A 144,179-nucleotide genomic window follows, 5' to 3' on the forward strand; every position below is an offset into this window, starting at 1 on the left:
TGAAGCCTACCTGATGAAAATAATAATAATGATAATAAGCTGGGTTCTAGTGGAGCGAGTCTGCTGTAACAGTCTGATAAGGAATGGGAAAGGGCAAGTGAATTAGGGTTGTGTCAGCAGAAACAGAGAGGAGGAAGTGGTAGGTGTGAGAGGGAGAATCTATATGCCTCCGTACTTGAACGGGTGTAGAGTGAGAGAAGGAAAGAAGATTTAATATGGCTGACTGCAACAGGGACGGCTTTAACAGGAATAAGGGAATGAGAGAACCTACTGATTGTGAGGACAAGATAATTTTTTATTTTGGAGACAGTGGATCTGAGATACTGAGATACAGGTAAATACACTGCGAGTCTCCTAGAAAGACATAATATTTAAAGACACAGACCAGAACTACCCTGGGGTTAAGCGACTAAGTCCTTGAGATAATAATTATAGAACAACTGTTAAGTGGACACTAGTTGGACCTTATTGTTATGATCACTGTCTAATGTCCCACTTGAAGTTCTATATACACACTTAATCCTTAGATGGCTATGTATTTAGTTTGGTATTAAAATTGATCTTAGGGGGCTAAAATATTACAGAAAGGAATTCATTCACATTATTTTCAATAAATAAATTCTTGTATAATGAAACCTGTCTTCCATTTGGTACATTTCCCACTTAAAACTCTATATCTAAATCAAACTTCTGAATATGAGTGAAATTTGCAGAAATATAAAAAATGTATTATAAGCAAATGCCATTTTCATAAATAAAAGTTGTAAATGGTTCAAATCTTACTCAAGGCATTTTCTTCCTAGCATGGTTCCATTAAAATGTTACTGCCTTGGGTCCTTGCAGGATATTGAAGTCCATCAGTAGGGTTACTTGTGGCATTTTAAAACTATTCAGAGGGGCGCCTGGGTGGCGCAGTCGGTTAAGCGTCCGACTTCAGCCAGGTCACGATCTCGCGGTCCGTGAGTTCGAGCCCCGCGTCAGGCTCTGGGCTGATGGCTCGGAGCCTGGGGCCTGTTTCCGATTCTGTGTCTCCCTCTCTCTCTGCCCCTCCCCCGTTCATGCTCTGTCTCTCTCTGTCCCAAAAATAAAAAAAATAAAAAAATAAAAAAAAAAAATAAAACTATTCAGATGGCTGAGCTTTTGCAACTAGGGGGTGCTGAAGTTCTACAGAGGATTAGATTACATCTTGTTTTTTAAAAATTTGGTAATCGGTGAAAATCTTTTAAAAGTTAAAGTCCTTAATAAAATAGCATTGAATGACACATAGCAATTTGCATAAACAATATTTAAACACACTTTATTGTTGAATTAACCATATAAATTCTCATCTGCGACAGAACTCTCCAAATAATGTAAATATACTTATTTGGTCTTATGTTTGTGTTATATGAATTACTGATAATTCCAATTTCAACTATGGAGAAATAAAAAGGTACATTGGGTTGATACCACTAGGATATAGGACACTTATAGACCAGAAATTGCCTACTTTCAAACTGAAGATCAAAGTAAATAAGTAATCTAGACTTGTAGCAAGAACAAAAATACAACTAGAAGGCCTAACATAGACAAAGACATTATATACTTAATCTTTAAATGTTTTATAACAAATCCGAAATTATTCAAATAAAAAAGAAATGAATTAAAAAAATTAGTTTTACTTTAAAATATGTAAGAATTTTAATAAAATAAAGAAGCTAAAATCCTTCAAAGATTTTTTTTTTCCAGACTCGTTACTTCTAATAATAGGGTATTTTCCTCTTGGTTTCTTAAAAATTATGTGGAATCATATATCCATTATTATATTCCAATTTAAAATATTTATGACTCTTTAAGGCACAATGATTTTGTATATTCTATATCAATAAAATGAAATCCATGAAAATATATTTAGGCTTTAAGATGGATTAAATAGAATTTCTTTTGTCAGAAACATTTAATCAATGTATCTATCCTTTATTTTTATCAGAAGCCAGAATTCAGTATGAATTTATGTAAATCCAGATGTCCCTTTGTTTCAAAAATGCTTACCGTGTTTCATAACCTGGCATTTTGACAACACAGACACACTTTAAAATGAGCTGATTTTACAAACTAGTAACTTTTTGAACTTTATTTCTCCACAGAGCCCACATAATTATAGTTAATATATTTCTACTTACAAAGTTTAAACAATATGGAATATAATTTTTGCTTAATCTGTGATAGTACCATCTAAAATTATACAAGAATAAGATGGCTTTCTCTGAAAGTTACAAGGAAGGAAATTTGAAATACTACATACATTAGAGTGGTCATCATAACAGGATCCAGCGTGCACATCATTTTATTATCAGAATTATGTGAAATATTTGCAATTTACACTAACCGAAGAGAACGGTTTAGATTTTATTGTATGGAGTATGCTTATCCTTCATTTATTCCTAAAGCAGTATGTTTGCTATACATATATACATCATCAGTAGAGCACAGACGTAACAAGATCATGCTGCCATTCAAAAGTTAGGTGCCACATTTTTATTACAATCACATGGCATCCAAAATGCAATATATTGCTATGAAAATGCAAAATTTTTCAGACTGGCATTTATGAATGAGGTTGGTCACAATGACATGGGATTTTATTTTACACAAACGAAAAAGATTTATCATAAATATATAGACCAATATATAACATTGAAGAACAAGAAGCAGAAAGGAAACAATGCTCTTGCGTAAAGATCAATTCGCTTAGCTGCTGTTGGAATAACAGGTTTGGCAGGGGGCGGCTTCTTGTTGTTCTTTGCCTGAGATTTCCCAAGCCCATTGTTGACTTCAATAGGTTTTCCATAGCAGTCATAATTGGATAATTCAAAATCTCTTGGTAAGCTTCCAACAATGCTGAAGTCATTAGACCTCAGGTCAGACTTAGAGGTGCAAACCTTTTTGCATCTTGTCTCTCCAACCTGAGAATAAAAATTAAGGACAGGGTATATTTAATTTTTTTCTATTCATAAAACATCTCTTCAAAAGGATATTTAAAAAATCTGATGGTCTAATCAGTTGACTATTATCTCTGTTTGGCAAAACAATTTAATAGCAACTGATTAGACCATCGGGTTACCTGAACATTTAGGGCTTGAAAATGTTGCCCATATAACAAGGCTTATGTCATGGAATAAACTTTTGACAGGTTATTTTATGTCAAAGGATCAAAGCGCAAACCAACATTTATCTCAGACGCTCCCAGGCTTGTGAGAGTTCTCAGCTGAAATACCAATGAATAAAAATCCAATATTTAACCATAACACAGACCACATTACCACAATATGTGGATTACGGAATCTTCTGGTATTTCTAACCTTTGACTTCCCCATGGATTCTATTTCCAAAGACGGTGGTTTATAAATGACTGAGGCATTTATCTCCTCAATGAGACAGACTCTGTCTCCAAACCACACTCACAAACAAGATCTAAAAGATGGTCACAATTACCATGAACCAAAGATTTACTGGTGAAAGGCATCCATTCCTAATTTGTTGACTAAATTTGAAGAGCCAACCACACTCAGAGAATCTAAAGAAATTGTGTGTATTTCAGCCAGATCATAAGCCATAGAGATTATTCAGTTGATGGTCTCTGAATTATTAAATCTGAATTCATTCCCCATGACATACATAACAATTATTTTACACTGAACTCTAGCAATCAGAAATGCTCTTAGAAAAAACAGAGGTATAGGCTAACCCCAGTGTCTAGGATAGCCCTGATATTACAAAAGGCCACAGAAGGGCCAGCTTTTGACTCTACTGCTTAATTTCCTACTGTTCTTACTCCTGAGTTCTATGCTTCACCTTTGGGATCTCCATTATCGATATTTACTGATTTGACTGAAAAAGGAAACTATGTCATTATATATACTGTCGGTATACTATAGTTTTTGCCTTGTTAGTATAATACATATGGATTCTACTTACCCTAAGTTATGGCTGGGTAAAAGTTATGCTTACTCTAAGAAGTAAAACACATTATTTCCTAGAAGTACTTCAGGTAGCAGGACCTTATCCTTTATCTGAACAAACACTGAGACATATTTTCTGGGCCAGAGCCAGATGGCAGTGTCTAGAGGTGGATAGCACACATAATTAAGATACACTGAGTGGAAAAGCCAAAATGTGTTTATGCATCTCCTGTCATTATATATGTAGGTTATTTCCATTTTTTTTTCAATTATGAACATGTATTGGTAATGTTATTTTTTCAGCTGGTATGCAAGTGTTAGCTTGATCATTATATACTTTATACCACATAGATATTTGTACAATCCCATTGAGTAAGAATTTTTAAAAAATACATTTATATAAACATAATTATACAAAAATACACAAGAAAGAAAAGATATGGAGTGCCAATATATTAACATATTTAGAGAATGTTTGTTATTAAATAGCCCAAATGGAAACACATTTCCATCCTGCTTTGATGGCACTTTGTTTTAGCTACCAGCAGCCAACCTTAAGAAAGAGGATCCCCACCGCTTTTCTAATGTGCCGTTACAATTTGCCAATTGTGAGATCTCAGCTGAGCTTAGAAGAGTAATTGTGTCTTGATGAGGTATCTGGTTTTGACGGAGCAACCACAGGTCTAGTGCCTAGTCCATACCAATTTATGCACTGTGTCTATGACAATATCTGGCAAAAAAGAGGGGCTGGTGAATGAGAAAGACAGCAAAGGTAGCAACTAAAATCTAAATTATTTAAATAGGACTTTGGGAAAACATATATATATATATATATATATATATATATATATATATATAAAATTCATGAATGTATTTATTTGACTATTATAAATATTTGTACATGAGTATTATATATGTGATTATGAATTATGAATATAATGATTATATATGATAGAAAATAGACTTTATATATATAAAATTTACCTTTAGACCTTCCACTTAAGTTTCCCAATTGGAAATTTCAAAAGGCCATTTTCAGCAAGCGGTCTGTCATTTAAGCTCCACCACCATGACAGACTCACGCACATACACAGACTCATTCATATTCACATTGACACACCTTCCGTGTAAGTGTGCCAGAAGGAAGCCCACATTTAAAGCTCAAATTTTCCAGTGGTATCTGAGGAGTCAGTCTCAGTATGTACCAGTGAACTTTTGTAAAGACTAAAATGACTACCTTCACTGGAACAGAGGTTGAGAACAGGCTCTGCATATCAAATCTGTGCACTATCCTCAGACTCTCAGAGTAATCTGCAAAATCTGGGACTCTGTAGATATCCCAGTCTTTCTCCCTTGAGAATTCTCTAAGAAATCTAAAGTTTTAGATTCACTAACTGTGCTTTAGAATCCACTTATCAAAACAAAGGAGTATTTCTGGCTTCTGCCAATAGACTTAAGAAGCATGTTTCTTCTCAGTGATTTTACTTTTTCACAAAGAAAGAGATGCATATTTACATGAGAAATACATTTGCTTTAAGTCATATTTTATACACACCTACATAGCTATAAGTATAGTTTTAGTATCTATAAATAACTAAACAAGTAATCAAATTTATATGATATTATAACCTAAGTCACACATAAATGCTTCACATTTTCTAATCTGTTTTATTTACATAAACATATTCTTAGATTCTGCTAGCAATTTGAATAATTTAAAAATTTTACCTACACAGTTTATTCAAAATGTGACACAGGATGTTATATTTATTCAGAGAGTTTATTTAAATACAGTAAACTTGTCAGTAAGAGAAGAATAATTTATTCAATGTTAAAATAATAAAATAGAAAAGTACTCCAAAGGGCTTCAATTTGGTTATACTAAATCTTCAATCATTTTATTTATTAAAACCTCTTTTAGAAACATAGTTGAAGATTCTTCTATTTGAAAAGAGTAGGGGTGTGTGTGTGTGCGCGTACTGATGGAGAGAACCTCTTCTACAGAAATATTTTTTAATTATGTGACACAACTGAGAAAGAAATAAGAAGTCCTCAGATTCCTTAAATAAGTCATGATTCATTAACAAGTTGGCTGCTCTCCCCTTTTTCCATTCATCAGAGATTTTATACAAACATAACTTTTTATTTAGTTAATACTCTTCACACATAATTATATCTAATATGTACATAAAAGTACAAATTTATTAAAATGTTTTAAGCAATTATAATATCACATGAAGAGAGATTCAATAAACTCCTTATAAATGAGATACTAACCCTACATAACACATTATTAAAAGTGATCTTAGTTATATTAATCTCCAATCTAAAATTTCTCAATTTTTCTCAGATAAATATGTGTCTTAATTTCATCATATAAACTTGTCACTTTTGAAAATCACTGGTAGCAAAAATGAGGTAGCAAAAATGATAATGAAACTGTCAGGAATAAAAAAAAATGATGCAGAGAATAACTTACTAATGTTTCAAACTGAAGCCTTTAAGATTTTCTTTGTTGTCCTTTTCAGTTTGAGTCACACATTTAAAGGCAAATAACCTTATGCAATATTCCTTGACCAGAAGACTTACGCATGATTTCGTGGTGATAAAGATACCTTCTGCAGTTGATGAAAACACATTCAGAAGGGAATAATCTCTATATATTTTACTAAATTTAAGTCATTCCTTATTTTTAAAAATTTAACACTACCATAAGAAACAACTATCCCATTGAAGCATGAACAGTAGATTTTATTTTTAATTCAATCAAATCCAAAAGCAAGGATACTATTTTTGTCTTTCATTCACAACTTTCTTGTGAATGGTACACGGCACACACTAGGCATTGAGAATAGGATGTTATTAACAACAGTAGGTCTTCACTGTTTTTGCTGAATTAAAAGAAAGAAATGTGTGAGTGAACAAACAAATTAGTAAACAAAATATTGTAATGGTTGAGGAAGTCCTAAATTTACCTGGAAAATTATGTATGTATGATGACAGATTTATGTATGCAGCTAAAATTATAAAAACACGTTAAAAGCTAGATTAAACTATCATTGCTCTTACATTTTTTTATATCATCCCTTTTCTTAGCAAGGACAGTATTATTTTAAATATCAGCATCAAAAATTTCCTATAATCCAAATTTCACTGTGCTTCCAATTACTATTCCTATGCTGTCTAAAAATAAATGACATATCATTTTGAAACCATGCCCCACAGTGTTAATGAGATTGAAACCAGCAGAAAGTTTAAAGGTTGTTTTTTAGAGAATTGTTTCTCCCTAATCAGCTATTGTGTCTTTTCAGACCCCACTAACAAATCCACTAGCTGTTTCTACAGAGGCTTGAACTCAAGGTCAACTGATACAGTTCCAGCCTATGAACAAGCAAAGCCCTGCATTCCTTAACAGATAATGAGCCTAAGACCCCATTCGAGTTTATACCAGCTCTTGGAACATGCCCATAGCCCCTTGTCCTTGGCGTAAAATAACCTCCTGACTGACGCCAGGAGCTGAATTTTTCCTCCTCTGGTGTTAAGTCCCCACCCCAAAGTGAACACGGGATGGATGCTGCATGTATGTTTGCTCAATGTGTGTATTCCACCTTTCCTCATGAATAGTCATAAGTTTCCCTGCCTTTTTCATCAACATATATGTAATCTCCTACCCTGAATTTCCCTTTAAAAACCCTGCTCCTTAACCTGGAACCTCGGAGATGGTCCTTGGACACCAATCTGTTGTCTCCCCAGGTTGCCAGACTCCTAAATAAAGGAATCTTTCCTTTCTGGCCAGCACCTGTCTTTTGAGTATTACCTTTCCAGTGGCAAGCAGCCGACGTTGGGTTTTGCTAACAATTTCATTGAAATTACTTAGCAAAAGTTTGTGATTTGAAAGCAAAATACACTGGAACAGATGCATTTTGAAACCAAAAACTATATTTTTCACAGGAAAACCATCAATGAAAAAAGAAACAATTTTTTAATTTCTTTTTTTACATACTTTTATGTGTCAATGTGTAACAATCTTACTGAATTTATCAAGCTTACACATTTGCTCTAAGTTTGATATATATATATATATATATATATATATATATATATATATATATATATATATAAAGCTAAGCTATTTTCAGATGCATTCATGTTCTGAAATCTTTCTCAGGGTACAAATACTACATAGGTCCAATGTTCATTTTAGAAATTGCATTTGGGGGCACCTGGGTGGCTCAGTTGGTTAAGCGTCCAACTTAGGCTCAGGTCATGATCTCACGGTTCATGGGTTCAAGGCCTGCATTGGACTCTGTGCTGACAGCTCAGAGCCTGGAGCCTGCTTCAGATCCTGTCTTCCTCTCTCTCTGTCCCTGTCCCCCACTTGCACTCTCTCTCTCTCTCTCTCTCTCTCTTATATAAATAAACATTAATTTTTTTAAAAAAGAAATTGCATTTGGCCTGTAAGCAATGAGAGTAATTTACATTTATTTCTGGAGATTAAAATTTCTGGTCAACTTTTAAACTCCCTAAGCATCACTCTATGACTTCTGTAGCAGAATGTAGCAGGTTCAGAATTAAGGCACGTGTGTTTCTATTGGCAACCCAAACATAGAGAATTGAAATACAGAAGTTCTTAAATATGATGAAGTTTTCTTCATCGGGAAATTATTTTAATGCCTGAAGACTAAAATTTAAATAATATAATTCTGGGGGAGAGTTCAAGATGGCATAGAAGATCCTGAACTCACCCCTCCCGTGGACATAACAAATCCATAACTGCATATGGAATAATTCCCTCTGAAGGGGATTGAGAAACTGGATTGAGAAGCTCAGGTGCTGACTCACATGACATGGAAAGCAGTGCAATGAAGGGGATTGAGAAGCTGGATGAACAGAGCCTCTGCAACAAGGAACAAGAAAATGGGTAGAAGAGGCAGAGACACTGTCTCGCTAAGGAAAAAACACACCCGAGGTGCAGCACTCCATGGATCGGAGGGATCTCAAAGATACAGAAGTTTATTTACCCTGAGGAGTGAAAGATTGGAACTCCATGTAAGGCACATTACCCCTTAGATTCTTCACAGGAGAGAGGAACCCCCAAAATACTCAACTCTGAAAACTTACAAGGAACATATCCAGGAAAACTATGAAACTGTAGTGACAGAATAACCCACTTTTAAAAAGCTCACGTGCTGGCTCACTTGACATGGAAAGCAGTGCAAGAAACACAATCAAAAAGTGCATATCTATAGGTGAAGGAGGCCTCCTTACTAATGCACCCACTAGAGAGGCAAGAGAAAGCTGGGCCTCTCTCTCCCCAGGGACTGAGACACTGGAGGCAGCCATTTTTACTATCTTGTTCTGCCATGCTGATTTTGGCACTGGGGAGCACCATTTTGGATTTTCCCTCTAGACTGCTAATGTCAGAGGGCATGATCCACCAAGAGTGTCAAACAAGCCTGGGCCTTGTCTAGGCCTTACAGCCAACAGCATAATAACCCTACCCACCAGTGCATCTGCAGCAGTGACAGCCAGGCATCGCAGCCAGCTGGTCCAGGGCTACTCCCACCTATCATGTACCCACAGCAGTCATTTCCCCACCACAACAGGAGAGTGCACACAGACTACACAGGGGACATTCCTGGAGCAACCTTGTTCTGGAGACCAAGGGGAATTGCACTTCTGGGCCCCAAAGACAACTTCTACATAAAGCTCCTCCTTCAAGACCAGGAAAAGGAGCTGAACTACCCAATACATATAGAGAAAGTCAGGTAAATGAAGAGACAGAGGAATATGTTCTAAATAAAAGAACAAGACAAAACCTCAGAAAAAGAACTAAATGAATGGAGCAAAGCAATCTACTTGATAAAGAGTTCATAGTAATGGTCATAAAAATGCCTATCAAACTCAGGAGAAGAAAGGATGAACACAGTGAGAACTTTAACAAAGCTGGAAAATATAAGAAAGTACCAACCAGGGCTGAAGAATGCAATAACAGGAATGATAAATACATCAGAGGGAATAAACAGCAGATTATATGATATAGAATAATAGATCAACAATCTAGAGGACAAGATAGTGAAAATAACCCAAACTGAACACGAAAAGAAAAAAGGATTTTAAAATGTAGGATAATTTAAGGGATCTTTGGGACAATATCAAATGTGCTAACATTCACATTAGACTCATATAACTCACTATCAAAAACAAAATAAAACAATCCAGTTAAAAACTGGGCAGATGACCTGAATACTTTTCCAAAGAATATATGCAGATAATCAGCAGGCACATGAAAAGATGCTCCACATCACTAACAATCAGGAAAATTCAAATCAAAACCACAATGAGCTATCATACAACATCAGTCAGAATGGCTACTATCAAAAAGATAATAAGCAACAAGTGTTGGTGAGGATGTACACAGAAGGCAATCCTTGTGCACTATTGGTGGACATGTAAACTGGAAAGTAGTGTGGAGGTTCCCGAAAAAAATTAAAAAGAGAGCCACCATTTGATCCTGCAATTCTGCTCCTGGGTATTTATCTGAAGAAAATGAAAACACTAATTCAAAAAGACATATGTACCCCAATGTTTATTGCAGCATTATTTACAATAGCCAAGGTATAGAAGCACCTAGGCGTCCACTGATAGATGAATGGATAAAGAAGATGTGGTAAATACATACAATGGAGTATTACTCAACCACAAGAAAGAATGAAATCTTGTCATCTGTGACCACATGGGGGGACCTAGAGAGTATTATGCTAAGTGAAATAAGTCAGTAAAAGGTAAATACTGTATGGTTTCACTTATATTTGGAGTTAAAAGCAAAACAAACAAGCAAACAAAACAAAACAAACAGACTCATAGATACAGAGAACAAACTGATGTTTGTTGGAGGAGGGGGGCAGGAGGATGGATGAAATAGGTAAAAGGAATTAAAAGATACAATATTCTATTTATAAAAATAAGTGAGACACAACAGGTAAATTTCAGCATAGGGAATAAAGTCAATAATTTTGTAACAATTTTGTAAGGTGAGAGATGGTGACAAATCTTACTGCACTGAACATTTCCTAGTGTATATAAGTATCAAATCATTATGTTGTACATATGAAACTAATTCAATATTGTGTAGCAATTATTCTTTGATAAAAAATAAATAATTCAGTCTAATGTTCTAGATCCTATTTATCCTTTGTATCTATCTTCACAAATAATTTTGATATGTTCTATAGTACTCTGAAAATCTGCTTCCAGTGAATCTCTAGTATCAATCCCACTGCATCGAATATATTAAGATTCCAAATTCCTTGCACATTGGTGTTCCCTATTACTAGATAATTTCTGCAATCATCCAGACCCCGTGACATACCATAAAATGGAGCTGATTGTGGCACTACTGAAAATCAAGCACCCATTCCATAGAACGTCTTTGTTTTCTTCTCTAGATCACTTAACCAGAGTTCAAGTTAATTAGTATGTGACCTAAGTATTTTTTATTTCTCTTACAAAAAGGTTCCATGTGTTTCAGTTCCTTTTTATCTGTGAGAGAAGAATGAGGGAGCACCAATTCTATCAAAGCTTCACACCCACAGAAAAGTACCTTTCTCCTGAACTGCAGAGCAGATGGGGGAAATACTTTTGCCAGTGTCATTCTTACCTGCAAAGTGCTAATGTGAACAGGAGTCCCTGTACCATTCACAGTATTCTTTTTAGCAGCATTTACATTTCCACCTTTTCCATCTGCCTGCTCAGCCTTTGCAATTCTGGCTTTCTCTGCTTCGACTCGTTTGGGGTTATTCAACATCACCTGCACGACAGCATACTCCACCAGAGAAGCAAACCCAAAGAGAAGACAAGCAATGAGCCACACATCAAGGGCCTTCACGTAGGATACTTTGGGAAGTTCAGCAGCAAGGGTTGTGCACTCAGAGGCCAAGCTGAGTACTGAGAAGATACCTACAGAAATAGAAATAGCAGTTAAAGTTGCTTCTTACCCCTGTGAAATGTTCTGCAAACATTACTTTTTGATGATATCCCTCTGCAGTTAACTCCCAATGCTCATCAGATCTCTTTCAAGCTCAAAGAGTAGAAAAAATAATATTGACATACTTTTCATGTAAGTATTATTTAATGTAGTTGGAGATGTTTGTAAACATTCAATATTTAAAAGTAAATAGAAATTTAAGCCAACGTGTAAAAACACAATTTAGATCTGGTTTAAATATTAAAGATGTCTGAAACTATTTTGTAGTATCTCGGAGGAAGCCACAAAGCTCTCTAGTTAGAGTTATTTCATTTTTCAGCTTTATTTTAGACAGTCACAGAACTGCATTTTACCCCAAGAACAACTAAGTCTGAACAAGAATAGAACATATAAAGCAATTTTCTGATAAGGCTCACAATTTAAAATATCTAATAGAAAAGACAAAGATAGAGCATTCCTGATTATTTCAGGGGAAACAAATGATTTCAGCTTTTCAAGGAAAGAGTAATATTCTGCTATCTGTATTAACCATTTGTGGAAGGTTAACTAGTTACATATCAATTTAAGCCAAATGATTGTAAAATCCAAAAGGAAAATTACAATAATTTATATCCCTCCTTTTCTTTGCACTTGCCACATTCCCACTGACTACCAGTGACACCCTGTGTCAGAAAAAGTCTTCTATGATGTCAAAGGAGGCTCACATTAAGTAATGTAGAAAACAGGTTTGCCTAGGCTATGCACTTATGGGGCCAAATGCACTTTTTATTCTTAGATTTGACCACCACAGAGAATTAACAAATAGGTCAACCTAACAAAGATATACTTGGTGTTCTTGTCTCTCGCCTTGGAAGTATGGTAAGCACTATATTAGTATTAATAATCAGTTAGAATACTGAAAAATATATTCCATCAGTTGCACTGTTTTAAAGTCTCCTGAGAGGTTGACACCTCTCAGGGTGTTTGTTCGGCTCTTTTTTGTGAGTATTGAAGAGCTGCGAGATTCTCTACTAGAAAGAAAGGTTTCTAGCAAAATATAGTAACTTCTGCAGATAGAAACAATATTACTTAGAATGTAAAGACTTGACAGTTATATTAATTACCCTTGGTCCTGAGGAAAACTAAGAACTAATTAATAGACTACATCTTAAAAGTTAATATAGGTCTTAATGTTTCTAACCTGGAAGTGGAAACTAACATAAAAACCAAGATCTTATCACTTGTTGCCCGAAACTGCAATTAGTTATACCTATGGGCGTTAATTTAACAAGTCATATTTCCAAGTCAATTTTTCTATTTTTAATCAAATGCTATATGTCAATCTAGCAATCAAAAACAACCTTACTTAATTCCTTGAAATAGAATATATTGATACACCATTCTCTGTGTTTCTATAGCATTTCACTTTCATCAATAACACAGGATAGATATATCAAACTGTTGTAAACTCAGTAGTATACCTGAAAATTTCCTGATATATCAGAAACTTCATGAGAAAATGGAGAATAATGGCAGATTTTAAGGGTCCTGAAAGCCCTATAGTGAATTTACCATACCTGGTAGAAAATATTAAGAAACTTTAAATTTGGGGAAGAGAAATGACATTAACAAAAGAATGCTGGGTAACATTATTCTGGTAGGGATATATACAACAGACTAAGAAAGGAAAAAAATAGTAGCTGCAGAAACAAAGCACAGAACTGATGCAAAAGGATTTTGACAAGACATTTTAAAAGACTTGGTTACTGATTAAAGGAAGAAGGAAAAGACTGAGACAAAGCTCTGAAGAATGGAATAACTGGAAGAATACCCATGAAAGATGGGAATAGGAGACGTAGGAAAGAAATGACTTTGGTATGAAAACATTGAGGTGGGTTAGAGAAAGGCCAAGAAGCATAAAACCGATGACCATGACAAGAGCATGATACACTTGAGAATGTTGTAAAAGAAAAGATTAGCCAATATTGTTCAGATGGAGGTCATTTTGAAATTGTAGAAAACCTTGTGAGGAAAAGATGCTGGAATGTCAAAGAAAGGAGACCAAAGAAACAGAGAAGGGACTGTCCTTTTAAAGGAAGAATATGGCATTAAGGGTTTTCTGGGGAGAGGAGGGAGGCATTTATAATTCCATATATTAAGTTAGAAACCATGATGGTCAATTCTATTAAGATTTTTATCATTTCAGAGATGAAAGAATAGAAATGGAGAAAAATGTGAACATCACTGTATGCCTTCTCTTCAGGAAATCATATTAAAATTAGAAAATATCCATTTGCTTTTTTAATCCTAAAATAAGAAATCTGAGCAAATAATATTTCTTTGGACAAGTATTGTACCATTCACTTAACATAGTCTTCAAATAAAATTACTTCATTGTTAAATAATGCATAGTGAAATTTTGTCTGAATTTTAATAATTTATAAACCAATCAAAAGAAATTTCACTACTGGGCATCTACCCAAAGAAAATAAAAACTTTAATTTGAAAAGATATGTACATCCCTACGTTTATTGCAGCATTATTTACAATAGCCAAGATACGAAAGGCTACCAAGTGTCCAATGATAGATGAATCGTTAAAGATGAAGTGCATATACATACAATGTAACTTTACTCAGCCATAAAACAATGCCAATCTTGCCATTTGCAGCAAGAAGGATGGAGCTGGAGAGTATAATGCTAATGTAATAACAAATGTCATGAACCAGTAGAGGTCAAGGAGTAAACTGCAAGTGTTTACATACCTGTCTCAACTACAAATAATTTTTATCTCATACTGCAATAAACTATCAAATTCATACATGGGGAATTGTGATTAATAAGATGAAAATTAATTTAGGAGTACTACTAAATTATATTAGCACGTTATCATTTCATAACATTTTACTCTAAGGATACGAAAAGGAAAGCTATTATTAATATCATGTGAGAATCCAAAAAAACCTTTTTGACATTTCTGAAAGAGCTACAGACAAAAGTCTGTACCTAAAATTCATAGAGGGAGCTTTCATGTTTGTTAACAATGGAAAAGGTAAATTCAAATGAGATTGGGAGAATGTTTAGCATCTTTTCATGTGTTTGTTGACCAATTAGATGTTGTCTATTCAAGTCTGCTGCCCATTTTTTAACTGGACTTTTATTTTTGTTTTTTCTGTTTTTCTTTTCTTCTTGTTTTTGAGCCGTATGAGTCTTTGTATATTTTCGATATTACCCTGTTATCAGATATATGATTTGCAATTACTTTCTTCAATTCAGTAGATTATTTTTTCATTTTATTGATGGTTTCCTTTGCTGTGCAGAAGTTTTTTAGTTTGGTATAGTCCCACTTGTTTATTTTTGCTTTTGCTAAAATCATCAAGATTGACCAAGATCTATATCAAGGAGTTTATCACCTGTTATTTTCCAGATTTATGGTTTCAAGTCTTATATTCAAGTGTTTAATCCCCTTTGAGTTAATTTTTGTGTAGGGTATAAGATAATGGTTCAGTTTCATTCTTTGGCAGGTGATTGTCCAATTTGCCAAACACTATTGAAGAGACTGCCCTTTTCCAATTATACATTCTTGGCTCACCTGTCATAAATTAATTGACATATATATATATATATATATATATATATATATATATATATATATGTCATATATATATGACCCATATATATATATATGGGTTTATTTCTGAGGTCCCTATTGTTTCACTGAACTATGTGTCTCTTTTTTACCACACTGTTCTAATTGCTACAGCTTTGTAGTATAGTTTGAAATACTGCTTCCACCTTTGCTTTGCTTTCTCAAGATTTGGGATCTTTAGTGTCCACACAAAAATTTTAGGATTATTCTATTTTTGTGAAAAATACTATTGTAATCTTGATAGAGATTCCACTGAATTTGCATATTTCTTGGAGTGGTATAGACATTTTAACAATATTAATCTTCCAATCCATGGGTATGGAATATATTTTTCCTTTATCTGCACTGTCTTCAATTTACTTCATTAATGACTTACAGTTTTCATATAGCTCTTTCACATTCTTGGTTAAATTTATTCCTAAGTATTTTATGCTTTTAATGCAATTGTAAATAGGATTGCTTTCTTAATTTCTCTGATAGTTCATAATTATTGTAAAGAAACAACAGACTATCTTGAAACTTCACTGAATTCACTTATTAGTTCTAGCAGTATTTTGATAGAGTCTTTACAGTTTTCTGAATATAATATGTCATCTACAAATAATGACAGTTTTACTTCTTCCTTTCCATTTTGGATGATTTTTATTTCTTTTCTTGCCTAATGACTCTGACTAGTATTTCCAATACTATGTTAAATAAAAATAGCAAGAGTGGCCATCCTTGTCTTGTTTCTGACCTTAGAGTACTGTTGGGTATAATGTTGGCTGTGGGCTTGTCACATATGGCTTTTATTATGTTGAGGTACATTCTCTCTATATCCACTTTCTTACAAGATTTTTATTATAAGTGGATGCTAAATGTATCAAATGCTTTTTCTGCATCTATTGAGATAATCATAGGAGTTTTATCATTCATATTGTTAATGTGGTATATCACACTGATTGATTTACAGATGTTGAACCATTCTTGTATCCCTGGAATAAATTCCACTTGATCATTGTGTATGATCTTTTTAATGTATTTTTGAAACAGGTCTGCTAATATTTGGTTGAGGATTTCTGCAGGTATATTGATCAGGGATATTGGCCTGTAATTTTATTTTTTTTGTGTGTGGTATTCTTGTCTGCTTTTGGTATCAGAGTAATGCTGACCTTGTAAAATATGTTTAGAGGAGTTCTTCCTTCTTCTATTGTTTGGAAGAGTTTGAGAAAAAAAAATGATATTAATTATTCTTTAATGTTTGGTAGAATTCACCAGTGATGTGTCTGGTCTGGAGCTTTTGTCTGTTGAGAGGTTTCTGGTTACTGATTCAATCTCCTTACTGGTAATTTTTGTTATCTGTTCAAATTTGCTATTTCATCATGATTCAGGCTTGGTAGGTTGTATAGTTCTAGGGATTTATCCATTTTGCCTCAGTTGTCCATTTGTTGGTATATAATTATTCCTAGGAGTCTCTTGGGATCCTTTGTATCCCCTGATATTAGTTGTAATGTCTCCTCTTTCTTTCCTGATTTTATTGATTTGAGGTTTCTCTCTTTTTTTTTCTTGGTGAGTCTAATTAAGGGTGTGTCAATTTTGTTTATGTTTTCAAAGAGTCAGCTCTTAGTTTCATTGATCTTTTCTATTGCCTTTTAGTCTCCATTTTTTCCTAGTATAATTTTTATTTCCTGCCTTCAGCTTAGTTTGGACTTCATTTGTTCTTCTTTTCCTAGTTCTTTCAGATATAAAGTTAGGTTGTTTATATGAGACTTCTCTTGTTTCCTGAGGTAGGTGTTTATTACTATAAACTTCCCTCTTAAAACTGCATTTGCTGCATCTATAAATTTTGGTATGTTACATTTTCATTTTCATTTGTCTCAAGGTATTTTTTAATTTCTCTTTTGATTTCTATTTTTGATCCTCTGGCTGTGCAGGTGTATGTTGTTTAATCTCCAGAAACGTGCAAAACTTCCATTTTTCTTAGTGTAATTAATTTCTAGTTTCATATTGCTGTGGTTTGGAAAACTGCTTGATGTGATTTCAATCCTCTTAAATTTATTAAAACTTGTTTTGTGGCCTAACATATGATCTATGTTGAAAATTGTTCCATGTACACTTGAGAAGAATATCTATTCTGTTCCTCTTAGATTGAATATTCTGTAAGTAGCTGTTAAGTACATATGCTCTAATGTGCCATTTAAGACTGATGTTTATTGTTTGTTGGAGTGATCTATGCATTGGTGTAAATGGGGGGGGGGGATTAAAGTCCCCTACTATTATGGATTGCTGTCTATTTCTTCCTTTAGGTCTGGGAATATTTGCTTTATTAATTTAGGTTCTTCTATGTTGGGTGCATAAATATTTGTAAATATTACATCATCTTGTTGGATTGACCTCTTTATCATTGTGTAATGCCCTTCTTAGTCTCATTACAGTCTGTACTTAAAGTCTATTTTGTTTATATAAGTATAGCTTCTCTAGCTTTCTTTTTGTTTCCATTTGCACGGACTATCTTTTTATTAAAGTAATATGATATATTAAGTAGTACACTAAAGTAATATTATTTCTCTTTTAGATAAAATTATAAATATGTATATGTTTAGTAACAGAACTTCTAAATACCTACAGCATAATTTTATATAGTTGGAGATTTTTAACAACTCTCTCAACAATAGCTGTAAAAATAACTAGACAAAAGGCATAAAAGATTTCAGTAGTACTATCAACCAACTTGATATATACAGAAAACTACATCCAACAGTGACAAATATACTTTGCAAGGGAATGTGGTATGGTTACCAGGAGATACATGTTAGGCTAGGCCATAAAAAAAAAAATGTCTGAATAAACAAAAAGTTTGAAATCATATTCTCTGACAAAATCAAAAAGCATTTAAATAAAATTAAAATCATTATCAGGTACTTATTAAAAGTAAATATTTGGAAATCAAACAGAATCCATGGGCCAATGAAGAAATCACAAGGTAAATTAGAAAACATTTTTTACTGAAAGAATATATCTATTTATAACTTTAAATGCTCCTGTTTAAAAAGAAAAAAGATCTAAAATCAATTATCTGAGTTTTCACTTTAAGCATCAAAGAGAGATAGAATTAAACGCAAAGTAATTAAAAAGAAGAAATTAATAAAGAGCTAAAAATCAACCAAAAGGAAAATAGATAAAAATAAATGAAATAGTTATGATATTTTGAAAATATCAAAAAAAAAAAAAGCCTTCAGCTAGAATAATCAGGAAAAAAGAGAACTCACAATTTAACAATATCAAGAATTAAATCTGACATACCACTAATAGACATTAAAAGGATAAGGGAATATTATGAAAATATTTTGTGCTAATAATTCTTGCAACTCATGTAACATCTAGAAATCAATGAATATAATTCACCAAAATAAAGAAGAAAACCCATCTAAATATTTAAGTATATGCAGAAAAAGAATTTGGCAAAATTCAGTCAAATTTAAATTCAATGAAATTTTATCATACGTGATAAAAAAACAACACTCAGCCAACTAGGAAGCAAAGGAAATCTACTCAATTCAGTTAAGACATCTACAAAAAAATCTACAGCTACTATCACACTTAATAGTGAATGGCTGTTATTTCTACTAGAATCAGGAAGAACAATTGTCAACAATTCTATTCAACATTACAGTAGAAATACCACAATGAGGTAAGAAAATTAAATGTTGGGGAGTATTTGAAGCAACTGGTAAGAATGCAAAATGGTACCATCTTTTTAAGAAATAGTATCTCAGTATTTTATAAAAGTAAGTGTATCTTGATATCACCTCACACCTGTCAGCATGGCTAAAATCAACAACACAAGAAACAATAAGTGTTAGGGAAAATGTGGGGGAAAACACCCCTTGTACATTGTTGGTGGGAATGCAAACTGGTACAGCTACTGTGGAAAAGAGTATGGAGGTTCCTCAAAAAGTTAAAAATAGAACTACCACTGAGTATTTACCCCAAAATTTAAAAAACACTAATTCAAAGGAATGCATGCACCTCTATACACACACACACAAACATACTATACATACATATATATATATATATATATATATATATATATCACATATATACATGCCATGGAATATTATTCAGCCATAAAAAGAATGAAATCATCATTTGCAACAACATGGATGGAGCTAGAGATAGAGAGTATAATGCTAAGTGAAATAAGTCAGTCAGAGAAAGACATCACATTATTTCACTCATATGTGGAATTTAAGAAACAAAACAAATGAGCAAAAGGAAAAAAAACAAAACGAGGGAGAAAGAAAGAGAGAGAAAAGCAACCCAAGAAACAGACTCTTAACTATAGAGAAAAAACTGATGGTTACCAGAGGGCAGGTGGGGGGGGGGTGGTGAAACAGGTGATGGGGATTAAAGAGTACACTCATGATGAGCATCGAGTAATATATAGAATTGTTGAAACACTACACTGTACATCTGAAACTAATATAACACTGTACATTATACTGGAATTGAAATTAAAAACTTAGTAAAAATAAAATGAAAGTTTTTCAAAAAGTATAAAACATAGTTTTACTTTAAAATCCAGAAATCTTATTCCTGGGTATTTACCCAAGAGTAATAAAAACATATGTCCATAAAGAGACTTGTACACAATTATTGAAAACAACATTTGGGTTATTTATAATAACCCAAACCTGGAAATGATCTAAATGTCCATCAACTGTGGAGTGGAAAAATAAACTATGAAATACTGCCCAACAATTATATGGAGTCAAATATAAACATGAGCAACAACATGGATACATCTCACAAACATAAATATATTCGTATCCTCTAGTTTTCTTTTAGTGGGTGTGGCTAGAGATAATCATCCCAACATACTGAATGATCTTAGTTGAAATTTATAATCACTAACCTCAGGAAGCCCATAATCACAGCAAGCATTGTATATTTCCCTTGTCCATTCACTACCTTCTCTCTTCAAACTCACAACAGTCTATCCTACCTCACTTGCAACTCGTGACCTTTCTTCCTATTTTATTGAGAAAACAAAATCATTCACAAGCCCCCACTACCATATCTACTTACCTATCTCTGTCTATACCTATATACTCTGTCTTCCCTCCTGATATTGAAGACCAAGGATTAGTAAACTGATGCATAGGACACCCATTCAATTATGTATTGTCTAAGGCTGCCTTTAATGCTACAACAGATTTAGGAGTTGCACCAAAAACCATATGGCCCACAAACATAGAGTATTTACTATCTGGCCCTTCACAGGAAGAGTTTGCTGATCCCTGGGACCAATCCACTTTGTCCTCGAAAAGGCCAATCTGTCTACCTGATCTCATCCCCTTTCACTTCTCAAATTCTGCTCCTGCACTTCTTCCATCTCTCATTTTTTCCTTTGTTATTGGTTGTTTTCCTCTAAATATAAACATGCTAAGATTTTTGTCCGTCTTCAAAACAAAAACCAGAAACCCTCTCAACTCCTATTCCCACCCCAGCTATTTCCCCATTCTCTTTTTCTTTTTACAGCTGACAATCTCCAGCGTGTTGTTTCTACTGGATGCCTCTAGTTCCTCCCCAGATGCCACCATTCTCTCCTGAAGTCACTCCAATCAAGCTTTCCTCTGTTCACTCTACAGAAACTGTTCTTATCATGGACACCAGTGACTTCTCCAGGTTAATGAATCCAATGACAATAGTTAGCCCCAAACTTACTTGATTGGCAAGCAGCTTGACTGAGCACTCCTTTAACCTAGAAATGCTTTCCCCGTTTGGCTCCTAGGAAACTACATCATACTGGTTGTTGCTCATCTTCTCAGTCTCAAGGGTTTAACCTTTATTCGTGCACCTGCACTCCAGTCTCCTCACGTTAAAGACCTTCTATGTTCTTACAAATCTAAAGTTCTTACCTCCAGGCTTGATCTCTCTTAAAAACTCCATACTTGTATAGCCAACTATCTGATATCTCTACCTAAAAGAGATCTCAAACTTAACATGTCCAAAACCAAGCTCCTCATCTTCCCACCTTCTCAAACCTCTTTTACATGCAGCTTTTCCCATGTCACTAAGTGGTAATTTCATCCCTCTGGTTTCTCAAACAGACAAATAAAAAACAAATACAAGACCAAAAACCCTTTGAAGTCAGCTTCGATTCTACTTTCTTAAATCCTACATACAACACATCTACACATCTCTTTATCTCTACCATATCCATCATCTATTATGAGCATCTCTACCCTCTGGCTCATACCGTGATCATTTCACTTAGATTATTAAAATAGCTTCTTTTTTTTTTTTATTTTTTTTAACGTTTATTTATTTTTGAGACAGAGAGAGACAGAGCATGAATGGGGGAGGGTCAGAGAGAGAGGGAGACACAGAATCTGAAACAGGCTCCAGGCTCCGAGCTGTCAGCACAGAGCCCGAAGCGGGGTTCGAACTCACGGACCGTGAGATCATGACCTGAGCTGAAGTCGGACTCCCAACCGACGGAGCCACCCAGGTGCCCCTAAAATAGCTTCTTAACTGATTTCCTTGCTCCCACCCATGCCCCATTTTAGTGGGTTCTAAACAAAGAGGCAAGGAGAATTCGTTAAAATTTATTTATTTTCTTATTTTTATTTATTGATTTGGGGGGAGGCAGAGAGAATTTCAAGCAAGCTCCATGCTCAGTGCAGAGCCTGACATGGGGGAGCTCAATCCCACGACCCTGGGATCATGACCTGAGCTGAAATCAAGTCTGATGCTCAACTGAATGAGCCACCCAGGTGCCCTGAGATCTGTTAAAATTTAAAGCACATCCTGCGGGAAAAGCCCTCAAGGGCTTCCCATTTCACTTTGAATAAAAGCCAAAATAATCAGAATGCCTTAGGACATATTACACAGTCTCCTCCCTTTTGCTGTCTTTCTGACATCACCCTTTCACTCATTCTGATCCAGCCACACTGGCTTTCTTGGTGTTCCCAAAGTACTCCACACATGCTCCTGCCATAGGAATGCTGGCCTTGATGATCACTAACCCAGCCCATTCTTTCCTAGATATCCACCGTGATTTATTTCTTTACCTCCATCACATCTTTACCCAATATCACTTCTCTTTCAACAGTTCCCTACAAGCAGGCTGCTGTCCCTGAACTCTCTGTCCTTAGGTCACTATCTTTCTACATTCCCAGACATTAGGATTTTTTTTTTTTTTAATTTTAGTGTAGTTGACATACAATGTTATATTGGTTCCAAGTGTACAACAGAGTGATTCAGCAATTCTATACACTGCCCAGTGCTCACCATAATTACATACAGTCATCATCTGTCACCACACCCTGTTATTACAATATAATTGACTATATCCCCTATTCTGTACTTTCCATTTCCATGACTTGTTTTATAACTGGAAGTTATACGTCACTGTCTTATATATCATATATTGTACTTATTTGATGTCTGTTTCTTTCCAAAAAAAATACATACTCATTGAGGCTTAGAGGTTTTCTTTTGTTTAATCTATTTTATTAACTATCTCTTAGCTATTTACTTTGTTAGCTATGTGCCCATCTTCTTGAATATTGCTTAGTACATAGTTGGCACACACTAAATACTTGCTGAATGAATCAAGAGTGCAAAAGTGCTTTACAAAGTGTAAAGTAATGTATACATGTGGCATATTATTAACTCCTGAATGTGTAATAAGCACTTTACACTCATATTTTCAGTTCTCCAAGTAACCAACCCCTTGAGTATTTTTTGATCCCTATTGACATTTCAACAGAGTATGTTTAAAGAGGTTAGATCTGTTTGTTATCTAAATTGTCACAATTTAGACAGAGAGCAGGAATTGAAATCCAAGTTGAACTCTAGGGACTGACTTTCAACCATGAAATACTTCTGCTCCATACAACAGGTCTACTGGACGTTAAGTGGACAGCTCAGGGACCTTATGTCAGAACTCCTGCAATAGATGGGGATTTACAGAGAAAAATCCTTCAAGGACATATCAGGGATTTAAGTGTCTCCAGAGTACTCTTGAAAGTCTGACATTTCAATTTATATCGGTGCATAAGAGTAAGATATTTTTAATAACCAAAAAATTGACTACTTGGGGGAAATGCATGATATTTTTGACAAGTCTAAGAATACAAATCTAGTTTTCCAGTAGTTTTATTCTCAGTACAACATACTACATAGTTAATTCTCATCCCCTAAATGAATTAATCTATGAGTTGCCATTGTCTTCATTATACATACATAACCATTAGGATGAAATCTCCTACATTTTTGGTCATTAAGATGTAGATTTGGTCTCTGTGGCTTTTATTAAATGTAAATCACCAAATGTCTTATTCAAGTAAAACTGTCATTTTCATTGCTTCTTTCCTGGTTTTCTACTCTTTAAAATCTGTATTTCATTTAATTCCCCTAACAAGTCTGGGGGGAGATTTGCACAAAGCCTTTTTGATGGAAATAAAAAAATAAAATGCTGCAAGCAATCAGTCACCAAGAGGTCAGATATACCACAGCCCTACCTATATAAGTTCCAGGTGAAAGTCAGAGAACACACACACACGCGCGAGCGCGCACACACACACACACACACACAAGGTAATGAAACATTTTAAAACATTCCAAACAATCAAAATTTGTTGTAACAAAATCCTTATTTTCAAGATTATTCACTTCACCCACTAGAAGGGCTCTTGATTACTTCACAAAGCAAAGACTTTTTCACCCCTATACAGACACAATTTTAAGACTGGCTAATGATGTTTCTATGTGACAGAGGATTAACAATAACAAATAAGAGAGCATAGATAACCAGCTCTTCTTCTCCCTAGCCACTCCTGATGATACAGCACACAATATCCGATGTTTAAGAAAATGATGCAAAGATGGGGCGCCTGGGTGGCTCAGTTGGTTAAGTGTCCAACGCCAGCTCAGGTCATGATCTCATGTTTCATGGGTTCGAGCCCCACATCAGGCTTTGTGCTGACAGCTCAGAGCCTGGAGCCTGCTTCAGATTCTGTGTCTCCCTCTCTCTCTGCTTCTCTGTCTCTGTCTCTCTGTCTCTCAAAAATAAACATTAAAAAAAACTTAAAAAAAAAGAAAATGATGCAAAGTCATTCCCCAGTGAAGAGCATGAGATAGTATAAAATATCACTGAGAAAGATTCCCATCAATATAGTTTTGTTTTTAAGTCTGGCACTATTGCGGCTTTTAGACTTTAGTTACCTGTGGAAATCACTTCTTAATAATTATTTCACAAGAGTCAAAGTTAGACAGATCAGCTGTTTAAAATACCCAAAGACATGAAAGAAGAAAAAAACTTAGTTTAATTATTGACTGCATAAACACTGAGAAAATACAGTGCAATGTCAAGTTTTGAAGGAAGTCTAAAAAAAGAAAAGAAAAAGGTTGCCTTCAATTCTACAGTTCTGTTTGAAAATAGTTGATTACACAGTTAGGCAAGGACATAACCCACATCAGACATCGAGAGAGAAGCACAGAACGTTTTACCCAGGGGCACTCTGGCAGCGCTTGCGTCCGGGTTGATCCAGAAGGAAAGCCAGGAGAGAACCACTATCAGCAGGGTGGGGGCATAGACACCCATCATGTAAAACCCGACCTGTCTCCTCAGGGTGAAGATGACTTCCACACACGTGTAGTACCCTTTCAGAAACAAACATGTTAGAAATATGAGGTGCTCACCCACGTGCAACTGCAAAAATCAACGATGTACCTATAAATTGTAAGTCACTTCCATTTGAGGCAGTTTCACAAAGTAAACTCAGAAAAAGATTTTTTTTTCTATAAATATATAATTCATTTGATGCGAAAGGTTGACATTATGGGACCTGTCTCACCTGACCTTTCACAACTTTATTATGGCATCGAGAAATAGATACCACATGCTGTGCCACTATGTCAACATCTCAGCTTTTAAGTCTTTGTTCAGAGAATTCGCAATGAACTTAAACTTTTCATTACCCATGGGTCCTCTCAGAGCAACTGATCTAAAGGAGTCACATAGGGAGCAGTAAATCAAAGTGGAACAAGTCTAAAAAGAAACACTCCACGACTACGCATTGTCAGTATAATTTTTCAGCTACATGTACCACTTCTTATCTAGAAAGTATGGCAGTCTACAATAACTCCTATGCGTACTTAAACCTTAAAAGTTAAGAGTATTGGAAGTAAATGCTAGCAGCAATAAGAAATATGTGTTTTCTTTTTTTTTTTTTTTTAATTTTTTTTTAACGTTTATTTATTTTTGAGACAGAGACAGAGCATGAATGGGGGAGGGGCAGAGAGAGAGGGAGACACAGAATTGGAAGCAGGCTCCAGGCTCTGAGCCATTAGCCCACAGCCCGATGTGGGGCTCGAACTCACGGACCGTGAGATCGTGACCTGAGCTGAAGTCGGACGCTTAACCGACTGAGCCACCCAGGCGCCCCAGAAATATGTGTTTTCAATCTATGTAGATAAAAAATTATAAAGGGCAAATATCCAACGTTCCTCTCAATTCTCTCCTCCACTCTAGACCCTCAAGCATGCTTTATGAGGCAGAGGACCTCATTTTCACAAGCGGAGACAAGTGCAGAAATTGCATTACAGCATAATTCTAGAGATGCCATGACACTACTAGTCCCCCGGATTAATCACAAATTATGGGCAGCCTCATAATAGCCTTTGCTGACCTGAGAAACAAAATAAGTGACAAAATATTCTCCTAGCACTGGAATAGAAGACACACTTCTAGATGTTTGAGATTATTTTTTTAAATGCTTTAGTTCTTTCAGTTAGCAAATTAAATATAATATTTAATGCCTAGAGTGCTTAATTTTGATAAAATTGTCGTTAGCCATTCAAACAAAAGCAAGGTTATGTGCAAATGCCAAAAAGTTAAAATATCTCCAGTTGTGTTCTGCTTAAACCTTGTTATTTTAAAATGTGGAAATATATAAATGAATGATAAATGAACACATTAATTGTGGGGAAAGGACAATATTGCTTTTTACTATTTTAAATTTTAAAAGAAATATTTATCTGATTTTCCTACTTAGGAAGGATATATACACTTCTGGTACTAGAACAATCTTCATTTTTATTCATTAATGGTACTTACGGCAATAGTGGCACAATTAAAGAATGTCAAATAAAAGAATAGCTATTCACGTCCTCTTATTAAATAACTTAGATTAGAACCCTATCTTTTCCCCAGTGTGAATTATAATCATCGCCACCTCTGAGAGATTAGAAACATACTAGGGCTAAATATGTAACAAAAATAAAGAGTTGATTTGAACTGCAGTAAATTCTACTTATGCCAAATGTTTCCATATTATATCAGAAAACAAAAAAAAAATGCAGAATGTTTGTCTCTTTTTGTAATTTTAATTTCATTAAAACCAGGCAATTAATTTAAATTGTGCATAGGTTTTAAAAAGATGCAAAAGGTCAAATAATGAAACCTCCCTCCCTTTTCTGTTCCCCACCACTCATCTTAACTTCCTGCCTGGACAAACAAGAACATATGTTTCTAACTAACAATTATGTGCAAAATTTCCAAAATAGAATCTTTTAAAAGTCCCATTTTCTGCAATTAAGAGGCTCCCAGTACTTCTTAAAAGTGGTTCTAAAGTACCTGGCTTTGCAATAGCATCACTTACTCAATTTAATTTTACATTTACCTAGCACATGTGAGATAGGGAACGACATATATGTGCTTATCACATATTTTTAAATTTATTTTTTTATTGTTTTTTTCTTTTCAAATTTTTATTTAAATTCTAATCTGTTAACATACAGTGCAATATTCATTTCAGGAGTAGAATTCAGTGACGTATCACTTACATACAATACCCAGTGCTCAACACAAGTGCCTTCCTTAGTGCTCATCACCCATCTAGCCCATCCCCCCACCCATTCTCTCCCAGTTTGTTCTCTATCTTTAGTAGTCTCTCACTTACTGCATATTTTTAGGTAACCTGAATTGTCACAAATATTACAACAATTTACTATGGAGTTGCTCACTTTAAAATGAACTTTTGCATTCCATCCCATCATATTTAATTGGCAGCCTAAGTAACAGAAACCCTGTACTCTGAAGCAAGTTTCCACCCCCTCCTTTTATGAAGGCACCCACTAGGGGAGCTTCCCAAGACTTGGATGAATTTGGCAATAAAATACATGCTTGGATATTATAGTGATTTGCTCCATAAACTTTTATGAGAAACATTTCTTGATCTTTTTTGATCTTTTCCTAGTACTGTTACATTTATGAGAGGCAGGTGGGCAGCTAATTGATATAAATGTTCATTGGCAAATTCAATTTACTTTCTATTTCCTGTGGGGTTTTATTTCATTATTATTCACCTAGGCTTGCAATTTAAGTATTTTTCATACTTGTTTTCCCATATATTTCTCCTTTGTAACATCTACAATTATAAAAAACTGTAACTTTTAATAAAGTTAAAGCCAAATTATTATTTCTGATTATTTCTGTACAAGTTAAAGAACATATTGTCCATCATTCTATATATGTTGCTGTCTATATCTTTTTCATTATTCTACATTATTAAGCATCCCATATATTTAGAAGTTTCTTTATTTCTTTTATTTAAAAAATTATGTTTATTTATTTTTGAGAGAGAGAGAGAGAGAGAGGAGAGAGAGAGAGAGCACGAGTGGAGGAGGGGCAGAGAGAGAGGAAGACACAGAATCTGAAGCAGGCTCTAGGCTCTAGGAACCCACAAACCACGAGATCATGACCTGAGCCTAAGTTGGACGCTTAACTGACTAAGCCACCCAGGCGCCCCAGAAGGCTCTATATTTCTAAGTACATTTCTAAATATTATCCAAATATTAAAATATATTTTACTAATAGTCATATGATGATTCATGTAAACACTGATGATAAAGCATGCTTACTGAAACATAGTAAATGACAATTATTATGATGTTAGAAATAAGTTTTTTTGGGGGGGAGGGTGCCTGGGTGGCTTGGTTGGTAAAGTGTCCAACTTTGGCTCAGGTCATATCTCATGGCTTGTGAGTTCAAGCCCCACATCAGGCTCTGTGCTGACAGCTCAGAGCCTGGAACCTGCTTCCAAATCTGTGTCCCTCTCTCACTCTGCCCCTCCCCCACTCATGTTCTCTCTGTCTCTCTCTCTCTCTCTCTCTCTCTCTCTCAAGAATAAATAAACAACATTTTAAAAATTTTTAAATAGAAATAAGGTTTTTTTTTGTTATTTTCTGTAGCTAATGAGAGTTCAGTGACTTATTTATAATAATTCAAAAAATACCACAATATCTTTACTTATTATAATCTGAAGTAATCTCTCAACTACTCTCCAGCACATCTTATTTTCTTCTTAAAACTAAAATAAATTATTTTGTTTATGTGTGTACTATACTAGAATACATATGTACAAAAGGGCAGGGATCTTGCCTTTATTCCTTGCTGCATCCCCAAAAGGAGACTTTTAGATATAGGGTTTAAGATGTAGGGCTTAAAGGTGAAAAAACAAATATCCCAGGATTTTCAATGCTATGTCATCATTTTATGCTATTACATAAAATCAGAAATAAAATTACCAGTTTTATTTTCATCTTTAGATGAAATTTAAAATTTCACTAGGGTCTATTTCAAATTTCTTAAAACAATTTAGAGACTATTCATTTTGAAATGTTAAGCATATAATCTAGATGTGGGTAACTATTTGCAGTGTATAATGGGACTGACTCCACAGGTAGGGTTAAAATACCAGACTCACTATTCCAGTGCTTCACCTGGATAAGTGTCTTTGATTTATGGTCCTAACATGTAAAATAGGGAGAAGAAAACTATCAAAGTCATGGCATTGTTGTGAGGATTAAGATACAGAATTCCTGTAGACTACTTAAAATAATGCCTGACACACAGCAAGAAATCAAAGAGCTACTTAATATGTGCTTCTACACAACAATCCCAAAACGCTGCTGCTTGGCTTTCAAGCTTATTTTTTTCATTACTAGGTGAGCTGTAAACATTTCTAAACACTGTAGCTCATTTCCTTAATTTGAGTGAGTACCAAGAAGAGGAACACTATGCTTCGTGCAGTCGCCGACATCAAATTGCCTGGAACATTCGGTAAATCACTCAGTCACCCTGCTCTTCAGTTATTTTATGTGTTAAATAAAGAATCTGCCTCAGAATTGTCAGTAAGATCACTTCCATATCTAGCAGTCCGTGTATCTATGACTTCTTCACTGAGTACTTTGGTGGTCAAATTTTTAAGAGCTTTCAGGTTTTCCTTTTAAAAACCTTCATAAATTCTTTCGCAGTGCACTTCCTTATTATCTCTCCCGTTCTAAAATATATAATCTTTATAAGAGAAGGAATTCCTTATATATAAATGCTATATAAGCTGTTAACTTATGTGAAAAGTAAACAACACATGCTTAAACTAGCTTTATCTCCAAGTTGCTTAAGTGTTGCGTTTATTGTAGCACTGTAAATATGCAAATGTTCACTCTACATTTTTTAATATTATATTTTTTCTTTGATGATGTCACGATGACAACATTTTTGCTCAAACATCTGATCTCTCTGAATTCTACAGAATTATACTATACATGTTTTTTTTTTGCAAGCCAACATAAATGTTGCAATAAATTTAAACTTTTATTGTATCTATTTCTGAATATCTTCATCATATCTTTGTTTACTTCCTGAAAATTAGAAATTGTATGGTAATTTACAAGTTGAAATGATAATTTGAAATAATAGTTTGATATAAGGATCAAAATTCAATTATCTTTTTATGTATTTTTCTAAGAGAAACAATGTTATTATATTTAATATCTAAAACTCTCTGTAACTATCAGTTGTGACTCAAAGGTTGAATATGAATCGTATTATTAAAGTATTGATTAGTATTATATTTTTATTTCTGCAAAGTTTGAGGTAATTTAATGAATGAGGTTAATTTGTTGTGCTTTTCGCAATTAGCTGCTCCATAACGTATGCCAAGAATATTATACAGGGAGTGTTCATTATGAAAGATTTAAATATGTAATTTAAGTATATGGATATATGATAAACTACTTATAAATACTGAACTTTCTTTTTAACTAAGTTTTTTTCTATCCTGTTCCTATCATATATTAAAATTAAAATGAATCTTTGAAATATGACTTAGTTTTGTTTAATTCAAAGAATATTACTTACCAGTGCCTTTATAGTATTTTGTACAGTTACCATATTCGATATCTTCCTTTTTAATATCAAACTGAGGCAATGCAATTTTTTCTAACTGAACAGGATCCCCTGATTGCCAGATAAACCGTAAATCATCAGTTGTGTAGCCAACTATAAACAAAAGTAAATAAATAAAAATATTAGTTTGGAATATGATTATTAATACTTTTAAATATTTTAGTAGTCCAATTATTAAGTTCAGCAACGGTAAGATCATAGGCCCTACTTATATAAAATTCTTGTTAAAAATGTGAAGAGATAAAATTTATGGCCATTAATGAAAATATTAGCACAAATTTACAGATAATTAGTTGGCTTAAAGAAAGAATAAGCTAAAATATTTAGCATATTGCAGTTACAATCCTACGGCATCATATGTAGTAGCACATTTCTCTATATCAAAATTCTGAACTGTCGTTGATAAAGAGGAGTGAATAAGTCATTCTAGCTTTTTTGCATATCTACATTCACAACTATACAATATGCTACCTGGACATTAAAAAAAAACAAAAAACAAAAAACATTTAAGCACGAAATCACCTATATTTTTGAAGACATGACCAGAAACTTCCCTGAAGGAGTTGCATGGCCACAGAAAAGCAGTAAAACAACCTCTCAAGTGGACAGTATTACAGCAGGCTGAAGCACACATTTTGGGCTTAGGTAATATGGCTACAATTCAAGGATCTTACAGGGTTTTACAGCATAGAGTAGCCTACCATTCAACGCTTAAAGTGTATGGATTTTCCAAAGCAATATTTCAGTGCATCGGGTAATAGATTTGAATGTAAATAGTTAAAATTTTCTACACAAATACGTATTGACACACAGGTATACACTGTACAACACATTCACAAAAATGTACATACACACACTTACATCTACAAAATCCCATTTTATACTTAGAAAGCAACCGATATTGTTCAAATGTAGGATCAAACTTCAGTACACTTAAAACAACAACAAATAACCACAAAGTAACTTTAAAGCACATCATCTAGCAAGTATATATACGATATTTTCCAAGGCTATCACTCTTTTTTTTTTTTTGCTGAAATAGCTCACGGTATATAGGTATTCAGGCTAAGGATTCCTTGTGTTAGTGTTCATTTTTCAAGTTTTATGTCCCACTTTTATTTTCAAAAGATAAGCATCATAGTGAATTAATGTATTTTAAAGGTAAATAATCATTTCAATAATAATTTCAATTAATATACTTTATACCTTAATGTAGTGCACCCTTCATAAACTGAAAAACATATGATCACAGAAACACAAAAATTCCAATGTTGTCGAAAAAATTTTTACACATCCAAAGAAAATGACTATTTGGCAGGATTTAGAGACAGTTTTTCAATGTTTTCAAATTTTCTGCTCTGAACACGTGATTTTAACAGCAGAACAGTTGTTAAGACATAATTTTTTTTCATTTATTTTACTTACTCTTTAAAATGTTTATTTATTTTTGGGAGAGAGAGACAGACAGACAGAGCGCGAGCAGGGGAGGGGCAGAGAGAGGAAGACACAGAATCCGAAGTAGGCTTCAGGCTCTGAGCTGTCAGCACCAAGCCCAACATGGGGCTCAAACTCACCAGCAGTGAGATCAGGACCTGAGCTGAAGTCAGATGCTTAACCGACTGAGCCACCTAGGTGCCTCATCATTTACTTTACTTATAATACTAATTTCAAACGAAGTTGGCAATTATAAGAAGTTAGAAGTGTACATCTACGTAACTGAGGGAAAACTAGTACCAAAGGGGTCTATCTTAGTAATGATTACAGTAAAAGAAGAACTATAATTTTCCTAAATAAATTATTTTACTATTTGTAATTAAAAGCATCAGTTTTATCATTGTTATCCAAGACATTAGTAGAATGTATTGTCTAGAGATTTTAAACATATAGTCACATATAGATTTTATGCTAAAGTCACTTTGGGTCTCATTTACATACAGCTCTCCAGCTGCATCTTGCAACGTTGTGTATCCATGGGAAACAAGGTCAAGTCCAAAGGGCAGGAAAGAGTAATAGATAACCTGAAAGTAGAAACAGAGGTCTTAGAAGTTGCTTAACATGTTTCTCTGTGATACACTGACTTAAAAAAAAAATATATATATATATATATACATGTATAAATGTACAAATATTAACAAGTACCTCATGCTGACAAGAACATCTCCATCACGAAAAATAAATAGAAGGATATTTTCCTGGGTCACATCATGAAAATTGGCACTTTTTTCATTTGCAAAAAATAAGTCAGGTTTCCACAGACACTTGTACATCGTGGGATCCACTGTCAGTGCATCTGAACCCCGAAAATCACTAGGGAGCTTCAACCTGGGATCGTTCCATTTTTGTCTCAAGAAGATGTTAACTCTATAGTCCTGGGGGGAAAAAAATGTGTGCGTGTGGGTGTTTATTGCTATTTGAAAGACATGCTCAGCACCAGAATAAAAAGAGTTTCAGTGATTAGCAGCACCAATATTTTTGGTCTTGTAACGTCAACCAGGATTAAAACAGTTTGGTCACTAAATAAAAAGAGCAGTCTAAAAAGACCCTTGTGTCTCTATAGACATTCCAGCAGCACTTGCTAGCTCCAACATCAGAATATAAGTTTACCAATAATTGCTTCACCTTCATACAAATGCCAGTTATGCCAGTTGGGTAAGTGGTGTTATAAAAACCTGAGACTGCTAAATATTACCATTATTCTTCCCCGCCCCCCCAACACACCAAAAAAAGAATAAAATTTAATTCAAAATAGATGACAAGTAGGTGAGGGGATGGACTAAATGGGGAAGGGGTGTTAAGGAGGACACTGGTTGGGATGAGCACTGGGTGATACACATAAGTGATGAATTACTGAATTCTATTCCTGAAATCATCATTACACTGTATGTTAACTAACTTTGATTTAAATTAAAATAATAATAATAACAAAACAAAATAAACAACAACAAAAAAGCTTCAGATTATTAATCAATATATGTGTATATTGTGTCAATATACCTAAAATAATTTTTTTTCTTTTTTGCTTATGAAATGTGCCTTTCCAACACTCACTGCTTTATGCTTAATGACCATCTTTAATTACTCTTACTCCTATACTTCAATAAAGCTAAAAAAAAAAAAAAAAAAAAGGAGAGTAAAGAAAAATATTTCTCCTGGCCTTTTACTAGTTAGCAAACTACAAAAATAATAATATGTGTATATAAAACATATACATTATATAATATTATGTATATATGTATATAACACACATATGTACATATGTTTACCTAAGAAGGAAAAAGAAAAACTGTCTTTGAAGATTCATACATGTACGATTATAGAGAGAATTTAAGATAGTCAAATGAGATTTGCATTGGATGCAAAACAGGTACATCAAAATTTGTAAATGTTATGTTTTATTTAACTATAGTAGAAAAATGTTTTGAAATCTACTAAATAGCTGATTATTTTACTTGAGTTTTTTGTCTACCTCCTAAAATTTTTATCTTAAAACTTTGTAAAAATTGAATTATGTCAAGACATAGATTTTAAGAGTATGTGCACTAGGAACAAGTTTAATACCTTAATACATTTTATTATCTACGAGTTAAATGGGGTTCTAGCACAAATCGGGTTGTTAGTATATACGAACTTAACATTGAGCATCATGCGCACACCTTTTGATTTTAATTATATATACTATACTCAGAACGTGCACAAAAGTGTCCAAAGCATAAATTGCATTGGGCCTCAGCTTCCTTATTTTCAATCATTCAAAATTCACAAAATACTATCTATCCATATAGTCTTTTGATATTATCAAAATGAATGAAATCATAAACTTCAAATCAAAATCCAAAATAATTAACTAGGAAGAGGTTATAGATCATCTTTTACTAAATAATAAGACCTAATAGATTTCTATAAAACATAAATGTACTTGCTTTACATACGTGTAAAATATAAAATAAAGCATAAGCAAGGAGCAATCTGAGACATTTTACTTTCTCATATGATCTTCAGACTGTATAGTAATTGTAGAAGGGTAAAGGCACACAGTAGCAATATCCACACACTGAAGTACAGAGAGTAAAATAAGATTTAACCTACCTATATCTCATAGCTACTCTAAACTTAAGGTTTATAAAGGCTTCAAGATATATAACACAAATGGTTTCTTAAAAATCATATGCAGATGGTTTCAGAGTGTCAAAGGCAAATAAACCAAGGATTATATAAGCAGGGTGCCTGGGTAGCTCAGTCAGTTAAACATCCAACTTCAGCGCAGGTCATGATCTCACTGTTCATAGGTTCCAGCCCCACGTTGAGCTCTGTGCTGACAGCTCAGAGCCTGGAGCCTGCTTTGGATTCTGTGTCTCCGTCTCTCTCTGCCCTTCCCCCTCCCCTGCTGGTGCACGCGTGCGCGCTCTCTCTCTCTCTCTCTCCCTCCCCCCACACGCCTCTCTCAAAAGTAAATAATAAACACTAAAAAAAAAAAAAGGATTATATAGGCTGACACTGAACTTATCTGCACCATTGGGGGCGGGGGGGGGGGGAAGGTAACATTTATCTTATTAAATGAACATGGAATTAAGGAGGGAATAAAGGAGGCCAAGGACTCTAGAAAACAAAGAGTTATGTTGCACAGCTACATAAACTGTTTGTTAAAATATATGCATATCTTAAAATTCATAATGGGATTTAACTGCTTTATATCTGACTGTGGTTGTCACGACTACAAGAAAGAACTCAAACTCATCCAAGACAAAGTCTTCTCACCATCATGTGGTGACACTTCCAGCAGAAGTAACGCTCTTCCCACCCCAAGTTTTTATCCATTCCAGGCAAACATCCATGGCCCTCCCCTTTAAAAGGCATACACATTAGTTTCAATTATTTTCTAATAAAATAACAATTATGCTACCTTCACTAAGCACATGGTTGACATAGACTTGACATGACTTTGAGCACTTATGAGTATTCAACTTCATATTATTTGCTAAAAAGCTCCCTTGAAATGATCAGCTAAAATTATTGGTATTCTAAAATTACACACACTAAAACTATTTTATTACTTTCTTTATGTTCTATGTCTTGTCAAAAGGTAATTCATCGAAAACCACATCTTTAAACTTCTATGTTTAAAATGTGCATTCACATGTCATGATAAAATACATGTCCTTAACTTGTTATCAAGGATCAGTATGAAAAATAACCAGATGAGGTTGCCTATCTATCTTCTGTAAACATGTTGTTAAAGCCATGATCCCTTATTTTGGTCAACGACCATTATATGAAAATACACAAGATAAATTCTTCTTTATTTATTAATTTTTCACTTGTTTATACATATATTACTATATCATTTAATAGGCATTTACTGTGTGCTAGGCACACTTACTCTAAGCGCTTTGCAAAAATAAATCTATTCCTTAGAGTTTATTCCTAAAAATGCTCTCCTGATTCTCTTACATGCCTCCTATTACAGGAAAGTGAAACTGAAGTATCTCATCATGTTTTTCTTTTTGTCTGGCAGCTAAGGAGTGAAGGCTAAATTCTACAGCCAACTGAATTAATAATTCATCTCTCATATCCTGGTATGACTATCATTGCATGGTTCTTGCACATTTAGTCCTATTTCAATTATTTGCTTGCATTTTTTTTTGTTATTATACACCTCAAATCCTTGCCAGAAATAGAGATGGATGAAAAGTAAAATATCATTTGAGGGATTGTCATATACCTGACAAGAGACTGTCAGCATTATTTGGATGCCACTGTTAATTAAGCAACTCTGCCAATGTGGCTTTTAGAATCAAGATGCTTTATTTTAGTCTAATATTAGGTATTCTTATTTTAATAGAATGTTAGATATATTTATACAGATACTAATATTAAGATCTATTGGTATTCTGTATCTAGACTAAAAACAACTACATTTTGGGGTGTATGCTGGTTTGCCCCGTAGTAATTAATTTCCAATGATATTATATCAATATTTTTAATAATACTCAAGATATCTGACAGGAATGAAAGCAATGCCAACCTTTAACTTCAGCATACTTTGCATAATTAAAAAGAAGCCACCTTATAATGTTTGGGGTAACCTGAATTCTCCTTAAAATCTCCACACATACACATATCCTATATTCCACTATTCTGTCTCCAAAATTGTATGGATAGTTCATCTAAAATTATACAGCAAAATTATTTTTCTTTTAAAAATTTTATAGCAATTTTAAGAGTGTTTCTCCATGTGAAGATCATTATTCCAAATCCTTCTTGAACTCTAAACAGTGTTTCCATCAATGCATGAATATCTTTATATCACTTATACCTTTATATCCATTATTAAGTTCAAAGCATTTTAACCAGCTGAAAGCTGATTAAAGCCTTGCATAGCCCTATACAGTACCAGAGGGTTTTGACAAAATAAAACCTAACTGTGGAAAAAATTACAAAATTACAAATGATACAAGAAATGATTAATGTCACCACCTTTTTATTCTATATATCTTCATAAATAGTGTTTTTGAAGTTATATTAGCCAAATTATAAAGCCTAGTATAATGGAGTCAACATGGGCTAGAAAAGATAAAGTACTTGACTCAAATTTCAGCTCTGAATCTTTAGCTTTGACCCTGAGCAAGTTTCTTAACCTCTTTGAGCTCAGTTTCTTCATATAAAAAGCATGAATATCAATACCCTAATGTGATAATTCAATAAAATAATCAATTAAACGATTAACACAGTGACTGCTATATAAATAAGTTAGTTCTCTTTTCATTAAACATCCTTGAGAATCTAGCTACAGAGTACGTTCTATACTTTCAGAAAATGTTTACTTAAATTCCTCCCAAATCCCTAGGTGATGGGTTGGCTCATTCATTCAATTCAAAAATCATTTATTAACCATATATTCTTTTCCAAACTCTGGGTACTAAGGATACATCTGTGAGTACTCCCAGACTTCAAAGATAATTGTAAGTTACACTGACAATCAGCCAAACATAAAACAATTTGCAAAAGGCTATAAAAATGGAAATAGTTTGCAACAGGGCATCTAATCTAGACTCAGGATTAGATAAAAGTAGCCAAGAGAACTGACATCTACACAGGGACCTGAAGACAGGACAGTCAGACAAATCTGGGTCTGAATTATATATATTTTATGTGCCCTAAAGCAAGTCACTTAATCTCTCTGAGCCTCAAATTCCTTGTCAATAAAATTAATCCTAAACTATTCACAGGAATCAAATGAAATGCTGTACCTAAAGCATGAAACCTGGAACAAAGAAGTACTCAAAGTTAGCTAACTTATTATATGTATTATTAACATTATTACCAAGATAGCTATATCACCCCTGTGAAAAGGCTAACAATTACTATTGAAAGCATTTCTTTTCTATTGTTGTAAAGATGCCACCTGTAAGTTTTAATTGGTTGCCAAACATCAAAACTAACTTTAATTCTATTAATTCTTCAAAAGCTTTGAAAAATCATTGTTCATGTACAGATGTAAAGCACTATATTAGTTGCTGATTATACACAGATCAACATAATACAATATTAGAAAACAAAGATTTCTGATTATTAATATTAATTATTAATATCTGATTACTCTAATATTAAGATTTCACAGACTTTAGATACATCAATGAACAATGGCAAGTTTGTTTTATAGACTAACAAAATAAAATATCTACTTGCTATTATGTTCCAGACTAAATTCAATGATTACAAAAGAGCCTTGGTTAGCTATCAGTTTTACTATGCTAGGTTAAACATTCCTTTCTTCCTTCATTTGTTCATTCACTAAACAGTAATTCATTAAGGACTTTCTATGTTCGAAGTTCTGAGCTACCAGTCTGAGAAGGATAAAAACATGAGGGCCATACTCTCAGGAGGTGATGAGGATACAAGTAGGGACATAATTGGTAAGGATTCTAAGGGTGACAGTACTAGTTGACAGAATAAATGATCACTTCAGACACCAGTCAGGAAAGGCTGTAGAATGTGAATCTGAGGAGGTTCCTGAGAGTGAGCAGAATTTTGCCAGGTGCTGCGATCAGAGAAGGTCAGGTAAGTGTTTTATCAGTAACACAAAAGAATCATTAAGGGGTGCCTGGCGGCCAGTTGGTTAAGCATCCGACTTTTGACTCAGGTCACGATCTCACAGTTTGTGGGTTCAAGCCCCGCATCAGGCTCTGTGTTGACAGCTCAGAGCCTGGAGCTTGCTTCGGATTCTGTGTCTCCCTCTCTCCTGTGTCTGCTCCTCCCATGCTCCTGATCTGTCTCTCAAAAATAAATGAAAAGTTCAAAAAAAATTAATTAAAAAGAATCACTAAATATCAAAATACATAAATTGACAAACATAATCAATATCGTCACTAAAAAGAGGCCAGAACGAGAGACAGAGGTTTTGTAGTAATCAGTGGAAAGACATTAGTTAAAAATCAAGAGCAAGAAATATACGAAGAACTCTTTTTAATTTTTTTAATGTTTATTTTTGACAGAGAAACAGAACATGAGTGGAGGAGGGGCAGAGAGAGAGTGAGACACACAGAGCTGTCAGCTCTGGCACAGGCACAGAGCCGGATGCGGGGCTCAAACCCACGAACCATGAGATCATGACTTGAGCCAAAGCTGGATGCTCAAATGACTGAGCCACCCAGGTGCCCCTACAAAGAAGTCTTGAAATGCAACAATAAGAAAGCAAACAACCCCATTAAAAATGGGCCAAATATCTTAATAGACACCTCACCAAAGAAGATATACTGATGGCAGATAAGCATATGAGGAGATGTTCCACTTTACATGTAATTAGGGAAATGTAAATTAAAACAATGAGATACCACTACACCACCTATTAGAAAGGGCCAAAATCCAGCACACTGACAACACCAAATGCAAATGAGGATGTGGAACAACAGGATCTCTCATTCATTGATGGTGGGAATGAAAATGGTGCATCCACTTTGGAAGACAGTTGAAAGTTTCTTACAAAATGACACATACTGGGGCGCCTGGGTGGCTCAGTCGGTTAAGCGGCCGACTTCGGCTCAGGTCATGATCTCACGGTCCGTGGGTTCGGGCCCCGCATCGGGCTCTGTGTTGACCACTCAGAGCCTGGAGCCTGTTTCAGATTCTGTGTCTCCCTCTCTCTGACCCTCCCCCGTTCCTGCTCTGTCTCTCTCTGTCTCAAAAATAAATGTTAATAAAAAAAATTTTTTAAATAATAAAAAAAAAAATGACATACTCTTACCACACTGCACTGCTTGGTATTTACCCAAAGGAGCTGAGAACTTACACTCACACAAAAACCTGCACATCCATGATAACCGTAGTTTTATTCATAATTGTCAAAACTCGTCCCTCAGTAAATGAATGGACAAACTGTGGTACATCCACACAACAGATATTACTCACCAGGATAAAGAAATGCACTGTCAAGCCACGAAAAGACATACAGGAATGTTAAATATATACTATTAAGTGAAAGACCCAAATCTGGAAAGGCTATATGCTGCATGATTCCAACTATGTGACATTCTGGAAAAGGTAATACTATGGATACAGTAAAAAAAAAAAAAAAAAAAAAAAAAAAAAAAAAAAAAAAAAAAAAAAAAAAATCAGTGGTTGCCAGGGGGAGATGAACAGGTAGAGCACAAAGGATTTTTAGGGTAGCGAGATTCTATTGTATCAAATTATAATAGTAGATCATGTGTTCACACCTTTGTCAAAACCCATGAAATGAACAACACCAAGAGCAAACCCTAATGTAATCTACAGACTTTAGGTGATGATGTGTCATTGTAGGTTCACTGATTGCAACAAATGTATCTCTTTCATGCAGATGTCCACAGTGGGGGAGGCTGTAGGCAGGGAGAAGCAGGGGGTGTATAAGAGTTCCCTATACATTCTGCTCAATTTTGCTGTGAAGCTAAAACTGCTCTGAAAGAATCTACTTTTGGGGTGCCTGGGTGGTGCACTCAGTTAGGCGTCTGACTCTTGATCTTAGCTCAGGTAATGACCTTGCGCTTCGTGAGCTCAAGCCCTACGGCAGGCTCTGTGCTGATGGTGCAGAGCCTGCTTGGGATTCTTTCTCTCCCTCTCTGCCCTCCCCGACTTGTGCTCACTCTCGCTCTCTCGCTCTCTCTCTCTCAAAATAAATTTAAAAAATAAAAATAAACTCTACTTTTAAAAGTGAATGCACTTGGGGCACCTAGGTGGCTCAGTCGGTTAGAGTCCGACTTCGGCTCAGGTCACGGATTCTATGTCTCCCTCTTTCTCTGGCCCTCCTCCGTTCACACTCTCTCTCTCCCTCTCGATCTGTCTCAAAAAGAAACATTAAAAAATACATACATACTTACATACATAAAAGTGAATGCACTTGGCACATAAATATATTTCAAGGATGTTTATTGCACACATCTATGTAATAGCCAAACAAACAAACAAAAAAACCCAGAAACAACATAAAATCTATCATGGAGGAACAGATTAGTAAAATATGTTATTTTCATATGATAGAATGAATTTACCATTAAAAATATGAACATAATTTGTATAAAACAATCTGATCATCCTCTCAAAACACTTATACTACGAGTTTCTTTCAAGAAAGTAACAATTCTCATGAAAAACCCAATAGCGAAGTCTGCTAAGAAGAGCCAATGAACATGAAGATATGTTCCGCCTCACTAAAAAACGAACACAATAAAAAACAAGATTCAATTTTTTCCCTTTGTTCATGAAATTGGAAATGAGGATGATGAGTAATCATATTTATTATTCACAAGGCATGGAGACCTAGCACATTCCTACACTACGGATAGCAAAATAAACTTAAAACCTTTCTTGGAGGGTTATTTGGCAATATATATCAAAATTTAAAGAAAAGTAAACAAATTCCAACAAAGTAATTCATCCTAAGAAAGGTATGTACGAAGATGAAGCTACAAAAAAAATTGAATGCAAAACATAGTATAAACAAAATAAAAGGGAAAAGGAGGAAAAGTAAAATAAAATCTGGAAATAGAGAAAAAATGCTGTTGTTTGCCTTTTTAATATCATGCTGAAACATTGTCTAACAAGCCCACTTAAAGGGTCATAGGATTCTTCCAGAAAATGTAACTTTGTCTGACTTGCCTTTTCTACTGGTTAGGGGCCCAGATGCCATAAAATCATATAACCTATAGCAGGTTCGTAAATTGCAAATGATTTTTGCCTGGTGTAGATGCAAATGTTTTATGTCAGGTAGAAAAGATATCCACCAATAATATGTTTTTATTGCCCTGTGAGACATTAACAGGTCTGTATCTAATTTAGCAGTCTAATGTCAGCATTCATTCCTTCACTTCCAGCTCCTGAAGTCTCCACTGAAGCAGCTTTACTATCCCACTGGATCCCTCACTAATGAGTTCACTAAATCACTAACACGTCCTCACTCTACGTACATATTTAACTTTTCAACAATGATAGTCTGTCCTCACAAAGTTAAACATAGGAATACCACATGCCCCAGCAATTCCACTCCTAGGTATAAGCCCAAACGAACCAAAAGTAGAGATTCCAACAGATACTTGCATGCTCAGATTCACCGCGGCATTATTCACAATAGTCAAAAGGTGGAAACAACCCAAGTGTCCACCAAGAGATGAATGGGTAACCAAAGTGTGGTATGCAGGCATACCTTGAAGATATTGCGGGTTCAGTTCCAGACCACAGCAATGAAGTAAATACTGCAGTAAAGCAGGTCAAATGAATTGTTTGGTTTTCTAGTGCATATAAAAAGTATATTTACACTATACCGTAGTGTATTCAGTGTGTGACAGCAGTAGGTCTGAAAAAAACAATGTACACACCTTAATTAAAAAATATGTTATTGCTAAAAAATACTAACCATCATCTGAGCTTTCAGTGAGTCATAATCTTTTTTTTTTGCCGGTGGAGGGTGTCTTGCCTCGGTGTTGATGGCTGCCGACTGACCAGGGTGGTGGCTGGCGAAGGCTGGGGTGGCTGTGGCAATTTCTTAAAATGAGACGACAATGAAGTTTGCCACATCCAGTGACTCTTCCTTTTTTTTTTTTTTTTTAATTTTTTTTCAACGTTTTTAATTTATTTTTGGGACAGAGAGAGACAGAGCATGAACGGGGGAGGGGCAGAGAGAGAGGGAGACACAGAATCGGAAATAGGCTCCAGGCTCCGAGCCATCAGCCCAGAGCCTGACGCGGGGCTCGAACTCACGGACCGCGAGATCGTGACCTGGCTGAAGTCGGACGCTTAACCGACTGCGCCACCCAGGCGCCCCTACTCTTCCTTTTGTGAATGATTTCTCTGTAGCCTGAGATGCTGTCTATAGCATTTGACCCACAGAAGAACTTCTTTCAAAACTGGAGTCAATCCTCTCAAATCATGCTGCTGCTTTACAACTAAGTTTATGTACTATTCTGAAACCTTTGTTGTCATTTCAACGATCTGCACAGCATCTTCACGGAGGAGACTCCATCTCAAGAAATCACTTTATTTGCTCATCCAAAAGGAAACAACTCCTCATCCATTAAAGTTTTATCATGGGGTCGCAGCAATTCAGTCACATCCTCAGGCTCCACCTGTAATTCCAGTTTTCTCCCTATTTCCATCACATCTACAGTTATTTCCTCCACTGCAGTCTTAAGCTCCTCAAAGGCATTAATGAGGGTTGGAATCTCGTTCTCCAAAGTCCTATTAACGTTGATATTTTGACCTTTTCCCATGTATCACCAATGATCTTAATAGCATCTAAAACACTATCTTTTCCAGAAGGGTTTCAATTTACTTTGCCCAGATCCAATGGAGGAATCACTATCTATGACAACTATAGCCTTGAGGAAAGTTTTTCTTAAATAATAAGACTTGAAGTTCAAAATTACTTCTTTTTTTTTTTTTATTTTTTTTATTTATTATTTTTGAGAGAGAGAGACAGCAAAGCAGGGAAGGGTCAGAGAGAGAGGGAGAAACAGGCTCCAGGCTCTGAGCTCTCAGGACAAAGCCCAACGCGGGGCTCGAACCCACAGACCATGAGATCATGACCTGAGCTGTAGTCGGCCGCCCAGCCAACTGAGCCACCCAGGCGCCCCCCCCCTTTTTTTTTTAATTTTTTTATTTATTAAAAATTACTTCTTTTTAAAAATTGTTTATTTATTTTTGAGAGAGAGACAGAGACAGAGCACAAGTGGGGGAGGAGCAGAGAGAGGGGGAGACAAAGAACCCGAAGCAGGCTCTAGGCTCTGAGCTGTCAGCACAGAGCCTGACACAGGGCTTGAACTCACAAACCATGAGACCATGACCCAAGTCGAAGTTGGACGCTAAACGACTGAGCTAGGCACCCCAAAGTTCAAAATTACAACTTAATCTATGGGCTGCAGAATGAATGTTATGTTAACGGGTATGAAGACACCATTAATCTCTTTGTCCATCTCTTATCGGAACTGTTGGATGACCAGGTGCATTGCGAATGAGCGGTCATATTCTGAAAGGAACCTTTTTTTAGAGCAGCTGGTCTCAACAGTGGGCTTAAAATATTCAGTAAACCAGGTTGTAAACAGAGGTGCTGTCATACAGGCTTCCTTGTGCTACTGATAAGAGCACAGGCAGAGTGGAGTTAGTATAAAGCTTAAGGGCCTTGGGGTTTCCAGAATGGTAAATAAACATTGGTTTCAACTTAAAATCACCAGCTGCATTGGGCCCTAACAAGTGAGTCAGCCTGTTCTTTGAAGTTTTGAAGCCAGACATTGACTTCTCTTCTCCAGCTGTTAAAGTCCTAGATAGTATCTTTTTCCAATAGAAGGCTGTTTTGTGTACATTGAAAATCTGCTGTTTAGTGTAGCCACCTTCATGAATTATCTCAGCTGGATCTTCCGGAGAACTTGCTGCAGCTTCTCCATCCGCACTTGCTGCTTCCTCTTGCACTTTGATGTCATAGAGATGGCCTCTTTCCTTAAACCTCATGAACCAACCTCTACTAGCTTCACACTTTTCTTCTGCAGCCTCCTCACCTCTCTCAGCTTTCACAGAGTTAAAGAGAGTTAGAGCCTTGCTCTGGATTAGGCTTTGGCTTAAGGCTATGTTGTGCCTGGTGTGATCTATCTGGACCACAAAAACCTTCTTCATATCAGCAATAAGGCTTGTTTTGCTCTCTTATCATTCATGTGTTCACTGGAGCAGCAGTTTTAATTTCCTTCAAGAACTTTTCCTTTGCAACCACAATGTGGCTGTTTGGTGCAAGAGGCCCAGCTTTTGGCCTATCTTGGCTTTTGATATGCCTTCCTCACTAAGCTTAATCATTTCTAGCTTTTGATTTAAAGTGAAAGACCTGCGACTCTTCCTTCACTTGAACACTTAGAAGCCATCGTAGGGTTATTAATTGGCCTAATTTCAACATTGTGTGTCTTAGGGAATAGGAGGCCCAAGGACAGACAAGGAGAGAAACAGAAAATGGCTGGTTTGTGGACCAGTCAGAACACACACATTTATCAGTTAAGTTTGTCATCTTTTATGAGCATGGTTTCTGATGCCCCAAAACAATTATAAGACTAACATCAAAGATCACAGATCATCATAACAAATAATAGTAACAAAGTCTGAAATACCGTGAGAATTACCAAATGTGACAAAGAGGCAGAAAGTAAGCAAATGCTGTTGGAAAAACGGCACCGATAGACTTGCTCACTGCAGGTTGCCACAAATCTTCCATTTGTAAAAAAGACAAAATCTGCAAAGGACAATAAAACAAGGTATGCCTGCATACACATACACACCGAGGAATATTATTCAGCCATAAAAAGGGATGAAATTCTGGTACACATTATGGCAGAAATAAATCTTGAAAACAGAACAACAACAAAAAGAAGACTAATGAAGAGTTTGTCTAAAAGTATTAATCATAGTAGGAATGCAAGGCAAAAAACAAACAAACAAACGAACAAGGCCCTGGGAAAGGCAAGCATTTAAGGGACAGGCTAGAAGACTGAGGAGAAAAGGAAACCCTGAGAATGTGATTTCATCACCAACCCAAACAGGCAAAAACTTTGAGAAGGTCAACAGCAGCAGACGTCACAGAAGTTCAAGTATAATCACACTTTCAGCAAATGAGGAAGCCCCTGAAAATTTTAGCAGAAGCATTTTAATAGAGTAACATAGTAAAAGCAAGATTATGGAGGATTAAGAAACTGAACAGAAGACAAAGTTTCCTGTCTATAAGATGTGGATAATAATAATATACCCACAAAGATAGCATTTTTATAAGGATTAAATGAGGTAATATATTCTGCACTTGGCTATACTAAGGGCTAAACAAGCACATTGCCTTATTAGGATATATCTTTTATGCTGCTGTTATCCTTTTATAATATTGGTAATACCTATTAATAAAATTTTTGCCTCAAAAAATTCTGCATATAGTGTCACTCATTCAATTTGTTCTGTACTGTGCTGATCAACCAACAGTTATTCTTAACAATAATTTACTTCAAGGTCACAAATCCTGACACAGTACTAAAATATACTTCTGAGCATCTCCTGTATTATTCTTCTTGCTTTCAACTGTTCTGTTGTAAGCTCAACATACCACATAATCCTCAAGCCTCTACAGTTATCCTTTTCTTAATTTTATTTTTTAGAGTACTCTAGAGTTGTATTACAGTAAGCATCACTGAAAAACTGGAAATTGCTTTTCTTGTTGTATCAGTCTTGGTCATTGTATCTTATTATCTCATTATGAAAGTGCTTCAACGATGTTTTTCTGTTAGCTATGTAGCCACATATTATTATGATTCAATCCAAGTTGCAACAAATTTATATATCTTTTAAGAATGTTTTAAAATTTTACAGTTTAAATTAATAATTTGAGTTTAACATTCATTAAAAGATAAAAGCTCATTAGTTGCTTTGGTGAATGTTTTATGGGCATTTCTAAATAATTGCTGGTTATTGGCATTTCCAATGCTCTATATTAAGATAACTATCTTTGAAACCTACTTATTTTCATTTTCAATTATTCAATCACAATAATTATAGCTTTATCGTTTGTTTTGCAATGAAAAATTCCCATCAGAAACAGACTTCTTTTATCAGTGGAAAATTACTTAATTGTTTTTAAAGAACTTGGTGACAAATACTACTCATTGTTCATTCCAAAGAGCATACGATTATTCATTATCTAGAAAATGGATGTTCTCCAAATTTTCAGTCCCAATTAACACCCAAATTCAACTATTTCTTCAAGGCAATAAAACACTTCACAACAAGACATTAAAACTGGCTGAATTGCATTATTGATATTTTAACACTTAAAAAGTTTTTATACTTTGTATTAGTGTTAGGATAGCAATTCTGGTTACTCCTGATTTTTACCTAGCCTTCACATATGCAATCTTTAATTTAACTCTTGGGTAGTCTTTACATTACAATACAAATTGAGCATTCAAAGAAATAAAGGAGATCAATTCTCATAGCATCTGGCAGCATAATAACTAAAGTTCTGTCAGCAAAGCTGTTATAAGGCTGTTTGAAAAGGGTTTAAATTTAGTCATTAGTGAGGTTAGATGTTTCGTGTAGGAATTACAAGTTAACAAAATGCCACTAAAATTTTTTTAGGTCATATTTTAGCAATATTTCTCAATATGTAATTTTATTAAAAAGTTTTGGTTAAATGGCGTTTAATAACACCTTATGAATATTTAAAATTTTCTAGTCCTATTCCAATATTCCATGGATATTAGGAGTGCCTGCTAGGTGGTACTGTGGTGCCTCTCTGAACTCAAAACTTCATGAGAGTAGCAGTCTGCTGGGCTGCATATACCGAAAGAACCTAGCATAATTGGGATGATCCTCCAACAGAATTTGGGAGGAAAAACTTTAAAGTATTCATCAGCATGTGTCTTGGTTTCCCATTACTGCTGTAACAAAATTACCAAATCTTTAGCGGCCTAACAGATCACAATTATCATCACAACACTTCTGGAGTTCAGAACATCAAAATTAGTTTCACACGACCCAAGTTACAGTGTCTGCAGGGCTGACTCCTTCTGGAGGTTCTGAGGACAGATTCCATTTCCTTGCTTTTTTCAAGTTCTAGAGGGCACCTATGTTCCTTGACTGATGATACATCACTTCCTTGTATTACTCCAAGTTCATATAGGTTTCATTGCATCTACTACTGACTCTGATCCTCCTGCCTCCTGTTTTTAAGGACCCTGGTGATTATAGAGGCCTTGCTTGGACAACCAGAATAATCTCCCCAGCTCAAGATCCTTACTTTAATCACACACACAAAGCCTCTTTTGCCATGTGAAACAGCATATCCACAGACTCTGAGATTAGGACGTGGACATGTTGGAGGAACATTATTCCTACTACAGGGTACAAACCTGAATGAAGGTAGATCATATGAGAAAAAATATATATATAAAACCTTTTGAAGGTTTGTGTATCTAAGATGTAAAATAGAAAAAAAAAATGGGAACACATATGTCTAATTTTATTCTATAATGAATTAATGTTGGAAAGTTAATAATAAAAGCAACAAAATAAAAGGAATAGTAAACTAAGACTAGTTTCAAGGAAAAAATGTAAATCTCTATATAGAAGGGAAATATACAAAATTGTTTTTAAAACAACAAAGATAAATCATTGCCATTAACCAGAATTAAGCTCTTTTAGCAGATCCCAAATGTGACTTTTTTTTTTCCTGATAGGCTCAAAAAGAGCTGAAGTCTATTATTAAGACAAATAAAAAGTCATACAGCAGAAAGGCACAGAAAGTCTGACAGGATCATGAGTTATAGTGCAATAATAATTCAATATAATTATGAAGCATGACTAAACCAAAGAAAGACTATGGATTGTATAAACAGGCTTTGATTTCCATGAAAGAGCGCTTACGTATCTCGGATGAGGTGAAGTGTCTGTGTCTAGATTATTATAGTAAACCATAATATGCAACTTTTCCCCCACAAGTGTAATAGTTCACATTTTCAATTATGAAAATCCCAGTGATTTAAGCCAAAGGTAAGAACTGAATAAAAAAAAAATCAATAAATATTATAAACATAACCATAGAACAGATGCCACCTGGCTTCCAAAAAACCATTCTTCTCACTGTTCTGAATGCTCCTTTTCTAGTTGTCCCAAGCAGTGCCACCTCCACTGATAAAACTAGAACTTCAAATTAGGATGATTCCATTTATTTGACAATTTGGGTGATGTTACTATTAATGTCAGGAAATACCACTTGTAGTATTAATTATGATAGTTTACAAAAAAAAAAAGTAAGGTAGTAGGATGCAAATAAACACATCGAAATGAGAAATAAGAATTTTGAGCTATAAAATGGGATCGTAAAACAAGCTGTAGGGTCATATAACGTGGAAAGATCTTAAGGAATATTAATATGACTGTAATTTCTCCTTCACTACACAATTATGGCTTGTGAATCAATGTGAGATTACTTTTAGTTTAGCCAGCAATAGTTAGCATCTGAGTTAAACAAACAAGCACAAAGAAATGGTTGCCAAATGGAATTGGTTAAAATTTCCCAACAACAATGTGAATGCCTGGAACCCTGATTGCTTCTTCGATAATCAACTTTATCTGTTGGAAGAAAGGACTGGGTTGCCTTCTTTCAGAAGCTGCCCTACATCTGCCTGCCACCTGACTCGTAGCTACTGATGTTACACGCACCCCTGAGCTTTGTGTTCTGCATCATGCCTTCTGGAACAAGAAACTGCCAGTTGAGGTAGAAAGGTTTGAACTATAGAGAAAAGCTTTGGGCAATATTGAAGCTTCCTAAATTTTAGGAGTTCCTTTATTTCAGCATATCTTTGTAGGGGAAATTTCTAGGCAGCTATTAATAAGCAAAACCACAACTTTACAATGGGGCTACTAACAAACTTATAAAGAGTTCATTTTCTTTAGCATTTCCTTTAAGATGCGATTCTATTGTGAAACAGTACATAATTTGAAAATGCTTGACAACCCGAGTCACCGTCACTGAGAGCTAATATGCCAGGCAAAATACTGTTAATTTATTTTTGTAACTTATTCGCTCTTTTTAGGGTATAGCGCATCAGGTACACAACACAAGTGTATTCAACACAAGTAAATTCAGGTGTTCAAGCACAAGCCTGTCTGCTATCACGGCTTGCACACTGTACACCATACTGTTTCCATAAACATACATCCTGTATTTAGACAAATCTAATACTCTTTTTTCCCAACCTCTTGTTTTAGGGCACTTTTTTGTTTGCTTTGTTGTTAAGAAATATGTTCTCTAGTTATTATTTTAAACAAAAAGGTGGGGAGAGAGGCAACAAATACCAACAAGGATGTGGAATAAAGGGGACCGTTGTATGCTGCTGATGGGAACATAAACTGGTATATATGCCACTATGGAAAACAGTATGGAGGTTCCTCAAGAAATTAAAAATAGAACAACCATAAAATCCAGTAATCCCACTTCTGGGTATATATCTAAAGGAAATAAAATTATAATCTTGCAGACATATCTGTATTCCCATGTTCACTGCAACATTATTGACAACAGCCAAAGTATGGAAACAACCGAAGTGTCCATCAGTGGAGGAATGGATCAAAAAAATGTGGGGTGTGTGTGTGTAATGGAATACAATTCATCCTTCAAAAAAGGAAATTATGTTACTTGTAACAACATGGATGAGCCTGGAGGGCATACAAACAGAGTAGAAAAGTGGTTGTCAGGGGCTTGGGGTGTGGGAAATAGGAAGTGGTCGGTAGAAGAGTACAAACTTTTAGTTATAAAGTGAATAAGGTGAATAAGGTCAGGATCTAATGTATAAGATGGTGACTATAGTTGAAAACACTGTGTAACTGAAATTTGCTAAGAAAGTAGAACTTAAATGTTCTCACCAAAACTTTAAGATAAATATATGAGGTGATGGGTGTATTGATTAATTTGATGAGGGGACTCCTTTCACAACGGAGACATATATCAAATCATCACATACACTTCAAATCTCTTAAAATTTTGTCAATTATACATCAATAGCTAAAACAATAATAATAATAAAGTAAGCCCACCCTGGCAGATCGGAAGGAAAAAAAAAAGAAATATCCTCTCATCCAATATACCCTTTAAGTTATTCTCCTGAGTCCATCACTATTATTCCTGACCAGTGTTTGCATCTAGTAACAAAGAACAAATTTTGTTTTAGACCTTGTTTTTCCTTAGATGACACCTTAAAGTTATCTATGTACCTATAATACCTTGTGACTTTCCCTACTTTGAAGGAACAAAGTATGAGGGCACTATTTTTGAAAAGACTGAGCAAATCTATAAAATATGACAGTCTCAAAAGACATGTTTAGGAAACTGTTTTATGGGGATGTATAAAATAAACATTGCTGGAAGTAAAACATAATAATAATAATAATAAAGCAGAATATTTAAGTCTATTCAATGAGCAAAACTTTAGGCTGTGTTTACACAACACAAAGTGAAAGGCAGATTGATTTTCATCCAGCAAATATATATAATTTGTCTCCTCTGGATAAAGGTCTCTAAAATTTCCAAAATCAATGCTCTACAATAAAAACCTATTTCAGTCTGTTACTTAATCAAATAAGTGCTTGACATAAGCCTATTAATTACATTTGCCCTGCCAATTGTTTTAACACTACTCTGACTCTGTGCTAGGCAAAGAGCAGAATATTTGTTCATTTATTCAATCAATATTAGCTAATATAAGAAATTATTTATAGGTTTACTATTTATGGAGCACCTTTTGTCTTCTGTATCTTGGAGAAAATGAAGTGGGATACATTATTCCTGCCTTTAAGAAGGTTACAGTCCATTAGAGAATAAAAGAACACACAAAAATAATTTAGTTACAGCAAAGAAGCTATCAGATGATAGAGATGAAAGATGTGGTTTGAAAAGAAAGCACTAAGTGAGTCAGAATAGCCATAAAAGGCTCTGATTAGAAGATAAGAGACGGAAATCAGGGATAAATAGGAGGGACAAAGACTCCCTGATGAAAATTGGATGAATCCGGTTCCAGCAGGAAGTACTCTGGGCTAGCTACCATGATGAATCCCAGCAGGAGGACAACAAGAGGATACATTATAAATATGCAATGTTTTATTATAATCCTCAAATATTCTGTAAGAAAGTTCCTCTCCCTTTTCTAGCATCCCTTTTTCCCACCCGATACAATCAAGTAACTACTGTTGGGACCTGGAGAAGTTTAGGTGTCTGACATTTGGAGGGCATTCGATAATTACTAAAACATAGATATATTAATGATACCTCCTGAGTTGGGACACATGGTAGCCTTTATACAAATGAGAACAAATATCCTCGCATTAGCTGTCCCAGAATGCAAGATACAGTAGGAATGTCTCCAACAGGCCAGAATATCTTTCAGGGATGATTTAGGATTAGGGCAATGATGCCACAAAAGACAAAAGAAGGTACAGAGGAGAGCACAGACGCTACGTAGATCCTCTTAAAGTTTCACCTTGGGAAAATAACATCTACTCTTGCAAAGTGAAGTGCTTAGACAGACTAACCACATTTTCAGTTAAAGTTAACTACACTTGTCTCCTGAGTGCCGTACAGTAGTCTGTATCTTATTCCACAGCTATCTTCTAGTGATCTGTACTGTATGTTTCTGTCATTTAGGTGAACTAAAAGGTCACTGGAAGTAAATGAATTTGATTCCAAAATATCCTTTTGAATAATTCTCCAAAAACATCTATCAGCTAAGAAAATAATCAATTATTCAGGAGCTAAATACATGCTTCTACAAAAAATAAATAACATTCTCATTGCAATTAGATATAAAAACAGTTGTCATAAATTAAATGCAATACACAGTTGCTTTTATAACACATTATGCTACCCTGAGGAATAAGGGAATACATATTTTAAATCACTCTTTCTCTAGTGTGAGATATTCCCTGAAAAATTATAATGTGCCTTATCTATTACTAGGCTTTCAATCTGGAACATATACTATATTGATAAAAATGTAAGTATTAATAAAAATATAGGTATCTCCAAAAAATACAAAAAAACTTAAGCCTTCTCTGTCCCACTTGAAGCAGCATTTCGGCATGTGTTTTTTCAAAAAGGGCAAAATCCAATATTCTAAGACATCAAAAAGCAAGTAGACTTTATTGAATGTCTTTTAAGAAGCTGAAGCGGAATTACATCACACATCATTCAGGAAATCTGCTAATGTAATCTGCTAATTAGTAACCTACTAATAAAAAAGTACTTCATGGAAGCTGCAATACAACTCATCACGGATAACAGCCACTCCTCCAAACTCTTTTCCGTGCCTTTCAAGACAGGAGCCTGCCTGTCACCACTTTCTGCTCTTCCTTTGCTTTTCCTTGACCTTTCCCCTCGCTACGTCAGTTTTTTAGGGAGCTCTGCTGCCATATCTTAGAAAGATTGATTTTCTTCTTTGCTTTCTACAATTCTCTGATCCCAACATCACAATATTAGCACAACAGAGGAAATGAAGATTCTCCTCAAGAAACCAGAAGAAAAATAAACTGTGAACACTTATTTTTAATGCTCACACAGATAAGCATACTAGGAAATAAATGTTGCTCCAGAATACATTGCAGAAGTGCTTTTCCCAGGTGGTAACCAATTAGTTGCTCAGAGTGAGTATATTAATTCTTCCAAGTCCGCAAGTTTTAACTAACATTAAGGCTACATTTGAATTGCAAAATTATATAGGCACTGAAATCATTGATGTAACAAACCTTGGAACTTGGATATTTTATACTAGAAGGAAGCATGCATTTTGCCTTAGAGTTATTCTTTATTTTTCAGTTTTTTGTTTACTTATTTTTTGAGAGAAAGAGAGAGAGAGAGAGAGAGAGAGAGAGAGAGCGCGCGCGCAAGATGGGGAGGAGCAGAGAGAGGAGACACAGAATCCAAAACAGGCTCCAGGCTCTGAGCTGTCAGCACAGAGCCCAACACCAGGCTCGGACTCACGAACCGTGAGATCATGACCTGAGCTGAATGAAGTCAGATGCTAAACCAACTGAGCCACCCAGGTGCCCCTTTATTTTTCAGTTTTTTTCGTGTTTTTATGTTATTTTTGAGAGAGACAGACAGAGTGCAAGCAGGGGAGGGGTAGAGAGAGAGGGAGACACAGAATCCGCCGAAACAGGCGCCAGGCTCTGTGCTGATGCCGCAGGGCTCAAACTTTCAGACGGTGAGATCATGACCTGAGCTGAAGTCTGATGCTTAATGGACTGAGCCACTCAGGTGCCCTTATTTTTCAGTTTTAATATTAGTTTCACTATTCTCTAGTTAAAATTTTGATAATTAAAAATATTAAATTAACTGCAGTCTTACCATTGTTGTCTCTTGAATGGATCCAAAACTGTTGATAAAAATGTTGACTACAACATCAACAGGAATGCCTGTGAATAAAAATTAAGAATATATTTAGTAACTATAAAAAACTTGGTCAGAATTTTCAAATTTTAATGGTTTATGCACTTGATTTTTATATTTTTTCCAATCCACATGGGATATAAAAATTTAAATCTATGGTCTCAATATTCCATGTTCACAATTGCTATTAACATATTTTTCTAAATAAGGGATCATAATAAAAATAAAAATGAGTTAAGTTGTACTTTCTCATGTTATTTATTCAGACATACTTATCTCTTAAATTGTAGAGACTCGGAGTAAGTTGTTCACCTTTAAAGAAATTTTAAATTGAGCTAATGCATTTACCTTAACAAAATGTAAATTATTCTTTAAAAAGCACCATTTTCAAAATGTTTTAACTTTTTGCATTTTTATAATCACTTCAAATCTTACTTGAATTAGAAAGCAGTATTCAATACATTTTACTTACAATTATTATATTTTGATTTTTAATTCATAAATATGTGAAGTTAAGCAGACATATAACAGAATCATTATAAGGATTTTTGCCTGACCTGTTGGAAAATAATTTGAAAGTTCATGGAGTGAGAATTAAGGTATAATGTTGCAAATTTCTTTCTTGCTTGCTTTTTTTCTTTTTTCTTTTTATGCGTTGTGGGCCGCTGGTTGGGCTAACAAAGGGAAAATGTGAATTTAGCCTTTTAGCCACAGAACCACTGACTGATGAAAAACAGGTGGTGAATCAATATATGGTAGACATGAGACAACCCAGACCATGGCTGTTGTTGAAAGTAACTGAATAGGTTCTGGTAATGAACAAAAAACCCTGTTTTTACAACATAGTTGTATAACTTCAGTTGACTAGAAACAGCTGCAGACATTTTTTTTTTCTGTAAAGGAAGAAGAAAAAAATATCAAGCCTTATAATGTTAATCTGATCTACATTAATACCTGTCTTTAGCCAGCAATAAGGATTACAGTTTTTCAGAGGAGAGCTTTTCATATAGCTTTTCCTAACTCATCAAAAGGACAAAAAAAGAAAGAAAGAAAGAAAGAAAGAAAGAAAGAAAGAAAGAAAGAAAGAAAGAAAGAAAGAAAGAAAGAAAGAAGAAAAGAAGGAAAGAAAGAAAATTTGCACAACTAAACAATATTTCTGTGACTTTTATTGAAAGTATAGTTTGGTTCTTGAAAGGTGTGATAAATAGTAATATTCTGTTGGAGTAGAAGCAATTTATGTGGTAGAAAGCATAGTCACTCTTATTCACAAAGTTAACATGTTTTTTAAAACCATATGGCCATCTTTTTCCAGCAAAAGAGTAGAGGGAAATTTTAATCAACGTTTAATGCTAACAAAAATTTTGAAATAATCTAAATACATATAGGAACTACTGTCCATCCCTAATGAGTATATAAGCTTTTCTACAAATTATAACATTGGTGTCTGTGAATGAAAGCCAGACTGCATCCAGAGCTTGAAGTTTAAATCACTAAGGTTAAGAATACAAGTACTACTTAGAAAACCCATGACAGAGGTTGATTGTTAATTCACACTATACCTATTTTTGTTTTTTTAACTGGGAACCACATGAAACTATTAGAATTAATGTTCTGCTTATCTTTGAATGCCTTTGTCATTAAGTTGCTCTAAGTCTAAGCACATCACAGGACAGTAACATGACAATTTGACATCTTATTGTTCTGAATATCACAACTAAATGATTTTATACAGGTAAAATAATTTTTAAACTGCAGAGGTTGAAGACTTTTGGTGGGGGGAGAAACAAACCTTTAAAATTTGGTCTTATCCTGGGATCATAACTGACCAATAGCCTATTCAAGATATTGCTAGTGGAGTTGGCGGGTACGCGGGCAAGGTCCTCTGCCGACTGCTGGCTATAAAAGAAAACGAAACAAAACTCTGGTAAGTATTTAGAAATGGCCAACAACAGAAATGGGTAATTGTCATTGGGGAAAAGGCGCTTTTTGAGACAAATTCACAACGACAGCATGGTGTTTCCAAATAGAAGTAACTAAAAATAGTAGACATTGTCAGATGCCCAACAAATATTGGTTATAAAAAATAAAAAAATGAAAAAAGTATCTTACCACTTAATTTTACCACATTCATGAAAACACTGTTCTAAACACTCCATGTAACTCTCTCTCAAATAAAATTAAGCAGACGTCTTACTTGCCCCAAAACAACCTGCAATCAAAATCTAGACAAGCACAAAGGGAGTGCAGACAATGAGATAATAGGAAAAAATAAGAACAGCAAAAAATATTTTTTAATGATGTATATTAACCTAAGCAAGGAGTATGTGAATACTGTTAAGAGAATACAGCCAGAGAGATTGTCTAAGAATTCATAAAACTATCATGTTGACATTTATAAAATATTACCCAAGAAATAACCAATGAACTCATTGAGTTAAATATGCTGGGGGGAGGGGGGTGGAGGGATGGTAAAAGAAGTTTCTCTATTACCAGATCAATGAAACAAGGAAAATACAGAGCTACAAGTTACAACTATCTTTTCTACATATGTTTGCTGTCAACTATCAAAGAAAGGACAAATTACCATATTTTTCTATTTTAATTAACTTTGAACAATGAAGCTTGACTAAATTGGTATCCTTTGAAAGCACTTAACAGAAACAAAAAACGCACTTCCTTAGATCTAATAAAAAACGTTTTTGTTGTTTACTGTTTGTTTGGGTTCCTTTTATGACCCATAAAGTCTTATATAATTATTGCCCCAAAACCAAAAAAAAAATCCATTACAATTACAAAGAAGTTTTCATTATACTTGGAATACCTAGCAGTCTACTCTATTCTGTATTGATATGGTGAAACTATTAATTTCACAAATGATATTAATTTATGTGAAACAAACTTAGAAGTAATGGCTTTGTTTTGAAATCCCAGCTCTTACCTACCAGTCAATTCTGTTCTGAGTTAATTATCGTACAATTTGCTGATAAGAACGAGTAGAAGTATGATGTGACTGATATTAAGAAGTTTATAAAAATCAGAAAATACTACAAATTGATACAGAAAACCTTTTCAAGTAGATATCAGAGTCCAAAATATTAAAGAAAAAATTGATAACGAATTAGTTAAAACAGCTAAAGGTGCAAAAGACTATATAGATTTTTAAAATTGCTTCTCATGGTCTTACCAGTTCTAATATCACAGCTGCTGGGACTTGGGGACTGGTAATGGGATTTTCCATTTCACTGCAGGTGAAACTGTAACCTCCCTAGAGCCAGTTGTCATCCCTTATCAAAAGATTGAAAATTCTAGAGAATGAGGGTATGTGGGAAAATTGGATATTAGGATGCAAATTAGTGTTCAAACCCATCTACAAGGTTTCTCATTCTGGGGAGGAAAACAGAACTGATTACAAAATACACTTCTATTGGATCAATTAAAGACTGCATTATTGCGTCTCTTGATGTAAATTCCTTTACAGGTACATTCATTCTAAGCAATGAAATGACCAGACACCATAAAAACAATGAATACTAATTTTAGTAGTAGAGAAATTTCCAGCCCAATTTTTCCTTCCAGCTGTGGAAGATGTCTCTTTGGCAGATGGATTATCTGGAGCTAAAGCCACTTGAAAAAGAGCAAATGCAGGGGAGGCTCTCTCTGAACTCCCATCTGCCTACAGACAGATCCTCCAAACAGAATTTATTGTCCTAAATCCCTTCCCTGGGAGTTTCATCAACTAAAGAAGATTGAATCTTATCACAGAAGAGGACACTCAAAAAACTTGGTCACAAACTGTCATATCTCCCATCTATTCTTCTGGGGGCCAATTCATCTTTCCTAAAATTCCCGTACTCCCCCTTTACAAGGCACGTATTCTCCCCTATCAAGACATAATATCAGCTCTCAAATCTCATCACACTCTGGGTATTCACTTGGGTTTTTGCTCTGGTGCCCCTGATGCATGTAAAATTAAAAATTAATAATTTGTATACCTTTACTCCTGTTAATATGCCCATTATTTCACAGACCTAGCTATCGATGATAGAGGGAAAAGTCTTTCCTCCCATTCAGCTGTAAGCTTGTGTCAAACTCACTTCCTAGCCCTTGTAATTCATTACCAAATTTTATCCTTCCCCCCTTCACTGGTTCAGAATAAATCCTCCTTTCTAGAGTACTGTAACTTCCTCTTCTCATTGTCGTCATCTAAATCCAGCCTCTCCTTTAAGGTTGCCTATCTAAAATCTTGCCTTAATCATCCCAGCTTACTCTAATGAACATAAACATAGATATACTGTTTGGCAATCATTTTGTAGCTTTTTTTTCGTGCGCACGCACGTGTGTGTGTGTGTGTGTGTGTGTGTGTGTGTGTGTGTGTGTATTACTAACTGGACTGAATGTAGACAGTACGATTCTTGAGGGAATCATGGCTTCCGTATTTTTGTAATTCCCTATAGTGCTTGCATAGTATGAAATACACACTGTCTCAAGCACTTCCCATCCGCCAGTGCTTCTAAATTGACCTCAGCCTCAAGATGCCTGCATTCGCTATAGGAGTAGCAGGCGGCAGCAGGAGTCGCAGTAGTAGTACACGCATCACTTCCAGACGAAGAGCATTTCCTCCTGAGATGTCCTCTTAGGATGAAGGTTAGTTTTTGTGGTTCTGTGGTTTTATGTTTTTGTTTTCCTCAGAAGCTTCCCAGCATTGGCCACTGCTGAACCAATCACTGGCAAGGAGAAAGAAACAATCACTATTGGCTCAGATCAGTAGTCTGGAATGAAATAGACATTGAGGAATCAACTGTCATGTCCACTACATTCTTTCATTTAATAATCACAAATGCTCCTTTGATGAAATAGGAGAGATTCTTAACCACCCAGAGAGCTCTTTTTCAGTGGAGAGAAAGAGAAAATCCTGATATATATATACATACATATACGTAGGTATATATATATAAGGTTCTATTCATTAGTCTTACTAATTTTTAAAATCATTAGTCCTGAAAAATCTGAATTTGCTCTTTCCATAACTTATCAGCACCACTCTTCCCTCCAGCCATCTCTAAATGTTTTTATTTCTTTCCACAGCTAAAAAGAAACAACAAAAACAACAAAAACAACAAAAATTCATATTTATTAACAATAAAAAATCAATGTCGCTAACAAAAATCTCTTGAAATTATAAGAAGGAATATATCAAATATATTACAGCTCTTTTCTTTCATTCTTATTTGTATCAATATATACTCTGCTGTAGTTAATCTGATATGAATATTTATTCAATAGTTCAGTAATTCACCTTTATTTACATTAGAAATTCAAAGATGTTTTAAAACTTAAGTGAAACCCTACGTAGTTTATATTCACATGCATGCATTCAGGGGTTTTCCTACCTAAAAACAGTAGAAATCACTTGTTTAGCTCAATCAATACTAAATAACATTAAAGTCATCTCTACACATTAAAATATATTTTAAGAGTCTAGAAGCTGTACCACTTTCTGCCAAAGAGTTAAAATAATTTGCATATTTTCAAATTATGCTTGCACTTTACATAATTTTGTAATTTGGTATAGTGACTAGTATGTACACAAAATAAGCAAGAATAAGAAGAGTTAAATGCATTTAATTAGGGCCCATACTTAATTCACGTTTCATTGTTAGTCTTTATATTCTGAATCTCAGTACAATATTTTATCTATTTGACTATGCCATTTTGTTTTATTTCAAGAAATCTATCAACAATTCTGTTATTACTACAAAAGAGGATTTACTGCATAGAAATACGATACTAATTTAAGAAAATAACTTACTTTTACTCAGGCAAAGTGATCAAATGACTAGAGAAAATAATGTTTTATATCAAAAGCCTTTTTACAACCAGTCTTCTTTTGTTCACTTGCCTAAACTTGAACCGGTGTCATTACTAATATGTGAAGTTATGCAAGGAATGCATCAGGCTGTATAGCTGGATGATGTAATGTTTTCCAGCACCAAGGGAAAAATCCAGAAATTTCTTTCCAAAGGGGAAACTCAGTTTTCCACTAACTGAAGAGCATTCTTATTTTTACATGACCCTTTAGTGACCATACTGCACAGCTCCATTTCAAAACTGGTGTGTTTGAGCATATTATCTGAATATCCTCCCTCCAACCAGGAGGGAGTCCAAACGGATGATTTTGTTTTTATAGAGTTATAAATGCAACAACAATGGTCAAAATTCCTTTCAGACTTTGAAGTAGTATGGCACATGCCAGCATGAGTAATCTGGGTGTGGGAGCCACAAAGCTTTGAGCCTCACATGAACTGAGGCAAGCAAGCACAAAGCAGTAAGCAAAGAGGAAGGTATGTAAAATGTGTAGGTTGTATTATTTCTCCTCTTTACGGCAGTGATTCTTTACCTCTTTTTTAGGTTATGGACAACACTGAGAATCTGGTAAAAGCTATGTTCTTCCCTGAAAAAATGTAAAGTTTACAATGCTGAGGGATCGTGGACCTGAACACCTCAGGTGGTAGAAACCCTCTTTTGTGGAAACAGATGTTGGGGGGCGCCTGGGTGGCGCAGTCGGTTAAGCGTCCGACTTCAACCAGGTCACGATCTCGCGGTCCGTGAGTTCGAGCCCCGCGTCAGGCTCTGGGCTGATGGCTCGGAGCCTGGAGCCTGTTTCTGATTCTGTGTCTCCCTCTCTCTCTGCCCCTCCCCCGTTCATGCTCTGTCTCTCTCTGTCCCAAAAATAAATAAAAAACGTTGAAAAAAATTTAAAAAAAAAAAGAAAGAAAAAAGAAACAGATGTTGGTATTCTCATCTAAAATGGGAGGAAAAGAGAAGATTAAAAAACAAATTAGATATCATGTAGTGACTGCAAGTAAGCTCAAAAAAAAAAAAAAAAAAAAAAAAAAGATGGTAAGAGTTTATCAAAGAGACACAAAGCCAACAGAAAGGTCTCCCAAGGGCCAAATTTGAATGATTTGAGCAATAAAATAAAGTCATATTGGATTATATCCCAAAGTATAAAATAAAAATCTGTGAGTCCAGAAAGACATGAACAAATGATTAAATAAATAAACAAATGGAAGAGGACAGACAGTTCTCCCATGCAGAATTCCAAGTAACTGGAATTCCAAATAGACCCTTTATTTTCAGGGTAGAAGAGAGCTCTGCATTTCTCAGTGTGAGCTGTGCATAATGACTTCCTTCCAAAGAGTACATATAGGAAGGGGGAAAAGAGTTACTTTACAGCAGAGAAACCTGACAAATACTATCTCAACCAGAGGATCAAGGTTAACCTCTACAGTGAAAAGTCATGTCAACTTTATGTACCTTTAATAAAATGTGATGAGAATGGCAATGAATCCTGTGGTCTTCCCCCACCAAAACACGTAACTCCAATCCAATCATGAGAAAAATATCAGACAAATGGCAGTAAAGTGACATTTTATAAAATACTTGACTAGGACTCCTCAAAACCATCATGGTCATGTAAAAAAAGGAAGGTCTTAGAAACTGTCACAGCCAACAGGAGCCTAAGGACACATAAAGACTACATGTACTATGCTGAATGGGATCCTGGAACAGAAAAAGAAGGAAAGCCAAGGAAAACCAAACATGTATTATACTAACGTAAAATGTTAATAATAGGAGAAACTTTGGAAAAATTTCCATAAATCTAAAGCTGTTTTAAAATAAAAAGTTTATTTGGCGGGGGGGGGGGGGGGGGGGGGGGCACAGGGAAGAGCAGAAGGCCAAGGACCTTAACAGATACCGCACCAAAGATCGACAGATGGCAAATAAGCATATGGAAAGAGGTTCCACATCATACATCATCAGGCAAATGCAAATTGAAATAATGAAATACCATCTATACCTATTAGAATGGCCAAAGTCTCCAACACAGACAGCACCAAATGCAAATGAAGATATGGATAAATAGGAACAGTAGGAACTCTGATACATTTCTGGTGGGAATGCAAAATGGTGCAGCCACTTAGAAAGACAATGAGTGTGGCAGTTTCTTCAAAAATTAAACTTACTCTTACTACACAATCCAGCAATCTCACTCCTTGGTATCTACCCAAAGGATACAAAAACTTAATGTCTACACACACACACACACACACACACAGGCACACATGCACAGGCACACACACACACACACGCACACAAATAAAACCATGCACACAAATGTTTATAACAGCTTTATTCATAATTGCCAAACTTGGAAGCAACCAAGATGTCCCTCAGTATATGAGTGGATAAATAAGTTGTGGTACATCCAGATAATGGAATATTATTTAGCATTAAATTATTTGCTCTATCAAACCATGGAAAGATATGGAGGAACCAGAAACGCATATTACTAAATGAAAGACGATACGAAAAGGCACTGTATGATGATTTTAAACTTGTGACATTGTGGAAAAAGGCAAAACTATGGAACAGTAAAAAGATGAGTGGGTGATAGGGACTGCGAGTGAGAGGGAGATTAATAGGCAGAGCACAGAGGACTTGTCCAAGAGCCAAGAGACTAGCATTTTAGACCCAGACAGACTGGAAGATTACCACATAATATTGGGCAAATCCCTCTCTGAGTCTCTTCTAGATAATCAGATAGACAGACATACAAAGACAGAGCAACACTTTATATATTCAGGTAATAAATTAAGTCAATGGTTGTGTACGAATCCAGGTTATTATATTTTTATTTATTTTGCATTTTCCTAATTACAGTATAAGTTATTATTACCTCTCTTGACAGCTTCTATATTTATTTTCCATTCAGTTTTCACAGATTAAACTGTGAACAGAAGGTTTATGAATATAGTGAGTGATACCTTTTACAGGATTAGTTGAGTTTAATTAGTTTATATTTATTTGAAAAGAATGTGTTTATGGGCATATGTGCATGTGTGTGGCAAAGTCTACTGTGTTATTATAGGCCAAGAATCATAATTAAGAACAGTGCTTCACAGCATTCATTTTATTTATCCTTCAATTGGGCTTAAGGAACTGTTGGATCTTGTGGAAACATTTTCAAATCTTGTCTACCTACAATCATGGAATTACATCATCCATGGCCCAAAGAAAAACATTTTTCACAAAGTAGAAACATCTATGTGTAGAGATTCCGGTTTTGGGATACGAGCAATCTCCCAATCGCTATGGTCTTTTTTAACTTCATATCACATGAGATTACTCATCCTATGAACACTACAAAGATCTATTTACGTGTTACGTTTCTCAGACAGTGTAAAACATTATATATTCTCACTACTTCTTATTGGTTTACTAATTTGATACAAACCTCATGACATAAGGAGTCAAACTTACGCCTCAAAACATTCACCGTGCAATTACCTTCCACCCACAGAGTATTACGGCAGATACAGATCCAGAGTAATACCTCTGACTCCAACACCAACTGCAACTGCTACGGTGCTTACCTTTTCTCAGTTCTCCATACAGAACATAAATATAAAATGTTTCCCTTCTGGACTCACAGAAATGGTGAGAAGATCAGTCCAGCACTCACGCACACATGATCAAGTTACGTGTGGTTATAATTGAAGAGACACTTGTCAAAGAGCCAAGAGACTAGCATTCTAGACGCAGACAGACTGGAAGATTACTACATAATATTGGGCAAATCCCTCTCTGAGCCTCAGTATACTCACCTTTAAATCAAAGGTCAAAATCAGGTGTTTGTAAGATCCCATTCAATTGATAATCTGGTTCCACTTGCAGCGGATGCTGTGGTGCCCCATCCCCCGGATCACCCCTTCAGAATTGAGGCTGCAGCCAGGAATGCTGGCTGCCTAAGGCTGAGCCAGGTCACTTCCAGAATAGCCTTCCTTCAGCCTTGCCCTGGAGGCAACCCACACTCAAAGACTTTGATATGGGGACACAAAAGCATTCAAGGTCCCTTCCTACTGATAGACATCTCTGCAAGCCATCCAGGCTTCAGAGCTCCCTGGAGCATCCTGATGCCTCAATTGCAAAGGCATTATGCCTGTGCTTGAACCCGCTTCCTCATTCCCTAGAAGTGTTCCAAAAGCAATCTCTTTCTGCATGTAAATCTTCATCTCACAGTCTGTCTTAGAGATAACTCAACCCACACCATCAACTAAATAATAAAACTCCTCAAAGAACAACGAAAACTTAACCATCATTCAACTGTCTGCATGCTGAATTTCTCCTTGCATGCATTTTAGTCATTACTGAATTCATTTAACAAAGTTTTTGAGCATTTGCTATATGCCATGCATGGTGCCATATGCTGGCTATGCACTTAAGAATGAAACACAAATGTTGGTTATTCTGATGCAAAAGTACTATTTAAAATTGTGGGTTCCTGGGACACTGGGGTGGCTCAGGTGGTTACTGTCCGACTTTTGATTTCAGTTCCCATGATCTCACGGTTCCTGGGATCGAGAGCCCTGCATTTGGCTCTTACTGACAGCATGGAACCCGCTTGGGATTCTCACTCCCTCTCTCTCTGCCCCTCCCCCACTCCAATACACATGCACATGCTCGGTCTCTCTCTCTCTCTCTCTCAAAATAAATAAACTTTAATACTGTAGATCCACATGGATTTGTCTAGTGATTCTCAGCTTTGTTGTGCACGGAATTCACCTGAGAAACTCTGCAAACTACTGATGCCTAGTCTCACCCCAGATTTAATTAGTTTGGGGCGAAGTCCAAGCATCAGGATTTTAAAAGCTCCTCAGATGATTCTAATGGTCAGATGAATCACTTGTTAGAAGAGAAGAACATGGAATTAAAACCTGAGGAACTCCACCATTTAATGAGCAGATGGAGGAAGATAAGCCAACAATTAAGACAAAGAATCAACTACCCAAGAAGAAGGAAGAAATCCAAGAAGTGTGTGGTGACAACAGAAATTAAGGAGAAAGGGTAAATTTTATGGAAGGGTTGGATAACGGGACCAAATACCGCTGAGAGGTTAAGGTGAGGACAGAAAATATCCCCATGGCATTTAGCAAAAGGGAGAGCCGTTTTTCAGCTGAGAGAGACAGAAGCCTGACTGGAGTGGGCAGAGTAGTGAGCGGTAAGGTAGGAAATGAAGGAAGGGAGAATACCCATTGAAAACTTTCGACTAGGAGAGACTTCAGCAAGGGACAGGAAGCTCTGGACCCTCCTTCCCCTCTTGAACATATCAAATGAACAGCAAAACCCAAATCGATTCTTTTTGTCAGAAATCCAAAAGCTAGTTGAGAGGCTTCTACACCCAAGCATGTGTAATGAAAGTAGCAGGAAAAGTGGAGACACCCTCTCGCCATAATCTCCACCTTAGCACAATACAGCACAGTGCAATGCCATCCAGAGATGTCCTTAGCTCCTGCTTCTTCCTGAGGAGGGAAAGAGACCTCACATCCAATATACCAGCTTTTCTGAGTCTACCTCAGGAACCAACTCCTATCTCACCATCTGGGGCAACGATGGGATCCAGCACACACGTGGTAGTCCCCCGGGGAATAGAGAGAACAAAGCAGCTGTTTGATCAAGGGGCACTCACCACAGCTCTGCCCCCCACTTTGCTGTGAGTGGGCTGGAAACCCAGCTCTCACTGCTTTCACAGTGCCACAATATAGAAGTAACCTGAATGCCCACTGACAGATGAGCACATTGAAAAATGTGGTATATACATACAATCGAGGACTATCAAGCCTTAAAAAAGAAAATCCTGCAACATGCAGCAAGGGTGAACACTGAGGACATTATGCTAAGTGAAATGAGCCAGTCAAAAACATAAGTACTGCCTGATTCCACTTCTATAAGGTCTCTAAGGTAGTCAAACTCAGAGAAGCAAAGAAAATGACGGTTGGCTAGAGTGAGAAGAAAGAGGAGTGGCTAATCAAGAGGTAAAATTTCTGGGGTGCCTGGGTGGCTCAGTCAGCTCAGGTCATGATCTCACGGTTTGTGGGTTTGGGCCCCGCGTCAGGCTCTGTGCTGACAGCTCAGAGCCTGGAGCCTACTTTGGATTCTGTGTGTGTCTCTCTCTACCCCTCCCTGGCTCACACTCTGTCTCTCTCTCAAAAACAAATAAACATTAAAAAAAAAAAAAAAAAGAGGTAAAATTTCAGTTATGCAAGATGAATGAGTTCTAGAGATCTGCTGTACAATATTGTGCCTATAGCTAATAATATTGTATTGTACATGAAAATCTGTTAAGGAGGTTATAGTAAGTGTTATTACCACAATAAAATGGAAAAAAAAATACAATTTTTAGTGACAACCTCCAAAAAAAAACTATACTGTGTGTATACATAAAATAAGTTTTGCATGAGTTACTGCTCAATTTGAGGTAGGAAAAAAAGTCAAAAATTAGTCTGCTTTTTTAAAAAACTGAATCAAATAGCTTATTATTGAACTATTTGCACAGCTATTATTTGGAAATCAGAGAAAGGATGGCCTCTTCAATCGGTGTGCTGCACTGGGGTACCTGGGTAGCTTAGTCGGTTAAGCATCCAACTCTTGATCTCAGCTCAGGTCATGATCTCACCGTTTGTGAAATTGAGCCCTGGATTGGGCTCTGCACTGGCAACATGGAGCCTGCTTGGGATTCTCTTTCTCCCTCGCCCTTTCTCTCTCTGCCCCTCCCTGCTCACATATTCTCTCTGCCTCTCAAAATAAATAAATAAACTTAAAAAATATTAAAAGTAAATAAGTAAATAAATGTGTTTATTAACTGGATATGCCTATTTTAAAAATGAGTCTTGACCCTACCCTACATCATATACAAGAGTTAAACTGACATGGATTACACAGTTAAATGTGAAACATAAAACAATAAAGCTCTCAGAAAAAAAAAAAAATAGATTATCTTCATGACCTTGGGCTAAAGACTTAAAAAACCATCAAAGCATTAACAATAGCTAATAAATCAGAGCTTATTCAAAATAAGTACTTCAATTCATCAAAAGACACCATTGAAAAAGTGAAAATGCATAACAAAGATTGGAGAAGAGATCTGTAGTACATGTACTGACAAAGAATCCTATCTAGAATGCATGAAGAACTACATACCGATAAGAAAAAGAAAACAAAATTTTTTTTAAGTGGGAAAACACTTGAAACAACACTTTGCAAAAGAGATAGCTAGAAGTCCAATATATGAAAAGGTGCTCAATGAGATTAATCATCAGGGAAATACAAATTAAAATTACACTGTGGTATCATTATACCTACACGAGATGGCTAAAATTCAAGAGATTGCTAATAATATCAACTTTGGACATGAATGTGGAGTGGCTGGAACCCTCATACATTAATGATGGAGAATAACTGGAAAACTGTCCACATCTCCTAAAGTTCAATATTCATATACCCTATGATACACAAATTTCATTCTTAGGTGTATGCTTATGTCTACCCAAATGCATGTATAAAAATGTCCATAACACTTTTAATGAACCCAAATAATAATGACCCTAAACTGGAAGCATTATGAATATTCATCAATAGTAGTGATAGTAATATTCGAACTTTACCTGAACTCCTGGAACACTGAGATGTTAAGAAATACGTCCATCATTCCCAGCATTCTGGGAAGCACTTTACCTCAAAGAGTTTGTCCCCATGTGACCTAAGTAAGACTCACGGTTAACCCCTTGTTTATCTATGACAAGACCAGAAACTCTCTAAACTCCCCTTTTTTTGTCTACTGAATGAGTACCTGAACTGTTTGTCACCACTGACCAATCTGAATCGGAGACCTGGCAACTTCACCTGACCAAACGTGGCTTAGGCTTCTCTCCTCCCACGAGTTCCTCAGTTCTCTCTAGCCCCTAAGATTAAAAGCAATCACTTGGAACGCAGAACGAAACCTCCTTCATGGACTCCTCCAAGAACTGGCTCGCAGCAAAGAAAAACTGTCCAATTTTGCCACCTGCTCACTGCAGTCTTCAACAACTGGCTCCTTCTGGCCACATTCACTCCTATAAAAGAGAAGTTCCTTCTGCCTGACCTTTCAGATGCTTATCGGTCTTAAAGTCAGAGTATCCCTCTATTGCAACAATCCTTTCCAATTAAATCTTGCCTAAGTACGGATTTGTTTTCCATTTGACATAAAGTGGACAAATATACTGCAGTATATTCAAGACAATTAAATACAACATAGCAATGAGGAAGAAACAGCTATTGCTATACCAACAACATGGGTGAAATCTCACAGATATGATGTTGAGTGAAGTGATTTTCCAGGATTATTATCCCTGTTCACAGATGAGCTAACTGAGGCAGAGAGGCTAATTATTCTAGAAAATCCTTTCTTCGTAAAAGACCTGTTTTCAATATTAGACAATTTAAGTAAAGAGCTTAGAATAGTACGTTATACATCGTGTTATGTATCAATTCACAGTAACCTATTTTGTATTATAAGCAAAGCAAAAGGAATCTGTTACAAAATAAGACAACCCAGTCAGAAAAAAAAAAAAAAAATGGAGTCCAAAGCAAGTGAAATTTATCAGTATTGTGGTCTGGTTTAAGCGAATAGGTAGAATATTCTGATTTCTTGCATATATGCATACTGTAAATTCAGGCATCTTATTTTCCAAAACGATATTCTAATTTTACTGCTCTCTAGAAAATTATGGTACTGGGCTAGTGAAAGGAAGTAGTTTTCTTACTACCACAAACCAAAATTTAAAAACAGGACATTAAGTCAAGAGAAGTCAGAGCAGAAATCAGGAATTGAAATAAAATATTAAGCTTCAACATCCTTTAGAGTACAGAGCTCCAAGAGCACTGCAGAGCCTTTGGAGAAAGGGGCTTTTGCTACTGTCCGGAAACCCAATGAGCTGAGTGAACTGCTTGCTGAAAAGCCACCACAGTTGATTCTGTTTCTGCTGTAACTGCTCTTTGCAACTTCTCTTTGCAGCATTTCTAAGGTGTAAGATTACTTGTGATATAGAGATAAGAAAACTATCTCTTTTGAATTGTATTTTCATTCAAATATCCGCAGGCACACATGTCTGAACAATGATAAGTGTCCCCAACAAAAATCCCATGACAAGATACAAAGGCAACAAGTATGAATGTCATTAGGTGAGATGAACTACTTCCTTGCAGTATGTGGTTGCATCCGGATAATGAAAGATAAGCCTTTTTTTGTCCTTATCAACCACTGTTTGGAAACGAATGTGACTCTTTATTGAATGAGCTAGAATCTGGAGGACTCAATTATAAAAAAAATAAAAAAATAAAATTCTGTTTTCTCCCCAACATCCATCCAAACCTGGATGTGAGCTAGCATTCCACTGCACTTGAAGGAAATCTCCAACAGGTTTCATAATATTTTCAGTCATTCTCTGATAATAAAAAGTCTCCACCGGCACTTTCAGTCCCACTAAAATTGTCACTTTTATATTTCAGATGCCCAGTCCCTGGTAATGATAAAAATTCAGAGCTTGATTCAGAAATGACAACACCTCCCTCTCCTCCTCAAGTCTCCCTCAGAAAGGGGCTGCAGGCATGAGTAGGTTTTGTTCTGTCTTCCTGCCTTGTTAGTTTACAGCATTTTTGTGGGTTTCTCAAAATCCTCTCTTCGAGAACCTCAAAGTTCAATCACCATGAAATGGCTATGGCTTATTTTCAGCTGGCAACTCAGGATTGCAACCTTCACCCCAGGTATTCTGCAGTCCACACCTCACAGGCACACTACTGGGGTTCCATCATCTTCCCAGCCCCTTTTGGACGAATTTCCTTTCTTTGTTTTGTTATTTTTTTTCTTTTTTAGTTTATTTATTTATTTTGAGAGAGAGAGAGAGGGAGCGAGCAAGCACGCAGGGGTAGGGCAGAGAGAAAGAGAATCCCAAGCAGGCTCCACACTGCCAGTCCAGAGCCCGATGTGGGGCTTGAACTCACAAACCATGAGATCATGACCTGAGCTGAAATCAAGAGTCAGACACTTAACCAACTGAGCCACCCAGGCTCCCCATATTTCCTTTGTTTTAAACATCAAACCGGCACTTTCTTACTTACTTTGCTCTCACCCTGTCACTGTCTACTCCTATTCTCTCTCATGTGACCAACATCGGAGTCATAGTGACTGCCCAAGTATTCTTTTTCCTGACACACAGAAAGCAAATCTCCATGTCATGGTAGCCCTCTTCTCTCTGTTCTACAGCCTCTAGCCAATACCTGCAGCCATAACTGATGACTTCTCCAGTGTGAGTCAGATACCAGTCTACTATGAACCCCCCAAACTACAGGGGACAGACATGGTTCCGCCTCTCAGTAGCATTGAGAATAAGGAAAAACATTTTCCTCCCAATTCCACGGCAGGGAGTATGGAAAAGGTCACTGGGCTCCAAAGAATTTTCTCCAAAGTATTTCTATATGCTGTCTTCAATCTTAACCCTTTAAGGCCATTGAGGTAGATGCTGAGTAAAGGTCACAAAGCCAGTTTTCAGCACCTTTTTTGCATGACTGCATAAGAGGTCTCTTTCTTCACTTTGGTATGTGGGGGTTCGTGGCACCTATTGTTTTGTTCTTGGCCTTTGGAGCCTCAGCCAAAAACTGAGTCAGGAAGAATGCTATTCCAACTTCCTGATATACTAAGCTAACTTTTAACTGCTCTTAGTGGTCCTTTCTAACAGAAAATGTAGGTAATTATAGATTATTTATATAATTAATGAAGTAAATATTAATATTTACTTAACATTAAATAGAAGTACTTAAAATGTTCCTTAATATCAAATAATCAATTATCATTTCTATATTTTGGATTCTGGCAGAATGTAACATAAGGATAAAAGACTTTCCAATACAGAAGGTGAATTAATACAGATAGGCAGACTTTTTGAAGTAGAAATTTAAGAATTTTCACATGAGCTAAGATTTAAGAATTATGAACATTATCAACTAGAATTTTTATAACTTGGCTTTCTAATTAAATAAAAGTTCTTTGCCCTAATTAATAGTTGAATCAACAACTGGTCATTTCTAAAGGAAGAATTTTAAAAAAATAAAGACATTTATCTCAAAAATATTCCTGTTCAGGTGGGTTTTTCTCTAAAGTTTCACACACTATTGAAAGGTAATTTGTGCACTATGGCTTAGAAATGGAACTTCAAAGGCAAACAAGCAAGTACATATATGGAAAGAAAACAATCTAAAGCTCTGTACGCTAATCTTCTGCAACCCATAGAGAGAGAACAATGAACCATAAGCAGTTATCTACTGCATGGCACAGGGGTATCAGTTAATTAAAACCTGCACAGGTTGTACAGATCCTGTAGGGTAATACAAAGGAGACTTAACAGAAATAGAGTTGATGTTCTGCTATTTATCCAAAGATCTTATTTTGGTATCTGTGTCCTAGTGCAGAATAAGTGGCAAGGTTATCAGGTGCAATATGTTGATACCAGATTAAGTCCCTTTTATATTTTCCAATGTGATATGATTTTTTAACCAAAACAACTGCTTATCTAATTTTCCTCTATCATTGTGAACCTCATACAAAAGCTGGAAAAAGAGATAAAAAAGCTACTGAAGGTTACATTTTCCACTTCTCTGTGTTTCTGCCATTGTGAAATCACTCCAGCAACTGCCTCCTCTCTCCTGCATCATAAACGTTCTCTCTCTACCAGAACCTTTCCACCACCTTACAAATATGCTTTATTATCCCCCATCTGTAAAAACCTTTCTCTTGACCCTGCATCCCCTCTGACTACAGCTTATTACTAATGTGCTTTTTTACATCAAAATTCCTCAGAAGAATTTTAATACTTGCAGCCCCCATTTCTTCCCTTAATGTCCTTTAAATCCAATGTAGCAAGATTTTGTAACCATCTATAGAAACAAGTCTTATTAAGGTCAATGATGTTGTCAAATACAATGACCAATTCTCAGTGTTCGCCTTCTTGATCTAACCACAATACTTGACATTGTTGATCATTACCACCTCCCTTAAAAGATTTTCTTGGCTTGAGTTCTAAGTAAAAAGACATGACCTTAATTCCAATCTTACTTCACTAGCTGCTCCTTTCCATTCTCCTTTGCCTGTTCTTCCTCATTTCTTCAACTTCATCCCCAGTCATTTCTCAGATGTTTTTACCTTCCTAAGTACTCAGTTTCTAAGAGACCTCATTCATTTCATTAATTTACAACTCGCAAATTTATACCTCCAGACTACACCATTTCCCAGAATTTCTGATGCTATATTCAACAGCTTATTGGACATTTCTCCATTGAAGTCTAATGAAAACCTCAAAATTAAGACAACCAAGACCAAATTCTTGATTTCCCCTCACCTCTGATCTACTCCTAATGTAGTCTTTAATAGACCTCTCAGTATATTAAAACAAACAAACAAACAAACAAACACCTTCATGCTTTCTGTTCTCAGGCCCAAAACATGGGAATCACCCTTACAATGACCTACAAGTTTTCTGACTCTTCCCATCATTCACTCTGCTCTTGGTCTCCATACCATCATTTAAATACATAAAGCCTGCTTCAGGACTTTGATATTTGGTGTCCTTTTCCTTGAATCATTGTTCCCCTAGAGATCTCCATGGCTTTCATCTTTACTTCAGCTCCCTATTAAAATCTTACCTTACCAGAAAGATATTTTTGACCAGCATGTATAAAATAGGTACCCCCACCCCTTAATTATCCTACTCTAATTTTCCCCATAGGCGTGATCACCATCTGCCATATTATTTTTTTTAATGTTTATTTGTTTTTGAGAGAGACAGAGTATGAGTGGGGGAGAGGCAGAGAGAGACAGGGAGACACAGAATTCAAAGCAGACTCCAGGCTCTGAGCTGTCATCACAGAGTCTGACGCGGGACTTGAACTCGTGAAGTGCGAGATCATGACCTGAGCCGAAGTCAGACACTCAACCAACTGAGCCACCCAGGTGCCCCTCACCACCTGCCATATTAAAAATTCATGTCTACATATCCATGTTGTCTCCCACTAGTACCAAACTTTCTGAGGGCAAGAACTTTGTTTTGTTCACAGCTATAGCCCAAGCACCTAGATCAGGGCCTGGTACATATTAAATGCTCAATAAAGGGTAACTGAATAAACTAAATGATTCACTTTTAAAACAGTAGACGGTATATCAGTTAAGTGTCAGAAAGAGATTGTTTGCTCTAAGTTGAAAATTTGCATTAAGAATTGTGAAATCTCAGAGCACCTGGGTGGCTCAGTTGTTGAGGTGTTTGACTCTTGATTTTGGCTCAGCTCATGATCTCATAACCTGGGATTGAGCCTGGCATCAGGCTCCGCGCTGGCAGACAGAGCCTGCGTGCAATTCTCTCTCTCCCTCTCCTGTCCTTCTACCTCTCTCAAAATAATCTTAAAAAAAAAAAAAAAAAAAAAAGAATTTTGAAATCCCAGAATATAATCATATAATGTACTCAAAATTGTAATGACTGTGCCTTCTTTTTAAAGCTACCTATAAGACCACTCTTTTCATTTCCATTGATAAGACAGAATTGACTATACCTACCTAATTTTTATAAGCAAGAAGATGCACATTTCCAGAAGTAACTTACAGGAGTCCATCTTTATTATGGATACTTTAACTGTAGCTCCAAATGTCTATTTTACCTTTTTTCATATAATTCTTATTCTAGACAACCCAATCTATATTAGTACTATCAAAGTTTTAATTCCTGCTGCATTGCCAAATGCATTAGTCCAAAATTTTGAATATTTTGAATCAAAGAAACACATCTAAACTTTAAAAAATGAATTATATTTTTGGTAATTAATTACAAACAGTGCTTCTATGAACATTCTTGTACATCTTTTCGTACACATATGTACACATTCCCACTGAGTATATACCTAGGAACAGATTAGCTGGGTGATAGAGAATATGAATTTCAGGTCTTGGATGCTGCTAAATGAGTCACCAAGTCTTGTACAGTCCATACTTTCATCAGCAGTACATGAGACTTGTAGCTCACATTCTCACTAACACTTGGTATTTTCTTTTTTCTTTTCCTTTCTTTTCCTTTTTTTTTTTTTTTACTTTTAGCCATTCTAGTGGATGTGTAATAGCATGCCATTGTCATTTTAATCTGCATTTCCTTAATGACCAATGAATATGCTTATTGACCTCTTGGCTATAGTCTTTTGGTCATTTTCAATTAGGTTGCCTGCCTTTTCCTTAATGATTTTCAAAAGCATTTTTTTTTTTATGTTCTCAATAAAAGTCTTTATTGGTGTGTGTGTCTGTGTATTTGGAAACAACCCAAATGCCTTCACAGGAGAATAAAGTGTAGGGATTCATATGACAGAATACAATGCAGCAATGACAGTAACAACTACTGTGACATTTAACACTGTTGATGAATCTCACAGATAAAACAAAACAAAAAAAAAGCCACTCATTAAAGATATTTACTGGATTATTCCATTTATATGCAGCTGAAAAATAGGCAAATTTAACATACTGTATGGTAATCTTAAAAAAGGCAGTGAGTAATTGGAAGAAGAATGAAGTGGCTTCTCAAGTTTGAGTCACGTTCTATTTCTAGATCTGAGTGCTGGTTCCATGGTTAAATGTGAAAGCTAATTAAGTAGCACACTTATGATTAGTGCATTTCTATATATGCATATTAGACTTCAAAGCGTCAAAACAATACACACAACAACAACTTTTGTGTTTAAATATATGTGCATGTATGTGTACACCCACATGGACAGACACACACACGTACATACATACATGCACGCGCACACACACACATGAAAAGAGAGAGAAACAGAGAGATTGCATAAAGCAATTAAAAGGTGATTCTGGAATTATTGGTAAGTTAAAACTAAAATTCTCTAATATTCTATATGAAAGGGGATAAATACACGCATCCAAATTTGTTATAGTCACTAAAAGATAATTCCCTTTTGTATCTCTCAAGAACTGGACTATTGCTTTTTATCCCCTGAAAGCAGAGTCGAGGAGAACTGTGTGTTTTACACTTAATTTCCTTTGTAGTTATGCCTTTGTAGATCTTATTGTATGAGTACAGGCAGTATGAAAAAAAGAGTGCACAGATACTGTTTCCCGACAATAGTAGCTTAGAATGACTTCTTATTTACAAAACTCTATTGGTAACTAACATCCAAATTGAACACCATTAATCAAATGAATGACTATTTTTTATATGGTGGAACCCACATCAATGAACAGGAAGATTGTAAGACTGTGTCCTCAGAAACTGACATTCTGTAATTTAGATAAAACATCAATGAGTTTTAAATCTCAGTAAAATCCCACAAGCAAACCTAATGTGTTACTTGAAAGTGGTAAAAACATACAAAGGGTAAGTGAATTCAAGGCAAAGAAAAATGAGTTCTCATTGGTGGAAATAACATCTAGATAAATACAAACTGGAAAGAAGGCTCATAAAAAAAATTGCACTGAGAATCAGAAGACCTAAATTTTACTTCCAGCTCCTAGCCTGTGGTGTGCCTTAAGAAAGCCATTTCCTCCTGTGACCTCAGCTTTCTTATCTTCCAGATAAACGGAATGGACTATGATGCTATATGACCAAAAAAAGAAAAAAAAAAGTCCTAAAATACCCACGTGGATTAGATAACAAGAATACTACTAAATTTATGACCTTAAGACAGCTATATAAACATGCTCCACAGCACAAACTTTTCACATGTAAAGGGAGAAGGATGCTGCCTCCTATATAGATTCATTGTATTAAAAAGGGTCATAGGTCAAGTACATGGCACCTGCCCTCACGTTGAGTGTGCCACATACGTTGTATTCACCCAAATCTTAGCATTCTGAATCTATGAAAAAGCTATGTCTAATAAAGTTACTCAGATATTTTCTCCATGATTAGTTTTCCTGCCTATAATAATTAGCTTAAGTAATGATAGAAGAATGAGAAGAATAATATGAAATACATAAAATTCCTTTGAACCTTTAAAAAGGTTTCAATAATACACAAATATAGGTAATCCACTTTGTAGAACTTTTACAGTTCAGAAAATATTTTCATATACAATTTCAAATTATACTATCAGAGAAGCTCTGTGAAATAGGTAGAGATAATTATTTCCAATTTACAGATAAGAAAATTGAGGACTGGAGAGGCAAAACAATTGCTTATTCAAGGTCACAAATGTATTAATCTGTTCTAGAACAGAACCACGGTCTTCAGACTCAGGACAACATTGTTTCCACATGTTAAAATCCCAAATAATCTGTTCTCCCCAAACTGTGAGAAATTCATAAATCTTACTGCTAATTCTTTCATTTTACAGATCAGGGTTATTAAAATGAAAAGTGACTTATCTGAGAACACACCACGAGTTAGTAACAGAGCAGAGCCCAATTCTTCTCCAGAATTTCAATCTAATTCTTCTTCCTCTTTATTAATTCAACTAATTTCACTTTAAATTTGGCATTAATTTCAATCATTTAATTGCACATAGAATAGGGCTTTCGTAGAGTAGGTAGGTGGCTTTTGAGGTGGGGCTGGAGGAGGAGGAGGCAGGTAACCGGTAAAAAAGGAGAGGACAAAGACAAAGTCAAGGCAGTGGTTGCAGTATGCACAACAGCACACAAAGGGACGTTTGTCAGTGACAAGTTAAGTACGCCAAGAGCATGCTAGAGGTGTGGAATAGAAGTGAAAAGAGAAAGGGTCAGCCATAGTCAGAGAAATAAATGATGGGATATACACTGAGCATCACTGATCTGCTGACACTATAAAACAGTAGTTTTCAAGGTGCAGTCCACAAATACCTGAAGGTACCCAAGACCTTTTCTGGTGGTCCATGGAGTCAAAATTACTTTCATAAAAATAATAATTTTAAAAATATTATTTGCTTTGTTTCACTATACTGACATTTACACCGATGCCACAAAAGCAACGGTGGATAAACTGCGGTGCGCAAATCAAGAAAGTAATACTTATAAGTATTAACAGTCCTTTACTTTTGCATGTTAGCAGTAAATAAATAAATAGTTTTAAAAACAGTGTTCCTAAGTAATATTCTTAAAGAAGCACTAAAATGCTAATTTTATTGAATTTTGAAATTTAAATCCACATTGTCTTAATATTCCGTGTGAACAAAATGGGAAGTACCCACACAGAACATCGAACTATGCTAACAGGTCCAAAGAAAAGCAATTGGGTCACTGATGTTCTAGCCAAAGCAGACACTTCTTATGGAACACCATTTTCATGGAACAACACAGAAAAACTATGGTAATTTAGTCTTAGTTACTTAGCAAACAATTTTTCAAAAGTGAATCAAGAGAGCTTGTTAACTTTGAGAAAAACTGCAAAGAGCATAGTATTTGCTGCCAATAATAAATTGTAAATTTTCACACAAAAATTGGAATTTTAGACAAGGTAATACTCACCATCACGAGCTTCAATACTTTCCAATACTTAACAGACTTTCCAGTGAGATTGGAAGTGACATTAGATAGATGTGATTTTTTGATATTGTATAATGAAATGTGTCAACATTTGCAAAACCCAGCAAGCCAATATTTTCCTCATGGCCAATGGAGAATGTTATAAAATTATGTTACAGTCATTCACTGTAACTATAGTTAACAATATTATGCTGTATATTTGAAAGTTGCTGAAAGAGTAAATCTTAAAAATTCTCATCACAAGAAAAACAAAATTGTATAACTATGTGCTGGATATTAACTAAACTTACTGTGGTGAGCATTTCACCTTACTTACATATGTCAAATCATTATGTTGTACACCTCGGACTAACACAGTGTTATAGGCCAGTTACATCTCAATGAAAATAGAAAAAAAACCAGAAATCAAATTGTTCCAAAAACAATTTAAGACGCTAAAAAAATGTGAACAGTAATAAAACTAAGAAAGTGTAAAAAAAAAAAAGGGGGGGGGAACCAATAGATTTTCGTACAACAGAGAACAAAATGTTCACTGATCTGATTTCAGAATTAACACCGCAATTAACTTTTAAGAAATTATCACTTGTTAACTTTTGGCATGGCATTAGAAAAGAATATTCACAGCTATGAAAAGGCTATTAAAATAATCTTCCCTTTTCTAATTACATGTCTGTGTGAAGTCATACTTTTTTTACCTACTCCAATCAAAACAATATACCACAAAGCCAAAATGAGAATCTGGCTCTCTTCCATTAAGCCAGCAGGAAAGAGATATGCAACAATGTAAAACAACAGCCACTCCTCCCACTAGTTTTGTTTGTTTTTGAAAATATAGTTACTTTTCATAAAAATTAAGTTGCTTATGTTAAGATGTAATAAGTATAGTTAAGTGATTTAATTAATATTTTAAAAATTTGTCTCAATTTATAAGACAGTATCAGTACATATAACTCACACAAACTAAAGCTCTGTGTGGCCTTCACAATGCTTCAGATTGCAAAGGGGTGCTAAGACCAACAGTTGGAGAGCCACTGCTGTGCAGTATGAACTAAAGTGGAGAAGGCAGGCTGGAGTTCACGCAACTAGGTAAGCAATTTCAATAAAAGATTCGAGATGAGATGATGAGAAAATGACCAAGACCATAATAGCAGGGATGGGGAGAAGCAGCCAGATATACGAGTCATTTCTAAACAGGAAACAATAGGGTAAGTAACTGATGAGATGATCAGGGAGAAGCTCATGGAAGAAAGATGCTTCTGCCATTTTTCATGAAAGGCTGAGTACAAAGTTGAGAAATGCAGATGGTAGAGTCGGCTTGCTACATGAACTCTGAGGTCCAGTAGGAAGGTGACAATAATTATGGGGGGGCGGCTCCGTCGGTTAAGCGGCCAACTTCGGCTCAGGTCACGATCTCGCGGTCCGTGAGTTCAAGCCCCGCGTCGGGCTCTGTGCTGACCGCTCGGAGCCTGGAGCCTGTTTCCGATTCTGTGTCTCCCTCTCTCTCTGCCCCTCCCCCGTTCATGTTCTGTCTCTCTCTGTCTCAGAAATAAAAAAAAAAAAAAAAAAATTAGAAAAAAATTAAAAAGAATTAAAAAAAAAAAAGAAAAGAATTATGGGGAACCCACAGGAGTAGTTACACCTAGAGATAAAGTTGTGTGGATAACCACAGATACAAGTAGAAATTACTCAGGAAAAAAACTGATGAGTAAGAAGCTAAAAGGACCAAGAATGAATACCTGGCAAAACCCAGTATTTCAGGATACACTAAAAAGGAATAGCTAGTGAAAGTGGCTAATCAGTTAAATCAGGAAAAAAGTTCCAAGAGTGAGTCAAGTGCTAGTAGCCAAAAGATGGATGCTTAGGGTAGGAGACTGAGTCAGGATGTAGAAGACAATCATTAGTCCTTATCAAGTCATAGAAGGACTCAAAAGTCAATAGACTTGCTTAAAAAGAATAAAATATCTTTACCAAAAAGTACAATGGTAACAGGAGTTGATATTAACAGAGGAGTGAACATTAAGAATATTAAGTAGTACACATTGTTTCATTTCTTACCACAATAATGTATGGCTTTCATAATTCCAAGAAATTCAAGGAGAGGAAAGGAAAGAAATAATGAATAGCCCAGAGAAAGTATAGACCATTGTAGGCTATTAATTTAAGATACATGGTAGTGAACAGAGGGAAAAAACAAAGTTAATGAAATAGGAATATAAAAACTACACTAGGAAGGAAAAAACAAAAACAAAAATAAAAACTATACAGTAGGGGCACCTGGGTGGCTCAGTCAGTTAAGCATCTGACTCTTGGTTTCAGCCCAGGTCATGATCTCATGGTTTGTGGGATCAAGCCCCAAGTTGGGCTCTGCACTGATAGCATGGAGCCTGTTTGGGATTCTCTCTCTACCTCTCTCTCTGCAGCTCCCTAGCTTGCACTCTCTCTCTCAAAATAAATAAACTTAAAAAAAAAAAAAAACAACTGCATATATATATATATATTTTTTTTTTCAGTTGAGAGACAATTTAGTATATTTGTAAGCCCTTAGGGGGGGAAAAAAAAAAGCCAAAGAAAGAAAAGCAAATTGAAAACTCAGGAGAGCAGAGGTAAGGCAATAGAGGTAGGTCTCAGAAGAGAGTAGAGGAGATAGGACAAAAGGAAGTCCCTTTTCCTGTTATGTCAGATGGAAAGGAGAAAAGAAAGGATAGTATAGGTAGCTTTAGAGTGAAGATAGGCACTGGGAGAGTTTCCACCCAATTACTTCTATTTGTTTGTCTTTGAAATAAACTAAGACTGTATGCTAAGACTCAAAGGGGTAGGCTCAAGGATAAAACAATTATTAGAGAGAGAGAAAAACAGAGACACTAAGAGCCAAGTAAAAGGATTATTGGAAACATTGTGAAGACTCAGCCAAGACTAGATCACCACACAAAATAAATCAGTACAGATTCTGAATAACTGAAAGCATCTACATCTGAAGAATTAAGCCAAAAATATCATAGTCAAATGAATACAAAATTCTGGGCGATATTGAAAAGTGTTGTAGTAAGAATTTGGATCATTTTGTCAGTCATGCCCATGGTGTAATGGAGAGCTAAATATTGATGCAAAAGGGCACTCATTACTCATCTACTCATTAATACATTGGTATTTTCTATGAGGTTATTCCCAGGAATCATGGTAGTAAACTTCCCTGAACAGTCATGAATCCATACTATTGTTCTCCTAAAAGAGGACCAATAAAGGTCAGATGTTTCAAGTTAACCGACATATTCTATTAGTGATTTAATCAGTGTTTTGCTGTTATTCCCATCAGAGCTCTAGAAATATTATTTCATATTTACATCATGTCTCAGAGGAGCTATTTGTATGTACATAAATTTGAATAATTTGCCTCATGAATTCTAAGCGTAAATTTCCATAAAATGTCTACAGTAAAAGAAATCCTTTATAAAAGGTTCTCTGCTTTATGGAACACAGCAGTGTTCTGTCTCTTTCAGGTAGTAACACAATGAGAATAGAGAAGATCTCTGCAAATATACTCTGTGCTTTACCATATTACTGTATCTCCAAAAGAAAAAAATAGGCACATTTCTGTAAGTCAAATTCCTTAGCGTATAAAAATTGGTATGCTAATAATGCAAACAATTCACTTTCTACATACATTAATCTACTTTGGAATACAATGAAATACATACATTTTAATAAGTGAACTCTGAAATTTAGCTCCCTTTGTAATTAACTTAGTCAAGAAACAGAATTTTGTGTATTCTTTTTCTGTTGGTAGGTTTGGCTGGTTTTTAATCTGAAAGCGAAAGAGGATCAAAACAAAAGGAGTTAACCCTGAATATAAAGGTACCAAAAGAATGATAAATAAAACTTAAGTCATAAAAGATACAATTGTCATAAATGAATGATGGATGAGTGAAATTGGGAGACTACTGAAATCAAACTTTTCCCTATACAAATGAGTAGAGACCCCCCAAATTAGTGACTTATTCAAAGTCATAAAACCAATCAGCAACAGTTTTAACTGAGATACAGGAGTGTTCTTTCTCCCATATTACAATGCCTTGACCATCATGATTTAGCAGACATACAAAGGGAACTTTAAAGGTGTTACCTTTAATCCCAGTCCCAGTCAGCCACTGACCCATCAAAAGACTGATTTATATTATTTCTGTATAGTCAGTCACCCATTTTATTCCATTTGACTTGGCAGGCATAGTGGGGCTCTTATGCAAAGAATTGAAGTAGACAGAATATAAAATTGTGTATGTGTGTGTATACTATGTGTGTGTGTGTATACACACACACACACACACACACACACACCTTCACATATATACTAAGTATATGTGTGTATATGTATGTATATACATTAAACTTTCACATTCTGCCTACTTTGAGATACTTTGCATAAGATTCTCATTATGCATGCTAAATAAAAGTGTGTCTGTGTATACATTTGTTATATATGGTTAGAGTTAACATATTGTGTTAACTATAAATTGTAAACACTTGAGATATATGTATATATACATATTAGATGAGGGGTGTGTGTGTGTGTGTGTATGCATATATTTGTTAGAGTTAATACTATATATGGTTCAACAAGAAAATAAAAGATACCATATAAAGAGTATTATTATTAAATATAATCAAATATCAAAACATGCAGTATGAACAAAAAAGACTCAAGAAGAGGGAGTTAACATTAATTCTAGTCATAGACTCATGAAATCTTGGGGATGAGAACAACTTTTAAATACTGTAATTTCCCAGTGAGGCTTGATTTGGGTAGTATCTCTACCCAAGCCACATTTTATTAGCAACAAAGAACTACCCAAAGAAATCCATTTTCTCTTTGGACAGTTCTATCATATCCTTTAAAAGTGAACTTGTCTTCCTCTATGTTTCTCTTTGATCTCGGTTCTATAAGTCGACATCATGCAAAAGAAGTCTAGTTCATCTTGTGTAATAACTCCTCAAATAGCAGGTAACTACTCTTCTATTCTTCAAGGAAAACAACTCACAGTACAACCACCAAACAACAGACTTTCATGTTCCTGCAAATCCTGATCATGATTCCTTAACAAATTCCCATGAAATTCTAACCATCACAAATGATGGCAACCAGAATTTATACCCACCATGATAGTAATACTTTTTTCTTTCTAAAAATAGTATTTCTATCAATGTCCAAGACTAAGTATTAAATAGCCATCACATGCTATCAATTTATATTAACCTTATTCTCAACTGAAACTTCTAATTATTTTTAAAAACTTCATAAGGTAAGGTAATACTTGAGGTGAATCATGAAGGACGACTGAGACCTGCATAGATTAACCAAGGTGTTGTCATTCTAAACATAAACATGTCTAAGCATAAACAATGGCAAGAGTAGTTTAGGAGCAAGGGCAGATCAACCTTTCTAACACTAGAGGGTAGTTTCACATAAAGTTTGGGATGCAAATTAGAGAGGCCCTTGAAAATCAAAGTAAAGAGTTTGCACTAGGATCCTTCAGGCAAAAAGAAGACATTGTGGGTCTTGAACATAATATTAACAAGATGAAAATGGAAACAATATATAAGACCAATAATAATGACCAGAGAAAAAATAGGGCAAATAATTAGAAAACTATTGAGGAAAAAAGTTCAAAATGATGGTAAGTGGAGATGCAACGAACATGACAGATAGAGGAAATCATTCTAAGAGAAAGAAAGACAGGTTCCATTTAAGTTTCATGCCTGAGTAGCTAGAGTAATGAGGATGCCAGTTTCAAAACCTAGGAAATTATTTGGAAAGGGAAGATCATTAATTCACCTGATGGCAAAACAACAGCATGCCAGTAAGCTGGGATTGTTTAACAGGTAGTAAAAAAAATGCATAACTAAACATTAGTGACATATTCAAGCTAGATGTGTTATGGTAATAATACAGACAATTTTCAATTGTATTCATTACAGAAATTACCCACACCCTTTTGCAATCAGCTTTTCATCTTTTGGCCAACACATTTATCTTGAATGTTTCCATCAGGAAGAAACTAGAACTAAACTAAAATCGATCCACTCTATTATAACCAATAGTAGGTAAGAAAATCAGAATAGGAAGAAAATAGCTAATATTATACTTAGACAACATGTAATAGCTTTGATTATTCAGTACATCTACCCTTCTACCACATAAAACTGATATATACAAATGCTATCATTAAATGGTCAAATCTCTAAGAGACAAAAAAATTTCTCATAACATACCAAATGCTTTTACACATATAGTTGTTTTGTTTTGTTTTGTTTTTAGTTTGTGAACAAATTAATATAGAGAAGCCACATCGTTTTCCATTATACACACAGAACCAAATTCCTTTGTCATGATTTTAAAAGTAGAGTACCAACAGTTTGGAGGAAAAAAGATGGGACTCATTTATGCTAACATGACTACACACTAATATAAATAACAGCAGCCCTCATCTAGTATCAATCAAGGGTATATTATTAAGTCTCCCCATATTTCAGATACAAGTATGGGCCAAAAGTGGGAGAAAGGAAATTTTAAATTTAAGTTATAAACATATTAGTGCACTTAGTGTAAACTATTATATACTTGAAATTCAAACAGTCCTCAACAAATGGTAGAAGATTCCCTAGGCTCAGTGATGGCAAAAATGCAGCATGTGCCAAAAGGTTACAGCCTGGCCAAATTCAGTATTTAAAAGTGTCATTATGTCTGCTGATAGCACAAACAGAAGTGACAAGTAATGTTTTTTGTTGAGATAATTCTATTTTGTTTTGGTTTATTCAATCAAAAATTCTGAAAGTATACTATATATGTTCTGGTTTCATATATAATGCACATATAAATATAAACATATACCACCTTCTTAAAAATTACGGCAGGTATGACTAGATCACTTAAATCTGCAATCCCTCAATCATTATTTGAGAACAGTAGCTTGACATATTTCTTCCTATTGGTTTAGATCAGAAAGGAGAAATATTTTCTGGGCTTGAAAGACATACTTTAAAAGTATGATCGTTCATGAAATTCCAAGAAGAGATTCTACCACCGAAGGCTTTTAAATCCTTATTATTAACACAAGACCAAGATATATTTATTTTATATGGGTGGGCTTTCCAAGACAATGCACCAAAAATAAAGGCAGATCTGTTTAAATCTGCACTGAAACAAAATTTTCAAATGATTCTATCTCATTCTATTGGATAATAGTAAGGCTGTAGTCAAATACAATATATAAAATCAAAGAATCTTAAAAATATGACAAATTAAACTGACCTTAAATATCACTATCTGGTCTAACCACCTACCCAATGTTCAAATTTTCTATAAAATATATCTGCCAAATAATTACCCTTCATGCCGAGTGCCTCCAGTTACTACTTATTTTAACTATTGGTGCCAAGCAGCAAAATCTACTTTCTCATCCACATCAGAGTTTTTCAATGATTTGAAAACAACTTTCAAATACCTCAGTTTCTTCAGTTCTTCCTGGTATGACATGATTTTAATTATTTCAATTGTTACTGCAATATTGATTAGCACAATGCAGAAATCTCTGTAAATCTTGCTTCAAATAGTATCATTCTACTAATATACTTAACATAAAATTGGTAAAATAGAAATACTAATTTCTTTAAGTAATGATATATACTCATTTGTATCATATATATTATATACATGTAATGCATGTGTATATATATATATATATATATATATATATATATATATATATATATAACATAGTATCTCATTTTTTCTTTCAAATGTTTTCTACCATATTTTCCCCATCCTATCCTTGCACAGGTGATTTCTTGACAAAAGTGCAATTTATACTTCCATCTTTTTTAGATTCAGCCCATCACTTTAACCCTTCAACATCACAGTGGATCCTAATTCTGTCTCAGATATTCACTATATGTTCCCAAATCACATGATCCTCAGTTTGGGTGTTTCCTCTGTATAGTCTTATTTTAGTCACTGAAAAAAATGTTAAACTTGATAAGGCCAAAATTTCACAAGGAAACATCATCCATGTTGGAGATGTTCCACTAATTACCCAGTTGTTAACTCATCTAGTTGTCCCTATATTGAGACTATATTTCTAAACATGGTCCATAGGGACTTATATAAGTTCCTTTCAAGTATCTTAACAAAACCCAGATATAATGACTTATAAGAGCCAAAGATCTTTAGGTTTTTATTCATTCTTTAAACAAATTTTTATTGTATGTATATATTCTGTGATCTCTGATGACTGAGTCAATAAGACACTGCTCTCTAGGAGCTTACAATCTAGTGGGGAAAGCAGGCAATTACAACTCAAGATTACCAAACAGTATTGGAATAAACATGATAGGCAGTTGGGGAACTATGGAGGCACAGAGTGTCATTATCTAGATCAAATGATCAGATTAGGGAAGGTTTCCCAAGGTTTGAGATCATTATGGAACAGTCAGATTAAAATTCGGTTATATGGGTGTGATGCTCTTCAGAGCGAGGTCTGGGCCAGACATACAGACTTAGGTGTATTAAAAAGAAAACCACAGGCCCAAAATAGTGTCACTTAAGCTAGGTCACCAAATATAGACCTAATACCTAACCCAACTACATTTCAACATCCCCTAAAAATGTAGTTTTAACTAGTCAGTCAGGAATGTTCTGATCAGCATCAATGAGGAATCTGTCACATGTGCCCTCCCCATTCCCCAAAAGATGAGATAATGCATCTAGTAAGATCCCCTCCCTCTAAGGGAATGTAGCCTTGCCTGAAATAATCCTTTTTTTGTTAAATAACTTCTTGCCACACTCTCCTTCCTGTAAAAACCTTCCATGTTGTATAACTCCTCAGAGCATCTCTGTACTTGCTAGATGGAATGCTGCCTGATTCATGATCTGCTACTAAACCAATTAGATGTTCAAATTTACTTGGTTGAATTTTGTTTTCTAAGAAGAGTCAACAGTGAATAAGTGATAGTTACAGCCATGGATTTAGACAAGACCACTGAGGCAGGAGTTAACTAAAGAAAAAGCATTGGCATTTCAGGTAAAGGAAAGAACACTTCTAGAGGTGTGAAAGAGCAAGTGTGTATGAGATCTGACTCATATGTGTTGAGGTGGGAGGGGGACGGGGATAGCAAGATATTGCTGGAGATGCCTGGGTGGCTTAGTCGGTGGAGCATCCAACACTTGATTTCAGCTCAAGTCATGATCCCTGGGTTGTGGGACAGAGGCCTGTGTGGGGCTTCCTGCAGTGTGTGGAGCCTACTTGAGATTCTCTTCCTTTGTCTCTCTCTCTCTCTCTCTCCGCCTACCCTCTTCCACATGTACGTGCTCTCTCTGTGTAAAAAAATAAAAGTGGTGTCAAATGGCTATTCAAAAAAAAAAAAAAAGAAGAAGTAAAGAAAGATATTGCTAGAGGTGTCGGAGGCCAGCTTAGCAAGAGCTTTGAGTATGAAGCCAAGAAATGAGAACCTGATATAGAAAGCTATGGAGGCGCTTAAGAGGCTCTAAGCATTGGAACTACTTGAGTAGACTGAAGATTCAGAAAACACACTCCAGTAAAATATGAATTGATGGAGGAAGACAAGAAGCAGAGAGACTAATAAAAAGTTCACCAAAACAGGTGGAGAAGAGTAATTAAAGTAGTGTGTCCACAGGGGAGTGAAAATGAAGGACATATTCCAGAGCTGATAAAGACTCTGAACTGAGAAGTCTTGGAGTCTACTCAATTTGAGCCGCTAAGGTAGAAAGAGAACGTCTAAGGTGATCCCCAGTACTTCCGTTAGCAAAAGAGGTAGTGGTATCATTTGCTGGAAAAATGAACACGGTATTAGGAGTGGTGGGGAGGATTTCTGAACTCAGGTTTTATCATGTTGAGTTGAGCCCGAGGTCAAAATAAGTATAGCCACATAAAAATATTGGAGTTATGGGTAAGGCATTCTTCAAAGAAGTCTGAAATGGACACAGAGATTTAGGAATACAGTGAATAAATGGTAGTTACAGCCATAGATTTGGACAGAATCTCTCAGGCCGACTGTATAGACAACCAGAAGAAAGACCAAGGAATGAAGGTTAATGTCAAATTCAAACTGGAAAATAAAAAGCTCACTGTGTCCAAGGACTTAATCAAAATTATCTTCTCATTTGCAGTTTATTTCTTATATTTTAAAATATATTAAATTTCTAAAATGTTTGAAAGGAGATTTATCAGATAGCTTGTCAATGTCATATGGCTGTTTCACTTACACATCAAAAAACAACAGCATAAATTTATGTTACAGCATCTCAAAAACATGTGAATTAAAAAAAAAAAAAAATAGTAAAAGAGCCAGGAAAAGCTTATGATACAATTTAAGCTCAACATCAAAACTGAACCCTAGAATGTTAAGGACCCCAAGTCTTTTATTTCTTCTACATTTTAAAACCTTTTTCTTCCTATATACAGTCTTGGTTGGGGGAAGGATATTATCACAACAGTGAAACAGAAAATTTGTGCTTGTGTTTGCTACACTCATACATTAACTGCCTATGTCTATACAACTCCAATGCCTCAACTCTACTAAAAAAAATTTAAATAAAAAAATCACTAAGGCTTCCCCATATTAAAGATATTATGATGTGATCTGAACCTTTCTTTTTTTTTTTTAAATTTTTTTTTTAACGTTTATTTATTTTTGAGACAGAGAGAGACAGAGCATGAACAGGGGAGGGTCAGAGATAGAGGGAGACACAGAATCCGAAACAGGCTCCAGGCTCTGCGCGGTCAGCACAGAGCCCGACATGGGGCTCGAACCCACGGACAGCGAGATCATGACCTGAGATGAAGTCAGCTGCCCAACCGACTGAGCCACCCAGGCACCCCTGAACCTAATTTTCATAATCTCAAATATTCCTCTTAGTCAAAATGTTTTATACATTTTCAACTTATATAAGATGGGCTAACTGGATCATCCTCTAGATACAAATGATCTGCATATTCTTTCACAGCACATTATTAAAGCTGAGGTTGTTAATCTGGATGTTCAAAGAAATTTAATATAATGGATCCAAACATAGCCAGAGAAAACTCTAGTCTTCTGAAGTTCATTGAATTCAGTGATAATAAGTCAAAATTCTTAATAAAATGCTCAAACAAAAAATATGTAAATCTTATTCTTCAAGGCACACTTACTTTTTAATAAGTCAGATTTTTGGCAGCATCACCATGGCAACTGTTAATAATGCTTTAGCTAGTCTCATAATTATAAAAAAATAAAATACTAAAAAGTTTAAAATTGTGTTAGAAAATTTCAAAGATAAAACTTCAATTAATTACCAACATGTCTAAAATACTGTGATATGGGCTTACCAAGTGTATGTTGGGCCTTCTGCTTGAAGATATTCATATTAATCAGAACAGAACCTTTAGGGTTTCACTCTTAATTAACCTACTAGATTTAACTTTAAAAATCTGTCTTAAGTATAGACACTTAAATATATAGCCATTTTATATATAAGACAATTTAACAGCATAATTCTGAAAAGGGATAAAATGTCCTCTAAAGAACTCATGTAAGATACATGGTAGTTCTCAGGCTTGGTGTTGGCATCTTCAGAACTCTCTTAACTCATGACAGTTGATGGGGGAGGCAGAAGGAAGAGGAAAAGAGCCCTGTGAACTTCCACATATAGAGAAACCTGACTGATTGAAGTTGGCTTGATTCCACACACGGGATGACCATGACTGTGAAGACATATGCAACAGTTTGTACCAATATGCCAACAATCATCAAATAAATGGTTAATACAAAGAATATCTAAAACATGAGAATGTGTCCTTCCACTTGGGAGGAGTAAGGCCTGCCAATGTCCAGTTCCCTAAAATGCTTATCTCCTGGTTGTGACACCAAAGCTCTTGACATTGAAGAACAGTGATAGTTGCAGATGGCAATTATTCCTGAACCTGCTCCATCAGATACCTCATACCCAGTTGGGCAAATGGCCAAGGAGGGACACATGAGTAGAATTCAGGGCCATCCTATTACACACCCAGAAATCTGGTCCTGACATCAGACTGTGCAGCACTGAAATAAGCAGCAGGACTATTAAATCTGAAAACCAGCAGATACTTCTAAATGGGGAAATTTATTTAATTCTAGACTTTGATGTGGATCATGATACTGTCTCCAGACTTTTAGTCTCACATACTCATATAAATACCCATTCCAAAAAACAATTTTAATAGCCTTTCTTTATAAAATAAACTTCCTAAAATGTACCTTAACATCTCTTACAAAGTATCTACAAACTATAATAGTCTACCTTTAAATCATGTTGATCCTGAAACTACCCATGATCAACATGGCATTTAAAAAATCTTAATTCAAAACTGACCTATAACAACAAATTAACTTTTATTTCAGACCACCACATATATTATTACCTAAAAACACATTATATTGGTGTAAGTCATTTGCTTACACACTGTTCAATTTCTCTAACCATTAGGTACTATTTGCTGTTATTCACCAGCAATATTAACCCTTCCTATAAAAAAAAAAAAAAAGAGTCCAATCCACAAAAGGAGGAGTGGGTGATTTGGATTTGTTTTCCTGTTTTTTTGAGAAATAACCTAATCTCCTAATCTAAGTCCTTTGCAGAAAAGTACTGAAATAGAAAACTGATCTACCATGTGAATTTTCTTCTTCCATGTATCAATATAAACTAAACACACCTTAAAATCCTACTTTAGCTATCTAATTTTTAAATTAATATTCATTTTTAGGAATATTTTTTAAAATCATCTTTTTGAACTGGTATTTGCTCAAAACACAGAATTCCAGTATCTAATTATGGTTGCATATTTAGGGTTGAAAGAAATAGTAATGCTTTTTTCTAATTTTATAAAAGATGTATAGAAATCATATAATCCCAGAACATGAACAAAACTTTATAAAACTTTACCTTAAACACTAGGAAATAGCTATCACATGTTAAACCTCTCTTGTGAAACCAATGGGTACATATTCTAATATGAAAAGTTTTGCTGATATGTGTTTTAATAAACCACCTTACTTTGATAAAAAATGCAATAACATTTCTCCACATAAGAATATAAGACATGAAGAACGTACGATGGGCATAGATACTGCTTCTTTTTCCCCTTCCCTTTCTTTGAAGACTTCTCTTTAGAATAAGCTTCTTCAACCCACAAGGAAATTAAAATAAAAAAGGCAATCGCCAATAAAAACTTCATCTTGAAAGTTAAATTTCAGGAGATCAATCTACAAGAAAGAACAAGAAAATGTTTACATTAAATGATAACAACAGGACTCTACAGAGTAGACCATGACTACCCAATGGCCAAGGGCATTTATATGTGAAAGTTTCATTGTTCAAACCTAAGTGGTAAGCCTTCATTATACATTTGTGATGTTTAGTAGTAAAAGTTAAATAGTGATTCACAGAAATATAATCCCAATGTTTAGAAAGCTACCTGGAAGGATGTTTTTAATACAGTGTTAAAAGGTTATCTTCTTCTTGTACATTGGATTCTTTATTTCCTTTTTAAATTTCTATATCGTTTGAATTTTGCATGTACATTTTTTTTCAAAAATAATAAAACTATTCTAAAGGAAAAGATAATTCTAAATATTAAAGAACTGATAGAGATAAAAAATTAGTACCAAAAGTTTCACACTTCATATTCATTGTTTTTTACTTATATGCATTAAATTTGCAAGTTACATTTTACTCAAAATAGGCTCATATTGATTTAAGTTAGCTTGTTGGCTTTCCCACTTTCATGTTACTAACATTTATCATCAAGATTATTTTCGACTCCACAAATTCTGTAACATTGTATGAAAAAAACAGCAAGTGTGGTCAGACCCTTCCAAATAATCTCAGTCCTATTTTAATAACATTCTCTATGCTCAAATGAGAATTATATTCTTGCCGGTCCAATGCATTAACAAAAGCGAGAGAAAGAGAGAAAGAAAAAAAACTTTAAGCATCTAGTGACACTGGAATATTTAAGCCTCTTTTGCAGTCCTTCATTTCCAAACCATAAATTGTTTCCCCATCATTGTTTTCTGCAGACTAAGAGATCTATCATAATCCTCAACACTAACTTAATTCCTATCTCACCTGTATAATTCTCCTTCTCCAATGTCATAACTTGCATCTCCCTTTCTCCCAGGAACTCTCATTTTCTCCCATTTATCCTTTACAGCCCCTGAGGGAAGCCAGAAGGGCTTCTTCCCTGGTTCTCTCTACTGAGGACAACAGAGGGGGCTTATCAGGCCATGAGCAACAACAGAAGGCTCTCCTCTGTCAACTTCCAGCATTGGACGCTCCCTTCCCCATCCTACGGTGGCATCTGCTTCCAGACACCTTCGCCCACAGCAGCAGGTACTTCTCCCACCTTCACATTCTTCCCCGGGAAATCAGGAGGGCCATCCTTAACGGGCTGAAGGGTCGACAGAAATCCAACCCTACGCTGTCTTCACCTCCAACCTTTCAAAGGGGACAACTGCAATGACTGAAGGAGCTTCGCAAACAAAACAACGCAAGGAGCCCTCCCCGCAAATCCTGCGTTCCCCCAACGTCCCCCCCAGTTCTCTGCATCCCTCCTTCCGGAGCGTATCCGCGGACGCCACCGCATCCGTGACCCGGCTGCCGGGCGCCCCGTGCCCCTCTCCCCGCGCAGGGCAGCGCTCACCTCCTCCCCCTGCACGCCGCAGTGCTCCCCGCGCCTCCCAGGCTTGACCCGGTCTCTCCGCAGAGCATTTATTCCGGTCCCCAGACCACCGCCGCCGCCCACTCCCCGTCCTCTCTGCCCCCCACCCCTACCCCCAGCCGAGTGGAGCCCCTGACTCTTACCCGAGGCGCCCCCGCCCGCAGCCGCCAGGCGAGGACGCGGCGGCGCGGGGCCCAGACGGCGGTGGCTTCTGGGGGTGCGGCGGGCGCAAAGCGGGGGCAGCTGCGTCCCCGCCGCCCGCGCCACCTCCGAGCTCGGCTGACGCGCCTGCTCGGGCCGCCGAGCCTGCGCCGTGCGTGGCGCGCCGCTGCCGGGGCGTCCGCAGCCGCGCTCGGGGACGCTGCGGGTCGCGGGCCGCGCTGCCGTGAGCCGGGGCGGCTGGCCCGCGGGACAGCCGGCTGGCGCGACGGCGGGCCGGCGGGCCGGGAGGAGGGAGAAGGTGTTCCGACCGAGCGTGGAAGGACGTCACAGCACCTTCCCCTCCAGGCCCTGGAGGGGGTTCTGTGAAATGTAGTCCCCCTGCAGGGGACTAGAAACGACGGGCGCGGGGTGGGAGGTGGGGGGTGGGGGGTGGGGGGTGGGGTGGGGGGGTGAGGACCAGTTTGGGGACAGAAGGAGACAGACCTTTCAAGGAGCTGAAATCGTTTAGGGTCAACTTTTGATCACAAAACAGGAAAACAACAAATGATCTTGGATAAAGCAGATGAACACAGCTTCTGTAATTTCATCATCAGACTCTTGGCATCTGACTTAATCCCTTGAGTTTTACCAACTATTTCTAACAACTTGACCTTTCTAAGCAAGCTTAAATTGGTCGAAATTACTAACACCATATAATCTTTCAGGTAATGCTATTTTAACATTTGTTACATAATTAGCGTGTGTCTAGAACTTTACAATTTCAAAACCCTATCCCTGCATTATATCATTCATTCCTGGGCAAGTTTTATGTCGTCATTCCCGTTTTGCGGATGATGAAAGTGAAGCTCAAATGTATTAAGGAATTTGCTTAATGTTGAATGGAATTTACCAGCAACTCAAAGTCTGATTTTTACATTTGAGTCAAAGATGATCTCCGTCTTCTGGTAGCAAAGTGTTGGTTGTCGCTTTTTAGGAAGCAGCCTTTTATTTGACTATGCACCTTCAGGTAACAGACAAAACTTTCCTATTACTGCTTGACTGTATGCCTAACTGACTTTTTTATGAACAAAGCATTGTCCCAGATGAGCACCATTTAGTACTGTATATTGGGGCCTACAGATGTATCCACTAATAAATATTTCAAACCAGATGATATGAGCAGAAGGGGACATTTTCCATACCTAACCCTGTTTTATAAGCTTCACAAGATGTTCTGCTGCCTAAGGTTAGCATCTGATCATTATTTTACTTAAAGAACTGTTCTATTGGGAGCCTCCAAATTGGATCAGAATAGGACTTTGGGATTTTACAAGTATATAAAGGAGAATTGCATTGACCATGTAAGTTTTATAAGATGCAAGTTTTGGAGAATATGTGATGTAAGGAATTGAAGGGGAACAGAATTTGCTACCCCAAGATATATTTCTTTGGGATAAGGATTACTTTGAGCTGATCATTTTTAAGATACAACAGACATAGGAGAAAGGTCCGAAAACTGAGCAGAAGTTACCCTTTTGTAAAAAACATTTCACTTGTAGAGGGGAAGTCTCCATTTGTAAGGGTGTGTCTTTCTCTCTCTCTCTCTCTCTCTCTCTCTGTCTCTGTCTCTGTCTCTGTCTCTTTCTCTCTCCACCAGGGTGAGGAGGTGACTAAATCTCTAGAAAGTTTTATCAGTGGAGAAGTCATTGACTTAAATCTGCATAACAATGCTACACTTGTTTACTGTGCTTTTCCTGGAAACCTCCCATAACTGGCCTTCCGGCCTGACAACTGCCCCACCCTCTAACATCTTATTTTGTCTTTAGCAGTAGATGGTATTTAAGATGATGGTTCGATGGACTTCAGAGAATTGCTCAGTTTTCCTGGGTGTTTCCCATGTGTACAAAGAGGTATACATGTTATTAAACTTGTTTGTATTTCTCCTGTTAATCTGTCTTTTATTGGGTTGGTGGTGAAATGTAGCAGTTCTTAGCCAAGAATCTAGAAGGATAGAGGGAAAATTTGTTTCTCCTCCCCTACAGAAAAGTAAAAGAGTAAGTTTCATGCAACCAAAGGAGTTCGGAAGTTGAAGAAAACCTTGAACTTAGTTTTCTCATAATCAAGGAATCACTAAGAGTTTGGAATAATAGGATATTCAGATTCCAGTAATGAAATTGACTTACCTTTTATTTACAAAATCTGAGGAACACATTTGGAAGAATTTATGTGTTGTAAACACATAAAATTGACAGGTTTACTTTCCTTAGAAGTGTTTTATAATTATGCCACCTATAGATATAATATTGGGAGAATTAGTTATTCATAAGAAAAGCATGTCCAAGTGTTTGGATAGGTTTGGGTTTGTTTTTGTTTTGTGCCCAAAAGTTAGGAAATACAGTTGGTGACCTAAAATGACCACTTCCAGGCCTATGAACCTGCAAGTTCAGATTTTTAAATATTATCTATGAAGATATCAGCCCATCTGCATTTATATAGCTGCTTTGTATATTTCCAAAAGGAAGCTTCCCAATGATGTCATGAAATAATCTATTTTCTCAATCTTGTCAAGAGTTGGTTCACTTTCTCTATTTTTTTTTTTTTTTTAATTTCCATTCACTGTCTTAGTAATTTCATCTAGTTACAGGTCTTTCAGTACCATTGTTGATGACTCCCAAATTTATTTCTCCCAACTAGACCTTCCTCCAGAACTCTAGACTCATATATCCAATTGCATTTTCAATGTCCCAACTCACATATTTAATAAACATTTAGTACTCAAAAAGTCCAAAACGGAGCTTATCTTCTTCTCCCCAAAATCTGTTCCACACTCAGTCTTCTTCTCAACTGATGGCAATGCCTGCCTTTTTTCCTTCCTCAGGCCAAAAAATAAATCTTAAAAATTGTTCTTTATTCAATATCACTTTGTGTCACTCTCCACATCCAAACTATGAGGAAACTCTGTTTCTCACTATTTTTACTGTAACATACCTGGACTGAGTCACCATCATCTCTAAATTGGATTATTTGTACAGCTTCATGGCTGCTTTTCTTGCCTCTGCCACTGCCTCCCCTATTCCCTCGTATTCTCAGCACAGCAGCCAGAAACCTTTAAAATATGTCATATGTCAGATGACATCACTCCTCAGCTAAGAACCCAGCAATGACTCATTTCACTCAGATTCTAATCCAAAGTGTTCACAATAGTCTGCACGGTTCTAGCTGTTATGTACCCTTCTCCCATTTTCCCCCTTGATCCCTAGGGTCGATCCACACTGATCTTGATGCTTCTCCAACATGCCAGTGCCACGTAAATGCCACCTTGGGTTGTTGGTTCCCGCTAGTCTGTTCTTCGTCCAGACTGCCATGTCTAACCTCCTAACTTCTTCAATTATATCTGAGATGTAACCTCTCAAGGAGATTTGTCTGATATTATTTAAAAGTGCAAACTGTCCCCCCTCCAAGGATTTCTGATCCCCCTTTACCTGCTTTTCCTTTTCTTTTTTCATAGTATTTTTTTGCCTTTTAATATATTACACAACTTATTAATATATGTGTTGCCATACTTAAAAATGTAAGCTCAGTGAAGGCAGTGATTTGTGTCTGTTTTTGTCCATTGATATTGCCCAAGCACGTAGAATGGTGTTGAATAAATGAGTAAATCTTGCCCTAGTTGCTTAATCTCTTTAATGTTGTGTTTTTCTATCAGTAACATGAAAAAAAAAAGTACATAACTTGTAGAATTGTTCTAAAAACTAATCAGGTTCATTTATGTTAAATATCTGATACATAGTAGAGAGAACATAAATAATTACTTCCCCTCTTCTTGTGTTTTTTTTTTCTATTTGTTTAATGGAATGATAGTGTTTTTTTTTTTTTGTTTTTTGTTCTTTTTATTAATGGGATCCCATTGTACATTTCTTCCTACTTTTCTGTTCTTTTATTTACATCTACCTGGAATGATATTATGAGACCTATCTCAGCATATTCAATAGGAACCCTATTTCTTATGTACCCAGCTTCATGTAGCCTATAATATTTATTTTAATTGATCATCAAAAGTAAATGCTGTTCTATATATCTTGCATTAGACTGAGTAACCAAACATAAGAAGAAGAGAGATTTTTCTCACCACATTATTTGTTCATATGGAATAAGCACTTAGCACTCTTGCTACTGCCTTAAGTCTGGAAACATTAGTCTGCAATATGTAAATTCATTCCCTTTCTATTTTTTTCTCTATACAGATCATGTTGATTTGTTAATGTTAGTCTGAATTGTAAATCATTAATGAGGTTTTTCATCAAAACTTGAGTCCAAATTCAATTTAACCACCATATATTTTCAAGAAAAACATATTCAGCTGTTTTATTTTTTCCAGTTTTGTTGAGATATAATTGACATATAACATTGTATAAGTTTCAGATGTATACCATAATGATTTGATGTATGTATATATTGCAAAATGATTACCACATTCATCACCACATATAGTTAACAAATTTTTTTTCCCCTTGCGATGAGAATTTTTAAGATCTACTCTCTTAGCAACTTTCTTCTTTTTAAGTTTATTTATTTTAAGAGAGAGAGCATGCAAGAGAAGTGCAGAGAGAGAGGGAGAGAGACAATCCCAAGCAGAGCCCGATCTGGGCTCCATCTCACAAACTGAGATCATGACCTAAGCTGAGATCAAGAGTCAGACACCCAACCGACTGAGCCACTGTGGCACCATAATAACTTTCAAATAGACAAAATGTATGTTAACTATAAACATCATGTTGTACATTACATCTCCAGAACTTATTTACCATATAACTGAAATTTTGTACCCTTTGACCACCTTCACTCAATTCTTCCATCATGTCCAGCTATTTTATTTATTTAAAAAAACTTTTTTTAATGTTTACTTATTACTGAGAGACAGAGCGTGAGCAGGGGAGGGGCAGAGAGAGGAAGACACAGAATCCAAAGCAGTCTCCAGGCTCTGAGCTGTCAGCACAGAGTCCGAAGTGGGGCTTGAACTCACAAACCACGAGCTCATGACTTGAGCTGAAGTCAGACGCTTAACCGACTGAGCCACCCAGGCGCCCCTCATGTCCAGCTATTTTAGATGTGTTTTTTTCCCCCAATTCATCATCTTTAAAAATTGTTCAAAAATAGATAATGGGATTACAAGTACAAATAAAGAGAATGTTAAAACAGAGGATGCTTAGAATAATGTGTCAGTTATTCATCTGTTAAGTACTATTCACGAATTTCAGAAGACAGCAAAATTAGTATTAGGAAGTGTCAATGGACAGCCAATTTTAATGTATTAGAATAATGAAAACAGTATTTGATAACCCACAATCACTTCCATGTTTTTCCAAAATACCATATCATCCTTAAAATATTCTCCGATCTCCAATTATTTTTAAACTAACTTTTAATCTATAATAGCCAACTGTTATTGATTAAATTGCCAGAAATGGCACTGATACCATATTTTAAAAACTTCAAGCTACCTTTGCAAGTTATTTTAATACCCATATTTTTTGTCAGAAATCAGAGGCTTCAAAAGGGAAAATAACTCATCTAGAATAATAGAGTTAGAAAGGGAAGAGATGGGATTGTTCCATCTTTAATGTCCTGTTAGAACATTAAGACTCTGATTCTGGTGAGTTAAAGCAGCTTAGTTTTTAGACGCAGACATGGCTTATACAGAATTCTGGCTGCAGATTAGGAAATTGAAGTCAAGTATAGATTCAGGCTCTTACTTCCAAGTCCAGGTTGGTCTTAAACATGAACTAATATGTTAATCATTTTTCACTTAATTTTTTTGTTCAACATAATGGTCATAGTAATAATTATCATTATTGATAGAGTGTACTATTTTCCAGACATGCACAAAGTGTGTTAAATTCATTATCTCCTCAATGATTTTATGGGGCCAATACTATCTATTCTTACTACAATTTATAGATGAAGATTCAGAGGCATCATATAACTCTTATAAAGTTTGCAAATAACTTTCCTAATAAGTGATAGAGAAGACATACACTTACATATTTCTGAAAAGTAAGCTTTTAAAATATTTTCGTGTGGGGGCACCTGGGCGGCTCAGTTGGTTAAGTGTCCGACTTTGGTTCAGGTCATGATCTCGTGGTTTGTGAGTTCAAGCCCTGCATCGGGCTCTGTGCTGACGGCTCAGAGCCTGGAGCCTGCTTCAGATTCTGTGTCTGCCCCTCTCCTTCTTGTGCTCTCTCTCTGTCTCTCAATAAGAAATCAATGTTAAAAAAATTAAAAAAATAAAATATTTTTGTGTGTATGACTGCAAATTATATATTCAATCATATCCCATGACACCTAGAATAACATTCATATGCAACCAAAACATCAGATTAATAGTAATGTGATTTTGAGAATATAAAATAAGAAATATGAGTGAGACTTTCCTGTTTATGAATTTGAGCATTATGCCATATCATGCAGTTGAGAAAACAGTTCTGCACAAAGACCCACTGTACTATCAATCCATCATCAGCCCTTAGGCCCATGGAGAGGAACAATCTGTGATTGGAGGTGCAGGAACTTAAAATAGATCAAGATTTTGATGTTTTATCAGAGCATTCAAAGCAAAAGCACCTACATAATATGATATAGCTTTTAGATAGACCAGATATATATCCCAGGTCCTTAGCAAAAAAAGACAAAAAATTACTGACTTCTATAAATAACATGATACTGTTACTATACTTCCAGAATATGCCTTCAGAAAAAAAAAAAAAAACAACAACACTATTATTTAGTGTCATCAAAGCTAGTCCAATATCAATATCATACTAAAATCGCTGATTTGAGCCAAAACTCTTCACATCCAAGCAGATATGACAAAGCAACAGTCATCCAAAGATCAGTTTATGTACATTATTTTTTTCTCTTATTTTATGGCTAACGTGTGATAGATTGTCTCATTCAGGACTATTCAAAGCCAAACATTCCTCTGGAGTAATAGTAACAATTATTGCAGCAGAAGCAGATGACTAGTATGTCAGGGCACAACTCTTCCAGCCAAAGGCAGTTTCACCAAGTCTGGGCAAAGTTGTATTTGCCTCTTTTGACAAACATTGAATCTGCCCATCAACATTGCTGCAGCTCTGAGAAGAGGTCATGCTTTCCTCCAGCAACCAGGATTTTAAGTCTTAAATGTTTATGACAACATGTCCTCTTCCTCTGGTATCCAAAGCAAATATGTTATTTCAATTTGATAAGCAATCCAAAAATCTGTTTTTTAGAAATTTGTAAACAACGTCAGCATTGATTTTTTGTTGTTGTTGTCTCTCTTTTTTATGACCCGAGGAAACAATCAATATTGGTCAGTATTACAAATGTATTCCTCTAGGTTTTCTAAAGTCAAGCTAGATCCACTGAAAGTTCCAAACATGCAGATGATGAAGTCTAAATCTGTGCCTTTGCAGGAAATGTTTCATTTTTTACCACACTAGTAAATCCCATTTATAATTTATGTATATGGCATAAGAGCTGATGAATAAAGAGGTGCCTGGGTGGCTCAGTTGGTTAAGCGTCCGACTTCACCTCAGGTCATGATCTCACAGTTCATGGGTTCGAGCCCCGCATTGGGCTCTGTGCCAACAGCTAGGAGCCAGGAGTCTGCTTTGGATTCTGTGTCTCCTCTCTCTCTGCCCCTCCCTTGCTCATGCTCTCTCAAAAATAAATAAATCTTAAATTTTTTTTAAAAAATGAGAGAGATGATGAATAAGAACAAGCATTCTGTTTTAGCAGATTTTTTTTTTTTTTTAGAATAAACACATGAATGGGTAATGGTCCTGCAAATATTGAAAGTTATAGAAAGAAAAACATGGTATTTATCACATTAATATAGTTTAAAATAAGACTTTAAAATCAGGTTCACCAAGGAAATTAAGCTCATCATGTCATCTTTAACTCCTTAAGCTTGCTGTGGATTGTAACGATTATATATCTCTAACCTAATTTTTAAAACATACTTTATTAATAGAATTTATATATATATAATATATATATATAGTACTATATATATATTATATATATATAGTACTAGTGCAGGAGAACTTTGGTTCTAGGGCAATAGCATCAGCAGAGAGGGTGAGGGGTGACAGATAAAGGTCAAATTCTGACTCTGGCTTGGTTGTGAAAGAGAAGCCACGGAGAAAGTCAAGAAAGCATTGGATTGGGTTAGGAAAAATGGGATCAGAATAAAACATTTGGACAAAATCTCTCAGTTAGCATTTCCTGAAGGATGTCCTATGCAAGCTTAGCCCTCAGTATGCTTCAGGAGAAAAAAGAAATAGTCAATGACTAAACAAACTCGGCAATTTTTATCTTCTCAAATTTACAAAGTATTTTAGCATACTCAATGTTTTGCTATGTCATAAAGAAACATTTCAACATTATCTAACCCAGTATCTCCATAACATGTTTGTGTAAGATTTATTTTTAGCGCTACAAGTTCAAAAACATAGACCTAGGGTTCCAAGAAATAGAATTCAGAAAATCTGTAAAAAACAAACAAACAAAGAAAACAAAACAGCAAAAGAATAGGCTCCTGGTAGATTAAAGGGATTGTGTGAACAATGCTTTTTGTGTTCACTTAGGAGTAGAATATTAGCTAAAATAAGAGACTAGTGGCATAGCACCTGTCTAGAAGGATCTTAACGGTAATCACAGCATAAGATGAAGGGCTAGATGAAATGAAGGCTATGAAAGTAAACACAAATGATCAACCTTATAGACATTCCAGAGAGGCAATGGACAACTCTTAATTCAAGAGTTTATGTAATAGTTCTAGAAAGTCTGAAACATGGTAACCTTCCTTAATAAGCTATCTTTCAGTGGGAGGGATAGCAAACAATAGATGTGAAAAACTGTAAGCAACATAAGAGGTTTCAACATTGAACATTAATGAACATCTTGAGAGCACTAGTGGTAAATCAAGTAGATAATCAACAAGAATAGCAAAAATAAAACTTGTCAGCTGGTAGGTCTTATGCCTTAAATAATTTGCCAAGAACAAGGGTAGCAGTGCTAGCAAAGAGAAGAATGAGAACTTGGTGACAGAAGGGAAGAAAAATTCCAGTATTTCCAATGATTCCAAGACTTAAGCCTGAGAAAAAGAAAATTAGAACTTTCGCTAACAATGAGCAAGACGGAGTGCTGGTCCACAGGGGCCACACCAATAAATGTCATATCCATCCGTCAATCCTCAAATGAATCAAACACAATATTACCATCTCTTTTAAGTGCATCACTTCCTAATAGGGTAACAGTAGAGTATAATCATTACAACAACAACAAAAAAACTCAGATACAAGGCACTCGTGGCCTCCTGAAAGTGAGTTATTAACGGACTCCGACGTATGGGGAAAGGATTGCCATTTCTCATCGAAATGATGCCTGAGTTGTTTTTCTAAAGTCAATATGCCAGATTGCCCAAAAGGAAAAAAGGAATTCCTAACAAGTAGAAAAATGCGTGTGAGACATAGATGTAGATTGCATGTTATATCCATATTTTTGTGGTTTTGTTTTGCTGGAACATAAAGAGTTGATATGAGGGAAAGAGAACGGAACAGAAAACAAAGCTGGAGAAGTTGGGATGGGTCAGATTATGAAGGGTCTCATACGCAGTGAAGTTCATTTTATAAGCTGTAATGAAGCAGCCAAGGGTCTTAAGTAAAGGGAATTATACGATCACATTTTTCTTGTAGAAGGATCACATGAACAGCCACTTGGAGACAATGATGGGAGACAAAACAAGGAACAAGTAAGAGCACCGAGGAAGTTGTAAAAGTCCACACAAAATAATATGGGTCCAAACATAGGTAGAGTCTTGGAAAATAAGGGGCCAGAGAATATAAGAGATATCTTCGAAGCAAAATTCCCAGGACTGGTGACAATTTAGATGTTAAGGAATGAATAATGGAACATGATAGGATAAGGATGGAAGAACCGAGCATGTGGATAACCAAAAACATAGGAACAACGGGGTAGTTATTTTGTGTATTTTGTTTAATCTATTTCGGTTCAGTGGCTGAAACGGGAATGTAAATTATGGCTGGGCAGTTTCGAGGAATAACTCTCTTATTAATATCCTGAACTATTCCTTGTTCTTCTGCTTTATCTCCTTGGTAACATTCCAACCCTGAGTGAAGCCAACTTCCTGCTTTCTCCAAAACTGAGTGAACAGATTAATTACTTAACAATAGCTCAAGTGACATTTATAATAGATTGGCCCTTTGAAAGCACAACAATCTTACTACCTTGGCTCCTGTTTTCCATGATTATTTCATACGTTCTCCACTCTTGCAAACCTCCAAACATCTCACTTCCTACTCACTCTCAACCAATGAGAAAATGGAAGCCCCCCCCCCAAAAAAAAGAAAAGAAAAGGAAAGAAAAAAAGAAAAGAAAATGGAAGCTATCAGAATGGAAATTCCTCGTTTCATTCAACAAACCTACTTCTGATAAGAATTTTTCTTTTCTCCTCCCATTCAGTTAAATAAAACACTTCTTCTACGTTCCTTGTCCTCTCCAAGAGCAATTCCCATACCTGTGCCTTAAATCTTATCACCTGTGTTATATTCAGGAACTATAACACATCAGTTCTCCTCTCTCTTTCCTTTACCTTTATCTTTAACTTCTCTACAAACTCCATCATTTAAACACGCTAATGCGTTCCAACACTTAAAAACAAAAACCTTCTTCTGAAAGACTAGTAATCGATAATAAACTTCAATATTAAATGAAATAAAGCAGTGGGTACAAAGCATTCCAACTGTGAAGATCTACATCTACAGAACTTTGGCTAGAACCTTCTTTCTCTCTCTTTACGTGATCAACTTTATTATGTAGAGGGAGAACATGAGGATCCCTTTTGATTGGAAAGTACTTGACCCAAGTTCAAAACTGTACTGGTTTGTTAGGGCCACCGTAACAAAATACCATAGACTGGGGCTTAAACAACAGAAATTAATGTTGTCACAGTTCTGGAGGCTGAAAGTCCAAGATCAAGGTGCTAGCAGTGTTGGCTTCCTTGTAAGGTCTCTCTTTTTGGCTCGCTTCCTACCTCTTCATATGGTCATCCCAATGTGTGCACACATGTCCCTGGTGTCCCTTCTTCTTCTCATAAGAACACTAGTCATATTGGGATGGGGCTCCTTCCTAACAATCTCACTGTAATTTTATCACTTCTTTAAAGACCATATCACCAAAGATGTTTACATTCTGAGGTACTGGGGGTTGGAACTCCAATGTACACATTTTGGGAGGACATAGTTTAGCCTATGACAAGTACTATAAGCAGATATGAAAGAAGAGCACAGTGAAGACTGACAACTTTTTTTGACTACGTAGATATTATTAGTTTATTATTTTTTTCTCTTATTCTGATGGTAGAAGGAAAAGTTTCAGGCCTACTATTTTAGACTTTGGACAAAGCACCTGGAATGGATGGCAGAGACAGATGTGTGAGAGGACTTTGAAGAAACCACTGAAATAGAGAAAGGAAATATGTGAGAGAGATTTCAAAAGTAGGTCCATATTACTTATAATGTGATTGAATGTGGAGGGCAGTGAGAATCACTCGTATATAACGCATGGTTTTTGAACTTAGATGAGTAGGTCTCTGATGGAATATTTATAGAAGGGACTAGGAGGAGGAGTGCAATTGGAAGAGGAAATATTCTATTTCAGATGCACCGAAATTGAGGCACCAAATAGTGATGTCCGCCAGGCTGTAAGAATTGAAAAACCTACACTTAGGAAAAAGTCAAGGATGGCAATGTAATATAACGCACAATACCAACTTACACATTAAAGGAAAATACAGAGAAAGAAGTCTAGCTATACCTTTGGAGATGCTTCCACTTAGAGGAAAAATGGAAGAATTATTAAAATAAATGAGGAAACAAAATTCATGGAAGTAAGGAGAGGAGAGATTTTGAAAACAAACAAATAATAATTACCATAGTGAAAGGCTGCAGTCTGTCATTCTCAATGACTAAGATGTGTTTCACAGGAAAATGGAGTAGGAATGAAATAAAGGACTGAAAATAAGCATAAATCAGTTACCTTATACCAGAAGCTTTAGGTACAGTATTTCTAACTCTGGAAGCATATGTCTTTTGTCATTTTCTGTGTATTAAAGCCGAGTTTGAAATCTAGGTCTTTTCATTATCATATCCTACTTTGTGTAAATGGTTTACAGTTAATTATCTATATAGAACTTTAGAGACAATAGGGGCGCCTGGGTGGCGCAGTCGGTTAAGCGTCCTACTTCAGCCAGGTCACGATCTCGCGGTCCGTGAGTTCGAGCCCCGCGTCAGGCTCTGGGCTGATGGCTCGGAGCCTGGAGCCTGTTTCCTATTCTGTGTCTCCCTCTCTCTCTCTGCCCCTCCCCCGTTCATGCTCTGTCTCTCTCTGTCCCAAAAATAAATAAAAAACGTTGAAAAAAAAAATTTAAAAAAAAAAAAAAAGAACTTTAGAGACAATATATTAAAAATCAAAACACAGAAAGGAAAATAGAATTGGTAAAAATAAATAGATAAATGGACAGGTAGATATAAAGATAGTCTCCAAAAATATTAACAGAGAGCAAAGTCCAACATTTTCAACATCATATGTACGTCATCAAATGTCAACAGGAAGAGAATTCCACAAGCATTTATGGACATCTTCGTTGGTCAAAATTGATACTTCAAAAATAAAACTTTTATCCCAAGACAAATTAGTTAATTGGCACTTTTGATAATTTAGTTCTCATTTTTGTGTTCAATTTCCTTTTTATTAATTAATTTCAATTAATTCAACTCAGTTTCCTATACTGTCTTTGTAAATTAATGAAACCTAGGAAAGATATGGTTATTAAAAATGTATAGACATGGAAATGATAGAGGACTAGAGCAACACTAGACATTATATTTTTAAGTAAGAAAATTACCCATTATGACTGAAAGAATACTAGGTAACTCATTTTCATTTTATTTTTATTTGAATGAAAACATGTTTTAGATATCTCCTATGGGCCAAACATCATATAGGCAACTGAAATATAAAAACTAGTAAGAAATGATACCTATACAAAAGTGATATAAAGTAGGAGAAACAGGGGCGCCTGGGTGGCTCAGTCGGTTAAGCGTCCGACTTCAGCTCAGGTCACGATCTCGCGGTCCGTGAGTTTGAGCCCCGCGTCGGGCTCTGGGCTGATGGCTCAGAGCCTGGAGCCTGCTTCTGATTCTGTGTCTCCCTCTCTCTCTGCCCCTCCCCCGTTCATGCTTTGTCTCTCTCTGTCTCAAAAATAAACATAAACGTTAAAAAAATTTTATAAAAAAAAAGGAGAAACAAACATTTGTAAAACAGTGTGGTTAAGAGTTGTCACACAGAGCATTCTGGGAGCATGTAGCCCAGACTGGGGGAATCATGAAGGTTTCCCAAAAGAGACGAATCTTCCAAAAGAATGAATCTTGTAAAATATTAGGAGTAAACTGGATGAAAGTCCTTCTGGTGCAGAGTTTTGTTTTGTTTTTTTGTTTTTTTTTTTTCTAAACATACAGACCAGGATGTGGATGGATATTTGAACTGAGTGTGAGCCCAAGAGGTATTCAGAACTTCAGTATGGCTGGAACATTGTAGGAGAATGGAAGCGCATAGAACAAGAGAGGTAAGCCAGATAATGAAGAATGTTGAACACCAGGCTAAAGAGTTAAAATTTTAAGTAGGAGATAAAACATTACTGGATTTACATTTAAGAAGTATGATTATTTTTCCTTACCTTCCCCTATGTTCATCTGTTAAGTTTCTTAAATTCCACATATGAGTGAAATCATATGATATGTCTTTCTCTGACTGACTTATTTTACTTAGCATAATACCCTCCTGTTCCATCCATGTTGTTGCAAATGGCAAGGTTTCATTCTTTTTCATTGCCGCAAAGTATTTCATTGTATATATAAACCACCTCTTCTTAATCCATTTATCAGTTGATGGAAATTTGGGCTCTTTCCATAATTTGGCTATTATTGATATCACTGCTATAAATAAGATAAAAACAGAGACAGAGGCAAACCGTAAGAGACTCTTAAATATAGAGAACAAACTGAGGGTTGATGAGGATGTTGGGGTGGGTTAAATGGGTGAGGGGCATTAAGGAGGGAACTCTTCGGGATGAGCACTGGGTGTCATATGTAAGAAATGAATCACTGGGTTCTACTCCTGAAGCCAAGACTACACTGTATGTTAACTAATTTGAGAATAATAAATAAATAAATAAATAAATAAATAAATAAATAAGATAAGATAAAAGTTAAAAAAAGAAGTATGATAAGCACAAAAATATGTTGATTTTGAATTATTTCCAAATATTAAGGAATTTCATTAAAACAGATGAAGCAAACAATGTAATGAATTTGCACTAAAGCAAACCTTTCAACATAACATTTTGTGATTCCAAGGTAACACAACACTGTTGTTTCAATTTTGTGGTATATTAATTCATTTTTGGCATTTTTATTAAATAGCTAAAAAAGTAATTTAGAGGATTGTTTATGGAATTGTTTAAGAATTTAAATGTCTCCATTAATGAATTGTGTATGAAACTTCGGTGTCAATCAATCTATATCCTCAATTGGTAACTGGCTCAATCCCAATGATATTTGCAAAATAACTTTGTACCTAAAAATTAAAAATAAAAATGGTACTGGCAAGAATTGCTGCTCTAACACAAGTCAATGTCATTCAAGGAACTTCCACCTTGACTGCAGTGCCAGTAACCTGGAATCCCTGAGCTGCAAAAAACTTGAGGCCACAACAGGAGGCAGGTGTACAAAAGGAAGTTTACATATTTGCATGCAGTGGATGGGCTTGCGTTCAGAATACTTAAAGAAGAGGAAGAGAGTCATTTATGTCTCTGGCTTGGTATTTGCAACATCCCTAGGAAATCTTTTCCACTAGATTTATGAGCCCAAGATTTCGTCAGCCTTATTTTTGGAGAAATCTATAGCAAAATAAAGTCAGAATTCCTAGCTATTTAACATAAATATTTGTCCATACATTTTGGAAAATTCCCAGATGAATCCACATAATTGACTTTCATAAGGACAAAATAGTTATTAACTTTTTCTAATACAGAATAAAATGAAATATTCTTAAGAAAACAAGCATAAAAGAGGTAAATGAGATACTTGAGACCTGAGTCTATGCCTCTTAGGAAGTTATAGGGTTTTTGTTGTTGTTGTTCTTGTTTGTATTTTAGTGTGTTGTCAAGGGAAATATAGGAATATCCAAAAATAATTCTTCATCTATTGCCCTTCTATTTTAGTTAGTGTCATTCCTAAAGAAACTGTGTACAATTGACTGAGTTAATTGCTTTCATTTGAAAACCAAGATAGAAGATGTCTCAACCAGATGCCAAATCAAGTTAAGTGTTAATGATGGAATAGCTAAAAGCAATAGAGGTTTTATTAGGTTAGTGAGAGAATATATTTTAAAATTTACAATAGATAGCATTTAGTGCAGTTTCACTGATTTTTATTATGAACACTTAAATGTCGCTTTCAACAAATTTGTAGCTCCAAATGGAGTTGATCTGGAAGAAGATGAGAAAACCAAGAAGGAGGAAGTATGCCAAAATTTAAGAAGGTCAAAAGAAACTGGAAGGTTAACATGTGAATAAAACTTAGTAAATTTAATATTTTCCATTGTTTTTGAAGCACTGTACTTTTTTATCTCCACATTGACAAGTAGACAAAAATACATTTCAAGAAATAGACCTCTTCATTTTCCAAATTTATAAGGATAATATTATGTTGTGAATAAATAGGGCACTACTGATGTGAGTGCTTTAGCTTGGCCAGATACAAAATAATAATCATAGTGTTTTTCTAATAGACAGATACAGATATATTTCTTTACTTTAGCTAATGCAAATGCAAGGTTCTCTTTTATTTACAAAGAACAAAATAAAAATAAATTCTTCAGTCTTCTTCAGGCATATATTGCTATACTTAGCCTCCAATATGAAAGCTACTTTGTCTAATATTGTTATTCAAGAAGATGGAAAAAGTTAATGATAACTAACGAGATTCTATAAAGATGGCTTCCTATGTTACTAATGAATTCTGTCTTTTACAAATCACCTCTTTAGTAATTAGTGTGTGTGTGTGTGTGTGTGTGTGTGTGTGTGTGTGTTGAGAAATTGTGTTGGGTGGTTGGGCCAATGGATACAGCTTAGGGAGAGGCAATCAACCTCATAAAAGGTTTTCTTTTACAAGGGAAGTCTACGAAGAGTGATTTCTGTCATGCAAGACCATGGAGTCCTAATGGAGAACCTACATGAGGAAATTGGGGTGATGCCCTCCCATGCCATGGCTTTCACAGAAGAACTGTTCATATCTGCACTGTGATCAGAGCACAGGGAAAAGCATAATGCACTTACCTGTTGTGTCCCCCTAGGGAAGGACTGTGCCAGGGAAATGAGAAGCCAGGAGGAAGATGCATCTTGCTGCTCACTCCATAAGAGCTTACTAATGTGGAGGCTTCCAAAGAGAGCTCTCAACCGAGGTGTCACAGCTTGCCAGTCCATTGGCTCCTAGCCAACTGGTGACAGAATTCATTTTTAGCCTCTTACTACCCAGGTAAGACAATCCCCAAATACGAGTAAGGAAATAAAAATGAATCCATAAAATGATATAAGGAAACATTTCAAGGAAATTAGAGAAGAATAAAAAAAGAAGTTAAACAGTTTAAAAACAACAATAGCACAATTTTTTATATAAAAAAGGTTAATAAAGGGAATTTAAAAATAGAGTGCTAAAAACAAATCATCAACTTGGAAAATCAAATGTCAGAATCCTCACAATACAGAGCAATGACAGCGTGAGTAAGGGGTTGAATTATCCTATTAAACGATAAATGCCAGGTTAGATTAAAAAACAAAATCCAGCTATGTGCTTTTTATAAGGAACAAAACAAAATAAAATCACATAGGCTAACAATAATGACATGACTAAGAATGTTCTAAACAAATGATAATTTTAAAAATCAGATAAAGATATAACACTACAAGTATTAAATGAGGCCCCAAACAAGTATATTTATAAGGATAAAGACTAGATTAGAGGCTTCTAGTTTCAGATGTAAAGACTTGGAAGTTGTCACTCCTATCCTTACAAGAGAAAGCTAGACAAACCGGAAACCAATGATTTTTCTTAGACCTATCAGAGAACTAAGTCTATTGTGCTAACGTCCGCCCTGGAGTTTGGAGAGACGGGAAATTCCGGAGTCTCATGGCCAAAATCTGCTCACATGGTACAGAGGCCACTGGACCTATAAACTGGTAGGAATCTTAACTGGTAATTTTGACAAATTACTGGAGGCTGAGTGTGGACTAGCATGAGAATGAGATACTCCTGGGGGCTGAAGTCCTAGGGAGCTTCATACTTCATGGACTTTACCCTGAGGAAACCAAACAGGTTGTCACAGTGAAGACTGGAGAGAGCAAGGAAGGAAGAGTAATCCTTGTGATGTATGCCCAGAGCCTTCTCTGTAATGATGACCTACTCTCCAGGGGCAAAGACTTCATCAGAGCCTTGTCCTAGAGCTCTGGGGAAAACTGTTCTGCTTCCTCCAAACCCCTCCGGCCTTCCTCTCCACCTATGGAGGGAACCTGTACAAAAAAACAAAAACAAAAACAAAAACAAAACACTTGTGAAAAGTCATAGGCCAGATACACAGGCCCCAGTGAAAGACTGATTTGGAAGATTATAGAATAACCTCCCCCATCCATACCGCCACACCCAAAAGCCTCCTGGGTAAGAATGGTGTGTTACAACTGAAAGAAACAGAATTTTCCTGAAAAGTACTTTAAAATTTTTTTTTTTTTTTTTACGTTTATTTATTTTTGAGACAGAGAGAGAAACAGCATGAACAGGGGAGGAGCAGAGAGAGAGGGAGACACAGAATCTGAAAGAGGCTCCAGGCTCTGAGCTGTCAGCACAGAGCCCGACGCGGGGCTCGAACCCACGGACCGTGAGATCATGACCTGAGCCGAAGTCAGACGCTTAACCGACCAAGCCACCCAGGTGCCCCTCTTTTTTTTTTTTTTTTTAAGTTTACTTATTTATCTTGAGAGAGAGAGAAGAATGAGCAGGGGAAGGACATAGAGAGAAAGAATCACACGGGCTAAGCACAGAGCCCGAGGTGGGGCCCAAACTCACAAACTATGAGATCATGACCTGAGCTGAAATCAAGAGTTGGGCACTTAAGCTGACTGAGCCACCCAGTTACCCCTCCCTGAAAAGTACTTTAAAAAACCCAAGGTTAAGAAACATTGATGGTTTTGGTACCTATAACTAAGCAAACGGTAAGTGAAGCCCAACTGTTAACCAGATTAACATAAAACTTCACGCTGAACGCCTATTTACGTCAGTTCCTATTACCCAATAAAATACATATAGCTTTCATCAAAAATAAACGAACAAACAAACAAACAAGACAAAATAAAAAGCAAGAACAAAACAATATAAAGAGATAAAGCAAGCATCAGAAACCAGTCTTAGATACAGGTGCTTGAATTATCATACAGGGAATTTAAAATAGCTATGATGAATACAATAAGGACTCTAATGGGAAAAGTAGAAATATGCAATAATAGATGGGTAACAAAAGCAGACATGAAAATCCTGTCCTGGGGGATGGACAAAATGGATGAAAGAGTATGGGAAGTACAGTCTTCCAGTTATGGAATAAGTCACAAGGATGAAAGGTACAATGCAGGGAATAAGGGAATAAAGTCAGTGGTATTATAATAGCATTTTATGATAACAGATGGTAGCTACACTTGTGAGCACAGCATAACATACCGACTCATCAAATTATTATGTTGTACACCTAAAACTAATGTCATATTGTGTATCAAATATACTTCAGTAAAAAAAAAAAAAATTGAAACAAAACATAAGATTAACAGAAATGAGGATTGCGTTTGATGACCTCATTAGAAGACTGGCCACAACAAAGGAAGAAATAACTTACCTAAAGAAATTATAACAATCACAAACTTTCATTCTATAGCTAAGACAACAACAAAAACTTCTCCAAAACAAAAATTTCTCCAAAAAAAAAAAAAAAAAAGAAGAAGAAGAAGAAGAAGAGAGAGAGAAGACTACTTGATCATATACTTACAGGTTTATTTTTAGGGTTTCTGTTCTGTTCCATAGATCTATGTGTTTATTTTTGTGCCAGTGCCATACAGTTTTGATTACTACAGCTTAGTAATATAACATGAGGTCTGGAATTGTGATAAATCCAGTTCTGTTTTCCTTTTTTAAGATTGCTTTCAGTATTTGGGGTCTTTTGTGGTTCCATACAAATTTTAGGATTGTTTGTTCTCATTCTGTGAAAAATACTGTTGGTATTTTAATAGACATTGCATTACATCTGTAGATTGCTTTGGGTAGTATACACATTTTTAACAATACTTGCTTCTAATCCATGAGCATAGAATGTCTTTTCATTTCTTTGTGTCACCTCGAATTCCTTTCATCAGTGTTTTATAGTTTTCAAGGACTACTGGTCTTCACCTCTTTGGTTAAGTTTATTCCTAAGTATTTTATTTTTAGAGTAATTGTAAATGGGATTGTTTTCTTAATTTCCCTCTCTGCTGCTTCATCATTGGTATATGGAAATGCAACAAATTTCTGTATATTAATTTTGTATCCCATGACCTTACTGAATTCATTTATTTGTTCTAGTAGTTTTTTGGTAGAGTCTTTATGTGGGCCAAAAGCTTTTGAGAAGGGTCAAAGCACAAATAGTCTGGGGGCTCTGCAGGAATACCAGCAACTTGCTACAGTAATGGACTTTTGCTCAGTGATCGCCTCAGCAACCAATTCTATTTAGCCAAGGTTAGTTTTCTGCCACCAATATCAGTCACAGTTATTTGTAAACAACATATACAGCATTCCCTTTTGTCTTTAAAAACCCCTAACTTTGTTCCTTAGTAGGACACAATTTGGGTTGTTACCTGAATCTGTACTCTCAAATTGCGATACTATGACCTCAAATAAATGCTTTTGTTTAAAAAATAATAATAAAGGGAAGTGGGGGGGGGGAGGGAGGCAAATGGATGATGGGTATTAAGGAGGGCACTTGATGGGATGAGCACTGGGGGTTATATGTAAGTGGTAAATCACTGAGTTCTACTCCAGAAACCAACACTATACTGTATGTTAACTAACTTGAATTTGTTTTTAATTTTTTAATTAAAAAGTAGTAATTTAAATTTTTTAAATAAAAAGAGAAGTACATGATTCTATAATCATGGGGGGAGATTTTTAACATGACTTTCTCAAAAATTATCGGATCACATGGCAAAAACCCTGAAAGATACGGAATTTGTTTGCATTTTTTGCTTCTTCTGTTTCTTTTATTAATAAATACATAATTCTTCTTTTACCTGAATTGGTCTGAACTGGTGACTAAAATGTAGGGTAACTAAAACCGCCCTTAATTTTGTCTTGCTGTTGTCAGTTTTTCTCTCCTTTCCCTATTCCTATCTCTGTCTGGTATGGGACCACAAAATGCTGAAGATAAAAATCTGAATGACACAATTAACATGACTGATCTACACAGAGAGAATTTTATAACCAGTAAAAAAAAAAAAAAAAAAAAGACAAAACCTTCTAATTTATGCATGATCTTTTCCAAAACCCAACTTCTTTGCCCCTGCAATAGTAGATAATGACTATTTATAAAGCTGCAGTAAATCACTCAACTAATTTCAGGGTGGGAAAATCTATATCAGCTTAATTTTCAAGCTACAATACAATAAACTAAAAATTAAGTATAAATGACTAGAAACATACATACACATAAAGCCTTTCATTTCCAAAATGAAAAAAACACATTTCAAAATACAGCTTGAGTTAAAGGAAAATCAAAACTGAAAATGTAATTTTTCAAAATTAATGAAGAAGCTCTGTATTTCAGAAGTAACGGATTTTAGACCAAAGCAGTACCAAGAAGAAAATTTATGAATGTATTTATTAGAACCCAAGAATATTTTAAATAAATGAATTAAGCATTCAATCCAAGAAGCTGCATAAAAAGAATAAGGTTATTTCCTTTCAAATATAAAAGAAAATGTAAAAGCGAAAGCAAAAATTAATGAAAATAAATAACAAATTATATCAATTAAAGTAAAATAACTTCTGGCAAAGTCTTATTTTGTATCAAAACAAAAGATATTAGAAACATTTACATATTGGGGCACCTGGATGGCTCAGCTGGTTAAGCGGCCGACTTCGGCTCAGGTCATGATCTCATGGTTCGTGAGTTCGAGCCCCACTTTGGGCTCTGTGCCAACAGCTCAGAGCCTGGAACCTGCTTTGGATTCTGTGTCTCCCTCTCTCTCTGCCCTTCCCCCACTCATGCTCTGTGTCTCTTGAAAATAAAAAAACGTTAAAAAAAAAAGGAAACATCTACATATAATTACTAATGAGAAAAGAAACATAAAATGAAAAAAATACAGGATGAATTTAGATGCCATTGATAATATTCTAGGATATAAATAACCAAAATTGACTCAGGAAGACATAAAAAACACAGACTAATACACACAGAATATATTGAAAAGCATATTGGATTTTCTATTGCAAAAGTTGACAAACTTTTTCCTCTAAAAGGCCAGATAGTGAATATTTGAGTCTTTACCAGCAATATCGTCTCTATTGAAAATACTCAACTCTGCCATTGCAGCATGAAAGCAGTCATAGAAAATTCCGGGGAGTGGCTGTGTTTGAAAAAAGCATGTGGCAGGATGGAATTGCCCCTGTGGCCCTGTCTAAAGTCAACTCAAATCATTGCTACTCTTTTCTTAGGTCTCCTCTATATTTTAGAGGAGAAGCTTGAAATTATCTTTTCCCAAATCCACTTACAGTATGGTTCCAGGTTAGAGTCTATACACAACAGAAATTCACATGAGATACAAACAGTGGAAGGGTAGGGGAAAGCCAACATTGCTCAGCATCAACTTCAGATAGTCCATCAGTGCTTGTAACTAGGTGAGTTACATTTGCCAAATTCTGGGACTTGGTTAGCAAACCTGTTTGACTCTCCCATTAAGAGAGTCTCTTAATTGACGCTCTCTCCATTTCCATTTCGCCCTCCATTTTCCATTTTTTATTTTCTTTATTTATGTAGAACATGGGGAAAAAAGAATGGTGACATTTGGGGAGAGAGCCTCAAGATACCACAAGTTTTTTGAAGCTATTGTTACAAATAATATGTATTATAAGAAAAACAAAAAGTTCAGGGGTAAAACTTGAAAAAAATAAAAGGAACATGTACATCAAGGAGACTTTAAAACTCTACTGAAGAATGTAAAGAAAGACCAAAATAAATGAAGAATGAGACCATACTCCTAAATAGGAATTTTTCAATACTATAAAGATGATGACACTTTCCAAATTAATTTGTACAGTCAATGAAATCCTCAAGAAAACCCAGACAAGTCTGGAAGCCCAAAGGTTGTTCTCTTAACAGTTAGGCCCTAATCCATACGGAGTTTACGTAGGTGCTGGCGTGAAAATTAGTCTAACTTAATTTTTTTACCCCGATATTTATTTGATTGTTCAAAGCTCATTTGTTGATTAGTCCATCTCTTCCATGTGTTTCGGATTTGTGAAACTATTTCTGGACTCTCTATCCTGTTGCATTAAACTTTTTATCTACAATTCAGTGGTTTTGAACAGGATGCTTCTTTTCAAAAGGCATATAATTATCCACTGAAGAGGACATGGCCTTGCTAGAAACCCTAAGGGTCTATGTTATGATTCTTTCATTGAGACTTTCCATAAGCTTCTCATAGCATCTTTTACCACTGATACATTAAATACCATACAGTCCATCAATTTTAATAACCTAGAGTTTGTCTCGAGGCCAGACTCTAGAACCTTTTTCTGCTCGGTGCCCTACTCAAAGGTGACCCACTCTCGTGTTACTTGATACAAAAGTCAGGGCAATATTCCTAGATATGCCACATGGTACCGCCATAACACAAATGAGCCTATTTAGCAATGTCCTTTCTTCCTAGTGGTACAAAACGCAATAATCCATCCTTTACTTTGGAGAATAAAGGACCTCTGGACCCTTAAAAGTTTTACTGATGTAATGGGTCTCTGAATCCTTGAAGGTTTTATTTCCCACCCTTTGGAATATATGGGTCTTATTAAGGCCTCTAATCCAATAGCCACTTCTGGCTCATTCAGTCCGATCTAATAGACCAATCTAATAGACCAATGATGTCCTGTGGGCTATTCAACGGTACAAATCCCCTTGGACTATTTCATGGCACAGTGTAAGAGAGTTAGCATAGTCCTGGGACAAAACTCCAAATGTCTATAAATGTTTCCTCTATTCCAAATAAATTCTGTTCATGATCCTTTTTTCTGATAAGAGTGGAAAAGAACACATTCCTTAAATCAGGGACTATATACCACGCACCTGCTACTCTATGTTAGCAGAGATAACCACATCTGGCCCAGCAACTACAATTTGGGCTACCACTTGGTTGACTTTGCAGTAGTCCAGCCATCCTCCAGTGAAGCAATAGATGATCCATCTCTGAAATCGCATACCAGCATCTGCTTTTTAGAACATTCCTGGCACTAACTGCTGCTCTTTGGCTTCTCTATTAAAAAGATAAAGGTTAGCTTGCCAGACATTTGTTAAGGAGTGCTCTTGGGAACGCAGAACTGTAAAAGAGGTAGAAGGGAAAGAAGGTTGGACAGAGAGAGAAGTTAATCTGTAATGCTGCCCCAACAAGAGCCTCTGTGGATTCCATGCAGAGGTCTGGAGCTGGGATGGCCTTTCAGAGTTTCTTGAGTTAAGGAGAGGGTTCTAGCCTTAATACAACGGTGCCGATCAGTCACTGGATGCAGGCTAACCCTGCAACCCTGGAAATAAGTGAGAGTTAAGTGAGAGTTTTCTCACTTAACTCTCAATAAGTGAGAGTTTTCTTTAGCCAAGGCAGTCCCCATAAAGGGTTGACAGTTGAGAACTATCTTACCAGCAGCTGAAATAATAAGTCCTTTATTTATTAAGGAAAATGTGGGCAGATCACTCACCACAATCAGATGACAGCGTATGGGGGCTATTTCTGTGCTTTCTATTCTATTCCTTTATTCAACTTCTCCATCCTTACACAAATATCATGTTGTTTTAATCATGGTAGTTTTATAACAGATATTGATAGTTGGTAATGCCTAGCAACTTTTCTTCAATATTGTTATTGCTAATTTTTTCCATATACATTTTAGAATAAGGTTATCACTTTTGATTTAAAAAAAAATCTACCGGGATTTCAGTTAGGATTGCATCGAATCTAAACATACTTGGGAAAATATTGGTATCTTTACAATACTGAGCCTTCCAATAAACATAAATTATTCCTCCTCTTTCTTCAACCTTAATAAAAATTTCCATTTCTAGTGCAGAAGCCTTGAACATCTTTTGATACATTTATTCCTAGACATTTAATGTTTGTTAATGTGTTGTAATGATACAATTATTTTCTGTTTTATTTTGTTGTTGTTTTATTGCTAGAATGCACACAATTTGTGTAGATTGGACACATATCCAATACCCTTGCTAAATTCAGTTATTAGTAATAATTGTTTTTAAGCTTTTTATATTTCCTAGATACAAATTATTATGTCTACGAATAACGATCACTTTATTTCTTCTTTTTTCATTATTATGTCCTTTGTTCTTGCCTTGTTTCCTGACTGAACTTCTAGTACAACATTGAGTGAAATAGTGATAGTCGACATCCTTGTCTCCTTCTGAATTTCAAAGGAAATTTTTTTGATGTTTCCTCATTGTGTAAGATGTTTGCTCTAGGTTTTTTATAGATATTCTTATAGATTACTTATAGATTAAGATATTTCCCTACTATCCTAGTTTTCTTGGAATTTCTACTATGAGTAAGTGTTAAATTTTGTCAAATGATTTTTATAAATCTATCAAAACAATGATGTGATTTTCCCCCCTTCCTGCCTCTATGTGTGTGTGTGTGTGTGTGTGTGTGTGTGTGTGTGTGTGTGGTAAATTATGATGATTGATTTTTTTTTAATTTTTTTAATGCTTATTTATTTTTTGAGAGAGAGATTGACAGAGTGTGAGCAGAGGAGGGGCAGAGAGAAAGAGGAAGACACAGAATCTGAAGCAGGCTCCAGGTTCTAAGTTGTCAGCACAGAGCCCGACATGGGGCTCAAACCCACAAACCGTGAGATCATGACCTGAGCTGAAGTCGGGTGCTCAACTGACTGAGCCACCCAGGTGCCCCAAAGATTGATTTTTTTTTAATGTGAAACTAAATTTACATATGGAAAACCCCACTTGGTATTGGTGTATGTGTGTATAAATATACATACAGTTGACCCGTGAATAATGCAAGGATTAGCAGCACTACCGCCCGTCCCTATGGCAGTCAAAAATCTACATATAACTTTGACTCCCCTAAAACTTAACTACTAATAGCCTACTGTTGATGGGAAGCCTTACCAATAACATAAACAGTCAGTGAACACATATTTTGTATGTTATATGTATTATATCCTCTATTCTTACAATAAAGATGTACTGTGTTTATTGAAAAACATCTGCATAGACCCGTGTAGTTCAAACCCTGTACTAAATCCTAATTGCTAATATTTTGTTAAAGATTTTTGCGCCCATGTTTACAGTTGGTCTGTAATGTTTTTGTCTTGTAATTTCTTTGCCAGGTTTGAATCAGAGGGTGGATGCTATTCATACAAGGAGCTATGACTTCCACCTTTTTTTACAGTTCCTGGAAGAATTTATGTCGGAATGGTATTATTTCTTCTTTATTTTTTTTAAGTTTATTTATTTATTTTGAGAGAGAGAGAGAGAAAGAGAGAGAGATCACACGAACAAGGGAGGGGCAGAGAGAGAGGGGAAAGAGAGAATTTCAAGCAGGCTCCATGCTGTCAGTGCAGAGCCCAGTGCAAGGCTTGATCTCACCAACCATGAGATCATGACCTGAGCCGATGTCAAGAGTTGGATGCTTAACTGACTGAGCCACCCAGGTGCCCCTCGTTTCTTCTTAAGTTTGTAAAGATACACCAGTGGAACTTTCTGGGCCTGGAGTTTTTACTGTGAGAAGAATTTTTAAAGTTTTTTTAAATATTTATTTATTTTTGAGGGGCCCCTGGGTGGTTCAGTCGGTTAAGCATCCAACTTCGGCTCAGATCATGATCTCACGGTCCGTGAGTGCAAGTCCTGCGTAGGGCTCTGTGCTGACGGCTCAGAGCCTAGAGCCTGCTTCGGATTCTGTGTCTCCCTCTCTCTCTGCTCCTCCCCCACTCATGCTCTATCTCTCTCTCTCCTTCAAAAATAAATAAAAACATTTAAAAATTTTTTAATATTTATTTATTTTTGAGAGAGAGAGCACATGAGTGACGTAGGGGCAGAGAGAGAAGGAGATCGAATCCAAAGCAGGCTCCAGGCTCTGAGCTGTCAGCACAGATCCCTACCTGGGGCTCGAACTCACAAACTGCAAGATCATGACCTGAGCTAAAGTCTGTCACTTAACCAACTGAGCCACCCATGCGCCCCTTCAGAAGAATTTTTTTTAATAATGTATTCAATTTTAACTTTTAGATTATTAAAGAATGATATTCAGTCCCTGTTCATTAAATGTAAATTATCTACCAAGTTATGTATAGAATGCATGTTATGCACCATTGTGATAGAGATTGGCTTTACAATGGTGATCCTGTGAGCCTAGAGTGAGACGTGCTGAAGCTACCAAGGTGAGATGGGTGGCCTGCTCTTGTGGAATATTTTATTCTAAAGGGGGAGACAGACTTTCGTCAATAAACAGCAATGTATATAGGATTTCAATTTTAATGATTTCTAAGTAGAGGGTTCATGGTGCCATGAGCGTTGATCATGGAAAATCTCATGTAGGCATACTAAAAAGATTTTCATGAGGAAACAGTATTTGTACATAATTAAATGTTTTCTTCTTATCTTTATAGCTTTTAATTATTTCTTTCATCTTTAAAAACATTTTTTTCATGTAGCTGCTTTGCTATATAGGTACTTATCCAAGGTGGGCTAGAAACGCAGCCATATCTCTATTACAGGCTGAAATATCCATATCACAAGGAGAATCCAGTTCTCCTTTGTGAGCTTCCACCTCTCCCTAAGTTAAATGGGAACGTGGAGTTTCTCTTCATTCTCCTGCTGCCATTGCTTCTCCCTGCCACATGGTGTCTCTGTTGACAACCCGTCCTCCACAATCAGCTAGGTGAGTCCATAAATCTTTGAGGGATTCTCCACTATTCTCTGAGAATTATATGGAACAAGGACCTACACTGTTTTGATTGATATAGTCAAGGTGCGTATGCTTATTTCTCTCAGTCATATTCAGACCTTACCCAGATTCTGGGAGTGCTCTTCCAAATTTTTTTCAAGAAATGTCTGTGCAGTTCTGAACATGCCCAGAGCCTTACTTTTATACTTCTCAAAACTCAAAGGGCCTCATATGCCCTTTCTTCTCAGTTTATCTATATACCCACTTGAGGATTGTTAGACTAAATGTCCTGGGCCAACACCATCCAAAACACAACAGATGGCTTTATACCCCATTTCCTAGACAAAGGAGGCTGCTCTATTTGCTTAGAAAGAGGATCTACCTTCAGGTCTGAAAGGAAATTTGTCTTCCTAAGGATTACCAAGGTAACTTTCTAGTATTTCTCTCACTAGATTCAAAGAAATGGAAAAACAAACAAACACAAGCTTAATTGGGGGGATATATACTATATATATATACTATATAGTATATAATAAAATATACACTACTATATATATATATATATATATATATATATATATAATAAAATGCCCTTTAATTACATACTTTCTTTTGTTCTAGCTAATATTCATATCAAGAAAAAAATAACAGTTAGAATCTTGTGAAAATACCTCATGTATCTAATTACAATAATCAGACTGCCCTGTGGGCTTTCCTTGTCTATTACGAGCAACACCATTCTTTAAACCTTTCCTTGGGTTACTATTTTCTATCCCTTTATTCATTTTCCTCATTCTTCACTGATCTTTTCCAGTTTGTCCACATCTTTTAAAAAGTGCGGTGACCAAAAAGTAGCCACAATATCCTAATAAAGAGCTCATGAATGCATAATATAGCAGAAAGATTACTTCCAAATGTCCCATGAATTATTCCTTTTAATAAATTCCAGAATCATAATAGCTTGGGTTCAGCATCAAGACTCCAGGTTTTTCTTTTATATTTTTGTCTGGTCAATCCTTTATTTTATTTTATTTTTAGTTCTACTGAATTTTATTGTGCTTTAGAAACCAATATTTTTGCTCTTGTCACTTTGATTCTTATTTTAACATTTCAGAAAAATGGCAAGATTTCTGAATGCTAAGTTATTCCACATCTCAACCCTTTTATATATGCTAGATTGATTATTTAGCAGTTTCTATTTATTGACTTTTAAAATAACTACTTTGAACTCCTCCCAATATCATAACATTTATGAAGAAAAGTAAAATTTGGACAATAACTAACAATGTCTTTCTGATTCTGGGCATATCTGATTGTATTTTTTCCAATTTTAGCAATGATGCAATAATTTTATACAAAACAAAGACCCATTCCTATGTCACTTCTTTCAACAAAGTGCTATTACTAAACAGAATCTTTTCTTTTAGCTTTGCATACCAAGGCATCTGTGTATCTGAAAGCAGATAGGTGGATGAAATAATTTCTTCATATTTTTATAGACCCCATTAATTTACATAAGGTCACCTCTATGGCATATCATCACACTGTTCCGAAAAACAACAAAATTTATTGTATTGTTCTTCTATAAGTCACTGAATCAAATAGTCTCTAATATGTGAATCTTGAAATAATATTCAATATCATTAAATAAACCCCAAAATGAGGAATATGAGGTTCAGGCAATTTAAGAGATGTGTCCAAAATCAACTACTTGGTGTTCAGAATTGGATTAAAAACCAGCTTTTCTGACGCAAAATCTAAGGTTCTTTCCTCTCCATAGCACCATATTCTTTTTTTTTTTTTTTAATTTTTTTTAACGTTTATTTATGTTTGAGACAGAGAGAGACAGAGCATGAACGGGGGAGGGGCAGAGAGAGAGGGAGACACAGAATCGGAAGCGGGCTCCAGGCTCCGAGCCATCAGCCCAGAGCCCGACGCGGGGCTCGAACTCACGGACCGCGAGATCGTGACCTGAGCCGAAGTCGGACGCCCAACCCACTGAGCCACCCAGGCGCCCCAGCACCATATTCTTAATTTGCCATTTCAATAACTTTTAATGACATATAGCATTAAATATGACTAATATGTAGAAGTTGTAAGTCTGTGAACTCAGGACAAACTTAAGTATCAAAGAGTTGTAGCTTTATAGCAGAAAATGATTTTATGAGTATCCGTTAGTTTGTTGTAAACATTATTTGTCATTAGAGCTAAACGAACTTTGATACATATATTCAAAGAATGTAATAACTAAACATTGTCAGTTATTGTTTTCAAGTTGTGGGTTTTGATCCACTGTATCTCAGTTCCAAATCTATCCTTCTTTGCTTGCTGTGCCTGTCACCATCATGCCAGCAGTGGCAGATGGCTTTGGCCATCAGCCTCTATGGCTTCCCTCTTCTGCTCAGAGCACTCTAGTCAGAGGTCTGTCCCCAGTTTCTGGTTACCCCGCTCTCTTCCCTTTACTCCCCAGACCTGGGATGGTGGCTACCTCCCGCTCTAAGTCTTTCTTCCCTTTTCTCCTAAACTAGCTACACCAGGGTAGCAAAATCCCTTTATTAAATCCTTCTATTTAAAAATTTCTAGGGGAGCCTGGGTGGCTTAGTTTAAGCATCTGCTTCTTGATTTTGTCTCAGGTCATGATCTCATGGTTCATGGGATTCAAGCCCCACATAGCGCTCTGAGCTGACAGAGTGGATCCCACTTGGGATTCCTTTCTCTCTGCCCCTCCCTTGTTTTCTCTCTCTCTCTCTCCTCCACCTCTCTCTCTCTGTCTCTCAAAATAAATAAATAAATAAATAAATAGACTTAAAAAAAAAGTTTCTGACCCCTGGCACATAGGGTTACCCACATCCAGAAGACATGATGTTTTTTTTTCTCAATATTATTAAGAATTTTGTACTTTTAAGTTCTGAATTCTCTAACATTGTATCAGAATAAGAAAGAGAGAAAATTGGAAGACTTAATGTCTAAATGGCTACCTTCCTTGGAATAAACCTCGCTACAAATAACTAATCATGAAAAATAACACATCTTACGGCAGAATTAGATTCTAAAGTCAATGTTCAAAAAACAAAATAAGGTCCAATCAAATTATCCTTGACAATCTCTTAATGGTTCATGAGTATATCACATGTAGCTCTATGTAAAGTACTAAATTTGAAATATTTATATAAAATGTGTATAAACTTTTATGAAAATTTATAAAAATTTCATATACATTTTATATAATACAAATTATATTATAACGTATAAATATGTAATATTTATATAATATAAAATTTATGTAATACACATAATTATATATAATTAAATATATACATATTATATACAACAATATATAATGTGTAATATATATATTTTAAATATTATCAATGCAAAATATAATTCAAATGATTGCTTTTGTTTTTAAACATTTATTTTTAAACATTTAAACATTTATGGTTGAAATTTTGAAGTTTATATTTAAACATAATGCAACTAAGTCAGATATTAATGGAATTGTGAGAGAATGTAAAAATTAAAATATTATTATGTGTCCTAGGCTATAGTTTTGGAATCCAAGAAGTATAAGTTAGCTAGCCAACCTTTAGTTGTCTGTAAATATGACACTTTAAAAATACTTATGTACGAATGGGAAGTACTTCTGCTAATTAAAAATGATTTAATATACTTCCTACAGCACATGCATTTTGTAAGAGTTCCTAGGAAGAGTTAATAACTAGAGTGAATAAATGCTTATAATTTTTCGTTAATTTACAAACAGGATGTAATATTACTCTGGAAATACTCATAAAAATCTTTCTGCTTTTAAAACCATTGTTTTTAACTTTTTGCAGAAGGTAGTTATCATATTGATGCATTTTATCACAAGGATTCACAGAATGTTGGATTTTTTTTTTTTATTTAAAAAAAATTTTTTTTAACGTTTATTTATTTTTGAGACAGAGAGAGACAGAGCATGAACGGGGGAGGGTCAGAGAGAGAGGGAGACACAGAATCTGAAACAGGCTCCAGGCTCTGAGCTGTCAGCACAGAGCCTGACGTGGGGCTCGAACTCACGGACCGTGAGATCATGACCTGAGCCGAAGTCGGCCGCCCACCCGACTGAGCCACCCAGGTGCCCCGAATATTGGATATTTTAAATGCAAGTTTTTATAGATAGGAATCTTTTTATATAATCTTAAGTTTGATGATTAATCTTTTTCAATCTAGTTAACTTTTATCCAGGTAGATTTTTGTGATTCATGGAAATGTAATTTTATTGATAATTTTTATATAGACTATTTTATTTTTTCTTAGAATTCATATCACGATCAGTCTGCTCCCCATGTCTTTATTCAATTAAGTGATTCTCTATGCATTTATTTATGCATGTTATTCTGTACAATTTTAGAAAAACTATTTTTTCAAACTGTCAGTGTAAAGAATTATGACAAATGGCTAACTTGTTTAATTGACATATAACAGTATAAATTTATAATTTTCAATTACTAAAATGTATTCACTTCATTTATTTTTATTCCAGTATCAGGTCTACCATAATACTTTTCACTGGTAAGACAGCAGTGAGTATTCTATTGTATTCCAGAAGTGTGTGAACTATAATCGAGCTGCTGTCTTGACAGTGAAGTGTGACAGTACAGTGGGTATTTGCAAGAATTATCAGCAGATTATTCAGACCAAAAATTATTTTCTCACAAATATCCAACCTAGAACAAATAGAGTGCTTATCCGAATCGTCCGTATTGGTATGTGAAAAGTCTGCTGCTTTGTGTACTTTGCTTGGTACAACCTTTGAGTCAAAACTCCATCTGCTTAACGAATAAGCTTAGTCTTTACAATTTAACAACCTTCAGACTTTAAATCCAGGGTTCCTGATTGAATTAGGAAACTCTAGTGCAACGAACAGTCTCCCTGTTTATAGTCCTGGGCAAAATGAGACATAAAGTTTGAGCCTGTTCCCTCACCTTCCCTTACTAATACCATGCTCTCTATCCAGATCATCCCAGAGTACTGGGCAGCTTATACTGTCCTCTTAGTAACTTGGCTAAGCCTGTCCTCCATAGGTAGTGCTCTAGGCTCTAGTATTACCCTCTGTCCCATATAGCCCCAGTCACATTCCTTAAAACTCATGTAACCTGTCACAGCTGGAGGTAAAACATCTGATAAAAGTATTCATACAGTAGAATGTAAATGAAAACTACCCCCAGGACTTTGCAACATAAAGACTGATGTTTGGAGAAGATATGAGTTGGGATAAAGTAATAGATTCCTAATGGTGAAATTTTAGTTAATGCACCATGCCAACTGGGAACCAATGTAGGGAAGGGGCAGTTGAGTTCTTATCTCATATATATATATATATGTTTTTTTAATACCCTGTCTTTCAGCTTTAGAAAGTAGTATCAAATATAGCAAGAGGGAAAAGATCTCGGTGAGAGTGAGTGAGAGGAAAGGTCTCCATGAAGCTCTACAAGCTTAGGAGTTTGACATTTTTTATTTCACTCCAAATGATTTCTTTAATAATTCAGGTATACAAATTGGAATCTTGGAACTGAGGAAGCTGAGCCAGAAGAAAAATAAATTTAATCTCACTTCAAAGAAAGACATGGACCATAGTCTTCATCACAAAATAATGTGATTATTTTTTATTTGGCCACCACAAAGTATATTGTATTTTTAAGCAGTTAAAGATGGAATTTTGGCATGATTTTATAAAACTTGAGCCAGATTAGCTTATTTTATTTGGATCCCTGGTTTATCTCAAGAGTTGGAATTCAGGGCCGGCCCATTTGTGAAACTTTCTAATTATCTTCAGAGCCTGAACTAAGCCCTATACATCTTTATGAGAACTGTTTATCTTAGAATCTTGGCTTGTTGTAAAGAAATGAATACTCATCTTCAAGAACAAATATGTAGAACATAATTATATTCAAATGATCTACCTAAAGCTCAGCAATAATTCTTACATTTGACATGTTAATCAATTCCATCGTCACAAAACAATTTACTATTAACGTAAAAGGTGATGAGATATTATGCAATATACGTGAAGTGAGATTTTCTCCGTTTTAAAGGAGGCTACACATGAGTGGTTCTGCGACTCTGAGAACTGAATTATTTTTTTAAATTTTATAATAATAGTAAATATCTTTGGGTTGGTACATATACTGTTGGATAGAGTAATCTTTACCTTCATTTTTAAAATTGGGCTAACCCCATCCTAGTTTCAGTTACAAGTATGGATTTCTAGTTCCACTCTCAGAGAGCTGCCTTTATTAGGGGCTGGTCCTGTTATGCAGACCAAAGTATTTTCATGACTCAAACAAGTGGAACATCATCATTACCATCACTTGGCCTGTGATTTTCTTCTGCTGGCGTTCCTTTTTTTCTGAGGGTCTCAATAAAATAAGGAGGCTTTCTGAATTTAAAAGCCGTGTGGGTTCAAGCCATGAGAGCAAATGGTTAACTTGTGAATTAAACCAGACAACTTGGAAAATCAGAAACACATCATAATCACCCTTAGTTATAAAATAATTGTAAAATAGTTTGTTGTTCAGGCATTGAATTAAAAAATAGTGCAGATAAAGTATTGACCTCTACATCTCAAAAATTAGGCACATTTAAAAAAATGTTAATGTTTCTTTATTTTTGAGAGAGAGAGAGAGAGAGAGAGAGAGAGAAATAGAACAAGAGGGGGAAAGGGGCAGAGAGAGAGGGAGACACAGAATCTGAAGCAGGCTCCAGGCTCTGAGCTGTCAGCACAAAGCCCAATGCGAGTCTTGAACTCGTGAACTATGAGATCGTGACCTGAACTGAAGCTGGATGCTTAACCAACTGAGCCGCCTAGGTGCCCCCAAAATCAGGCACATTTCAATATGATGTATCTTCCAGGAAGTTAGTATTTAAAGGCAGACAAAAAATGATCTCTTGGCAGCACTGATGTGTCCTCGTATGAAACCCTAGGTATCTTGCAAAAAGTGCAAATTATGATTCGGTAGGTCTGGGATAGAGCCCAGGAACCTGCTTTCCTTTTTTTTTAATGTTTATTTATTTTTGAAAGGGGGGGGGAGGGGCAGAGAGAGGGAGAGAGAGAATCCCAAGCAGGCTCTGCGCAGAGCCCAACTCGGAGCTCAGTCTCATGAACGGTGAGATCATGATCTGAGCCAAAAGAGTTGGTTGCTCAACCAACTGAGCCTCCCGGGCGCCAAATGAATCTGCTTTTCTAATAAACTCTCACACGACAGCAATGTCAGGTCCATGGAACACACTTTGAGGATGAGGCTGTAGAACACTGTTACCAATAGAACTAACTTTCTGCAATGATGAAAATATCCTATTATCTGCGCTTTCCATCATAAAAGACACAAGCCATTAATAGCAAGCAAGCACCCAAAATGGGATGAGTGAAATTGAATTGCTAATTTAAATAGAAGTTGCCACATATGTCCAGTGACCATCTTGGTGAATGTTGCTCTAGACCGCCTAACCATTTGAATACAATATCCCTGGGTGTCTAACTTAGTGTCTGAAAGCTGAACAAAGCCAATTTGACAAATACATATGCGATGTCTCGTAAAATCAGCTTCTCTAATAAAACTTGAAACAAATGGACATTTAAGTACACTCGTTCAGAATGAAGTGCATGTGCATTATCGACAGGGATGACATTGCCCCTAACGTGATGAAAATTGGTTCTCGTGTGGGGCCTGGGGGTGCAAAGATAGCATTTAGGCATGACGATGGTTGGTGCACCCTGAAGCTCAAATTTACCTGACAGAATCTTATTCCTTAGTATTTAGTTTCTCTTGTTAGGAAGAATTTATATTTAATTTATTTTTTCCTCTTTAGAGAGGCGATACAAAAAAAAAAAAAAAGATTGAGAAACACATCTAAAAGTAAGCATCATTATAAACTGCACTTTAATTTGAGTCAATGAATATTTTTAACAGGTCCCCAGATCATTCACCAAAGGCTGTAACTTCATTCTCTGTTAGGAACTGCCATAAATGTGGGGCGCCTGGGTGGCTCCGTTGGTTAAGCATCAGCTCTTGGTTTCGGCTCAGGTCATGAGCTCACCATTTGTTCCTGAGTTTGAGCCCCATGCCGGGCTTTGTGCTGACAGTGGGGAGCCTGCTATGGAATCTGTCTCCCTCTCTCTCTCTGCCCCTCCTCTCTCTCTCACACATACATAAATAAACATCTTTTTTTAAAAAAAGCGTTATAAACGTGACACAATTAGGGGCCTGCTTTCTCTAAGTCAGACGTGATTTCCTTAAAAAACTTTCAGAGAATGTCTCACTTTGCCCTTTAAGAAACAAAAAGATGAGAGGGACAGGAAAGACCTGCAATTAGTGGGGACTTATAAAAAATATGACAAGCTACGTTAAAAATAAAATTGAGAGCCGTTTCCATCTTTTTGACATTCAGATGTACTTGGAACACATTAAGATCAGTACTAAACAGTCCAGAGGCTTGCTTGAGACTTGGATTTGGTTTATTTGTGATGGGAAATCCACATGCTCTATCAGTGCAAGCTAAAGCACACTTGCTGGTAGGATTCTCAATTGGCAGAAACCTGAACTTGAAATAGCAAGGACCTAGAATTCGAAGCCAGTGCGGTATCGTGGCAAGGAGCAAGAGCTCTCGTGCATCATGAATGGGGGTTGTCAGAATCTCCACTCTTTCGCCATAATTGGATAGCCTGTTGAATGATAATATTTTCCTAACTGTGGCCTGAAGGAATAATTTCTGGGATTGTGAGGATGTGATTTCCTCTCCACAGATCACAGTCATTATGTTCTTATACACACCTGGCAGAAATGGTGACCTAGAGTTAGTGGCATGCTGATAAATGAACAACTAGCCTCGGAAGGGGGGGTGGGGGGAGGGAATCCCTGATGTATAACATGTGCCAATTCCCATAAAATATTCCCACTGTATGTCTGACGTGACATCCTTAATTATGGAATTGGAAAGAGATGTACAATATCACCGAATTCTATAGTACTTCCACCATACAGATATGAGACATAAATCACCTCAAAAGAATGGATACTTGTGGGGTGCCTGGGTGGCTCAGTCGGTTAAGCGTCCGACTTCGGCTCAGGTCATGATCTCACGGTTCGTGGGTTCGAGCCCCGTGTCTGGCTCTGTGCTGACAGCTCGGAGCCTGGAGCCTGTTTCAGATTCTGTGTCTCCCTCTCTCTCTGCCCCTCCCCCACTTGCACTCTGTCTCTCTCTGTCTCAAAAATAAATAAACATTAAGAAAAAAGAATAGATACTTGTGACAGGTAGTAATATGATTAAAAAGTGATGACTTTCAACTATTTACTGCCTTTAATTTTAATGTGATTTATTTAATTGCAAGTTTATATGAATTAATATTTGCTAATGACTCTGTTTAACAACTGACTCACAGAATATCTAAAACATTTAACAATTGGCAGGTAGCAGGTCTCCCACACACCACTGCCTATGGCAACAAGGAGACAATGAGTTGAGGACAGATTACACGGCAGTATCTGTAGGGTCTATTTGACTTTATTTTTCCCATGGGAAAGGCTTTACGTAAGGTTTGGATTAGAGGCTTTGCTGATTAATATGTTTATTAGGTTGGCTTTTATAAACAGCTCCCTTGAAATTTTATTTATTGCAGCAGGGAAAACAATATGCGGTTACACTCTATTTGTGTATCATATACCTTAGCTTATTTGCATTCTATATTTCTTTCTTTTGTTCTCAAAAAAAAAAACAAACAAACTATAGAATAGTGGCGCCAATTGTTCTCTGTATCCTCAAATCTACTATTAGTAATAGTTAGATTCAAAGTAGATTTGGTTTGCAGGGCACAAAGAAATAAGTTATAAAGCCATAATAACACATGAGTTTTATATCACATGTTATAATTTAGAAAGTGTATAACTCATTGATTTACCATAGATATTTCATGCAGATAAATTTTAATTTAAACACGAATTTTATGCCCAGTCTTATTTTTGTCTCATAGTGTGAAATTCATTTCAGTTCATGCTTATTTAATATTTACTATGTGTAAGGAAGTGCATATATATTAAATTAATTAATTAAATTAATAGCGCATATTAAATTAAAAAGGAGGAACACTAATTATTTTGTCATTTCAGGAAGGTAGGAGAGCAAGGGACATATTTCTATCTGGTCTATTTTTTAAGAAACTTGAGAACTAGAGATGTTAGGCCAGGGAGTTTTTACTTATATCCTGAGACAAAAAAGAAAGGAGAGTCTGTCTTTCTACTCCCCCATACCAACCACTGCTACTTTGATTACCCAATAATGAGGATTTTTAATTATACCCCTGACTGCCAGCAGTCATGGTGGTGATCCAAAGAAAAGAGTCTAGGAAGGATTATCTTGATTTATATAATGTAGATAACTAAGGAGTAAAAAAACAGCAGCATAGCAAGAGAAAAGTTTGGAAGATTGGAAGGGACTGTTGAAGGGGCAGCTGCCACTCTCGAGGGTCTCTGGAGAGATAGAAAGGTAAAGAAGATTTGAATAAACTTGGGAAATTTCCCTAGGTCTTACCTGATGTTTAGTACACTCCTTATTACTCTGTTTGTTGTTGTTGTTGTTGTTGTTGTTGTTTTCGCAATCAGATAAAGTTTCCTTTGTATATGTCACCTCCCATTAATGCTTTGATGGAAAAAATAGGGAAGGTAGAAACCTACAGTATGAGCATGTTACCTCTATCCTCCCTAATTATCATTACATGCATCAAACTCCAGATGTGACTCTCTATTTGGATATTTGCAATCTGAAAATCTTGACTTAAATAATTAGCATTAAAAAGGATATGAACTTTATCACACTGAGTGATGACATACCTTAAGATCACTGTATTCTTAGGAAACTTGTACTCTTAATAGTTGTTAACTCTTCAAATAGCCTAATCTTCTGACCTTTCATTCTCCATATAGCAATGGATTCCAAGTCAGCTGGGAAAACAGTGGCTAACCTGCTGACCAAATCATACCGCACTTTAAAGCAACTTCAGGAGTTTTGCTTTCTCTTTTGCCTTAGACATCTCTTTATAACTTTTCTGTTCTGATCATCTATTTCAAATTTCCTGCTTACCTGTGAGATATTTCTGCAACGTATTTTGCAGCCTTTTCCATTCATTTGTTGAGCTCACAAAATCCCTGCTTAAAATATGACATTGGTGAAAGCTATGAAGAAAACAACTATTGTTCAGACTGGAAATGTCCGTGGCCAAGAATAGCAATGATTTCTCTGGTGCCATTTCTATCATCAGTATCTTTATTCCTGGCAATTCAACATCAGCATTTGGAGATTTTATTGAACAAAGGGAAATTGAATTAATGAGCCAACAAAAATGATCAACATCAAAGGCTGGATGCCATCGGAAAAACTGAGCAAAAGAATGAATGCGTTCAATGATGCTAGTGCATTGCATGACTGTTGTAAAGGATGTCACCTATCAACCTTTTGAATAAACAAAACACAGGTTAAGAGTTGGTACTATAATCGCCACTTCCTCTTGATGTCACTTATCAACCTTTTGTATAAACAAAACACAGTTTGTACCAACAAAAAACAGTTGGTAATACAGTCGGCTCTTCCAAGAATAGATTTGGACATGATCCCAGTGAATATATCACCAGGGCAGAGTGGAGGATTTTCTTTAACCTCTTAAGACTTTAAACTCAAAGCCATTCCATTGAGCTTCACAGCCTTCTTATGCCTATTTAACTAATTAACTTATACTAGCTGTTGCAATTTTGCATGCAAAGGATACAATAGCTCTAACTAGCACTAGCCAAAAGAAAAATGTTGAAAAATGATATTATCATCCTACATTAGTCTACCTGCTTGGACTGCAACTCTAATACTGATTCTGGTCTGTAGTGAGGTAAGGAGTTGAAGACACAGGTATTTCCCAAGATTCTAGTAAAAAAAAAAAACAAAAAAAAAAAACCAAAAAAAAACAAAAAACCAGATTCTAGTAATAATCAGACTTAACATCAGGAAACTGGGAATCCCCAGCCAGGACAAATAGTGCCGCATAAACAGACCTGTTAGAAAGTTCTGACTGGTATATATATGCATATATTTATATATGTGTGATCTACCAAAAAACAGGCATAATAAAGTGCACTTTTGAGTATTTAGTCCAGCCTATACCTGCGTTGAGACATTCCAAAATATCGTTCTGGGTGACTATTCAGCCCTGTTGAAATTTATAACTGGGTTAGTTGTCATAGTCAAATTAAATCGATTGTTGAGACACTTTGGGGTTATGGCCTAAATTGGTCTATTAATACTTGCCCCAATTCTGTGCCTTACTGTGGAAGCTTGACATAATGGTGTTGCAGGAAAAAAAGAAGCTTAAAGAATCAAAATAGCAAGGAATTAAATGTTGTACACAACTAGAATTTTAGGAGCATTGTATTCTAATCCTAATCTTAGGATTTTTCCTATTTGGAAGATTTTGAAAGAATGTACATTTGCCACCGTTTTTTTCCCTGTTGGATAAGGAGAATGTCATTAGCCTAAATTTAGTATACAAAATGATGTATTTTAAAAAGGTAAAAATTGGGACGCCTGAGTGGCTTAGCTGGTTAAGAGTCCAACTCTTGATTTCTGCTCAGTCATGATCTCACTGTCCTGAGATCGAGCCCTCATCGTCATGGGATTGAGTCCCATGTAGGGCTCCATACTGAGCATGGAATCTGCTTAAGATTCTCTCCCTCTTCCCTTGCCCTTCCCTCTTTCTTTCTCTCTCTCTCTCAAAAAAAGTAACAATCGCAACCTGAAATTTTGAATGTGCTAAATACGATACAAAGCGTTGAAGTTATTATTAACTCCTCTATTTTCATTTGAAGAGTTAAGTTTTCCTTGAGAAGAAATTTTACACTTCACCCTCAAAATTTCCCCAGTGTGTCTTAGAACCATCCAGAGAATGAATATTCAAAATGAAAATCCCTGGCTCCCCTCCCTGAAGATTCTGACTTGGTAGATCTAAGATGTGCACCCTGGGTGGTTCGGTTGTAAGTGGTACACAGACCTCTGCAAATACTGCGCATCGACCAGCCTGGTTGTACCATGCACGCAACTCGTTTTCAGCACAGCTGCTGTTCTCCCTGATGTCAGAATTACTTTGTAATGTGTGTATGTGTTAAAGAGATCACATTGGATATGCAATTAATCTGGTTTAATATTTGATAAATATATAGATCATGAGGGGAAAATGTTTACAAATTGGCCTCACCATTGATGTTCTTTTCATCCTCCTTGTCGAGTTCCAATGCCCAGCACACGAAAAATAAATGAAGTAAGTCTGATGAGCATTGATATATTTTTCATTTATGTTTTTCTACTCAAGACAGTTTTTCTCGTGTCTTTTGGAAAACACTAGAAAAATATATGTAAAGATTATGTATTTTAATACATCACCTTCTGATAATAAGGCATTTCCTCTCCTTGTAAGGTGTGTGTGTGTGTGTGTGTGTGTGTGTGTGTGTGTGTACATGCTAGAGAAAGGGGGGGCAGTGAAAAAATAGGAGTAATCTTGGTTGAAACAACCCAATACAAAGAGAATCATGCCTCAAAGCAATGCTGCTAGAAAATCATGCTTAAGGCAACGCAGCAAGGAACAGTTCTCACATTCTACCTTGGAACTGCATTCCCAAATAAAGGAAGACCAGCAAGTGCTGGGTGCCTCAAAGTGTGGCAAATAGGTTCTACAAAACAAATTTCCGCAGATCAGTAAAAATAGGTAGTCATCACTTAAAGTCCTCTCATGGGTAAGGTTTTTAAAAGGGCTGGTATTATGATATAATATTACAAGATTCAGGTTTTGTTTTTTTGTTTTTTTGTTTTTGTTTTTGTTTTTTACTGTATATTTTTGAAAGATAGAGAGAGACAGCGAGAGCAAGCAGGGGAGGGGCAGAGAGACAGAGAGACACAGAACCCAAAGCAGGCTCCAGGCTCTGAGCTATCAGCACAGAGCTCCAAGCGGGGCTCAAACCCAGGAACCATGAGATCATGACCTGAGCAGAAGTCGACACTTAATGGACTCAGTTACCCAAGAGCCCCCACAAGATTCAGTTTCTAAAGATGGTGCGATGGATATGGAACAGGAGTTGTTAACAAAGTAATGTAAAGGAAGAAGAATGCTGTAATGATTAAAAATGCCTGGCTCTTACATATGGTTAACCTTTGGGGTAGATGGAGTTGTTTCATTCTATCTATCATTCAACTTTAGCTAACTATATTCAGACTATATTCTATGTAGTCTATTCCATTTCATTCTATTTATCATTCAACTTTAGCTAACTATATTCAGACTTTTATTTCGGAAAAAAAAAGAAACTGATAATTAGACAATTTTCTTATCAATGGCCAATTCCTAGATTTTGCTTTTAAGACCCAATTGTACAATATAAATTTCCTAAAACTTCTAAGAAGATAAACCTAAAGAACATACAACATTTTATCTGCTTAATATGTTGGATATTATGTAATTGTCTGAATTAGTGGGTGTTAAATTCATGCTGCTTTTTCAAAGCATCTTAGAAACAGAGTCATTATAGTATTCTTCCCTAGATCATTCCATTGACCATTCTACCAAGTTTATTTCACATATATACAAGAATGTCATCTGCAATAAGCACTTAAAAAATACAAATGTGTTAGACACCAGAAGACTACCCACAGGACTTCAGAAAAATACGAGAAAATTATTCCTGTCGATTTCCCTCCCACCACCGCGTTCTTCCACTCACATATGCCCATACACCACAGGGCACGTAAGATGCCGTCTGTGGTCTTACATAATTCCCCTTCCCTGTGCTTCCTTTTCATTGCCCTTTCTAGGCATGCTGATAAAAATTGGTCTTATTACTTTCATCGTATATTTTATTAGTTGATAAATGCAATTTGCTTTTTTTCAAATTAAAAACATTTGAAGACAATTACCAGCTTTCTATCAGGTCTTTTGAGACACATAAAATATGAGTTATATTTACAGTTTTAGAAATCAAGTGGTATTTTGTAAAATCAGGTGTGGTTTATAATTTGATAGTTTCCATAGGAAAATATTTTTAATTCATAAATTATTTAAACTACTGCAGAAAAGTCTTAATTTGTACTTAAAATTCTCTTTCTCTCTCTCTGTCAAGATAGGAATTTCAATGAATATTTTTCTTGAATTTTGGAAGTCTATTTTTAATGAGTAGTTCAAAGAGAATTTTGAGCTTCCTTGAATTCTAAAAAATTTAAATATCCTAAATATTTTCTAAGTAAACAGTTAATCTGCTTATAAATTGAATAGATTTTGATCTATATAATTACAATTTAATTTTAAATGGAATTATTTAAGTAAATTCATGAGATGGGAGAAAACTCTATAATAATAAATAACAATCAGTAAAATAATAGAGAGGGGCACATGAACAGCTCAGTAAGTTGAGTGTCCAACTCTTGATTTCGGTTCACGTCATGATCCCAGGGTCATGGGGTCAAGCCCCGATTTAAGCTCTGCACGGAGCATGGAGCCTGCTTAAGTTTCTGTCTCTCTCTCTCTCTCTCTCTCTCTCTCTCTCCCCCTCCCCCCCCCGCCCCTCTCCCTCACTTGCACATGCTCTCTCTCTCAAATAAAAAATAAAATAAAAAAGTAAAATAATAGAAAAACACTTAATTTTTCAAACAGGTCTAGGGGAAAAAAACTGGTAAAACCAGTGCAATGTGAAGCCAAGGAATTTTTATAAAAAAATTCATGAATAACAATGGAAAACATGTTGAAGCATGTGTTGAAAAGATACACTCTAAGCCTCTGGTCTTACAAACAGAATGAATTTTTTTACCATTACTTTAAGTTTAAAACAATATTTTTCCTATGTTTTGTTATATATGTTCATTTCTAACAGATTTTTCCCTAAAGACTATTTTGGAATAGTCTTTGTGCTCATGTAGGAGACTACACTTAAAATATAGCATCAAATTAAATGTGTATTGAATACAAAGGGAAAGAATTTCTACACAATTCAAGACTTCAGCTTAGAAGGCTTAAATTCTTTCTGCTCATTCTAGGGCTGCTTCTATCATGGCGGCAGGATCAGCAGGGAAAAGCAAGTTCAATTCTCCGTTAGTCCTGTTACAAATTATATGACTCAAGCTTCATTTGGTTTCCATGAATATGTAGACATAATATTGGCAATTTTATTTCACATCTTCTGAATTTTAAACTGATGCAAACTCAGAATAAGCCAATATATTCACAACCAAGTAAAGTTGGGGGAAAAATGTCCTAAACTCTCAATAACACTAATTGTAATACTTTTCTCAAGAATTCTTAAGAGATCTTTTCTTGTTCTTTACTTCTCATTGTGCTATGAAAAAAAATATATATATTAGTAGACTGTCTTTACTTTAGGGCATTTTTCTAAAGTGTTGAAATGTTTGGTTCTTCCTATATTTTGTCAGAAACAATATTTACTCAAGTCAATATATATTTTGGCCAAAAAAATATGTTTATTACTTTTTATATTTATATGAAAATTGAAAATACCCCTTGAGGCTTCCAACTGTTTTTTTTTTACTGTGCCCTACTTAAAAGTTTTTACCCACATGAAAAATATTATTTATGTATTTACCTTTTACATGTTAACTTGATAAACTTAAGGTTGACATTTTATACAGAATATATATGTCTCCTTCATTTATTCAAAATGGATTTATTATGCATCTAAAATCAGGGCACTGCAGAAGACCTTGGGAAAGATTCAAAGATATTTCTGTGCCATTCATGAATTTATTCAGCAATTAATGGGCAAAATCTCAGAAACAGGTACTAGTACAGATTTTCAATTATGCTAAAGCATGACTGCTCTGCTTGCAAGAATTTTAATGTGTGAATGAATTTTAATGTGGGTATTAATCAATGTGGGCAAGTAGAAATGTGTGTTTTAGAGGAGGGGGTATGATAGGTTGAAGAAGGCTGCAAACACAAATTCTTTTTCATTCATCTCTTTGATAAGTAAACTCTAATTTAACAGGGGCTACCCTCAGTGATTTATTTGATTAATAGAATGCACTGGAAGAAACATTCTGGGACTTCCAAGTCTAGACCATAAAATGACAGTGGCTTCATCCTTGGCTCTTTGAAAATGCTTATTCTTAGGGGTTTATTCCATCTGAGAACCCAGCCAACAGTGAGAGGCCAACCAGCCAACATACAGTGAAACTACATGGAGAGGCCAAGTATTGGTACTCTGGTCAAAAGCCCCATATCAGCTCCCGAGGCAGCCTCAGCTACCAGCCTTGTGAATGAGCCACCTTGGACATCCAAAACAGTAGGACTTACAGGTTAGCAGAGCCCCAGCTGACATCTGTCAGCAACTGCACTAGAGATCCCAAATCGGAAGAAGCATATACTATACTTTCAGGTTTTTCAGCAAATATTTCTAAATATAATTCATTCCCTTGATGTTAGTTAGCTCACCGTTAGGAAGTAGGTGCCTGGTGGTCAGTTACACCCACTCTATGAGTTTAGATTATGGTGTGGAACAACTGACTTGGGAAATCTTAGTGGCTTACTACACAGTATGTTGATTTCTTGATCATAGTACATCTCCAACATAAGTTGCTGGTCATTCTACCCCAGCAAGTTGTGAAGGGGTCCAGGTTCTTTTTGTTTGCGGAGGCAGGGAGAAGACTGGGGAATCCCATAAAAAAGCCCTTTTCGCTTTTACTCACATGTAATTGACCCAAACTGGCCATGTGACTCTCTCCCGAACTGAGAGAACCATGCAAATGTAGATGAGCAAATGAAGTCTGTTCGGTATTACGGACTTTTCCACGTTCACAGACTTGGATTGTAGTCACGACTTTGATGAGCCATCCAACTTACATTTGAGTGTTAGGTGTGGACATAGAAAAATTTGGTGAAAATGTAGAAACGTGAAAAATGAAAGAAACAAGGCAAATATTACCAAAAATCACAATAATAATATTCAGAGGAACAACAACAAAAAAAGAAGAAGAAATATTTATTTAGGGTTTAGAATATGCCAAACATGTTCTAAGTGCTTTAAGTGTATCATTTTACTTAATCTTCACAACTACATTCTGAAGTAATTATTATTATCGTCATTTTATAGATGAGAAAACTGAAGTACAGAGAGATTAAGTAATTAGCCCAAGCTCACACAACTAGGTGGTGATGGAGACGAGATCTGAGTCCAGGCAGACTGCTTCCAGGGTTTGCTAAAATGGAAAAAATAAATAAATAAATAAAATCCAAGGATAGCACTTGAAGTAAGCCAGACTGTTGTCTTTCAAAAAACCTAACAGAATTGCATCATTTCCATGTTGAAATGCTATGGACCAAAATCTGATTCTCAGCTTTCCAAGCGCAGAAATATCTATCATCCCACCAGCCAGAGAGTTCAGGAGTGACCTCAGACTGATGTATGATCAGGACGCTACTGAATAAATTTATAATGAGAATTTGTAAGGCTTTCATGTCCTCCCCCTCCGCAAGATGTTCGTTCTCTTTGTTTAGGAAAGCCGTGAGGGAAATATAACTATAACAAAGGTACTTGCTTATTAATTTATAATTAATTGCACAGCTGCTAAGTAGCCTGAGCACCAAAGTTCTTAGACCTGAGCAATATTCTTATGAGGGAAATGGATATTGAACCTGCCTGGGGATAAGGGACTAGAGCTAGAAGTTAGTTATGTGAATCCATTGGTTACTGACATTAAAAAGAGTAGAATGAGGGAGTCTGGCTGGCTTAGTCAGTAGAGCGTGTGACTCTTACTCTCAGGGTCATGAGTTCAAGCCCCACATGGGGTCCCGGGGACCCCATTGCTCTCAGGGTCATTAGTTCAAGCCCCTTGCTCTCAGGGTCATGAGTTTAAGCCCCATATATATAGTAAAAATACTATATATATATGTGTGTATATATATATATACACACACATATGTATGATATATTATATATATATATATATATATATATATATATATATATATATTATGATCTCATCTCCACAATAAGAATTGTATCTGTCAGGTATAGTCTATATTCAAATGGAACAACCACTCTCCATTCAGTCCAGACCAGAGACTTCCAAATTTTCTCAGTTCACTGTGCCCTTAGTGTCTCACAAATTTTATCACAGTGCCTATAGGGCAAAGGAAATACCAAACAGTTCCTTTTGTAAAGTAGCCACGGCCCATCAGTTTAATAAGTATTCATTTACTAATAACATAGAAGCATTTGAAAGAAATAATGCTTATACATTGAAAAAATACATATTTACATATAATTCTTAAATAGCCACAATTACTAACAGGTGTGCCCCTGTCGGACACCACACACCTTTGCAAACCTTGACATCAGATTGGGCAACACCACCCTCATTTCCTGTTCCAGGTTCCCTTTCACATGGTGCTTGCTTCTAATCACAGAAACTGCTGAACATCCAGCTTTTCAAGGATATGACTTCACTGGAAGGAATGTAGGAGTGTCTAATATTCGAGCTACGAGGTACCTAGTAGTCTGTGCAGCATCCAACGAATGGATATTGAGCACTGCTGTGCTTCCCTTGAGCATTTGTAATATAGCACAGCACTCCAGTGTGAACTTGACAGTGTTCAGACAGGCACAGTCAACATTCGCTTTTGACAAGTTTTGCTAGCTTATAGGACTAAAACTCCTTTGTCTGGACCCATCTTTTCTTTGGTTATGTTAATATATTCTATCTGATACTTTTGCCCTAGGGCTAATTCCTTTTGCCTCAACCACCTGCTACAAATCTCTTTAACCCTTCTTTACCATTTAACTCTAAGGTGGAAACTCTATTTACCTCCATCTCAAGCTCCTAAGGAGAACCTTACTGCAGCTCTTGTGGACAAATGACAGAAACTACCCAAAACTGTTCAAGAAGTTGGTATGAAAGCTGCAGGTAACATGATGGGCAGATGATTGATCTGAAAAGATTTAGGACTGTCACTCTGCTAGTCTTATTATTGTACCAAGCCCAGAAGAAACGTGAGTGCCAGAGTGAGACATCCCAGATCTTTACCTCTGTCCCTTGGACTTGTTTCACGAACTCCATTGCAACAAATACGAATAATCCCCCAGACCAGGCTGAGGTTTCAGGGAGAAACAAAACTCCACCCCCCCCCACCAATGTTCTTTTCTTTTTTCTTCAGTCTAATGATATGTGTTTCATTTTCTATCACAGAAAAGGAGGGAATGATATTTAAATAAGTACTAGTTAAATAATGCATTTTGGCTATCTCTGAATACATTAATCATATACTCAGTCATCATTGCTTCAGAGAATCCAACTTAGAGGCGGATCTCATTAGAATGTCAAAGAAACACAGTTTTTGCAAGGAAGCTCTAAAAATTGTCCCTAAATCGACTGATATTTTACACGTTTCAATAGTTGAAAAATACTTTTTGTTTTCCTTTTTCAATGTAGTATATATTGCCATCACTCAGAAACAAAAGGCAAGAACATAAAATCAGAGAAAAATACTGGTTCAAGTATTTTTGTCTGTGAAAATGATTCCACTGATCATAAAAATCCTCTAGTGTAAGAGATGAAAGCTTATTGTCATTATCAAGTATCTCTTTTTTAGTTTTTCTACTCTTAGCCAATTGTTGGAGGGGGACGTGAATATTGCTGAACAATAATACAACCTGCCCTTTAACATGTATAAGGAAACACTGGGAGGTTTTATTTATTAAGATTTCCTTCCAACCCCTCTAGTCAATAGTTTCTAATACTTGGTTTTACAAGTATATTTCATTTATTCTTTAGGAATATTGAACATGCGGTTTGCCTAAAGTACTGGCCCAAGTGTTAGGCAATTAGGTTCTTTTCTGGCTCTCCCACTAGAAAACAATCGTTTTGAAAATTCCATATTAGATTTCACCAGGATTACCTGAGCAATAAACCTCCTCCAAATCCCAGTAGTTTCTGGCAACAGGCATTTACTTCTCCTTCACATTACATGTGGGTAGGTCTGCTCTAGGACTGTGGATCATGTTCCCTGAATCACTTATTATCCCAGGGCCCAGATATGGAGCACACCCACCCAGGATGTGATGCTCATGTGATGGCAGGCAAGAGTTGGTGAGAATTCAAAGACTCCATGAAGTTTCATCTCAGACCTGTTGCGATGTGACTTCCACATTACGTTGGCAAAAGGAAGTCACGTGGCTAAGCCCAATATCAGTAGGATGGAGAAATATACTATTCTCAAGTGGAGAGTGAATATTTGATGGATGTTAATACATCCTACCCCAGTCAGCCATCTTGGTCACATTCACTTATTTCTTCCCACATAAAATGTGCTCACTTCCACTGCAGGGAAGGGACACGGCAAAAGTGTCCTGTAATCAGGGCACCAGGGTCTAAAGGCAAGATGTCATAATAGTGTCTATATAAGGGCTAATTGTGGCTTCTCTTGATTTTGAGACCTATGGGGAAAATAAGACAACTCATCTGTACACACACACACAACACAATTGTATGACAAAACAGGTTAACCACAATAAACACCACCATCTGAAAAGGCAAAGAGTGGGAGACAGAAAGCAGTCACTGGTCCATAGCAATTCAGAAATCTTGGAGGCCAAATGTTGCATGATCCCCCATCCTTGGGGTTAGGTGATGTTTCTTGATTAGGCCCCATTTGGCTCCCTGGGAACAGCTCCCCAATCCACTTCTTCCATAGCTACTGGAACCACCATCTGGGAAAACCTTTTAACTCATTGCTTCTCTGCTCCATTGAGGTTTATGAGATTGGGGGAGCTGAGCTGTTTCCATCCCACAGAATTTGTGGCCCAAGTGTCAGTTTGTGTTTGTTATAGTCAAATGCCTTTTACATCCAGGCTGGCGGTACCATTAGTAATATAACTTTTTGAGAAACTTTGCTGACGTAGGTTTTTATTCCAGGGCTGTAGGCATATCAAAATTCTTTTGAGTCATTTCTCCCTCACCGGACTTAGTTACAAGTGCTTTAGGTTGGTCAGCCCTCCCTGGGACCGAGTCTCTTGTCACTTTTCCTCAGCCATTTTATCCAAGTGAAAGGAGTTATTGGAGGCCACGTGAATCTAATCAGAAGTCTTAAAGAAATCTGTGATCATCGCAACTTTGATTTGTTTTTGCCCTCAGGCTGTGTCATGAGCATCAATCAGCATTTCGGCTCAAGGATTTCTCATCTTCATCTTGACTGTCTACAAATGAGAAACGATTTCATTTTCCAGTGCGCCAAGCTCCCTTCGACTCTCTATGTCCCCTTGCAAACCACATAGACCCTTTCTCAGCTTATTCTTTTTTACATTACAAGATAAAAACATGACAAATGACAACCAACTCCAAACAGTAAATATCTTAAGTACATTCTCAGCCTCCTGGGTCTTTTCATTCAAAAGCTTAGCTAAATATTTCCTTATTGCGTAATATGGGTGGCCATTTTTTCCAGGCTCCTATAAATTTCCTTGCCACACACCAATCAGTCCCAAGCCAATACCAGAACTATTTATTTCTCTGTTGTTATTGTGGAAAATGCTTCACTTCTAGCAATACCTCCATTTGTCAGCTTCAAGAATATTTTATGTTGCATGGCAGGAAAAGAAAAAGAAAAATGTCAAAATCTCAATGATTTAATATGACAAATACTCAGATCTTATTTACATACTAACTGTTGGCTATAGGTTGTGTACTGAAGCTGTGTTTCAGCCTGTGAATTGGATTTAGGTGTGCTCCACAAGCTGGTAGAAAGTCGTGATGTCTTTTAAAGTCCAGACTTGTCAAAATAGCACTTCTGCCATATTCCATTAGCTAAAGCAAGTTACAGGATCAAGCCCCAAATTCATGGGGTGGAGAAGTACATTTGTCTCAGTGGCAAGAGAAAAGACTAATATTTGTTGAAGAATAATGCAACTCACCACAGCTACTAAATTCTTACTGGCCTCATTACGATGTGAATCAAGGAAAGGAAAAAATGATGCATAAGCAATCATACTGTGTAACTAACAATTAGATGCTAAAATACCCTCTGTGTTTCTGATGTTTGCAAAGTAGCTTTAAGCAAGTAGTTTTCAACCGAGCTGAAACATATCTACTTTTTGCTCTTTCCTACTGCACATCTACTGAAGTCAATGAGCATGTACTAATGATATTTAGATACAGTCCTGCACAGGCTATGGATGGCTTATAATTAGATGATCAGTGAGAAGTGTCAGTAATTTCTTTATCTATAATGTCAAAACATATAAAAGTGAATTTATCACCCCTTTGGAGAAATTTCAACATCATTATGTCATCAGAGGGCTGCACTCAAGTTTATTTAGCAAATAAGTTGGCTTCCAGTACTATCGTAACATTGTCACTTGGCCCGTCAGCCCGGTTTACCCTGGCTTCCCGTTTGCAAAATAAGAAAAATAAGTTTTTCTATAGCACGACCAGGCATAAAGTAAAACGTCTACTACTCATTCTCCATCTTCTACTCTCGGCATGAGTACAGGGGTGGTAGGAGGTTGGGATTTTTCTGAATGACATGAAGCTTTTGACCTTTACCTTTCAAATAATATTTACATACGAGGTTCAAACTTAGAGCAGTCATCCTGAAGCTTAGGCCAAAAGGGAAGTGTGAACCATGGCAGAATGTGCTTCTCTGGTGAGGAATTTCACTTATCCATGCTCAGAACCTTTAAAAATCTCACTCAGAGCCTGACAGTCATTTCAGAATGTTAACAGATCTCTGGTGGTCTGCAATGAGCACCTGTATCAGTGTCGTCTGTTTTGTACATGTGTCCTAATATGTCACCATTCTAAGACAATTATGCATCCATCTGTCAGATCTCATAACTGTAGGGATAAGAGTGAAAGATTCAATGTGTCTAAAAGAATTTTATATATACCAGTTGCCGATGTCAATTTCCCACCTGTTTATTTTATAACAAGCTCAAATTTATAAGAAGGGATATGCATAACTACTTTCAAGGTAAAGAGTTCCATGGTTGAGACGGTCTTCTCCGTTCTTCAGGAACCCCAGTGTCATTTCATCCACTCGTCACAGAAGTGTGACCTGCACTTGAATGGAGCCAGAAAATACTGGAGTGAGTGAAGGATAAAGTAAATTGCATAGAATTTTAATTCGTAGAGGCGTGTTCTCCACCTGAAATCTCCTCTTGTTCATAAATTAAAGTTGAATCTGTGATCCAAAGGTGATCTAATCCCCAGATAAATCAAGCCTGGATTCTCAGATGTAAACCTCAATTCCCTACTATTTTCCACTA

At 35.9% G+C, this 144,179-nt stretch overlaps 1 protein-coding gene and 1 long non-coding RNA gene across 3 annotated transcripts; one reads left to right on the forward strand and one right to left on the reverse strand.

Annotated features, from left to right (window-relative positions):
* Positions 1-1,270: 1,270 nt before the first annotated feature.
* Positions 1,271-92,790, reverse strand: GLRB (glycine receptor beta). 2 transcript variants are annotated; one of them, XM_058721064.1, is made up of 10 exons: positions 92,486-92,790; positions 90,736-90,885; positions 56,005-56,111; positions 54,174-54,241; positions 32,939-33,168; positions 32,735-32,817; positions 30,752-30,892; positions 25,057-25,209; positions 11,602-11,900; positions 1,271-2,945 (listed from the first exon to the last, which is right to left on the reverse strand). In XM_058721064.1, exons 2-10 carry the CDS (start codon positions 90,855-90,857, stop codon positions 2,649-2,651), a joined length of 1,500 nt encoding a protein of 499 aa, XP_058577047.1. In that variant the 5' UTR covers positions 90,858-90,885; positions 92,486-92,790; the 3' UTR covers positions 1,271-2,648. The 2 variants fall into 2 exon arrangements, with proteins under 2 accessions (XP_058577047.1, XP_058577048.1); XM_058721065.1 differs by lacking the exons at positions 90,736-90,885; positions 92,486-92,790 and adding an exon at positions 54,773-54,889.
* LOC131506942 (uncharacterized) lies at positions 12,512-21,263 on the forward strand. Its single transcript, XR_009259235.1, has 2 exons — positions 12,512-12,786; positions 21,079-21,263. It is a non-coding gene; the product is annotated as an uncharacterized LOC131506942 (long non-coding RNA).
* Positions 92,791-144,179: the final 51,389 nt, after the last annotated feature.

Source organism: Neofelis nebulosa, chromosome 3 (genome assembly GCF_028018385.1).
Source record: "Neofelis nebulosa isolate mNeoNeb1 chromosome 3, mNeoNeb1.pri, whole genome shotgun sequence".
NCBI lineage: Eukaryota > Metazoa > Chordata > Mammalia > Carnivora > Felidae > Neofelis > Neofelis nebulosa.

Coding starts and splice junctions, on each gene's coding strand:
- GLRB (XM_058721064.1), bottom strand. CDS start 90,857: ATGAAGTTTTTATTGGCGATTGCCTTTTTTATTTTAATTTCCTTGTGG. Junction 56,112..90,735: donor AAGCAGTATCTATGCCCATC/GTACGTTCTTCA, acceptor TTTCTTTTATAG/CCAGCAGTCGGCAGAGGACC. Junction 32,818..32,938: donor GATGTTCTTGTCAGCATGAG/GTACTTGTTAAT, acceptor TTCTACTTTCAG/GTTATCTATTACTCTTTCCT.